Raw genomic sequence first — 144,179 nt, 5'->3', positions numbered from 1 at the left:
CTTTGGACTAATTTTGACCTTTCCTGAAAGGTCTACTCCTGGACTAATTCATACGCTTGCTTTTATTAACTTTATATATTTCCTTAATAAAGATATTAGATAGATTCTGGCCTCTGTGTATGGTTATTGGTGCTCTGCTGCCTGGGTCGTGACAGTTTGACTCCGCCACCCTAAGCACCAATTAACCTAGGCCAGAATGTCTACCGGAACCGTGCCGGGTGGTCAACCGATCAGCTACACCATCGACAAGGATGAGGTGGACCGGATCCGTGATAAGCTCAATGCGCAGGATGGGGAAATAAAGGGTTTGAAGGAACGCGGAATCCGTCTCCCGGCCATGGCATTGCCAACCAAGTTTTCTGGAGAAGCTTCTAAGGTTCATGTTTTCCGTCGCCAATGCCAGGCTTATCTAGAGGCCCGTGCTGCCGAGTTTCCCCAAGAAGACATCAAGGTGGCGTGGGTTTACAGTCTCCTAGACGGGCCAGCGGCCAACTGGGCGACGGCACTGTTCGACCAAGCCTCCCCACATCTAAGGTCAGCGCAACACTTCCTGGGCCACCTTAAGGAGACCTGGGGAATCGAGGACAATTTGGAGGCAGCCGGCCACAAACTCCGGCGCCTCTCCCAAGGGGACAGACCCTTGTCCCAGTACATAGCCGAGTTCCGAGTGCTGGCCCACAACACCGGCTGGAACGATGTAGCCCTTAGAGGACAATTTCGGGAGGGTCTCAACATTGAGATGCTGGAGGAAATCTCCAAGGTGGATCCTCCCCACTCTCTTGAAGCACTCATTGATCAATGTTTACGAGCTGAAGTCATGCTTGCCAACAGAAAACAATGGGTCCGAGGCCAGAGCGGTAGAGCTGGGGTGAAACCTCCCGCTCCCACCGGCGTCCAGCCGCGCCCAGTATGGAGACCCCCGCCACCAGCCCCATACCCCAGAGGGAGCGAGGAGGTGCCGATGCAGTTGGGCAATGTGCGTCCCAGATTAGATGCCGCCGAGAAGGCCCGCCGCCAACGCCTGAATCTCTGTTGGTACTGCGGAAACGGGGGCCACTTCGCCAGAGAGTGCCCAGCCAAAGGGAAGCCCGCCGCCCGTCTGGCGGCGGCGTCCTCCACGGAGACGAAGACGTCTGAGGCGGCTGGCACGCAGCCGGCGGGGGAAGCCAGCGACCGGGCGTAGAGAGGCTCGCCAACCCGGTCAAAAAACCCACTCAAGAGCCGCCAACCGGGGTCCTGTTTCTTCTAGTGGTCACCTTGTGGTCAGCAAAAAAAGGGCCCGTCATGGTCCATGCCATGATAGACTCCGGAGCCACCAACAATTTCATTGATAGAGAGTATGCCGACTCTCTGGGATTACAATATCATGACTTCAAGAATGCCCGTGTGGTGCAAGCCATCGATGGCCGCCCCCTCGAGACGGGTCCCGTAAGCCAGTGGTCGGAACCCACCAGAATGTGGATAAGGGAACATATGGAAGAGATTTCCTTCTTTGTTACCGAGGTTCCCCATTTCCCTGTGATTTTGGGAATTCCATGGCTGACACTTCACGACCCAAGCATCTCCTGGTCCAACAGAGAACTGCAGTTTGCTTCAAAATATTGCCAAAACCATTGCCTTGTAGCCAAGGTCTGCCATGCCACAGACACTGAACCCATTATCACCTTGCCCAAGAAGTACTCAGAGTATTGGGATGTATTCAATGAAAAAGAAGCCGAGAGATTACCCCCACATAGACCTTATGACTGTGCCATTGACTTGGTGGAGGGGGCCCCGATCCCGCGAGGACATCTCTACTCCCTGACTGAACCGGAGCAAGAAGCTCTCAGGGAGTTCATAGAGACAAACCTTCGCAAGGGATTCATCAGACCCTCTCAATCCCCAGCAGCCTCCCCAGTGATGTTTGTGAAAAAGAAGTCAGGGGACTTACGCTTGGTGGTGGACTATAGAGCATTGAACAATATCACTAAGCGGAACAGCTATCCCCTGCCCTTAATCTCGGACCTACTAGACCGACTTCGAGGAGCCAAGGTCTACACCAAGCTGGATCTTCGGGGGGCTTATAATCTAGTTCGCATCAGAGAAGGGGACGAGTGGAAGACCGCCTTCCAGACTAAATTCGGATTATTCGAGTCCCGAGTTATGAATTATGGATTATGTGGAGCTCCCGCAACGTTCCAGCATTTTGTCAATGACATCTTTCAGGATTATCTAGATCGGTTCTTGATCATCTACCTGGACGATTTTTTGGTGTTTTCTAGATCACAATCAGAACATGAGAACCACGTCAGAATGGTGTTACAACGATTGCGGGATCATGGACTTTATGCCAAGCTGGAAAAATGCGCTTTTGATCTACAAGAGGTAGATTTCCTGGGGTACCGCGTCTCGCCACTAGGGCTCTCCATGGACCCGGCAAAGGTTTCAGCAGTACTGGAATGGCGGGCGCCAACCAACAAAAAGGAGGTGCAACGATTCTTGGGGTTCGCGAACTATTACCGCAAGTTCATTCCAGATTTTGCCCGCTGGTCTGACCCAATCACCAGCTGCATCTGTGGGAAACAGCCCTTCCGCTGGACAGATCAAGCAGAGAAAGGGTTCCAGCAACTAAAGAAATTATTCACGTCTCAGCCAATCCTTCAGCATCCAGATCCTGAAACCCCATTTGTCGTGCAGGCGGACGCCTCCGATGTGGCAATTGGGGCTGTACTCCTACAACCAGTGGGAGATCATCTTCATCCTTGTGCCTTTTATTCCCGTCAGTTGACCACACCAGAGAGAAATTACACCATTTGGGAAAAGGAACTTTTGGCCATAAAGGCAGCCTTTGAAACCTGGAGGCATTGGCTAGAAGGGGCCAAATTTCCCATTGAAGTACATACTGATCATCGGAATCTAGAGCATCTGAGAACTGCCCGCAAGCTTAATCAGAGGCAACAACGCTGGGCTTTATTCTTTGAACGTTTTAACTTCCAAATTCATTATGTAACCCCAGCCCAGACCAAGCAAGCAGATGCTCTGTCGCGGAAACCGGAATACGCTGCAGGGCGCAAAGAGACCTTTGAGTCCCAGCTGCTACAACCCGAGAACTTTGCCACGCTCACAGTGGGAAACACCAAATCCACTCCCATTGAATCAACTCCCTCTACTCCAGGGCCCCTTGGTGCTCAGGAAATCAGGGCTAGTCAGCAAGCAGATGCCTGGGCACAGGACCAACTTCGCCAAGGACTACGTTTTCCCTTTTCGCTTAAGGATGGGCTACTTTGCTATAGAAATCATGTTTACATCCCCCCAGGGCTGGGCAGGGAAAAAGCACTTCGTCTGTGTCATGACTGCAAGCCAGCAGGGCATTTCGGACTATTTAAAACCATGCATTTGATCCTAAGAGATTTCTGGTGGCCCAAGATCCGCAAGGATGTGGAAAAATATGTCAACACCTGCCCAGTATGCCAGCGCTCCAAGACAAGAAGGGAAAAGCCCTCAGGGCTTCTACATCCCCTCCCTACCCCATCTCGTCCATGGGAAATAATTTCTGCGGATTTTATCACCGATCTACCACCTTCCTGTGGATTCACCTTCCTGTGGATTCACCACCTTCCTGTGGATTCACCTTTTTACCAAGTTAGCCCATTTCATTCCCTGTGATGGCCTTCCCACGGCCAAAGAGACTGCAGATCTATTCCTCCAACATGTTTTCAGATTGCATGGATTGCCCAAGAGTTTGGTCACAGACCGTGGGTCCCAATTCACCTCTCGTTTCTGGAAAGCACTACAAAAACTATTGGGCATAGACTCTCGTTTATCTTCAGCTCACCATCCCCAAACGGATGGGCAAACTGAGCGCACCAATGCCACTTTGGAACAATACCTTCGCTGTTATGTGAACTACCAACAGGACAATTGGGCTTCCCTGTTACCGCTGTCGGAGTTTGCCTACAACAATGGAGTCCAGGCTTCAACTAAAGAAACCCCGTTCTTTGCAAACTACGGCTTCCATCCACGTTTCTTCCCTCCAGTCATTGAAACCTCAGAAGTTCCCGCAGCAGAGGACTGGCTGCAGGAACTCACAGCGGTGCAACAACTTTTGCTCCAGCAACTGGACCAAGCCAAGGAGAACTATAAACGCCACGCTGACAAACATCGCCAGCCGGGCCCCGAAATCAAGGTAGGAGACCGGGTTCTTCTGTCCACTCGTTTTTTGCCCTCCCATCGCCCTTGCCGGAAGTTAGATGCCCGTTTCATTGGGCCCTACCCAGTGGTGGCGCAACTTAACCCCGTGACTTTCAAACTCCAACTTCCGCGCTCTATGCGCATTCATCCAGTGTTTCATCGCTCCCTGCTCCTTCCGGCGGATGGTGTGCGCCCTGATGCAGACCGGCCGGCCCCCCCTCCTGTTTTGGTAGATGGAGGGGAGGAGTTCGAGGTTCAGGACATTTTGGATTCTCGCTTTCACCGCCGCCGCCTACAATATCTCATTGACTGGGTGGGTTTTGGCCCCGAGGAACGCTCTTGGGAAGACGCTTCCACAGTCCACGCTCCCGATTTAACCCGCCGCTTCCATCAGACCTATCCCACCAAGCCGCGGCCTCGCACCTCGGGGAGAGAGTCCCAGTTTGAGAGGGGGCTTGAGGAGGGGGATAGTGTGATGAGTCATGGGCCATGTAGTCCCGTTCCTGGCACTGTTGTGCTAGATGAAGAGGAAGACTTGGGTTTTTCACAGTTTCAGTCAGAATTGGAACTTTCCCAGCCAGATTTGGATACCTTGCACCTGCAAGAGATTTATCTTCCAGAAGTCTGTCAAACAAGCCCTGAGCCTAAATCTCCTACGTTTTCTCGCCATGAGTTTTGTAAACAACAGAGGGGAGTTCAAGCGGCCTCTCGCAGGAGTGCTAGGATAGCTGCTAAGCATTCAGCTGATTAAGTCTGCTTTCCATGGGAAACTTTAAGGAGTCACACATCTGGACTCAGAGAATAGCTTTCGTTTCTGGTTCTCCAGAGAACTGCTCTTTGGCGGGAAAACCGGGACCCTATTTAGGTGTTCTACCCACAAAGGGATCTTGCGGAGTCAATTCGTCAGCTACCGGAGTAGCGTGTGTGGACAGCTACTCCGTTTCCAAGCCTCGTTCCTGTTTCAAGCCCTGTTCCCGATTTCAAGCCTTCGTTTCCAGCCTTGTTTTGCTCTCCGGATCTTGTCTTGTTTTCCGGACCTCGCCAAGTAATTCCACGGATCCTATTCTTGCTCCTCGTTTCCTTGTTGCCTTGAATCAAGCCTTGTGTTCCAAGAATCAAGTTATTTCCTAGCCTTGCTCAAGTTCATGGACTAAAGGACCTTGTCATCTCCCCTCACTTGCTTGGCAAGTGAGTGTTTCGGTTATTGGATTACAACTTTGGACCTTAATATCTCATATTGGACATTGTTTCTTTGGACTAATTTTGACCTTTCCTGAAAGGTCTACTCCTGGACTAATTCATACGCTTGCTTTTATTAACTTTATATATTTCCTTAATAAAGATATTAGATAGATTCTGGCCTCTGTGTATGGTTATTGGTGCTCTGCTGCCTGGGTCGTGACACTGGCAGTGATCTTTGTACACAAATGCTTAAAACTGCATAAATGAAAATGGAGGATGAAATCCCATATGAAGGAGGCAGAAGATAAAGTTGAACCATTATAATTCAAGTCTGTCATAGAAGAAGAATGGAAGAGCTTAACCTGACAGCCTTGTAAAGAGAACTTTCCTGACACACATCAGTCTAGGGGTGGATCATTGCCACGTGATGTCCAGCAATCATTGTATTGCCAGGTAAATCTCTTGAATAAAGAGGTACTAAGCACTTCCTTACACAATGTTGTACAATAAGATTTTTTTCCAGCATAATCCTGGTTACTCTAGTGCAGTGGTTCCCAATCTTATTTGACCTACCACCCCCTTTCCAGAAAAAATATTACTCAGCGCCCTGGAAATTTTTAATTTTTAAAAAAATAGCAATTAAACAGAAAGATATAGGTACCTGTGGCCATCACCGCTCCCCTGGATTGCTGCAGCACCCACCAGGGAGCGGTAGAGCCCACTTTGGGAATCACTGCTCTAGTGTAAAGATCAAGTCGCTTCCAACCAGAGAGGACTAACTCATTCCATGGGCAAATGTAACCTTTGTGAGTCTTGGTTAGGTCCAGTGGTAGGGAAACCCTAAGAAAGAGACAGCACTTGCTGGCTGAATTCAGAAGGATTGCCAAAGCTGGAGAGGGCTTGCAGTTGCCAGGAATAAAGGGGAGATCCTTTTCACTTTGAATAGGACTTTAAGATCATATTCAGCACTAGCATCTCATTGGATGCCTGGATTTTTGGAGACAGTGCATATGTGTCAAATATAATACAGGCAGTCCCGAAATTATGAACAAGATTGGTTCTGTAGGTTTGTTCTTAAGTTGAATTTGTTTGTAAATCAGAACAGGTACATTTTAAAGTGTATCTCCAGCCACACACACATGCATTGGATGGTATAGAGAAGAGTTAACACACCTGTGGTGTTTGTTTTGCTGTCTGTGTCCCTGCTCAGAAGATTTCACCTTACTTTCTGTCCCTGTGACAATTGGATTTTGAAAATTTTTGGCTTGTTGTGAAAACAAGGATTAGTGAGAAAGATTCAGTAGAAACACCCTTTCCCCCATGATAACTCTTTTAGGAGTGAATTTCACTTCCAAGGGGGTAGATTTCTCTCACTTTCTGTTGTCTCACCTTCATGTTTGTAAATTGGATGTTTGTAACTCAAAGACTGCCTGTACATGATTTTTGTATGGTGTAGGGAAAACATTATTGCGGAAGACTTTGTATCAAAAAGTCATATGGTGCCCAAATGTTTTGGCTGAATCCCTAATAATTTTTATTACAAATCTTTACTTGTGCAAGGTCAAAGAAAGCCTGAAGGATGGGGGGATTATTTTATCAGTTTGGCCTCTGGTTTTAAGGAAGATGGTTTCATGAATTCAGCTTAGCCTTGGTTACATAAGAAGCTTGCCTTACAAGCCTGCTACCTTCTGGAAAAAATGGTAAGAAGAACCTTCACATCAAAATGATGTAATTTGATTTCTATTAAGCAATAATAGCATACAGACATCTGTTTGATTCAGGGCAGTATCTGAACCAGTCATGACTCCATCATCCTCCAAAACTGCCTCTTCCGTGTGCATTGGGTACCTTCCCAGAATCATTTGGCTTCTTTCCAAAATGCCTTGTTAGCAGTCATCCCCATATTTCATTCTGTTCTTCAGACCTTGCTTTGCAGAACTAAACTGCCCCACAAACTATATTTAATCCAACCACTCCAACCTAAGTGTTTGATGATGGGATCCCGATGCTCAGAAACCATCATCCAAGCAGCATATAGTATTGCTTTCCTGAGATACATTCTGGAGCTTTTTCCCAGTGGTACATTTGAAAAAGGAACATCATTTTGCTATACCATTGTATGTAATACCATCTGAGCATCCAAAGATACCAAAGACAGGCAGCATTTAACTTCAGTCTCCTGTTTTTAACATTGTATGCTTCATGTTGATTTTAATGATTGTTTTTTATTGATGTTGATGTTTTTATTGGGATAATTGTGTTATTGCTTGTTATTGATATTTGATTGTTGTGTCGGGCAAGGCCCCATGTAAGCCGCCCCGAGTCCCTTCGGGGAGATGGGGCGGGGTATAAAAATAAAGTAGTTATTATTATTATTATTATTATTATTATTATTATTATTTCCTATATGATTAAACAATACCTTGTAAAATACCTTGCAGTGCCATCCCATCAACGTTTGCTCAGAAATACATCAATAAGGGCTTATCAGAATGGCCAAAAGCTTTGTATTGGTGGGCTATTCCATATCTGAGTAGAACATCAGCTGGTGGCTGGATCAATTGGGGTGCTCCCTCCTTAGTAGGGCTTGACAGAGAACTGAAGAGACACCTCCAGTCTTTGCAGTCAGGCAAAGAGTGATGAAGAAGCTTTTCGGGAATCAGAGGAGATGCCAAATGACTAAGCACCTGGCATCTAGATACATCCACCTATTAATAGCATAGCAGTTGCAGGTAGTTTTTGTTGCTCGCAACCATTCGGTTTCTAGCTGGCTCAGTGTTTCAGCATTTCCTGGAAGTCTTAATCCCTGGACTGTCTATATTGAACAACTCCTTTTCTTATGCCTTTTTCTATTTGGTTATCTGGACATGTTGCTCCAAGGCAACACGGGAAACCTCCTGTGTTGTCGCAGTGATGGCATGTTCCACTTAGCCGCCCCTTTAAGCATGGAGCCCTGCCCGAAGCAGTGGTATGTTGTATAATGGGAGCCAGTAGGCTCTGTGCTTTAAGGGGTGGCAAGGTGGAGCATGCCACAGATTCTTCCCGCATCTGATGAGGTTGTTACAATAATCTGCCCTATACCCATGGACTTGCTGCCTATGGGTAAAGGGCAGCAAAGTCAATCCAATCTTATATCTTAATCCTTGTTATTAGAAACTAGGAAACCACCTGCAGGACTGGCAAACATGAGTTCAAGTGTGCCTCACCAGGAGAAGGGTAGTATCCATCATTTGTCCCAACTCAACTATTCTGTCTTCACAGGGCTGACTGATACAGACACTGCAGAAACTGAAACATTGGTTTTATCTTCCTCATCAAAATTCTATTAGAGGGTTTTATGAGGATAACCAAAGCTCTTTTATATCTTTTGTCAAATCTGGTGTGAAATTTCCATTTAGTACAATCAAGTGGATTATCTAGTCTCAATTTTCAATCCAGGTTCTTGACTTTGTGAGTAAAAGAGGGAACTGGATAAAGAGTGCACAAGTCCCATCTTCATCCACAGTTCCCTCCCTTTGATATGACTTTTTCTGCAACTATTGTCTTGCATTAGTGAGCCCCAATGTGTGAGAGAAAAAAATCTGGGAAAGGGAGAAAAGTAGCTGGCAGGAAGAGAATGGGTGCATCTATACTGCTGAATTCATGCACTTTGACACACTTTAACTGACAGGGCTCAATGCAATAGAATCCTGGGATTTCTAGTTTGGTGAGTCACCAGCACTTTTTGACAGAGAAGGCTAAGGACTCTGAAAAACTAAACACCCAGGATTCCATAGCATTGAGCCACAGCAGTTGAAGTAGTGTCAAACTGCATTAATTTTATGGTACAGATGCACCCAATGACAGCTTTTCACCAAAACACGCAATTCAGGCCTTTAATATGTACTCTATCCTGCTTTCTCTGTAACTGCATTAAATTTGAGTCTAGTTTGTTTTTTATCATTTGTCAGAAGAATTGTATTTCATGAGCAAAGGTGGCTGAAGAAGTGTTCTTTTCCAAAAGCAAAGAAATGTGAGTGGGTGGCAGAAGAAGTGCTGTCCTATCAGTATTTCTGCTAGGAAAATATAAGAAGCTTTACAGTAAAATTCTGCTTGGTTGAGCTGAGGACAAGTAGCTCTCACCCCCACCCCCAATGATTTTTGGCCATTGTGGGCATCTAAGATCTGTACTGCTTCCTGGCAAAACCTCAGTGATGTTTTCTGACAGGAAGGAACAAAGGGGCAGCTAGTGCTTCAGTGAGAGGCTTATGATATTTCCCAGAAGTTCTAAACAGACTGTGAACTAGTTTTATTCCTCAAATTAATGGAAAAATATGTTATCTTAGATGAGTAGTTGGTTCCAAGTTTGTGCTAATGTACTGCTTATTTCTGTGGGTTGTTAGATTCAGCCAGGGAGGGATTATATAAGTGACTAGCTGTGCCCGGCCACGCGTTGCTGTGGCGTTGTCTGGTGGTGTTGGTGAGAAATGGTTGAGGTAGTGGTGGTATTGAATGTCTGTTGTATGGTTGTCTTTATGTTTAGTATGCACACTGAAGTGGATTATCTGGCAGTGTGGAGTCAAGATAATCCAGTTCAAAGCAGATAATATAAGATTCTAAATGGGTTATATAGCTGTGTGGAAGGGCCTTGAGTCTACACTGCCATATAATCCAGTTAAAATCTGATAATCTGTGGAAGAGGCCTAAGTGAGGCCTAACTGTGCCTGTCCCCTGGGCTGAGGAGGTTGCTAGGAGACCAAGTGGGCGGAGCTTAGCCTTCAAACTGGCAGCAATTGGATAAAAACTATTATTCCTCTCCCTCTAATTAGGACTTTATTTTTCTTTTCTTTTTGTTGTATCAACCTAGAGCCATGGATGATGGGTTGTGTTGTCAAATTTCGAGGTTGGGGGGCCTGTAGTTTTGTTGCTTTGTCCGCTGCCCTGATGCCATCACTCTTTTATATATATAGACTAGCTGTGCCCGGCCACGCATTGCTGTGGCGTTGTCTGGTGGTGTTGGTGAGAACTTGTTGAGGTAGTGGTGGTATTGAATGTCTGTTGTATGGTTGTGTTTATGTTTAGTATGCATTTGGTTGTTTGTGTACTGGGAAAGTGTTGTGGGTAGAGAGGGTCTATGTCCCTGTGTAGTATTGTATAGTATTTATACGTTGTCCATTGTGAATGCTTGGATTGTGTCTTGCTGCATAGTAGAAAGGGTTGGGCTGGATGGCCCTTAGGGGTCTCTCCAAACTCTTGGATTCTATGCTTCTATTATCATCATCATCATCATCATCATCATCATCATCATCATCATGTAGAGGCTGGATGGCCATCTGTCAGGAGTGCTTGGGTTGTGTCCTCCTGCATGGTAGAAGGAAGTTGATCTGGATGATCCTTAGGGGTCACTCCAAACCTTAGGATTGTATGCTGTTGTTGTTGTTATTATTAGTATTAGTATTAGTATTGAGAGGCTGGGTGGCCATCTGTTGGGAGTGCTTGGATTGTGTCCTGCATGGCAGAATTGGGTTGGACTGGATGGCCTTTAGGGGTGTCTCCTAACTGTCTGATGCTATGATTCGATGTGTATTATTATTGTGCAGATATTGGATGGCCATCTGTCAGGAGTGGTTGGATTGTGTCCTCCTGCATGATATAAGGAAGTTGAACTGGATGATCCTTAGGGGTATCTGCTAACCTTAGGATTGTATGATATTCTTATTCTTATTCTTATTGAGAAGCTGGGTGGCCATCTGTTGGGAGTACTTGGATTGTATCATCCAATGGCAGAGTTGGGTTGGACTGGATGGCCTTTAGGGGTCTCTCCTAACTGTCTGATTCTATGATTCGATTTGTATTATTACTGTGCAGATCTTGGATGGCCATCTGTCAGGAGTGCTTGGTTTGTGTCGTCCTGCATGGTAGAAGGAAGTTGAACTGGATGATCCTTAGAGGTGTCTCCTAACCTTATGATTGTATGATCATCATCATCTTCTTCTTCTTCTTCCTCTTTTTCTTCTTCTTCTTCTTCCTCTTTTTCTTCTTCTTCTTCTTCGGCTGGGTGTCCATCTGTTGGGCGTGCTTGGATTGTGTCCTCCATGGCAGAATTGGGTTGGACTGGATTACCACAATAATTATTTCATATTACAGTAGAATCTCACTTATCCAACATTCGCTTATCCAGTGTTCTGGATTATCCAACGCAGTCTGCCTTTTAGTAGTCAATGTTTTTGTAGTCAATGCTTTAAATTCATTGTGATATTTTGGTGCTAAATTTGTAAATACAGTAATTACAACATAGCATTACTGAGTATTGAACTACCTTTTCTGTCAAATTTGTTGTATAACATGATGTTTGATGCTTAATTTGTATAATCATTACCTAATTTGATGTTTAATCGGCTTTTCCTGAATCCCTTCTTATTATCCAACATATTCACTTATCCAACGTTCTGCCGTCCTGTTTATGTTGGATAAGTGATACTCTACTGTATATTTATAATCTTATATTATCTGCTTAGAACTGGATTATATGAGGCCCCTTATACACAGCTGTATAAAATGCACACTGAAGTGAATTATCTGGCAGTGTGGACTCAAGATAATCTGGTTCAAAGCAGATAATATAAGATTATAAATAGGTTATATAGCTGTGTGGAAGGGCCTTGAGTCTACACTACCATATAATCCAGTTAAAATCAGATAATCTGTATCTTATAGGCAGTGTGGAAGAGGCCTGAGGCCTAACTGTGCCTGTCCCCTGGGCTGAGTAGGTTGCTAGGAGACCAAGTGGGCAGAGTTTAACCTTGTAACTGGAAGCAATTGGATAAAGAACAATTATTCCTTTCCCTCTAATTAAGACTTTATTTTTCTTTTCTTTTTGTTGTATGAACATAGAGGCATGGATGAGGGGTTGTGTTGCCAAGTTTAGTGTTTCTGGGATGTGTAGTTTTGTTGTTTTGTCCTAGGCTGAATTTTTTTTACCCTTTTATATATATAGATATGTGGATTCCTTTAGCTCAGTGGAGGAACCACTTGCAAAATGTTTGTTTTAAATTTCTCCTAGATTTTAATGGTGGCACACATGGTGATGGAGGCACAGCCAGGCACACATTATTGTTAATACTATTACCATAATCATCATTATTATTTGGCCATTGCTTTCATTAGTGACTTTTCCCCCTTATCCACATCATAGTTCATCGCGTAAAGCAGAGAGAGTTGTCTCAACATTTTAACATACACATTATTTAGTTGCTTGTGATTTCCTTCCCCCCCCCCATCATTTTGAAATGTATTTGTCGTGCAATGCTTTTGACACGAAATAAATAAATAAAACATACACATGTACAAACACGCACGCATGCGCGCGCACACACACACACGGAAACCAGAGCATTTTACATAAGTTGCCAAAGAAGAATCACATGGATATTTGTAAGAAATGAGCAAAGTAACACAAGATATTAGTTACTTATCCTATCTTTTTCCCAACCTTCAAGAGGACTATAACCCCATCAAGACTGAATCCAGGAGCTACAGACCTATCTAGCACAGGTTGAATCCTTATCTGACCTGCCTTTTTACTGACCAGTAGAATGAGGTTTTCCTTTGTGTATGCTAATCCAGTCCAGTACCAGTTTAGAACTGAATCAATATTATTGGCGGAGGGGACTAATACAATTGGCTGTCATAGTGAAATCAAACTCCAAAAGCTTTGGACAACCTTTCCTAGTAGTTTCATGAACATGTTAAATAGCATGGGAGACAGAATCAAATTATCCTGAAATGGATCAGATAATTTGTCTCATCCAGGAAACCCTGAAGCTGGGAAGCTACCATATGCTCCTGAAATTAAATATTGGAAACAGGCTGGTAGTTTTCCAACATTTTGTCAGCAATGATGTTATAACTATTTTATTTAGGCATGATGGAACCCTGCCTTGTTTTAGTAAGGCACTGTCTGTGCCGTCCGCCGGACAGTAAAAAACTATAAAACTGAAACGTGCTGTCCTTTATCCGGGCGAACTGCAAATCCCTATAAGCTGTCCTATAGATATTGAACGACTGAGTCTGGATAACTTCAAAAAAGGATGTTTATTCATACAAGGTTGTAAACCTGGCACAGATCTTAAAGTTGCAGAAAATGAAACAAATTTCTATAGGTTTTAGTCACAGAATTATCCCTGGTTCCAGAAGGCAAAGGTGATTATAAAACCACTATACCCTAATCACGCTGCCTATATTAGAAGGAGAAACTCTTTCCTTCCCTATCTTTACAGCAAAGATTAGTTCTAGAAGCGATGGAATAACTCTGCTCCTCTAACTAGATTTCCTATTCCAGATCAATATAATTCAATACTTATCTAATTTGGATAGGCTTAGATTGGCCTGGTTTTGAGGATGATTTGTCCCAGTTAGCCTTGCACAGCTCCAGCACGTTGGAAGACTATAGCCAGAATGAAGCTCCAAAATGGAGACTAGACCCTGGTAAAAAGGGCGGTCCTAAGATGTTGCACTCTTTGACCAATCACTGCAAAGAAAACTGCAGCCAGCTCTTGCAGATTCCAAGCCACCTTTCCTAGGCCTTTGCAGCCAGAGGCTCAAACAAAATGTAAAGGAGGGAAAACAAACAAACGACCAATAGGTAAGGCAAACCATCGTCCTGGGGGACGGAACACTCCCCGCTAAATTCCCAGGATGTGGGAATTTACCAATCAAAAACATACAAACACCTTTGTATACACAACAATAAAACAGTGTAAAACTTACACACTTTGGACAAGCAACACGAGATTGCTGGTTGGTCTGTCCAGGACAGACATTTTGTCCTTACTATGAGTCTTTACCTGAACTTTTCTAACCTTACCGTCAGGGCAAGGAAAGGTCTTTAGTGTAATGCCCATAGGCCAGGCATAGCGGGGCAAGTCTTTGTCCTGTAGCAACACAAGGTTTCCCACCTTGAAATTGTCCTCTGGGGTTTGCCAGAGTCTTCTGGTTGGAAGCTGGCTTAAGTATTCGGCCTTCCACCTCTTCCTGAAGTGGTTGGCTAAGGTCTGCACATGCAAAATTGGTGCCACAGTCCGATCGAATTGACTTAATTGGCCCTCTGAGGGCTATGAACCTTTTCAATGCATTTAAAAATGATGAAGTGTCCATTCCCTCTACATCCTCAATATAGACAGTTCGTTTTGACAAACAAGTAAACAAAACCGCACATCTTTTGTTATTTACAACACCACCCCTGGTTTTCCTAGTGACAACCTCCCAAGGACCAAACACATCGATTCCCACATGGGAAAAGGGGGGGTCTGTCAAAGTCCTGTCCTGAGGTGACTCAGCCATCAGCTGACTCTGAGTCGCCGACATTTGACACACTTAAAAATAACACTGCTGACCAAACTTTTAGCATTTACCACCCACAGGCCTTCATTTCTAAGGGTCGCCTCAGTCAGAGTTCTACCTTGATGATGGATTTTCTCATGGTAGTGACGAACCAACAACAAAGCAATATGGCTATTGGGGGGTACAATGATAGGGTTCTTTATACACACTTTGAGTTTAGCCTTAGCTAACCTCCCTCCCACTCTTAAAATGCCCTCCTTGTCTAGAAATGGGTTTAACTCACGCAAGAAACTCCGGCTGGGGGTGTCAATCCCTTGTTCTAACCTGGCTATTTCTAGACTAAACTCATGCCTCTGAACTGACCTGAATATTACTCCCTTAGCCTTCAACATGTCCTGAACTTGCAAAGGCTGACTATCTTTGCAGACTAAGCGATGTATAAGCCTAGCAACTGCTCTAAGAAGACTGTGCCACTCCGAAAAACGTTCAAAACGGTGTGGTTCCAGGCAAGATCTTTGGCCCATCTTGATTTCTGTGGTCATCTTGCAAACTTTCACCTCTGGAACAGACTCGGGCAATTCTGTATTATCGGTGGGAGAAAAGGCTGATGGAAAATTGACTTCGGTTAAGCATCTGGGGCCTGTCAGCCAACTTGAACTTGACACTCGTTGAGCTGAAGCTCCTCTGGAAGCGATGTCAGCTGGGTTGTTGCTGGTGGCGACATGGTGCCACTGGCTAGGCGTAGAACTGGATAGAATGTTGTTGATTCTATTAGCCACATACACCTTGAATCTTTTGGTTGTGTTGTTGATGTAACCAAGCACAACTGTACTGTCCGTGTGGAAATGGACATCTTGAAACAAGTCTCCTATCTCTTGCTGGATGATGCGCCAGAGCTGGACAGCAAGAACTGCTGCACACAATTCCAGCCGGGGTATTGAAGTTCCCATAGGAGCTATTTTAGCCTTTGCCATGATGAATCCTGCGTGACAAAAATCTCTGTCCCTTTGTCGCATGTATGCCACAGCTGCTATAGCTTGCTCAGATGCGTCACAGAAGATGTGAAGTTCTGTGGTGGGTTCTATCATCGCCTTGCAGGGAACAAATTGTCTGGGAACTGTGATGGTTTCCAGTCCTTCAGCTTGAGAAGTCCAATTTGCCCAAGCTGCTTTCACCGATGGGGTCAGCTCTTGATCCCATCCTATCTTCTTCAGTGACCAGAGTCTTTTTTCTGTCACATGCCTATTGTTTGGCAAAGTGGGTTTTTCTGCTTTAAAAGGCAGAGGGGCTATCCAATTTCCCTCGGGACTCCGGGAAACTTGAGAGTTCATGATCTCTAAAAACCTCTGTTCATCTTTGGAAAGCGCTGTAGTTTCATCCCTTTCGGAGACCTCAAAGATGGAAGAATACTCTGGTGTTATTGCTTGGCAGTAGACTGAGATATGACTTAGGCAACTGCGCACAAGTGTAGGACGTCCACCTTTAAGCACCTGTGCTTGATTGGAGTCCAACGACGATGGTGGGTGCATCTTGTTTATGCACACTGGGCCTATGACTGTCCAGCCTAATGGCAATTGTTGTGCGATAGGTGCACCTGGAGGTCCTTTAACTTGGTCGTTCACACAGAACAAGCTCGGGCAGTCCGAGCCAAGCAAAAGGGCAATGTCCACATCTGGCCGAAAGGCTGGTATAGCATTCTTTAACCGTCGCAAATGTGGATGAGCCTCCACAACTTCTCTAGTTACAATTTGTTTTTTGTTCCGAGGGATGGAGGAACACTCAATCAGGTCTGGCAACTTGAACTGTCTCTTCTGGTCGCAAGAGGAGACAACAAAGCCAGATGCTATGCGACCCTGCAACTTCTTTTTTCCTGCACACGTAGTCATAGTGTAGTCGACCATCTTGGTTTTAAGGTCAAACATGCGGAAGAACTCTGGAGTAGCCAGGGAGGCGTCGCTCTGTGAATCCAGGGCCACATAGAGTCTCTTTCTAAGCCAAGGGCTCTTGGCTGGATATACATCCGCTAGGCAGATAGGATGACAAACTCTGTACTGGTGCGAGTCAGAACACAGCTCTGTACAGGCGACTGCTGAAACTTCCACCTGCATCTCTGGTGCGGCTGGCTTGTCGGTGTCTTCGACTGCTGACTTTTCTTTTGGTGAAGCGTTCTCTTTGGGGTGGGAGATGATATTGGAGTTGTGCATTGCGGTGCAATGCTTGAGGCTGTTGCATTTCTCACACTTGATGTTTTCTTTGCAGTTGGATGCAAAGTGTGGAGTTGCTCCGCAGCATCTAAAGCAGATTCCCTGCTTTTGAACTAGCTGTTGCCTTTCTTTGTATGTCTTTCTACTAAACTCCCTGCAGTTGGCCAAGCTGTGAGGCTTTTGGTGAATAGGGCAAAGCAACTCTTTTACCTCCGACCTGGGTTCATCAGTCTTGTGTTGAGTTTCGACTGCCTTTACGCTGACAGGTCTATTGGCCTCTCTAGATGGTTTCTTGTCCACTTTAGGTGCCTTCTCTGGCTGGGTCCCTTGGTATAAGGTGGGGAGGCCCGTCTGTGGATCATTCCTTTCTCTGGCTGCCCTGGTGATGAACTGGACCAAATGAGAAAATGGAGGGTATGCCTGGGAGTGGGCCTCCTTGTAGTTGAAGACCTCCTGTCCCCAGCGTTCTTGCAAAGTGAAGGGCAGCTTGGTCAAGATCTGCCTCTGGGATAGGTGCTGATCGAGGCACTTCAAACCGGGCAGTTCTGGATTCTCCTTGGCCGACTCTAATTCCGCAAGGAGATCGCTAAGGTCCCACAAGAGTTTGAAGTCTTTGAGTTTTAAAGCTGGGAACCTTTGGAGCTTGTCCATAAGAGATGCTTCAATCTCTGTGCTGGCCCCATACCTCTGCTGCAACCTGGCCCAGGCCTTTTCCAGGGCTTTGTCGGGATCGGCTACGTGGGCTGCGTAGATCTTCTTAACTTGTGAGGATGAGGCTGGGCCCAACCATGCAGCCAGAAGAGTCAGTTCTTCCTCAGGCAATAACTTTAAGTCTCTGATTGCTCTCTGGAAGGTGGCCTTCCAGAGAAGAAATTCCTCAGGCTTGTCCGAAAACTTTTCGACACCCTTGTCCTTAAGATCTCTTCTGGGGCTTCTGATGATGGAGACAAGCTGGGACTCTGACGTCGAAGGGAACAATTGAGGAGTTTGCTGTTGTGGAGTGGACTCCCACCGTGTACCTTGCGTCAACCTTTGGCCTCTTGGAGGGATGACATCGACCACTGACGAATCGATGGTTCCCTGTGCAGCTGTCTGTAGGGGCCAACTAGCACTCGGCCTTGAGGCCCTGATTGACTGACCTAGGGTTTTAGCAGGAGGCACAGGTAGCTCGAGCAAGGGTGAGCTCCCCGCTATGACGCTCTGCTCTGCAGGAAACTCAAAAGTGACTTTGGGGCCCTGCTCTGGGTAAGGAGAGAAGTCTCCCTGTTCCTCATCCGAAAACTGGCTGTTCATGCTGCCAAGGTGCGCAAACACTTTGGCAGAAGGATCCTGTATTGGTAACTGGCTTACATTTTCTTCTGTGAGTGGCTCAATTAGGGCTTTGGCCAAAGTCTCAGCCCTTACCCTTTTGGCTGCGGCATCCATCTTTATTCTAAGCATCTCTATACGAGCCTGTTCTATTTGCATTTCGCTTTGTCTACGGGCCTGTTCTATTTGCAGTCGTTGCTCTTCTTCTTTAAAGGGAAGGGTGAGATCAGCTGCCTTAGCATCAGCCTCCGCCCCCGCTACCTTGCTCTTTAGCTCTAGACGTGCAGCCTCCTTAATGTGCAAGGCAGCTAGGGAAGAGATGGCACTCCCAGCAGCAGAAGACTTGCTAGAGTGGCTATGTTTAGATGATGCACACTCCCTTAGTTTAGATACCTGGCTAGAGCGGTTGGACTTAAGACTAAGTGCCACAGCAGGTGATTTTAAAAGATTGGTCTCATGGCTGCATAAGGAAGACTGATTTCCTTTTGGCTCAGACCTTAGATTAACAGGTGGAGAACTAAATTCCAAGGCATCTAGAATTGCCCTCACCTTATTTTCTTTCTCATTAGTGTCAGCTAAGACACTCACTATTTCTAACTCTGAATCCTTGGCGTTAATGCGCTCGAGGACCTGGACTATCTTAGACACCAAACCCCTCCAGAGACCGAAGGTCTCTTCAAGGTCTGTCTGTAATATGGATGGCACCCTTGTAATACCCAAGCTCTCAATTCTGTCCATCAATGTTACAATTCGCTCCCATGCCGAACCTAACCTCACATGGAGGAGCTCCTTTTCATCTATTAGATGGGCTAGCATCTTGGCTGAAGGGTGCTTTATCCTTTGGGGCCTTTCATTCCTACTTTCAGCCTCAGAAGGAGGTATACCATCTGTATCATCTTGAAATTGCATAGACATTATGTATTCTTAATAGCAAGTAAATTTACAACAAAGGCAAATACAACATACCAGCAAGTAAATTTACAATAAAAGCAAATGCAATATATAATACAATGCACAACACTTAACCATAGCAATATATATCACTAAGTAACTATACTTTACAAAGATTGTGACCTTTGGCGCCAGACTTTGGTAGGCAAGCTGCAAAATGTCAACTGACAGCAACTTGCCACTTGATACCTCCCTTGCCCGAGTGACGTAAACTGCCAAAATGGCGACTTCGCCAAATTTTCAAGCACCTCGTGCTCTGCGGCTCGAGGCCTGCCGCCGAAGGAGCACCGAGGCTGGCTTTGGAAAGGAGGAGAGAAGAGACGCCTCCTCCCCGCTGTGAAGGGAGGTCACCACCGCAGGTCGATGAAGCAGGTCACCACCGCAGGACGATGAGGCAGGTCACCACCGCAGGACGATGAGGCAGGTCACCACCGCAGGACGATGAGGCAGGTCACCACCGCAGGACGATGAGGGAGGTCACCACCGCAGGACGATGAGGCAGGTCACCACCGCAGGACGATGAGGCAGGTCACCACCGCAGGACGATGAGGCAGGTCACCGCCGCAGGTCAATGAGGCAGGTCACCACCGCAGGACGATGAGGCAGGTCACCACCGCCGGACCATGAGGCAGGTCAAAGCCGGCCGAGTGCTCCGGCCGAACTCCTGATGAAGAGGCTGTCAAAGCCGGTTGAGTGCTCCGGCCGAACTCGCAGCAGCGTTGCCAGGCCTGTCCAGGTTCTAGCCTGGTTCTGGTGGGCTCCACGCCTCAGAGCCAGGCAAAGAACTGTCGCTGGTGCTCCGCGGCTCGAGGTCTACCGCCGAGGGAGCCCTGGACGTTGCTGGGAACTGCACAGCCTGTGCAAACCCAGAAAGCCACTGGGCTACGTGCGCACACGCGAGCCAAATAGCAAGGAAATAGAGCCCCACTATTTGACTCCTTCAGGTCTGAGAGCGGGCTCCACTGCCTCAGACGCTGGTAGAGTCTTTAGGTATGCAGACTGAGCTCAGGCGGAAAAGCCGCAGCCTATACTAAAACTTCCTAAACTATAAAAAACTATAAAGCTGTGCAAGCTAGCTGAAGCGGAAAAACCGCTGATCAACCTCAAAACTGTGCCGTCCGCCGGACAGTAAAAAACTATAAAACTGAAACGTGCTGTCCTTTATCCGGGCGAACTGCAAATCCCTATAAGCTGTCCTATAGATATTGAACGACTGAGTCTGGATAACTTCAAAAAAGGATGTTTATTCATACAAGGTTGTAAACCTGGCACAGATCTTAAAGTTGCAGAAAATGAAACAAATTTCTATAGGTTTTAGTCACAGAATTATCCCTGGTTCCAGAAGGCAAAGGTGATTATAAAACCACTATACCCTAATCACGCTGCCTATATTAGAAGGAGAAACTCTTTCCTTCCCTATCTTTACAACAAAGATTAGTTCTAGAAGCGATGGAATAACTCTGCTCCTCTAACTAGATTTCCTATTCCAGATCAATATAATTCAATACTTATCTAATTTGGATAGGCTTAGATTGGCCTGGTTTTGAGGATGATTTGTCCCAGTTAGCCTTGCACAGCTCCAGCACGTTGGAAGACTATAGCCAGAATGAAGCTCCAAAATGGAGACTAGACCCTGGTAAAAAGGGCGGTCCTAAGATGTTGCACTCTTTGACCAATCACTGCAAAGAAAACTGCAGCCAGCTCTTGCAGATTCCAAGCCACCTTTCCTAGGCCTTTGCAGCCAGAGGCTCAAACAAAATGTAAAGGAGGGAAAACAAACAAACGACCAATAGGTAAGGCAAACCATCGTCCTGGGGGACGGAACACTGTCCATTCCCTCTAATCACTCTGAGCCTTATTGTACAAGTCCTTCTCCAGCTACAAATGTGCTATCTGTAAAATGCTATGCAATTGGGACTGAGTCTTTTCTTGTACACCTTCAGACTTGTTCTGGGATCACAGCACCCATTAGCACCAAAACCTTATCGCACACAGACTGCCTACCCACTACATCCTCCAAAATTATCCCATCCAATTTTCATTGTTTCTTTTCTGAGAAGTGTTGGGGGAAGGGGGGAAGGCAGGAGGAGAGAGCCCAAGTGAATCAAAAGCCAACTGGGGGGCTTCCTCAGAGGAGTCTCACCCACCTCACCTCCTTCCTTCATACATTTTACAATCATGGCATTGTGGAAAGAAATCCAGGTATTATTCCTATGTGGAAAGGGATAAGCAGAAAATCAAACAGCTTTCTAGTAATTATCTTCTAGTCTGACCCTCCTGTGATTAGTACAATATTAGATATGAAAGATGTGTAATTGACTAATGGAACAGCTGGACTACACCTATGGACCACATGATTTACCCTGTTGTATGGACTCAAATGTGTTTAATTGTTTTTAATTGTATTTTAGTATTTTATTTTAGTTTAAATTGTTGTTTTATTGTACTCTGTTTTTAAAGGCATTGAATTGTTGCCTATGTTGTGAAACTGCCTTGAGTCCCCTCTGGGGTTGAGAAGGCAGGATAAAGTGCCGAAAATAAATAAAAATATATAAATAAACTCCCAGAAATCCCAGCCAGTTTACCAGCTGTTAGGATTTCTGGGAGTTGAAGGCCAAAACATCTGGGGATCCACAGGTTGACAACCAATGCTATAGCAGCACACTTATATATGTGTGAATGTGTGAGAGAGAATAAGATATGATCATTCTGTGAAATTCTACTATTGTCACGGTGAGAGGAGAGATGGCATATAGTAGGGGCAGTAATGTGGTGCTTGCCTTGCCAGTAATGTCTACTCAAATGTTAGTTTCAGGGAATTCAATTGTGATCATTCGTAGAGATTTATTTAGTCATATTCTGTCTTTCTCCCATGTTAGGACTCAAGGCAGCGCACTGGCATAACATGTGGTGGTAGGGAGCAGATTGTTAACTCATGGGAGCTAACTTGGTTTTTTTCCAGAACAGGCAAAACCAGGTGCAGAATAGTGGACCATGGTGATGGGAATAGAAATGGAAAATAAAGTGGTTTCAAGCTACATTGTCATCCCAGGGATTTTTGTTACTGCTTTCGATTTTCAGATCCTCCTTCTCTCCCCTCTTACCCACTTCCACATCCTGGGTCAACGTATCCACAGCTCTGAGCAAATACTACACTTTAACTCTTACTAATATAGGGACCATTCGTTTCCCTGAATGGACTGGCAAATGGCGAGAGTTTAGTTTGTTTCAGGATAAACTCAAAGAAGTGCCAACCCCCTCTTTCCTCTCCTCTCTGGAGCTTCATCTGGCCTTTAGGGTAATTTCTCGATATAGCCTCAGGGTTCAACTCACTTTTGGGTTCTCCCCCATGTTCTTATAGCACTTTTAACTTCCTCCATGTTTACAAGTCTCACTTAGTGCACTTTGATCAGCCCATCCTTATGTTTTATTGCTGCGTTTTAACTTCGTCTTATTTTATTTATTTATTTATTTATTTATTTTTCAAACTTATATGCCGCCACTCCCCTAGGGCTCGGAGCGGCTTACAAGAACTGGCTAAAATCAACAATTTAAAAAAACATCTTAAAAACATCTTTAAAAACATCTTAAAAACATCCTAAAAGCACCTTTTAAAACATCAACAACAGAACTCAAAAGCCTGTCGAAACAGATGTGTCTTACATGCCCTGCGGAAGGCCAACAAGTCCCGCAAGGCACGAACTTCAGGTGGCAAGGTGTTCCAGAGAGATGGCGCCACTACTGAAAAGGCTCTGCGTCTAGTTGCAGTTAGATGAAAAGTCTTAAAACTGGGGACTTCCAGTAGGTCTTGGTCCTCAGAATGGAGGGATCTCTGGGGTTTGTAGGGAGTGAGGCGGTCCCTCAGGTACATCGGCCCTAGACCATGTAAGGCCTTGAAGGTAAGCACCATCACTTTGAAAGTTTTAGTTTGGAGCTTTTAATTCAGTTCATGTAACTGAATTAAAAGCTCCAAACTAAAAAAAAATAAAAAAAAGTGATCCGGTGCTCAATTGGTAACCAGTGCAGCTGCCGTAAGATTGGTGTTATGTGGCATCTTATCGGGACTCCGGCAAGGAGCCGGGCAGCTGCATTTTGCACCAATTTGAGCTTCCGGATCACCGACACAGGAAGGCCAATGTAAAGGGCGTTACAGTACAGTACGTTAATGGTTTGATTTTAATTGTATGTTTTAATTTTTCATTCGTGCGTTTTCGGTATTTGATGTTTTTGTATGTATACTTGTTTTGTAAGCTGCCCTGAGTCCCTGCGGGGAGATAGAGGCGGGGTACAAGAATAAATTATTATTATTAAAAATTATTATTTTGAATGTCTAGCAAGGAAAATGGCGATGGCCAGAATAGCTGGCCTATGAGGTAATATGGCCACTTTCCCCTGTCTACAAAATGACCATCAACTTATTGATAGCTCATATCAAAATCCATAATTTTGCTCCCCAAATCTGCCCTCAACAGACACATGAGGTCAAACTATATATGAATGTATATAGTGCTCCTCCCCCCAAATGCACAACTTTCCTGAAAAGGTTGCACATATTTCTGTAACATTCAAAAACAGCATTTTCTGTAAATCATGCAGTTTTACTTGAAACTGTGCATCTCTCTGAAGAACAACTCTGCAGTTGTAAATCCTTTTCGCTGCTTCTTTTCTTAACTTTTCTCTCCCTTTCTTCCAGTGCCTGCCTACTCCAGGTCACCGATCACTTCTTATCCTAGCTAATTTGCTTCATCCCACCAAGGTTGTTCCTCCTCTGCTATCTTCTCCTCTTGCATTATACTAGTAACAAAACTTGAAAAAAATTCTATTCCTCGTTCGAAAGTGTTATTTCCTATTTCATTGTGTAGTACTTACTTGGAAAGTACTTGTTATACTCCAGAAACGTAGTTTTTGTCGCAAACTATGTTGAATTGGTTGAGACTCTATGAAATATTCATTGAGAAACTATAGCAAAATGTGCTGCAGGATGTCCCATAAAAACAAAGTTTTTGCAGTTTAATAAACCTTTCCTATGTTTTTATGATATAACCAATTAGAAAATGACATTTATAACCCAGGAACAAAAATCTTGTTACATAGTGTTATCATTTGTATGCAGTTCCTCACTGCAATCTTTCAGTCTGTGTTTACTTATCCATATGTATGCAAGTAGTAATTTCATTCCAATGATTTGATTGGAATGATGAGAAGGTGCACCACAATTCTATTAGGTGGAAAAAAAAAGTCCTTGCTGAATTTCAGTAAATGGGAAAGAGACTTCACTGCAACTGCAAAGGTTTCAGAAAGACCAATAGTGGAGCTGTGGTCCTTTCTTTCTCCTCCATTCCCTTTGTAAATTACAGAGTGTTGCTCACAGTTAATGCACTGTGTGGGAGTGTGGGTGGTGCGTAATGGAAGAGAAAATAGTCATAGTTTTCACAGTTGAGTTGCACAACTTTAGAGCTTAGCATTCAAGGAGTATTCTACTTCTCTTTTCAATATTACAGAACTCAGACACTAAAAGCAGCACAGTTTTAGGGGGACGGGCTGTGGCACAGGCTGGTTAGCAGCCAGCTGCAATAAATCACTCTGACCAAGAGGTCATGAGTCTGAGGCCAGCACGTGTCGGGGTGAGCACCCGACAATTAAAAAATAAAATATAGCCCTTGCTCGTTGCTGACCTATGCAACCCAAAGATAGTTGCATCTATCAAGTAGGAAATTTAGATACCACTTATATGTGGGGAGGCTAATTTATGACACCATAAAAACCATCCAGCCACCGTTGGAATGAGGAAGTGCCGTTGCAGTGGATGATGAGCAGCTGCTCCCCCTGTGGCCGGAATCAAGCATACCCTCAGGAAGCTGGAAGCTGGAGAAGGTTTAAATTGCCTCTGCGTCTGTCTCTGTCTCTGTTCTATGTTATATGGCATTGAATGTTTGCCTTATATGTGTACAATGTGATCCGCCCTGTGTCCCCTTTGGGGTGAGAAGGGCGGAATATAAATACTGTAAATAAATACATAAATAAATTTAGGATAGGTATGCTTCTTTGCCTTGGAAAGTTGTTCAGTATTCCAATGGTGCCAGTTTTCAGGCTGCACAGAGTTGCCAAAGTTGTTCAATTCTGCTTCATGGAAAATAACAGTAAAAAGTTCCAGCAAAGTGCAAGAACCTTCCAAATACTATTTTTCTTCTGGTCAGGGTTTCCCAAGTGGTCAGAAACACCAAATATCATCCACCTTCAGGGAATTGTTAAATACTAGGCTTGATCGATCCACGAAAAATTTGATTCTAAACTCGTTTCAAAACTAGAGGGGGGCAGCTTTTCGTTTCTGATGGTATTTCCGAATTTGGCCCCCCAAAAAATTCGAAATTAACGAAAATTCGTTATTTTCTAAATTAATTCGTTAATGGCGGACGCGCATGCGCAATTCCCAAAAACAGCACAGAGGGAGAGGACTTTACAGGACTCTCCCACCCTCATTTTTTGAGTGATCTTCTTCCAACTTGGTACAGTGGTAGAACACATTTAACACTGATAGCTCACCAAAATTTGGAACGTTTCCCTTATCCCCTGAGTTTTGGCGAATTTCCATAGCTTTTATAATAAACCATTTTTTAATAATTGCAGAAATCTGTTCCTGGTTTGAAAGTCTTATTTCCTGTTAAATTGGGTTGTCTTTACTGTGAAAGTCATTGTTCTACTTCAGAAACTTTGTTTTTGTGGCTGAAACGTTGTTAAATTGGTGTGTGTGTGATATATACTGTGTATATATATAATATATATATAGTCCCTGCATAATGTGTGTGTGTGTGTGTGTGTGTGTATAGGTAAAGGTAAAGGTATCCCTTGACGTTAAGTTCAGTCATGTCTGACTCTGGGGGTTGGTGCTCATCTCCATTTCTAAGCCCAAGAGCCAGTGTTGTCCATAGACACCTCCAAGGTCATGTGGCCGGCATGACTACATGGAGTGCCATTACCTTCCCGCCAGAGCACAGTTTTAGACCTATTGATCTACTCACATTGGCATGTTTTCAAGCTGCTAGGTTGGCAGAAGCTGGAGCTAACAGCGGGCACTCACTCTGCTCCCGGGATTTGAACCTGGGACCTTTCGGTCTGCAAGTTCAGCAGCTCAGTGCTTTAACACACTTCGCCATCGGGGCTCATGTATATATAATATACATACACATACACACAATGTGGAGAATATGTGGAAAGGTAGATAGATAAGTTGGGAGCCACAGCGAAGGCACCTTCCTGGGAGCAAGGTCTAATAATAATAATAATAATAATAATAATAATAATAATAATAATAATAATAATAATAAATCCCTTACAATATCCAAGATGGCTCACTGCTACAGAATCTTGGGAAGTTTAGTTTGATATGGTACCATTATTGGCAGAGAAAGCTAAGCTGTAGGAGTTGAAATCCAATCATTTATCCTCCCTATAGAATCAATTTTATATGCATTTTTAGCTACAGAAAAGCTAAAATCAGGACAGTAAAAGAACAACACCCAGAAAATGGGAATTCCAGACAGGAAACAATCAGGGCCAGCTAATACCTCCCAACAAAGGATTCCCCCAGGTAGGAAGCAGCCAGGCTTTGAAGCTGCAAGGCTATTCAATGCTAATCAAGGTGACCAATTGCAACATTCACACTTGCCTCCCACAGACAAGAGTTCTTTCTCCCACCCTGGACCTTCCACAGATATATAAACCCCACTTGCCTAGCTTCGCACAGACGTCAAAACCTCACCGCCGGGCCCCTCTCTGTCTCTCTCGGTCTCTCCATTCCCGGCTCCATCCGCCGCCTTCCCGCCTCACAGAGAGACACCAGGCCTGAGCTGAGGCGAGGCCGCGGCGGCCATTTCCCCCCTCCGTCTTCCTCCTCCTCCTCGGCCTCCTTCCCCCTCGCCCCCTCCCATTGGCTGAGCCCGTGACGCCCCTTTTGCTGAGGGGCAAAAGGAAAGGGCCTGAATGGTGGGAGTTTGGGTGATTTGCAAAAGCTTTTTTTTCCTAACGAAAAAAACGACGACATAACGAAAAACGGCCTCTCGCGATTCGAAACCGCGATATCCAGACGTGTGGACAACCAATGCTTCAAAATTGCTTCAAAACAAACGAAAATAACGAATTAATAACGGTTAACGGGGAAAACGAATTATTTGAGCAAGCCTATTAAATACCCATTCCATCTCCAGTCAGCCTTCTACATTAACTGGGATTAGGGGTACAGGACACCTCTGAAAGTGAGAAACTAGGAGTAAAGAAATCACTTTTTTCCCAGAGAAAACACCTCTCTAGGAATGTCTAGGTCTTCCAGCATGTCTCTGTGGTCAACTTCCACTATAAGCTGACCATAGAATTGCATTGGAGGACCTAGAGATTCCTAAGGAAGTGTTCTCTCTAGAAATATCTAGGTCCTCCAGCATGACTGGAATGAGTTGACCATGGGGACACACTGGACATTTAAAATCAAAACCATAAACAATCAAACCTGCAAATGTGGAGGGTGAAATGTACTCTATAATAGTATACTGAGCGCCAGTGTGGTGTAATAGTTTAAGTGTTCAACTACTACTACTACTACTACTACTACTACTACTAATAATAATAATAATAATAATAATTTATTTCTCACCTGCCCCTCCTTACGGCTTGAGGCGGGTTACAACTAGGGCTCTAGGAGATGAGAATTTGATTCTCTTCTCAGTCACTGAAACTCATTGGGTCTTACATGAAGGATAAAAGCAAAGCTCCGAATAAATGTCACAGCAATAAACTCTTGATGGTGTCACCATATATACAAATCAGTTGAAATAATAGATTTTGTAGTATCTAAATAGTTTTATCATACTTCAGCCAAAGAAAGGCAAGACTTACAATTATTTATATAAAATATGATACAACATTCCTCTAATCTAGAATGTTGAAATGAAACATGACAGCTGGAAAAATCAGAATATTTGGTGCAGTCCATAATGAAACCAGAATTTTTTTTGAAAGAAATGCAGCTAAGACAGGGTCATGGATTTCATTTCTTTCTTCTTAATTTTATAGTAATAAAAATTAACACAATATAATGGTATTGTTACATTGATTATTCCCAGTCTATGTTCCCCCACCCCACCTTGGATTTCATTTCAAGAGCTGTCAGTACTAGCAGACAGATGTCCAGGTTCAGATCTCAGCAGAATATATGATGAGAATGAGAAGACGCCTCTCCTTGATTTCCTTCCAAGTTCTTCCCTGATCCTGCTATTTGGCAGAACACAATAAAAGTGCCTGTGCGCCAGTCTGCACACCCAATTCATCTACAGAATTTTATCACTGCAACAGTACTAAAATGTCACTTTCGACAATTTAATGTATTAAGAGGTCATTATAGACCGTGTTGGCAAAAGATTCAGTTCAACTGAACTAGCTCAGAAATTATTCTTGATGTTAATTTGTAGATTTTGTTGGAAAATGCAAATGCAAATCTATATGGTGCAGTCAAATCTTGTGAAATTTGTTAGGACTAAAGAAAAGTAATGTTGGGAAAGAAAACAAATAGAATTTTGACAGATTACCTGCTGGTGGCCCAGGTTCTTCCATAGAAGAGAGAGATTGTGTGCAACAGAGATAAAAGGAAGTGATGGTGTCCTTTTCGGAAATGCCGTTTGCTATTACATCAATTTTACTTTTTGATGGTTCTGTCTTATGGAATTCTGGAATTTGTAGTCTGCTGAGACACTTAGAATTCTCTGCCTGTAAGCTCTAGTCTGCTTTTCTGAAAGTTCAGTTACTCTAGTACTTCTTCACTACAGAAATAAATCTATGTATGAGGGTTATCCAGAAAGTAGATTACATTTTAGAATTAAAAATGAACAAAGTATAGGAGAAAACATTTACCATATGCAGTTGAAAGCCACACCCAAATACCACTTCTCAACATAGTCGCCATTCAAATCTAGGCACTTATAGCAATGAATGAGCTTGGCAACTCCTTCCCCACAAAACTCTGCTGCTTGCGTTCTCAACCACTTGTTTCCAACAATGGGGGCATGGCTAGCAATGCAGCATTTTGGCGATGATGCGCAGCTGCGGGAAGGGGTGACCGGCTGGTTGAGGACACAAGCAGCAGAGTTTTGTGGGGAAGGAGTTGCAAAGCTCATTCATCGCTATGATAAGTGACTAGATTTGAATGGCGACTATGTTGAGAAGTGGTATTTGGGTGTGGCTTTCAACTGCATATGGTAAATGTTTTCTCCTATACTTTGTTCATTTTTAATTCCAAAACATAATCTACTTTCTGTATAACCCCCGTAATACCCATCATCACTCTTCTCTTTGTGCCTCTGACTAAGGATTCCAGGTACTTCCCCAAACTGAAAAACTAAGGATTCCATAGAATGGAATTGTGACAGTTAAAGTGGTGTCAGAGTGATGTACAATAACAGTCGAATGCAGGTACACCCACCATGAGCTATAGTTTGAAAGAATGAAATGCTCTACGGGTTACTTAGCCTACATATGCAAGCTTTAAAATGTATTGTTGTCAAGGCCACATACAAAACTTCCCACTACAATATCTGCATTCATGTAGCGACTCTGTAAACCTCTGTATATATAGCACCGTGGTTTGCAATGGGACTGAAAACCCATTGATAGAGCCGGAAGGAGTCTCATGGGCCATGGAGTCCAAGTCTCTCCTTGGTGCAGGATCTCCACTGTGTAGCTGTCCAGTCTCTTTTTAAAGGCAGAGATCCTACTACCTCCAGGCAATTTGTTCCGTTTTCATGTTGCTATTGGCGGAAGCTCTGCTCTACTTTGACAATGTTATCACAGATCCTGGCTGAAGGCTTTATTAAAGCAATTCTAAACATGTTTCTCTTTGGAATCCAGAGGTCAAACTGCACAAAATAAACAACTGACACATTCAGCTCTCAGATGAAGGCTATTGAATACTGTTCAATGCATTGTCAGAACGTATCAATAGTGCAACTGCATTTTGAGAAGGCTTTTGGTAGTCTTGAAGAACAAAACTCTTTTCACAGTTAATGCCTAGTAACAGAGCAAACACACTCATTCACAAGCTTGTTACTCCCTTTGCATTGCTTTTCCTTCTCAACTGAACAAATAAGATGGATTAATAATGTATAAATGCTCACAGGTCCAGAAAACTGTCAGGTCTAACTATAATTTGTGCCCTTAAAAGCCACTATCTTGCGGAATGGGAATGGGAAAATCAAAACAGCAAACTGAGCTTTCCATTACCCCCTACCTTTTCTCTTCTCCTTTTCCAGGTGAGTGCTTGTCAGATATTACCTCTTTTCAGTACACAGGTGAAACTGGTCATCTGTGTGTTTCTTTTCTAGGCTCTTCTCTATTTGCCTTCAGCTTCACAGTCATTCTTACTATAGCAGGGGTGGCCAAGATATGGCCCTTCAATGCAACTTTTCACATATGAAACTAGGGATTACGTAGGCTAAGTAACAGCAGATTGTTGTCAAGATGGCAAACATTATTAACCAGGAAGAACAGATAAGTTGGGGGAAGCTTCAGCAGTTTGTTTTTCCTGAAAGTATTGGCAATATTTGACTCCCTCCTGTCCCTTCTTCCTTGTTTAGTTAATTGATTGTTAACTACATTTTTGAAATTAGTTTAGTTTAGAGCAATTAAAGTCACAAAGGGCAATGGAGGGGAAAAGTTTTCTTCCTTTTCTTCTACACTTTATTTATACTCCACCCTTCTCCCCGTGGGGACTCAAGGCAGCTAACAAGTAGCCGGTGGAGGGGGAAAGTGGGACATTGTATGTCAAGAGTCAGACGCCAATTAGCGAACAAAAATAGAGTTTATTCAGCAGATAAGCCAAAAAGTAATGTTAACACAGAAAAAACCTTGAAACACTTCACTATCAGTGCTTCAAGAGCAGTTCAAACAAAAATATAATTCAGCAACACAAGCAGGCAAAAACAAAGCTAAACAAACTTAGTGCAAACTGCACTTTCTGAGTCCAAGCCCTGCCAGCCGGCTCTGTAGTTTTCAAAGGAACAGTTCCCAAAAGAAAACACCAAATTGGTCAGGAAACAAACAAACAAACAAAGAATGCAGTAGACTGCTTCCACAATGTGGATAAAGCCGAAGGCTCCAAAAGGATGGTGAAAAGACGTCGTCCGGGATTCCAAGGTCAGGTCAGGAGATAACAGCAGTATCCAAAGAGCAAGCCAGGAGTCAAAAGCTGATAATAGTCATCAATCACAGGGCGAAGGCAGTAGCAAGGTCAAATTCTGATCCAAGGTCCGAAGAGGGTGCAGTCATCCAAAACAGGTCCACGATAAGACACAGCGAGAGCCAAGCTAGGTGATAACAGCAGATTCAAATCATAGTCCAAGTCCAGTCTTCATGGAAACACAGAGATCCCAATGGCGCCTCAGCAACACCTTGCCACACGCAAAGTGCAGTGGCCAAACATTCCCATTTTATTCCCCTTCCTCCTGGGTGACCAAACACTCACACCCAAACACCAGGTGTCCCAAATCTACTCAGAGTCTGAGCTCCACACAGCTAGAGCTCGTGGATCTGGAGTACCTAGCAATTCGTCGGAGTCCCAATCATCCTGCCCACACTTAGCCCCATGAACACTTAAAGAACCATCCTCCCTTCTCCAAGCATCCCAATTGGGATCAGCTCCTGCAGAAACCCCAGGTTCAGAAGTATCCATAGACCCCAAATCCCCAGACATCTCCAGTGGCTGTGCCCATTCAGTGCCCGCTTCCCCAGCCACCACCTGTTCCTCAGCATCCATCTCCCCATCTGAATCTTCCTCAGAAGATCCCCCATATAGCTCTCTAAGTCGCTTCCTGCGCAACTCCTCCAGTGAACCCTCATCACGAGGGTTTTTTCTTCCTCTTCGAATTCCATCCCCATCAACCATAATCCCCGAAGGCGCAGTCACAACATTGTACAAGTAGCTGAAAAAGTGGGATAAATCAGTATTGTCCCTGCCAAGTTAGGAGGTTATGCAGATCATGTTTGACTACAATATCCAATAACTCTAGCCATCAGGGCTAGTGGTAATGGATGATGGCACTTCCAGTCCAACAATACCTTCAGGGCTATATCTCACTTGAGCCTGTTTTAAAGGAAGAAGCACAGTCTATTGAGAGAGACTGAATTCTAGTCAACAGTCACAATACATGTAAGTCTGTTAATGCAATTGTTGTTTATTTGTTCAATCACTTCCGACTCCTCATGACCTCATGGACCAGCCCATGTCAGAGCTCCCTGTTGGCCATGGCCACCCCCAGTTCCTTCAAGGTTAAGCTAGTCACTTCAAGGATACCATCCATCCATCTTGCCCTTGGTCAGTCTTCCTTTTTCCTTTCATTTTCCCCAGCATCATTATCTTCTTCAAGCTTTCCTGTCTTCTCATGATGTGGCCAAAATACTTCATCTTTGCCTCTAATATCCTTCCTTCCAGTGAGCAGTTGGGCTTTATTTCCTGGAGTATGGACTGGTTGGATCTTCTTGTGGTCCAAAGTTCTCTCAGAATTTTCCTCCAACACCACAGTTCAAAAGCACCTATCTTCCTTCGCTCAGCCTTCCTTATGGTCCACATCCATAGTTACTATGGGGAATACCATCGCTTTAACAATGTGGACCTTTGTTGCCAGTGTGATGTCTCTGCTTTTCACTGTTTTATTGAGTTTGGCCATTGCTCTCCTCCCAAGAAGTAAACGTTTTCTGATTTCCTGGCTGCAGTCTGCGTCTGCAGTAATCTTCGCACCTAGAAATATAAAGTCTGTCACTGCCTCCATGCTTTCTCCTTCTATTTGCCAGTTTTCAATGAAATATTAATGCAATACATTTCAAAAATGTTAACCAATCAAGTTTCTAATGATTCATTGTGTTTACTTTAATTGAGGTTAACTATTGAATTTAGGCCAGGCAAAGCAATCACTTTCATTTTTCTGTCACTGCCTACAGAATGTTTTTTTCTAGGCATTCTAAGGTGGTTCTATGTATGGTTCATCAAGATCTTGGATACTTCCTTTTTGATACTTTGAAAAAAGTATTTTCTTCCTATTGTCTTTATTCATTAAAAAGTTCATCTAGCAATTTATTGTGTTATTTATTGCATTCCTGAAAAAGTTACTTGAAAATGTAACTCATTACTTCCATTATTTGGTTTTATCCATAGAATTTCCCCAGCCTTGCCTGATATTTTACTTGTTCTTCATTTATATTTTTTATAAGGCCCTGCATTACAATTCCGAACCTTCCTACCTGCCTGCCTGCCCTATCTTTCTGGTTGCAATCTTGTCAGAGCTTGTAAATGCTTGTGAGGGAATTCAGGTAACTGCAGTTCAAACAAGAACATTTTCAAAGCTTGTGTACCTTTTTTAACTCACCTTAACCAGTGCCACAACTAAAATCAGTTTTCTTTTTCATTGCGAGTGATCTTGCTGGATCAAACTCTAGTCTTGCAAACACTGTTTATTTTTCTGTTTTCCTTTTTCTAAGAAATGTCTCAAAAAGCTTGCCATGAATGCATATTCAATACCTATATTTACTTTTGCATGAAAAAAATGCTTTTTCTAAGGAATAGGCCATGTAATTGTCATTCTGTTTTCTGTATGTTCTGCACAACTATGTGGGATGTAATATGTGTTGGATAGCCCATGCACAGCTTTTCTCACATTGCCCTGGAGGGTTGCTTTTCTGCTTTGGACATGGTCTGTCTCCAGTTTAATGTGGATAGGATTGCAAAGGCATTTCCATGGTTACAAAATGTCTGAATTGGAAGAAGAAAATACACTCTCCTCTATATTTAAAGTTGCCAGAATGTGGGGCCTTAGAAAAGTGATTTCCTTAAATCAGATAATGCCTGTAATGGAGATTACAAGGCAATTTACTTTTGCAAGAAAGAGTCTGGGTTTAATATTCTCACAGTATGCCACTGGGTGGAAACAGACAATAGTTTAGAGAGCTGAGAGTGATGTGCCAAAACCATTGATAGTCCTGTATATAAATGTCCTGCTTTATTCTGCTGCCACTCCTCTGATCATGCTGGGTTTTTGGAATTTCATAGGACTTCAAAAAATGCAAGACCTGTTTGATCAGAGATGATGGGGAAACAATTTCATGAGGTGCGACAGTGGTGAGCAAACTGAAATCCAGCATTCTCAATCACTCTCCAAAATGTTTACAAGAGGTTGGAGAAAAACTATCAAACTTTTCAGGTTGTGTCTTATGAGATACCAGTGAGAGGGAATTGCTCAAACCTAGATTGGAAGACTCCTTCACCAAACACAGCAATGTTATCTTCTCTTGAAATATGCAGTTTTGGATTATAGTTAATAGAATGGTGGTGTTGCTTAGGCAATTCTTGGACAAGTAACTCTCCCAAGCTATTTCTCTGTTGCCTGCCTCCAGGCTTAGTTTCTCAACTTTTGTTGTTGCTGTTTGCCTTCAAATGGTTTCCAACTTATGCCTACCCTATGGTGGACCAGGGAACCCTGGTCTTCAGAATTATAGTCAAACTCTCAAACCACTACCCCATGATGCCCATGCTGTACTCTACCTATGCTTTGTTGGAGGCTAGAAGATTACCATGTACAAATTCCATTTACTCCAAATTAACTTTCCCTAATGTTGAGCTTGTAAGTGTTAATAAGACTTTCTTTTTTGATAGACTTTCCCCTTAAAAATGAAGATGGTGATTAAAGAGAAAACCGATTAAATAGTATATTGTTTATAATGTGGGAGAAATGACAGTTTTGGTCTAAAGTGAAGCCAATTAAGATTGTCAACTCAAAAGTTGAAAGGACAGAATGTACCCTGGTGATGATCAATAGGCCTTATTAATAGAATGCTCTTCTAATAAGGGATTCAATGCACATTCTTTGTGTAACCCATGATCTGAATAACAATGACAACATCTTAAAACACAGACTCCCACTTCTGTGTGAGAAGCCATAACTCTATCACAGTTTGTAACACAGAAGCCTTTCTATGGCTCATAACCAACAGAATGATATAAGCCTATAATTTAGGAAAAGACAAAATGTGGTCCTTCAAGGCTGTTTTGATATCCAGACTCCAGCGTAAACATTTTTTGACTTCCCCCCAAAGAGTGAATTGTCTGTGAATTAAGCTCTATAGGAGTGGGAATTAAACTTTTAAAATGATATTGGGGTGTCTTTGTACTCTTTAACATCAATGAAGTACTTGTTTTGTTCTGGAATCTTACCCAAAGTCTTAGACCAAAGAGGCAGTAGACCACAGTATCTGATTTCAAGAGTCTATTTTGGCTGAAGGTGACAGCCCCAACTCTTGCTGGCAAAATAAACTGTCACACCCAAATTGGGTGTGCTGGCTTGTTATAACCTTTTTCTGACATGTGCACACTAAGCAAAACTTAAGTTTTCATTTTCCCAAAATCACACATTATTTTCCATAGGCAGAAATGTTCATGAGTTCAGAGTTACATTTTGCTGCCATTCTACCAAGCACTCTATTGTCTGCAATAGACACCTGCATTGTAGTTCAGAACCAAGAAACAGAATATAGGAATGTGATAAGATACTGGGAAACAGTGGAGTTTCACTCCTTTCCATTCCAGGCGGCTCGTCAGCTGAAGACAGTGTCCTTCAGAGGGAGAGAGACTCCTTGTTAGAAACAGCAAACCAACTTTCAATTTCAACATTATTTTGAGACCCTTTTAGGTCTTCTCTTTATCATTTCTCTAAGAGTTTCAAGATGCAATTAATCATTTAAAGCCATTCCCCCTTAGTTTGTCAAAACCAGAAGTAAGCTTCTGCCAAATTTTCCTTCAGAGAGAATTTTTGGTCATCAAAAGATCTCAGGAGGAAGAAAACTGGTCCTTAGGCACACTGCAGATATCCACTCGTGCCATAAGGGATAAAGTACCCGCATATCTATGGAGAACTGCACTTATATCTGCCCTCCAAAGTTTACCTTGTCTTTGTTCATGTTATGTGCAGACAACGCAACCTTATAGCATGTTTGTTCAGAAGAAAATCCCCTGTGTGTTTAGGACAGCTAAATACTCAGACATAGAATTGCAGCATTAATTATAGCATCATACTCTGACTGATCAAGCTGCCATGTGCTCAGGGCTAGAGGCTGAGGATCTAGCCTTGTTTTTACCATTTTCTGACTATCAAAATTTCCATGGCCATGGCAATCAAGCTGAGAAGTAAAAGTAGCCTTAACAGTAAATGCATATGTTTGCTATCACAACTCATTGTTAAATATTTTTTTAAGATATGAACCTAGTTTTATTTCTGGTGTGAAGGTTAAAACATGGAGCCTATCCTAAATTAATATCTTCAAGGTTTTTAATGTAAACACTGCAGCAGGAAAAATCTGACTTGTTCCATATAGTCCCAACTTCAAGAGTGCTCCATTCATTTTGAAAGTATAATGTTTTAAGATGGGTTAATACAATTTCATTTATTATACCACACAGTTAGGGCACTATAGCAATGCTTTCATCCTGCTGGTGCTTTAGCCATATCACACAATGCTATTGCTCTCCACACAATGGTATTCTTCTGCAGGCAGGGTCATTGGACGTATAGTGTTTTTTCACTGTAGAAATAATCCATTAATGATCCCCCTTTCATACATAAATTCAGTACCAATTTGGGTGTGGATATTTCAGAGTGTTTTCATCTGTTAATGATCCACTAATGGGAATGATGTGGACATGGCTGAATGATCCCTCCTTCAATGATTCCCAATGAAATATCTGACAGAGAGGCCCCAGACTATTTCCAGCACTCTAATGGAGAAGATTACTTTCTAGTATGTTTAAAGTCCTGCTAACTATCTCTTCTGATTTTTGTTTGCTTGTTGTTATATCATCATCATGTGAGATCATCCCTACAGTCATAGTGCTATTGCAGTTACATTAAAATATATGAAGTGGTCATGAAGTGAGGAAAAGAGTATAGGAGTCAGCAATGATGTTATTAATATGGACAAAAAACTGTGCAAATGATATTTTAAAATGCAAATACAGCAAGGATGCAATAGAGACTGTCAACAATGAACTACCCTCACAAGACTGGCTGGAGCAGATTTCAAATAGAATATCTTATCTGCTTTAAACTGGATTATATGTGACTCCACTGGGATAAGCAAATAATTTGGTATCAGGTCCTGGGATATAGGGGCAGTGTGGGAGAGGCCTAAGAATGTCCTGTTTCTTCTCCATGGACGGAGAGCTCTTAAACTTTATATGGGCTCAATGGTGTGAAGTCTACTACCCTCAGGTTGAGACTGAAGTAGAGACATCTGTTCAATAAAGCTATTCTGGTAGATGTTCTTCACAGTTTACTCAACTTGGTTAAACAGATATACTCCTGTTCCTATGGCAACCTCCATAATCTTGGGAAATGTAGACTTTGTAAGTAGACTTAGATTGAAACCATTAATCAAAAGGGGGAAAGAGAGAAGGTTGTGATGGATGGATGTAAAGAAGGAAGGAAAGAAAGAAAGGAAACCCCTAAAATTAGCCAAACAAGTACAGATAACTAATCTGCCACAAAGCAAGATGTAACAGTATTATGGTGGAAGAAAATGGTCACTGGAGTTCTTCTGCAGCTTGAGTAGTTTACCTTTTGGGGCTTCTATTCCTAGAATCCCCCAGAAAGCATGGCCACAGTAGCTGGAGAATCCTACGAACTGTGACACACAAAAAACTCTCTGCTTGCTGTGTTCTATAATTCAGAAAGTGAAGTGTTTTTTTAAGGGCCTATTAGGCTGCCACAAAAATCTCAGTGACTCCAGGTGTGCTCTAGGGGATTTCCTGAAATACCATGAATAACGGCTATGTCTAATTTTTGGCTGACCTCTGCAGCAGGAAAACTGTCCAGACAGTTGACATGATCACTATCAAATTTCAAAGCTGATCATCTTCTTGTGAATACTGCATTCACAGAATCAGCTGGCAGGCCTGTTAGTACTAGTTAATAAGCCTCGTTGCTTTAAAATCCAGCAGGGAGGCTTATTGATTTGAGACCAATGTATACCTTCCAGTTTTATTGTGGATCTTCAAGTCATTTCTGGCATGTGGCACCTCTATCAAAGGTTTTTCTGGGGCTGAATATGTGTAACTCACCCAAGGTCACTCGGTGGGTTTTCATGGCTGATTGAACCTTGCTCTCCAGAGTAATAGTCCAATTTTCAAACCACTACACCATGCCGGATCCTAATATCTCACAGTTACTTACTTATCCTATGATTATGACTACTTTTCCTCTGGGGGTTTGTCAAGATGTAACTTATTGTGATATTGTGTTCATGATATGCTTCATTTTCATTGAGGATGACCAGAGCAGACCTCTGCAACCAACTGGAAGGAATAGTAGGGTGAAAAATTAATAAAATCTTGCCTTCATCAGGAGTAGGTAAGGAAGGAAGACACTCCAAAAACTGTGGTCAAACATTTTTGGTGTGGTCAAAAAAACGCTCTTTTAAATGCAGTTCAGAGTGGGAAAAATATATTTTAAATAATTCATTTGAGTAATTGTTACAAAGATTATAGCAAAACCTGTAGGCATTCCTCAAGAAAATAATGAGACCAAGACAACTTGTTACATTATTTTTTGCACCGATCTTTACTTTTCTATTATTTTTGTTCCTTTTTGAGGAAGAAATTCTTATGTTTAATAAATAAATGGCATAAAACTAGGGAAATATTATCAAAGTGCCATAAAAAGGACCCTTGTAGAAACGTTTACAAGTAGCCATGTTACTCATTACCCCAATACTGAAATATTGCTCTTACCCATGTTATTTTTGAAATGTACCCTTGTTATACAAAAAGTAAATATTTTAGTTGTCACTCATTACTTTCAAGCTGTGCTTCCACTGTGTTGACCTTATTTGCCAGTGCCAACTATCCCATTTTGGCAAGATGTGATAGTGATTGAACTCAACAGGCCCCATAAAGCTTCTGGGAAGAAGTGAGCTCAGACAATTTTCCAAAACATGTTGCAGGATTACATCACCTTCCTTCCCCTCATAAATACAATTTCATTCTCCATTTCTAGGTGTCTCACTGTGTCTACTGCTACAGAATTAAAATTGGCTAGATCAGAAAAGATCTACCAGAAAAGATAAACCATAAAACCAATACATTTTTTCTGGATGTTATTATATTTTATTTTACATTTAATTTGCTGTAGGAAGAGTGTGCATATTTACAATCTATGAACCACAAGATCAATTTACTTCCCACGATGCAGTGTCTTTCTTGACTGTGTTTTTGTTGTAAGGCAGTAACAAGCTTGCGGGAAAGGGCAGTGGAGTAACTGACTGGAAGCCCAGCTTTTAATATACTGTACTGTATTTTTTATGTAATTACCCAATATCTGAGTCTGTCTTGTTTCAAAATATCCCCATAGGGCCAAGTAGCTCAAGTATCATTCCACAGATGTGTCTGCCGTGTGCCTAGCCACAGCTCAGAAAAGAACATTTCAAGTGGGCAGTGAAGAACGAAGGCCTGAAAAGAAGAGCCTTAGGCATCAGTTACCATGCTTGTCATCAATTTGACAAGACTTTCTTGAAGAGTTTTGGAAAGTTCAGTGGGATGGACTTCCCGTTTTGTTGAAATATAGCCTTCAGGAATTCATCTGGCTGCTCAATGAAGAAATCCCTATTCTAAATTCATTTATTTAACATTAGTAGCACAGCCCTCTTGGTTTTGAACAAAAGAAGCTTGCTTAAAATTCTTCAGCCCCATCAAACTGATGCTTCATCAGATATTCAAGCTCAGGCTTGGTTAAACCTCTGTCATGAAGGAGATTTTCTGATGAGGGAGCATCTATCGGAGATATCTCTCTTTGGGTCTCTTCAACTATTTTTGCCTTGAGTATAATCTTTTGAGATACCTGAATGCAAATCATTATAGAAGGGCAAGCTGAATTACTTCCCTCCTACTGCTTTCATTCCAGATGTGAAGGTGAAGTTAAAACATGTGTTAAATTTACAGCATTACTTTCTTTGTTCACGTGAATCTATATAGGCTAAATAATGCATCCTTGCTCCAATGTGAAAACACATTTTTGCAGTGTCTGAGGTTTTTTAAGTGATTTAAAAATAACAGCAGTTTTCTCTGCTGTTTTGGTTGGAATTGGGATTACAGTGGAATCAGAGGTGGGGAAAGGGTGAGGTCAGATTGTTAGGTGGTCAGCTAGTTCAGGTGGCTGTCCAGATCACCACCAAGAAAATATCTGCCTTGTTTGTATTAGCATCCTGAAAAGGCATTGCCACCCCCCTATTGTGGATTTGATGATTGCATGCAGGTCAGCTTTGCACCTTTTCCTTCTGTCCTGGCTTCACTTTATACAAACACAGATGGGAAATCCGAAGAAAGGGAAAACAAAGACTATTTGATTAAGTTGAAACCAGGTTGAAAGCATCTAGGTAAGAATTAAGGGAACAAGGACTGTAAAAGATATAATAATAGACTTGGAATTATGGATAATGGATGATGTGATTTTAATGTTGAATGTAATGTTTTAAATGTATTAATTTTAAATGTAATTGATTTTAAGTCTCTCTTTGTATGTATTTTAAGGCATCTAATGGTTGCCATATGTAAGCTGCCTTGAGTCCCCTTTGGGGTAGAGAAAGGCGAGGTAGAAATAAGGTAATTAAATAAATAATAAATAAGATGTAGTTGTGGGGGTCTACTACAGACCTCCAAGCCAGACAGAAGAACTGGATGAAGCCTGTGGCGCAGGCTGTTGAGCAACCAGCTGCAGCCAGTGCAACAAATCACTCTGACCAAGAGGTCATGAGTTCGAGGCCAGCTCGGAGCCCCATGTTTGTCTTTGTCTTTGTTCTATGTTAAGGCATCGAATGTTTGCCTTATATATGTAATGTGATCCGCCCTGAGTCTCCTTTGGGGTGAGAAGGGCGGAATATAAATACTGCAAATAAATAATTCTTTGACCAGATGACTAGGTAAGGCATGTCATCTGGTGGTGTAAGAAGCAATACCTGCTGAAATTTCCTTTGGTGTACAACCATTAAATGGACTGAGCCCTCACCAGTTTTCAACCTAGCAACCCTAGCTGGAGAGACGAGAGATAAAAGAGTGGTGGGCAGTGTAGGAAAGAACTACCGTACCTTGTGAAAAGAAAGAGGCACCATCTATGAAAGAAGGAAAGAAAGGCAGACATCCAGCATATTATGGACTTGACAGAGAGATGTACTTACCTATGCCAGGCAATAGCAGCATGCATCTTAAAAAGGGAGCATGAGTCTAAACATGAAGGTTGATATTACTTATATCAACTTCCACACATAACCTGTCCTGAAGGTTTTTTATCCGTGTCAGGAGCGTCTTGAGAAATTTCAAGTCACTTCTGGTGTGAGAGAATTGGCCATCTGCAAGGACATTGCCTAGGGGATGGCCATATGTTTTTGATGTTTTTACCATCCTTCTGGGAGGCTTCTCTCATGTCCCCGCATTGAGCTGGAGCTGACAGAGGGAGCTCATCCGTGCTCTCCCCAGGTTGGATTTGAACCATCAACCTTCAGGTCAGCAACCCAACCTTCAAGTCATCAATCCTGCCGGCACAAGGGTTTAACCCACTGTGCCACCAGGAGCTCCAACCTGATTTTATACAATATTTTTTAAAATGTGCATGAAACAAAATTTGTGTACACTGAACTATCAGAAAGCAAAGGTGTTATTATCTTAGCCAACCATTTGGAAGGTTTCAGTTCATGGAATATGCTGGAATTCTAGATAAGGGATTTTATTATTTATTTTTATGTATTTACTTTGTTTTATACCCTGCCCTCTCTCCCTTATTGAGGGACTCAGAGTGGCTAACAATCAGCAGCAATTCATTGCCATACAAATCCAAAACAATACAAAAATTCATAATAAATATAAATCACAGATACAAACATTTTAACACGTCATATAAAACTGCAGTACATAATAAAACATTAATTAAAACCAGCTCCAACTCATTGCCATAATGTCAAAATCCATTGTCATTTAGTGTGCTTGCTCATTGCTTTGCCCAAAAGCTTCCCTTCAGAGGAAAGTTTTTATTTGCTTTCTAAATAAAAGCAGGGAGGGGGCTATTCTGATATCCTTAGGGAGGAAGTTCCAGAGCCAAGGAGCCACTGTCAAGAAGGCCCCATCTCTTGTACCCACCAACCACACTTGAGACAGGAGTAGGACCAAGAGCAGGTCCTCCCCAGCAGATCGTAGGGCTTGGGCAGGCTCATATCAGGAGATGCGGTCCAACATATAGGGAGGGCCTGAACCATTCAGGGCTTTAAAGGTTGAATTGCACCTGGTAGCGGACTAGTAACCAGTGGAGCTGCCACAAAGGGGGGGGGGGTTGAATGCTCCCTGAACAGTGCTCCAGTAAGCAGCCTGGCCGCAGATCTTTGAACTAGCTGAAGCTTCCGAATGGTCTTCAAGAACAGCCCTACGTAGAGTACATTACAGTAATCCAGTCTAGATGTGACAAGGGCATGAACCACCATTGTCAGATCAGACTTCTCAAGGTATGGGCGCAGCTGGCACATGAGTTTTAACTGTGTGAAGGCTCCCCTGGCCACCGCTGACACCTGGGCCTCCAGGGTCAGTGATGAATCCAAGAGAAAACCCAATCTGCGAACCTGCATCTTCAGGGGGAGTGTAACTCCATATAACATAGGCTATAACCCTATACCCAGATTGGCCTTCCAATTTACTAGAAGGACCTCTGTCTTGTCAGGATTTCAGTCTGTTTGCCCTCATCTAATCTGTTACTGCCATCAGGCACTGGTTTATAATCAGGATGGCTTCCTTGGATAGAATTGGAATATAAGGGGATCTTTTACCATGTTTCTTTCTGTTGTTAATGCAAATAAGTGTGGATTTAGCACTAGCTTCATTTAGCCACTCCCCTTTTAACCTGGTAACTTCCTCATTTTAGGTGTTGTGTATAAGGGCCTGTAGTTCAAGATGTCTCCATGAATTAGAGCCTCCCAAACGATTTCCCACTGCATTTCCTCATTCTGGAAGCTGAAGGAGTCATACTGGTTGTATTTATTTTATTACTGTGAATAATACCAATATTAGGGAAGTAGGTGGTAGGAAATCATTGTTGAGAAATGTCTTCTCATAACAGCTAACTTCTTTGTGAGAGCAGGATCCACTGTCAATACAGTCACTGTCACTGTCAATACAGTCATGCAATACAATCATGCAAACTGAAGACAAAACAAAAGATAACAAATGTCATTGCACACAGCCAGTCAGTTCCTGCATAGATAAAGAAGCAATTACTTTCCAAAATGTACTATGGCATGCTGAACTCCAGGACCCAATTTATGGAAACAAAAACTGACATTCATTGGTCAAAAGCTGACTCCTCTTGGCAGTTGCATCTATCAATTACTAAATGGTGAGTCAACACTTAGAGAAATCCCATTGCATCAGTGGGTAAGGTCTAGTTGTGACTAAGAATAGGAATCAGGCCAATGTTTGGATGCCAACTTTTGACATTTATACGTTTAACTCTCTGTTTATCAATGTCACTGATCCTTTCTGACTGTTTTAAAAATCCTTTAATTATTGCATTAGAAATGTTCCATGTTTTTACATCTTTTTCATTCTAAGCTGAGATGTTGGTAATGGAAGATTGGCAGAGTGGATTGTTTGGTGTTATGTGGGAATCTTCCTCAATCTGTTGCCCTTGAGACATACAGAACTACTACTCCCATTATCCTGGAGAATTTAACCAGTCTGCAGAAGGCTGTTCTACAGTGTTTACTCTGTGGTTCTCTGAACACATGCATATTCTGTACTATTTGCATTGGAGCCTGTACTCCACTACCTATAGGATCATGAAGTGCTGATGCTATCTGGGTGTACATTGTCTGTTGTGTAGTGGGCTTATTGGATTACTCTGACAAGCTGCATGTTTCATTATAGCTAGAGAGTCTAATTAAAAAGCAAAGGACAGACTAGAGAGATGGGCCGAAACTAACAAAATGAAGTTCAACAGGGACAAATGCAAGATACTTCACTTCGGCAGAAAAAATGGAAATCAAAGATACAGAATGGGGGACGCCTGGCTTGACAGCAGTGTGTGCGAAAAAGATCTTGGAGTCCTCGTGGACAACAAGTTAAACATGAGCCTACAATGTGATGCGGCAGCTAAAAAAGCCAATGGGATTTTGGCCTGCATCAATAGGGGAATAACGTCTAGATCCAGGGAAGTCATGCTCCCCCTCTATTCTGCCTTGGTCAGACCACACCTGGAATACTGTGTCCAGTTTTGGGCACCGCAGATGAAGGGAGATGCTGACAAGCTGGAAAGCGTCCAGAGGAGGGCAACTAAAATGATTAAGGGTCTGGAGAACAAGCCCTATGAGGAGAGGCTTAAAGAGCTGGGCATGTTTAGCCTGCAGAAGAGAAGGCTGAGAGGAGACATGATAGCCATGTACAAATATGTGAGGGGAAGTCATAGGGAGGAGGGAGCAAGCTTATTTTCTGCTGCCCTGCAGACTAGGACACGGAACAATGGCTTCAAACTACAGGAAAGGAGATTCCACCTGAACATCAGGAAGAACTTCCTCACTGTGAGGGCTGTTCGGCAGTGGAACTCTCTCCCCCGGGCCGTGGTGGAGGCTCCTTCTTTGGAGGCTTTTAAGCAGAGGCTGGATGGCCATCTGTCGGGGGTGCTTTGAATGCGATTTCCTGCTTCTTAGCGGGGGGTTGGACTAGATGGCCCTTGAGGTCTCTTCCAACTCTACTATTCTATGATTCTATGATTCTAGGTAATTTCACAGTGTAAGCACTGACAGATTGGTGCTAGCATGCAAAATGTTGGAACACAGCCACTATGCATCTGAGAAGAACAGTTATCAATGCGTGTTGTCCTTTAAGGCGCTTATTCTTTTTCAATTTTTATTCAATAGTACAATATGCTAGAGTTTGTACATTTTGTTTTTCTGGTTGCATATTTCAGAATTATAATTGTTGTAACTTCCTACTTCAAAATTATAATGCCAATGTTCTGTAAAAGAAAGTGTGCTCGTTTGCCATCTTTGATCTCTCAGCATCTCTTCCTAATATTGCATATGATGTAATCACAGTCATAGTCCATATGTAGAACCTCCAGTTTCATTGGGGTTATGGCTGCAATACCCTCATGAAAGTGAAAAATCTAATATTTTTTTAACCTGAGAGATCATCTCTTGGAATTTCTTGGTCCTTCAGTGGGAATGTATAGTCAACATCTGCTGAAAGATGATCACAGAAATACACTTGAGAGTGTAAAAATTCCCAGAGAAGGGTTCTCTCTAGGTATTTCTAAGAGAAACTGTATACTCAGCTTCCTCAAAAATACATTTCAGCAAATGGACTTGAAATTTAACCCAAGCCTTCCTCTCCTCCTTGCGCGCCTTCCTCTCCTCCCCTTTCAGCACAGCGTCTTCTTCTCCCCCCTCTTTCTCAGAGGAAGGGGGCACACCTCACTCTTCTCCTCTCACGGAGCTCTCTTTCCTCTCCTCTCCTCCCTCTCCTCTCTCTTGGCACACACTTTCCTCTCCTGTCTCTCCCCGAGCTGGGCTGCTGTGTGGAGAGCGCACACGTCTTCCTCTCTCGAAGCTCTCTCTCCTCCCGTTCCCTCTTTCCTCTCCTCTTTCTCTCTCTCTCAGTGAGCCTTCCTCTCCTCTCTCTTTTCCAGCACCACTTTCCCTACCCAGTCTTCCCTTTTTCTAGTTTCCCCCTTCTTACCCCAGTTTTTAATATCCCTAGCCCCTCTCTTTGACTTTTCCAGCTCCCTTTCAATCTCAGCCTTTCCCAGATTCCTGCCTCACTTTCCCATTTCAGTCTTGCCCCTTTCCCATCGCAGTTTCCTACTTTCCCAGCCTCTCTTCTCACTCTAGTCTTTCCCAGCCCCCTTCCCACCTCAACCTTTCCCACTTCTTCACTAGCCCCTTCCCACTCCAATATTTCCACCTTTCCAGCCCCTTTTGCCTGAACTTCACTTTTCCCTCCAATTTCAGCATCAGAAGAAATTATCCAATTTTTCAAGTCTTCTTCACTGCAAAACTCCCAAATGACTCTCGTCTGGTTCAGCATATAATCCAACAGTGGACGTCCCTCTGGTCCTTTTACATGGTCAACGATTTCCTTTGACAGTTTCCCAAAATGTGTCTTGATTCCTTCTATTCCCTTCTGAAAGCTGAAGTGAATTTTCTTCCATGGTGGGATCTTGTCAGGAGGTGTCCCTGGTCTCTTATAGTTGCTGTGCTCATGTTGCCTTTCTCCATCCAAATCTTTTTCCAGTTTTGGTTAACTTTCATCTTGCCTAAAGTGCCTCTGTGCCACACCCCAAGGCTACATGGACACATTGAAAACCACATTGGAGTCCAGAATATAAGCAATCAAGATGTTTATTGGAGAATATAAGTAAGCACAAGCAAATAAAGTTCAAAGTCAATAGGGTGGATGAATCACCAAGCAATGTACTTATCTGTCCTTAAACAGAAGTCCAAGAAAGTCTCTCATGATTATAGTCCAAACTGGAACTGTGCTTAGTCCCACGAGAAGTATCAGGAGTAGTCCACACAAAGTTCACTTCCTAAACAACAAACAACAGAAAGCCACAAGAAACAAGAACAAAATTCAAGGTAATCCAAGAAAACTAATCCACACGGCAAGGAATCAGAAAGGCTCAACTGAAATCAAGGTACAGCAAGGCAGGGGATAATTATAATCCACAAGGCAGAATCTTGGCTTGAAAGTCACGGATGCAGGAACACGAAGACAGAGATCTTTCTCACTTGAATTACAAAGTTGACACCTCTGCAGTGCAGAGAAAGCAAGGAGATTTCAAGGCTATTGTTCCTAAGGAGAGCTATCCTTCTCATGGGAAAGCTGGTCTGAACGAGACGTTAACTCCTTCACACACATTCCCTCCGGCTCCGTTCCTGGGTAAACATCTCTCTTCTGTCAAAACTATCATCCTCCTCCAGGCTGCTATGCCCATCTGGCCTTTGCTGACCTGGCCTTGACTAAGCACAGGAATGCTTATCTCTGGTTTCACAATCCTCTGCTGAAACCAATTCAGGCAAAGGTAGCTGGATTTCAGGCATTTCAGGCCTAGAATCAAAGTCTTGAATGGGGCCAAAGTCTGGCTCCAGCTCAGGTTGAGCTACAACACTCTGTATGTTAAGGGTCTTGATCTTAACAGAAGGTGTAAATATAGCCCCCAAGTAAAGCCAGACACTATAGTTCTCCCAAAGGTTTGGGTATGCCATCACACAGGTTGAGGCACTGAGCCACATTAGGCTGAACCTCTGCTGCACCAGGGTGGGCTGCAATCTTTGGAGTGGAATCTTCAGCTTGAACTCCTCCCAGAACATTCAGGGGAAGCAATCACATGGAGCTGGAGTTTCTGCTTAGCAGGAAGAGCCAGAGCTGCTACAGCTAGGAACCCAGTCCAGGTTTTGTTTCTCTCTGCCTAGCTGTTAGAACTGGTATAGGGGGTGAAGATGCCTCTTTTGCACTGTTTGTAGGTCAAAATAGTGTTTAGATGTCAAAACGTCACTCTAGGCTGAGGGAGGATTTGTAAGTAAAAACATACTTATGTTGGGACATTCTTATGCAGAGGTTCTTCTGTAGTAGCAAATGTTGATAATGATTTAATTATATCACTATGATTTGTTTTGGTGTATGTTGGATGGTTTGTTTATAGAATCCTAGAATTAGAAGGGACCACAAGGACCATTCTCACCATGTCAGATGTGAGTCAGCTTCTGTTTAGACTTCTAATGAATAAGAGTCTATAACCTTCCAAGGCAGTCTATTCTATTGTTGTGCTTTTGATTCCTAATATTTAGATGGAAGCTCTTTTCTTGGAATTTGAATCCATTGGTTTTTGTTCTATTCTCTGGAGAAGCCAAAACCAAGCTTATTTCATCAGTTACATGACTTCCCTTCAATTATTTTCATATGGCTATCGTATCACCTGTATTTTCTTTTCTAAGCTAACAATAGTCAGTTCCCTAAGCCATTCTTCACATGATTTATCTTGTTGCCTCATTTGAACATGTTTGATTTTGTCATTGTTCTTCTTGAGCACTGCTACCTAGAATAATATTCCAGGTTCATGCTGACTACTGGTGCTACAGTGGGCCCTTGGCATCTGATAGGGTTTGATTATAGCACTCCTGTGGATAACAAAATCCATAGATGCTCAAGTCCCATTATGTATACAATGGCATAGTAAAATAGTGTCCCTTATATAAAATGGTAAAACCAAAGGGTTTTTTTTGGAAAAAATATTGAATATTGTCAAACCATGGATAGTTGAATTTGTAGATGTAAAATCTATGGACATGGAGGGCCCATCTATATTACTTCCCTTGTTCTGGGCACTGTATTTTTGTTAATGCAGTGGTTCCCAACTTTTTTTTTTTTTACCAGGGACCACTACGGCCAGGGACCACTCTCCAACATTAGTACCAAAAGGGTTATAAATCAGTTTTTGGTTAACTTTAGATTCGATTTGGGGTCCTGATTCAGAAAATTGCATTGGATAGACCACATCAACTGTACTTTCTGATACAGAACATATGCCATCCAGTAGTCGCCATCTGCTTGGCCAGAGAAAATCATATTTAATAATCTAGACCTGATGTGGTTTATTCAATGCAATTTTTTGAATTAGCACCCCAAATAACCCCAGGAACAGGCCTAAAACAAGACATAAAGAAAAAGAATTTTTGGTTGGGCTATGTTATTATCTATAGCAGTAACAGTGAGACCACAGACCATATTTTAGTTCTTGTGGACCACTGGTGGTCCATGGACCAAAGGTTGGGAACCACTGTGTTAATGACTACAATTACTCCTCCATGTTTACAGTTTTGATTTTTGCAGATTTTAGTATTCATGGATTTGATTTAAAATGTTCTCCCCAAGGTCCTCTAGCGTGTCTCTTTAGTCAGTTTAGAGCAGGGGTCCCCAAACTAAGGCCTGAAGGCCGGATGCGGCCCTCCAAGGTCATTTACCTGGCCCCCGCCCTCAGTTTTACAATATAATATTTTATATCAGTTTTAATAATATATTGTAAAGGTAAAGGTAAAGGTTTCCCCTGACATTAAGTCCAGTCAAGTCTGACTCTGGGGTGTGGTACTGTTCCGTCCCCCAGGACGATGGTTTGCCTTACCTATTGGTCGTTTGTTTGTTTTCCCTCCTTTACATTTTGTTTGAGCCTCTGGCTGCAAAAGCCTAGGAAAAATGGCTTGGAGTCTGCAAGAGCTGGCTGCAGTTTTCTTTGCAATGATTGGTCAAAGAGTACAACATCTTAGGACCGCCCATTTTACCAGGGTCTAGTCTCCATTTTGGAGCTTCATTCTGGCTATAGTCTTCCAACGTGCTGGAGCTGTGCAAGGCTAACTGTGTGATGACCCATGGGCCTTGTAGTCCTGCTCAGGACATTGTAATTCCTGATGAAGATGAAAACTTGGGTTTTTTACCTTCCCAGTCTGAACTGGATTCCTCTCAGCCAGATCTTTCCCAGGCAGATCTGGGAACCTTGCACCTGCAAGAAAGTTGTCTCCCAGAAGTATGTCAAACAAGCCCAGAGCCTACTTCTCCCGTATTCTTGCGCCGGGAGTTTTGTAAACAACAGAGAAGTTTGGATTCAGCTTCGCGCAGGAGTGCGAGGATTGCAGCTAAGAATGTGGCCAATTAAGACTGCTTCTCGTGAGAATCTTTGGGGAGTCTCACATCTGGTCTCAGAGTTAGCTTTCGGTTCTGATTCCCAGAGAACTGCTTCGGCGGGAAGCTAGACTCTATTTAGGTGTTTTACCCGCGTAGTAACTTCGCGGAGTCAATTCGTCAGCCTACGGAGCGAGTTGTGTCTGGACAGCGCGCTCCGGTTCAAGCCTCGCTCCTGCTCAAGCCTTGCCTTGCTATCCAGCCTTCGCCTTGCTTCCCAGCCTTTGTTTATCTACGGACTTTGCCTTGTTTCCCAGGATTAATCCTTGCCTTGTTCCACGGATTTATCAAGTTATTCCACGGACCTTGTTCTTGTTCTAGTTACCTTGTTCCACGTTCAAGCCTTGTTTCAAGTATCAAGTTATTTCCTAGCCTCGCTCAAGTTTCATGGACTAAAGGACCTTGTCATCTCCCCTCACTTTGCTTGGCAAAGTGAGTGTTTCGGTTATTGGATTACAACTTTGGACCTTAATATTTCTTATTGGACATTGCTTTTTTGGACTAATTCTGACCTTTCCTGAAAGGTCTAATTCTGGACTATTTTCTACACTAGTTTTTATTAACTTTATATAATCCTACAATAAAGATATTAGATAGATTCTGGCCTCTGTGTATGGTTATTGGTGCTCTGCAGCCTGGGTCGCGACAGTTTGACTCCGCGCCCCTAAGCACCAATTAACCTCGGCCAGAATGTCTACCGGAGTCGTACCTGGGCCGAGCGGCCAGCCGATTACCTACACCATCGACAAGGAAGAGGTGGACCGAATCCGTGATAAGCTCAATGCACAGGATGGAGAAATAAGGGGTTTGAAGGAACGCGGAGTTCGTCTTCCGGCCATGGCGTTGCCAACCAAGTTTACTGGAGAAGCTTCTAAGGTTCATGTCTTCCGTCGCCAATGTCAAGCTTATCTGGAGGCCCGTGCTGCCGAGTTTCCCCAAGAAGACATCAAAGTGGCATGGGTTTACAGTCTTCTAGACGGGCCAGCGGCCAGCTGGGCGACGGCACTGTTCGACCAAGCCTCTCCACACCTAAGATCAGCGCAACACTTCTTGGACCACCTCAAGGAGACTTGGGGAATCGAGGACAATTTGGAGGCAGCCGGTCACAAACTCCGTCGCCTTTTCCAAGGAGACAGACCTATGTCTCAGTATATAGCCGAGTTCCGAGTGCTGGCCCACAACACCGGCTGGAACGATGTAGCCCTCAGGGGACAATTCCGGGAGGGTCTCAACATTGAAATGCTGGAAGAAATCTCCAAGGTGGATCCTCCCCAGACCCTCGAGGCACTCATTGATCAATGTTTACGGGCTGAAGTCATGATTGCCAACAGGAAACAGTGGGTTCGAGGCCAGGGCAGTAGAGCCGGGGCAAAACCCCCCGCTCCCGCCAGCGTTCAGCCACGTCCGGTGTGGAGACCCCCACCGCCAACCCCATACCCCAGAGGAGGCGAGGAGGTGCCGATGCAGTTGGGCAATGTGCGTCCCAGACTAGATGCCGCCGAGAAGGCCCGTCGTCAACGCTTAAACCTCTGCTGGTACTGCGGGAACGGGGGCCACTTCGCCAGAGAGTGCCCAGCCAAAGGGAAGCCTGCCGCCCGTCTTGCGGCGGCGTCCTCCACGGAGACGAAGGCGTCTGAGCCGACTGGCACACAGCCGGCGGGGGAAGCCAACGACCGGGTGTAGAGGGGCTCGCCAACCCGGTCAAAAAATCCATCCAAGAGCCGCCAACCGGGGTCCTGTTCCTTCTCGTGGTCACATTATGGTCAGCAAAAAGGGGACCCGTCATGATCCACGCCATGATAGACTCTGGAGCTACCAACAATTTCATCGATAGAGAGTATGCCGACTCTCTGGGATTACAATATCATGATTTCAAGAATGCCCGTGTGGTGCAAGCCATAGACGGCCGTCCCCTCAAGACGGGCCCCGTAAGTCAGTGGTCGGAACCCACCAGGATGTGGATAAGGGAACATATGGAAGAGATTTCCTTCTTTGTTACCGAGGTTCCCCATTTCCCTGTGATTTTGGGAATTCCATGGCTGACTCTCCACGACCCTAACATCTCCTGGTCCAACAGAGAACTGCAGTTTGCTTCACCGTACTGCCAAAACCATTGCCTCGTAGCCAAGGTATGCCATGCCACAGACACCGAGCCCATCATCACCTTGCCAAAGAAGTACTCCGAGTATTGGGATGTATTCAATGAGAAAGAAGCCGAAAAATTACCCCCACATAGACCTTATGACTGTGCCATTGACTTGGTGGAGGGGGCCCCGATCCCGCGAGGGCATCTCTACTCCCTGACTGAGCCAGAGCAAGAAGCTCTCAGGGAATTCCTAGAGACAAACCTTCGCAAGGGGTTCATCAGACCCTCTCAATCCCCAGCCGCCTCCCCAGTGATGTTTGTGAAGAAGAAGTCAGGGGAACTACGCTTGGTGGTGGACTACAGAGCATTGAACAATATCACCAAGCGGAACAGCTATCCCCTGCCTTTAATCTCGGATCTACTGGATCGGCTTCGAGGAGCCAAGGTTTACACCAAGCTGGATCTTCGGGGGGCTTACAACTTAGTTCGCATCAGGGAAGGGGACGAGTGGAAGACCGCCTTCCAGACCAAATTCGGATTATTTGAGTCCCGAGTTATGAATTTCGGTTTATGCGGAGCCCCCGCAACGTTCCAGCATTTTGTCAATGACATTTTTCAGGACTATCTAGACAGGTTCTTGATAATCTACCTGGACGATTTTTTGGTGTTTTCCAGATCACAATCAGAACATGAGAACCACGTCAAAATGGTGTTACAACGATTGCGGGATCATGGACTTTATGCCAAGCTGGAAAAATGCGCTTTTGATCTACAAGAGGTAGATTTCCTTGGTTACCGCATCTCGCCTCTAGGGCTTTCCATGGACCCAGCCAAAGTTTCAGCAGTATTGGAATGGCGGGCGCCAACTAACAAGAAAGAGGTGCAGCGTTTCTTGGGGTTCGCGAACTACTACCGCAAGTTCATTCCAGATTTTGCCCGCTGGTCCGACCCCATCACTAGCTGCATCCGTGGAAAGCAGCCTTTCCGCTGGACTGATCAAGCAGAGAAAGGGTTCCAGCAACTAAAGAAACTATTCACCTCCCAGCCAATTCTACAGCACCCAAATCCTGGAACCCCTTTTGTGGTGCAAGCGGACGCCTCTGATGTGGCAATTGGGGCTGTACTCTTACAACCGGTGGGAGATCACCTCCACCCCTGTGCCTTTTATTCTCGTCAACTAACCACACCAGAGAGGAATTACACCATTTGGGAAAAAGAACTACTGGCCATAAAGGCAGCCTTTGAAACTTGGAGACATTGGCTAGAAGGGGCCAAATTTCCCATTGAAGTCCACACTGATCATCGTAATCTAGAACATCTAAGAACTGCCCGCAAACTAAATCAGAGGCAGCAACGTTGGGCTTTATTCTTTGAACGTTTCAACTTCCAGATCCATTATGTGACCCCAGCCCAAACCAAGCAAGCAGACGCCCTGTCACGTAAACCGGAATACGCTGCAGGACGCAAGGAGACCTTTGAATCCCAACTGCTACAACCTGAGAACTTTGCCACGCTCACGGTGGGGAACACCAAATCCATTCCCATTGGTTCAACTTCCCCTACTCCAGGACCCATCTGTGCTCAAGAAATCAGGGCTAGTCAGCAAGCAGATGCCTGGGCGCAGGACCAACTTCGCCAAGGTCTGCATTTCCCCTTTTCGCTTAAAGATGGGCTGCTCTGCTATAGAAATCATGTCTATATCCCACCCGGACCGGGCAGAGAAAAAGCGCTTCGTCTGTGTCATGACTGCAAACCAGCAGGACACTTCGGACTATTTAAAACTATGCATTTGATCCTAAGGGATTTTTGGTGGCCCAAGATCCGCAAGGATGTGGAAAAATATGTCAACACCTGCCCAGTATGCCAGCGCTCCAAGATACGAAGGGAGAAGCCCTCAGGGCTTTTACACCCCCTTCCTACCCCATCTCGCCCATGGGAAATAATTTCCGCGGATTTCATCACTGACCTACCACCTTCCTGTGGATTCACCACGATCTTAGTGGTGGTGGACCTATTCACCAAGTTAGCCCATTTCATTCCCTGCGAAGGCCTCCCCACGGCCAAGGAAACTGCGGATCTATTTCTTCAACATGTCTTCAGACTACATGGATTGCCCAAGAGTTTAGTCACAGACCGTGGATCTCAATTCACCTCTCGTTTTTGGAAGGCACTACAAAAACTATTGGGCATAGACTCTCGCTTATCTTCAGCTCATCATCCCCAAACAGATGGGCAAACGGAGCGCACCAATGCCACTTTGGAGCAGTATCTTCGCTGTTATGTAAACTATCAACAGGACAATTGGGCTTCTCTGTTACCACTGTCTGAGTTTGCCTACAACAATGGAGTTCAAGCTTCTACAAAAGAAACGCCGTTCTTTGCAAACTACGGCTTCCATCCACGTTTCTTTCCCCCTGTCATTGAAACTTCAGAGGTTCCCGCAGCAGAGGATTGGCTGCAGGAACTCACAGCGGTGCAACAACTTTTGCTCCAGCAACTGGACCAAGCCAAGGAGGACTATAAACGCCACGCTGACAAACATCGCCAGCCGGGCCCTGAAATCAAGGTAGGAGATCGGGTTTTCCTGTCCACTCGCTTTCTGCCCTCCCACCGCCCTTGCCGGAAGTTAGATGCCCGTTTCATTGGTCCCTATCCAGTGGTGGCGCAATTAAACCCCGTGACTTTCAAACTCCAACTTCCGCGTTCAATGCGCATTCACCCAGTGTTTCACCGTTCCCTGCTCCTTCCGGCGGATGGTGTGCGACCTGATACAGACCAACCGGCCCCCCCTCCTGTTTTGATGAATGGGGAGGAGGAGTTCGAGGTTGAGGACATTTTGGATTCTCGCTTTCACCGCCGCCGCCTACAATATCTCATTGACTGGGTGGGTTTTGGCCCTGAGGAACGCTCTTGGGAAGACGCCTCCACAGTCCATGCCCCTGATCTAACCCGTCGCTTTCATCAGACCTATCCCACCAAACCGCGACCTCGCGCCTCGGGGAGAGGGCCCCAGTTTGGGAGGGGCCTTGAGGAGGGGGATAGTGTGATGACCCATGGGCCTTGTAGTCCTGCTCAGGACATTGTAATTCCTGATGAAGATGAAAACTTGGGTTTTTTACCTTCCCAGTCTGAACTGGATTCCTCTCAGCCAGATCTTTCCCAGGCAGATCTGGGAACCTTGCACCTGCAAGAAAGTTGTCTCCCAGAAGTATGTCAAACAAGCCCAGAGCCTACTTCTCCCGTATTCTTGCGCCGGGAGTTTTGTAAACAACAGAGAAGTTTGGATTCAGCTTCGCGCAGGAGTGCGAGGATTGCAGCTAAGAATGTGGCCAATTAAGACTGCTTCTCGTGAGAATCTTTGGGGAGTCTCACATCTGGTCTCAGAGTTAGCTTTCGGTTCTGATTCCCAGAGAACTGCTTCGGCGGGAAGCTAGACTCTATTTAGGTGTTTTACCCGCGTAGTAACTTCGCGGAGTCAATTCGTCAGCCTACGGAGCGAGTTGTGTCTGGACAGCGCGCTCCGGTTCAAGCCTCGCTCCTGCTCAAGCCTTGCCTTGCTATCCAGCCTTCGCCTTGCTTCCCAGCCTTTGTTTATCTACGGACTTTGCCTTGTTTCCCAGGATTAATCCTTGCCTTGTTCCACGGATTTATCAAGTTATTCCACGGACCTTGTTCTTGTTCTAGTTACCTTGTTCCACGTTCAAGCCTTGTTTCAAGTATCAAGTTATTTCCTAGCCTCGCTCAAGTTTCATGGACTAAAGGACCTTGTCATCTCCCCTCACTTTGCTTGGCAAAGTGAGTGTTTCGGTTATTGGATTACAACTTTGGACCTTAATATTTCTTATTGGACATTGCTTTTTTGGACTAATTCTGACCTTTCCTGAAAGGTCTAATTCTGGACTATTTTCTACACTAGTTTTTATTAACTTTATATAATCCTACAATAAAGATATTAGATAGATTCTGGCCTCTGTGTATGGTTATTGGTGCTCTGCAGCCTGGGTCGCGACAAACTGGGACAAATCATCCTCAAAACCAGGCCAATCTAAGCCTATCCAAATTAGATAAGTATTGAATTATATTGATCTGGAATAGGAAATCTAGTTAGAGGAGCAGGGTTATTCTGTCGCTTCTAGAACTAATCTTTGCTGTAAAGATAGGGAAGGAAAGAGTTTCTCCTTCTAATATAGGCAGCGTGATTAGGGTATAGTGGTTTTATAATCACTTTTGCCTTCTGGAACCAGGGATAATTCTGTGACTAAAACCTATAGAAATTTGTTTCATTTTCTGCAACTTTAAGATCTGTGCCAGGTTTACAACCTTGTATGAATAAACATTCTTTTTTGAAGTTATCCAGACTCAGTCGTTCAATATCTATAGGACAGCTTATAGGGATTTGCAGTTCGCCCGGATAAAGGACAGCACGTTTCAGTTTTATAGCTTTTTATTGTCCGGCGGACGGCACAGTTTTGAGGTAGATCAGCGGTTTTTCCGCTTGAGCTAGCTTGCACGGCTTATAGTTTTTTATAGTTTAGGAAGTTTAGTTTAGGCCGCGGCTTTTCCGCCTGAGCTCAGTCTGCATACCTAAAGACTCTACCAGCGTCTGAGGCAGTGGAGCCCGCTCTCAGACCTGAAGGAGTCAAATAGTGGGGCTCTATTTCCTTGCTATTTGGCTCGCGTGTGCGCACGTGGCCCAGTGGCTTTCTGGGTTTGCACAGGCTGTGCAGTTCCCAGCAACGTCCAGGGCTCCCTCGGCGGTAGACCTCGAGCCGCGGAGCACCAGCGACAGTTCTTTGGCTGGCTCTGAGGCGTGAAGCCCACCAGAACCAGGCTAGAACCTGGACAGGCCTGGCAACGCTGCTGCGAGTTCGGCCGGAGCACTCGGCCGGCTTCGACCTGCCTCATCGTCCTGCGGTGGTGACCTGCCTCATCGTCCTGCGGTGGTGACCTGCCTCATCGCCTGGCGGTGGTGACCTGCCTCATCGTCCTGCGGTGGTGACCTGCCTCATCGTCCTGCGGTGGTGACCTGCCTCATCGTCCTGCGGTGGTGACCTGCTTCATCGTCCTGCGGTGGTGACCTCCCTTCACAGCAGGGAGGAGGCGTCTTTTCTCTCCTCCTTTCCAAAGCCAGCCTCGGTGCTCCTTCGGCGGCAGGCCTCGAGCCGCAGAGCACGAGGTGCTTGAAAATTTGGCGAAGTCGCCATTTTGGCAGTTTACGTCACTCGGGCAAGGGAGGTATCAAGTGGCAAGTTGCTGTCAGTTGGCATTTTGCAGCTTGCCCACTAAAATCTGGCGCCAAAGGTCACAATCTTTGTAAAGTATAGTTACTTAGTGATATATATTGCTATGGTTAAGTGTTGTGCATTGTATTATATATTGCATTTGCTTTTATTGTAAATTTACTTGCTGGTATGTTGTATTTGCTTTTGTTGTAAATTTACTTGCTATTAAGAATACATAATGTCTATGCAATTTCAAGATGATACAGATCGTATACCTCCTTCTGAGGCTGAAAGTAGGAATGAAAGGCCCCAAAGGATAAAGCACCCTTCAGCCAAGATGCTAGCCCATCTAATAGATGAAAAGGAGCTCCTCCATGTGAGGTTAGGTTCGGCATGGGAGCGAATTGTAACATTGATGGACAGAATTGAGAGCTTGGGTATTACAAGGGTGCCATCCATATTACAGACCGACCTTGAAGAGACCTTCGGTCTCTGGAGGGGTTTGGTGTCTAAGATAGTCCAGGTCCTCGAGCGCATTAACGCCAAGGATTCAGAGTTAGAAATAGTGAGTGTCTTAGCTGACACTAATGAGAAAGAAAATAAGGTGAGGGCAATTCTAGATGCCTTGGAATTTAGTTCTCCACCTGTTAATCTAAGGTCTGAGCCAAAAGGAAATCAGTCTTCCTTATGCAGCCATGAGACCAATCTTTTAAAATCACCTGCTGTGGCACTTAGTCTTAAGTCCAACCGCTCTAGCCAGGTATCTAAACTAAGGGAGTGTGCATCATCTAAACATAGCCACTCTAGCAAGTCTTCTGCTGCTGGGAGTGCCATCTCTTCCCTAGCTGCCTTGCACATTAAGGAGGCTGCACGTCTGGAGCTAAAGAGCAAGGTAGCGGGGGCGGAGGCTGATGCTAAGGCAGCTGATCTCACCCTTCCCTTTAAAGAAGAAGAGCAACGACTGCAAAGCAAAATGCAAATAGAACAGGCCCAAAGGCAATGTGAAATAGAAATGCTTAGAATAAAGATGGATGCCGCAGCCAAAAGGGTAAGGGCTGAGACTTTGGCCAAGGCCCTAATTGAGCCACTCACAGAAGAAAATGTAAGTCAGTTGCCGAAGCAGGACCCTTCTTCCAAGGTGCTTGTGCATCTTAATAGCTTAAACAGCCAGTTTTCGGATGAGGAACAGAAAGACTTCTCTCCTTACCCAGAGCAGGGCCCCAAAGTCACTTTTGAGTTTCCTGCAGAGCAGAGCGTCATAGCGGGGAGCTCACCCTTGCCCGAGCTACCTGTGCCTCCTGCTAAATCCCTAGGTCAGTCAATCAGGGCCTCAAGGCCAAGTGCTAGTTGGCCCTTACAGACAGCTGCACAGGGAGCCACCGATTCGTCAGTGGTCGATGTCATCCCTCCAAGAGGCCAAAGGTTGACGCAAGGTGCACGGTGGGAGTCCACTCCACAACAGCAAACTCCTCAATTGTTCCCTTCGACGCCAGAGTCCCAGCTTGTCTCCATCATCAGAAGCCCCAGAAGAGATCTTAAGGACAAGGGTGTCGAAAAGTTTTCGGACAAGCCTGAGGAATTTCTTCTCTGGAAGGCCACCTTCCAGAGAGCAATCAGAGACTTAAAGTTATTGCCTGAGGAAGAACTGACTCTTCTGGCTGCATGGTTGGGCCCAGCCTCATCCTCACAAGTTAAGAAGATCTACGCAGCCCACGTAGCCGATCCCGACAAAGCCCTGGAAAAGGCCTGGGCCAGGTTGCAGCAGAGGTATGGGGCCAGCACAGAGATTGAAGCATCTCTTATGGACAAGCTCCAAAGGTTCCCAGCTTTGAAACTCAAAGACTTCAAACTCTTGTGGGACCTCAGCGATCTCCTTACGGAATTAGAGTCGGCCAAGGAGAATCCAGAACTGCCCGGTTTGAAGTGCCTCGATCAGCACCTGTCCCAGAGGCAGATCTTGACCAAGCTGCCCTTCACTTTGCAAGAACGCTGGGGACAGGAGGTCTTCAACTACAAGGAGGCCCACTCCCAGGCATACCCTCCATTTTCTCATTTGGTCCAGTTCATCACCAGGGCGGCCAGAGAAAGGAATGATCCGCAGACGGGCCTCCCCACCTTATACCAAGGGACCCATCCAGGGAAGGCATCTGAAGTGGACAAGAAACCACCTAGAGAGGCCAATAGACCTGTCAGCGTAAAGGCAGTCGAAACTCAACACAAGACTGATGAACCCAGGTCGGAGGTAAAAGAGGTGCTCTGCCCCATTCACCAAAAGCCTCACAGTTTGGCCAACTGCCGGGAATTTGGCAAGAAGCCTTATAAAGAAAGACAACAGATTGTACAGAAGCTGGGCATATGTTTTAGGTGCTGTGGAGCAACTCTTCACTTTGCATCCAACTGCAAAGAGGACGTCAAATGCGCAAGGTGTAACAGCCTTAAGCATTGCACCGCGATGCACAACTCTGACGCTGTCTCCCGCGCCAAAGGGGACACGTTTTCCAAAGAAGGATCATCTACTGAAGCCACCAACATGCAGGCCGCGTCACGGATGCAGGAGGATGCTCCATCGGTCGCCTGCACTGAACTATGCTCTGACGTGCACCAGTTCAGAGTCTGCCATCCCATCTGCCTAGCAGATGTATATCCAGCCAGAAGACCTTGGCTTAAAAAGAGACTTTACGTGGCTTTGGATTCACAAAGCGACGCCTCCCTGGCGACTCCAGAGTTTTTCCAACTGTTTGACATAAAAACCCAGACGGTCGACTACACCATGTCCACCTGTGTAGGGAAGAAGAAGTTGCAGGGTCGCATAGCATCCGGCTTTGTTGTTTCCTCTTGCGACCAGAAGAGGCAGTTCAAGTTGCCAGACCTGATTGAGTGTTCCTCCATCCCTCGGAACAAAAAACAAATTGTAACTAGAGAAGTTGTGGAGGCTCATCCACATTTGCGACGATTAAAGAATGCCATACCTGCTTTCCGTCCAGATGTGGACATTGCCCTTCTGCTTGGTGCGGACTGTCCGAACTTGTTCTATGTGAACGACCAAGTTAAGGGACCTCCAGGGGCGCCCATTGCTCAGCTGCTACCACTAGGCTGGACAGTTACAGGCCCAGTGTGCATAAACAAGATGCACCCACCATCGTCGTTGGACTCCAATCAAGCACAGGTGCTTAAAGGTGGACGTCCTACACTTGTGCGCAGTTGCCTAAGTCACATCTCAGTCTACTGCCAAGCAATAACTCCAGAGTATTCCTCCATTTTCAAAGTCTCTGAGAGAGACGAAGCCACAGCGCTCTCGAAAGATGAGCAAAGGTTTTCGGACATTATGAATGCTCAAGTCTCACGAAGTGCAGAGGTGAAAGCCTGCAAATCAACCACAGAAATCAAGATGGGCCAAAGATCTTGCCTGGAACCACACCGTTTTGAACGTTTTTCGGAGTGGCACAGTCTTCTTAGAGCAGTAGCTAGGCTTATACATCGTTTAGCTTGCAAAGATAGTGAGCCTTTACAGGTCCAGGATATGATAAAGGCTAAGAGCGTCATATTCAAGTCAGTGCAGAGATCTGCTTTCAAGCAGGAAATAGCTAGGCTAGAGCAAGGGCTCAACATCCCTAATCAAAGTCTTCTAAATGAGTTAAACCCATTTCTAGACAAGGAGGGTATTTTGAGAGTTGGAGGAAGGTTAGCCAAGGCTAAACTCAAGGTGTGCGTAAAAAACCCCATCATCATACCCCCTAATAGTCACACTGCATTGCTGCTCGTTCGGCATCACCATGAAAGGATCCATCATCAGGGTAGAACTCTAACTGAGGCAGCCCTTAGAAATGAAGGTCTGTGGGTAGTTAATGCCAAAAGGTTGGTCAACAGTTGTATTTTCAAATGTGTCAAATGTCGGCGACTCAGACGAAACTGTCAAAGTCAGTTGATGGCAGAACTACCTCAGGATAGGACTTTGACAGACCCACCCTTTTCCCATGTGGGAATCGATGTGTTTGGTCCTTGGGAGGTTGTCACTAGGAAAACCAGGGGTGGTGTTGTAAATAACAAGAGGTGGGCAGTTTTGTTTACTTGTTTAGTAATACGAGCTGTCCATATAGAAGTCATAGAAGGGATGGACACTTCATCATTTTTAAACGCATTAAAAAGGTTCATAGCCCTCAGAGGGCCAATTAAGTCAATTCGGTCGGACTGTGGCACCAATTTTGTAGGTGCGACCAAAGAACTCAATTGTGTGTCTAGGTTTGGGAGAGACCCAAAGGTTCAGAACTTTACGAATACTGAACAAATTATGTGGACTTTCAATGTTCCTCACGCCTCCCACATGGGTGGTGTTTGGGAGAGGATGATTGGTATTAGTCGCAAAATCCTTAATGCCATGCTTTTGAGTCATAGGTCATTGACGCATGATGTTTTGGTGACACTTATGGCGGAAGTTACCGCAATTATCAACAACCGGCCGCTGGTTCCCCTTACCAGTGACCCTGAGAACTTACAACCACTGACTCCTGCACTTATTTTGACACAAAAGGTGCCAGGATGGAAGGACGTCATGTTGCCAGTTCCGGACGGAACTCACCGTGCCCTGTGGAAACAGGTGCAGTCCTTGGCCAACCACTTTTGGAAAAGGTGGAAAGCTGAGTACTTAAGCCAGCTTCAAGCTAGAAGAATCTGGCAAAGCCCACAGGACAACATTGAGGTTAACAACGTTGTGTTGTTAAAGGACAAAGACTTGCCCCGCCATGCGTGGCCCATGGGCATTGTATTAAAGACCTTTCCTTGCCCGGACGGTAAGGTCAGGAAAGTTCAATTAAAGACTTGCAACAGAGGCAAAGTGTCCATTTTGGACAGACCAATTAGTGACCTCGTGTTGCTTATTGGAGATGTTTAAAGTTCTAGTGTTTGTATTGTTGTGTATACAAAGGTGTTTGTATGTTTTTGATTGGTAAATTCCCACATCCTGGGAATTTAGCGGGGAGTGTTCCGTCCCCCAGGACGATGGTTTGCCTTACCTATTGGTCGTTTGTTTGTTTTCCCTCCTTTACATTTTGTTTGAGCCTCTGGCTGCAAAAGCCTAGGAAAAATGGCTTGGAGTCTGCAAGAGCTGGCTGCAGTTTTCTTTGCAATGATTGGTCAAAGAGTACAACATCTTAGGACCGCCCTTTTTACCAGGGTCTAGTCTCCATTTTGGAGCTTCATTCTGGCTATAGTCTTCCAACGTGCTGGAGCTGTGCAAGGCTAACTGGGACAAATCATCCTCAAAACCAGGCCAATCTAAGCCTATCCAAATTAGATAAGTATTGAATTATATTGATCTGGAATAGGAAATCTAGTTAGAGGAGCAGGGTTATTCTGTCGCTTCTAGAACTAATCTTTGCTGTAAAGATAGGGAAGGAAAGAGTTTCTCCTTCTAATATAGGCAGCGTGATTAGGGTATAGTGGTTTTATAATCACTTTTGCCTTCTGGAACCAGGGATAATTCTGTGACTAAAACCTATAGAAATTTGTTTCATTTTCTGCAACTTTAAGATCTGTGCCAGGTTTACAACCTTGTATGAATAAACATTCTTTTTTGAAGTTATCCAGACTCAGTCGTTCAATATCTATAGGACAGCTTATAGGGATTTGCAGTTCGCCCGGATAAAGGACAGCACGTTTCAGTTTTATAGCTTTTTATTGTCCGGCGGACGGCACAGGTACTCATCTCCATATATTGTATATACATATAATATTGATAAAAATATTATAATGTTATACAATATAATTCTAATAATAATACCATATAATAATATTAATTATATGTTATATGTTACATATAATATTACAGTATAGTGGTATAGTTCAATATCGTAATATAGAATGCTAATATTGTGCTATGCTAATAATATAATATCAATAGCTTTTGATGAGTAAATGACAAAGTTGACATGGCCTGATTTAAGGATGAAACACGAGGATCTCGGACGAATGGAATTAATTATATATACGTTTTTAAGGTTTTTATAATGTGTTTTAACAATGTTATTAATGGATCTGTTTATATTGTTTTGTTTTTATGATTGCATTTTGGGCATTAAATTTTGCCAATTTTTGTCCCCTCGGGTGAGAAGGGCGGGGTATAAATGTTGTAAATAAATAAATAATAAATATAATATATTGTATGTACATACAGCTGCTCTGAGTCCCCTTCGGGGTGAGAAGGGTGGGATATAAATGTAGTAAAGAAATGTAGTGAATAATTAATTAATTAATTTTAGACTTAGGCTCGCCCAAAGTCTGAAATGACTTGAAGGCACACAACAACAACAACAACAACAATCCTAATTCACTTGACTATCTCATTGGCCAGTAGCAGACCCACACTTTCCATTGAAATCGTGATAGGTTTATGTTGGTTAAAATTGTTTTCATTTTTAAATATTGTATTGTTCTTTCATTGTTGTTGTTGTTGTTGTTTTGCACTGCAAATAAGACAGGAATTTGTTCGAATTTTTTTTCAAATGATATTTCAGCCCCTCAGCAGTCTCAATGATTGTTGACCGGCCCTCTGCTTTAAAAGTTTGAGGACCCCTGGTTTAGAGATTCCTAGAGATAATTTATCCAATGTGATTATATGGTCAGCTTCCAGAAAAAGCTGAAACACATAACAGTCAACATGGAAGACGCAGAAATTCTTAGAGAAGTTTCTCTTAGGTAATAAAAATCCCACCAATTTCTTCATTTGCAGTTTTTCTTTTTCAAAGGATCTTGTGCCCCTAACTCCAGTGAGTGTGGAGGGGTGACTAATGTTTATGTGTGCATCTGTGCGGGTCTGTATTGCTTTTATTTTCTTGTGTTTTATGTAATTGAACCAGCTCTTGATAATGCCTGGAAAAAGAGAAATCTAAGCAGGAGACTCCTCTTTAATACAGTAAAATAAGTGTTTTCTATTCCATGCTCTAGCTACCTGCAGCTTTTTCCAGCCTCCCCCTGATAAGACTCATGCTTATTCTTCTGTGGCCTTAATAGCTCTCTTCAATATTTAACGCCAGTAGATCTGTGCTGGTATCAATATTTCAATAGTCATCCAGCTGCATTGCCAGTAGGCAAGGATCAGGAAGAAAATAACATAATTCGTTGTTTTTTTTTTAAAGAAGTGAATTGAAAATATTGGCTTTTGTTATCACCTGAGAGCATAGTTTTAAGATACATTTATGAGCTGTAGGACTGCATATTGATTTGGTAAAAATGGATAGAATTGTTGTTTGCAACAAGACAAAAAAGAAACCCTTTTGTACTGACCGGACTCATTTGGCTGTCGAGGTGCTGACACAGAGGAGGAACTTGGTGATTTCTGAGCACAGTACTTTTGTGCACTATCCTACCAGCATATATTCAGAAATACATGTATTATTCCCTCCTTTTCTGCTTTGTTCTGTTGAATCACAGTAGGCTTTTAAATACTCCTACTTGGTATCTGTCATGCTGCAAAGTGGTTTTCAAAATGTATTTCATGCCAGAGTAATCCATTTTTCTTTGGATCTTATTTTTCTACTAATGCCGTGGGTTGCAGTATACAAAGAGAAGGGAGGTTTAAAATAATTCCAGCACTTTTACAGTAAACAGGATGAAAGACAAGATAATAACCACAGGTTCCCTTTAACACAAAATGTGACATGATTTGAGTATTTTTTCAGGCATTGTTCAGTGCATAAAGTGAGTGAGACAGGGTGTTATCTCTGGGTATAGATAATGGTCTATCCATTGGTGCAGGCCTTGACTCTCTGGAGGAGCAGAAAACAAGATTGTTTCCACATGACAGCCCTTCAAATATTAAAGATGGCTCTCATGCTTTTCACAATTCCTCATAGGTTCACCGTTTCCAAACCCTCTTCTATAGATACATTACGGCTTCCTGATACAGGCATATCTAGTTGATTTTAAACTATGAAATTTAAATATGTTTGATATGGTTATAGGAATTGATTGTTTCAATGTGTAATGCATTATTTTATCCTTAATTTTTGATGTTTTAATCTATGTGTTTTAAATTCTTCTGTGTGTTCTAAGGGTGCATCTACACTGTGGAATCAATGCAGTTTGACACCACTTTAATTAGGTAAAGGTAAAGGTTTTCCCCTGACATTAAGTCCAGTCGTGACTGACTCTGGGGGTTGGTGCTCATCTCCATTTCTAAGCCGAAGAGTCGGTGTTGCCTGTAGACACCTCCAAGGTCATGTGGCTGCCTGGCATGACTGTATTGAGCGCTGTTACCTTCCTGCCAGAGCGGTACCTATTGATCTACTGACATTTGCATGTTTTTGAACTTCTAGGTTGGCAGAAGCTGGGGCTAACAGCAAGAGCTCACCCCACTCCCCGGATTTGAACCGTCAACCTTTCAGTCAACAAGTTCAGCAGCTCAGCAGTTTAACCCACTACGCCACCACGCCTCAATACTGTGGAATCCTGGGATTTGTAGTTTGATGAGGCAGCAGCACTCTTGGGCAGAGAAGCCTAACAACCTTGTAAAACTACAACTCCTATTATTTCATAGCACTGAGCCATAGCCATTCAAGTGGTGTAAAACAGCATGAATTAATTCTAGAGTGTAAATGCACCATCAGTTATATATGGTATTTTAATTCTGTATTGTACACCACCTCAAGCCTTGGAGAGAAGCAGGTAAGAAACAACATCATTGTCATCAACAAGCTTACTTTACAAAGTCTTTAATGCCTTCCCAGCCTTTCTATCCAGCAGCATTAACACTGGGAAGATGGAGGGCTGGAGCAGCACATATTCTCAGTGTCATGTTTCAGCAGTCTGCCTAAAGTAAGTTTGAGCTAGGATAGAATGAGATCTGCTCCAGCCAATCTGGCTTTAGAGTTATGTGCAATAGGTAAGGCAAACAAGAGCTATGTATTAATAGCCAACCAAAGAAAAGTGGGGAGAGCAGATAAACTGGCTTCACCATTTCATCCCAGCATGTTAAGAAAGTGTGGATCTAAAAATCTAGTCACCAAAATGGAAATCCTTAAAAGTCAAGGCACGTAAAAGAAGATTACCATAGATGTATGCTGAAAGCCAACTTCAAGTGGTTTTTACAAGGTTGAAAATATTTTTCTTTACTTATTCAGTGCTTCTCTTACCCAAATATGAATACTATTGATTTTGGGGTTGGGGTGGGGGGTGGGAGGGAGAGTTCTTTGAAATATTGGACTGTTCTTTTTTTTTTTGTGGTCATATCAGTCAATGACCAGCAGTGAAAAAAAGAACAAGATAAACTACATAATATACACTGCAATGCATTAGAATATATTAAATATAGAGTTTAAAATGATACTTGCATTACAGTAATAAATACCTAGAAAGTGGTGATACCTTTAATGCTAACACAGCATCCTATACCAACAAGCTGTTGCTGCCACACAAAACTGTCTACCTTGGCTCATTCTGCTGTGGCTCATTGTGCTGCGGAGGTGTTGGTCAGCCGAAAGGTAATCATCAATATAAAACATTTCAGATCTCCCTGATATGTGTTGTAAAATTGGATTAATAAAAAGGCATCAAAGGTAATAGTACAAAGAACAATACAATAAAACATGGCTCACAATTTCTGGTTTCTCTTTGCACGGTGGCAATATTGTACTCTATGAAGCGTGATTATTGCTAATTGAAAACTTTGCTAACGGGGTAAACAGTATCTATCTTTTCTAAACTATAAAGCCCTGAATTGCATACAACCCCAGGTGAGATCTAATCTGAGCAGAATGGTATTGTATTAGTCTTTTTTGTGGCTATGGTACACTGTTGATTCATACTTATTGCCTAGATCTTTTTTTATATGTTCTACTGTTAAGCCAAGTGTCGTTCTATACAATGGGATCTAGTGTATCCATGGGGGCTTGACTCTGGGAATCCACAGGGATAAAAAAGTGGACAATTATGGCCCTTGAAAGCATGCCCTGTACGATCTCCTGGGAGGGAGCTTCTAGCCCCCCAACTGTTTCTCGCACCAAACAACATAGTATGGTATAGTATTTTCCTTATTTTACTTGTTAAATAGTTATTTATTGATTTATAGATTTCTGTCTCACCTGATGTCAAAAGCTTTCAGAGAAGTGTAGAGGTAAATTTACTACTAACACAGAGGAAGGCAAATCTGCTTCAAACAAGCCTTGTCATAAAACTCAGCTAGAGGTTTGCCATAAAGTCACCAAATGACTTAAAGGCCCACTACACATAAATAAATTAAAACAATACAACAATTTAAATAATATATACATTAACAAGTTGAAATATGTTTAAAATATGAAAACAATTTTTAAAAATCATTTGCCTAAAAGCTTTAATAACTAGCCCTGTTTTTACTTGGTGCCTAAAACAAGCCGGTGGAGATGTTGCACGGGCATCCAAGGGGAGGGCATTCCACAGCAGAGAAGGACTTTTTCCATGTCCTCAAACAGTGTATTGAGGTAGGTGGGCACTTCTAGGGGGAGGTCCCAAGGCTTTTATGACTCTAATTGTCATCGCAGTCACCTTAATTTCAGAATAGAAGCATATTGGCATGCCACATAGTATACAATACATAGTATGGCTTCTATGTGGTAGAATGTTACTTAACTTTCATTTATACCCTATATATTTGCTGTACAATATTTTGCCTCCCTGATTTCTAGTGTATACAGATTTAACAGAGATACAAACAAATAGCCATTCATATCTGTGGCTGATGAAATAGCTGAATTGCAAAGATATACTCATGGAAATTCAAATGGTTCAGTTAACCGGGCATGGAAATTCCTATAAAACACTTTACTGTTGGCAAAACTAGTGAACTGTTGGAGGACAGGTAATTAAGTATGGTATGCAAGATATAGTAGAAGGCATTTTTCATTTGCTGCTGACAGCAGATAAAACATTATTGATTGGTTACCTATCTGTAATGTTGAACCACTGTTTTTATAACTGTACAGATCTATGGTCTTATATTTTAGCTACGCAAAGATGTTCTGCAATTATTTATGGTTCTGCAGTCATCATCATGGTTGAGCAGAGTCGCGCAGTGGAGAATAGCTGTCTCATAACTTTTCATGGAAGAACTTACATTCACAGCACAAATCAGAACAATCAATATCATTTTGCCAAGACATATTTAAATTCCACTGCTCTGATGCCATATTATACAGTAGAAACCCCTCTATGCAGGCATACTGCAAGCTAGGTTTCCATCATGAAAACCATGCCAACAAACTTCTCTGTCACTGTGGTGTCAAAAAGAGCCACAGTCTCAAGATGTTGAAAAGATATTTGATTTTATTCTTGACGGTAGCTTAATGCGTTTTAGTCAGGAAATATTTTATGGGCTTTTTCTGGAACTGTTAAAAAAAGAGAGAAAAACACAAGGTAGCAAGAATTTCATCAAGAGAAAAGCTATAACTTCTAAAATCAATTATACGTACATGCCGCGCATAGATTGTTTCATTTTACAAATGCATATTGAGCAAAATAAACTCATACAGTTAGAGCAAATACTCCCATTTCATCTTGAGTCCCACTGTGGGAGGACATAGAAATGCAACAAATAAATAAAACAAATACATAACTTTAAAATTAACCCGCAGGCACTCTAAAAAGAATGTCTCCAAAGTTGTTGTTTTTTTGTGTGTGTCAGGAGCAACTTGAGTTGCTTCTGGAGTGAGAGAATTGGCCGTCTGTAAGGACGTTGCCCAGGGGACGCCTGGATGTTTTGATGTTTTACCATCCTTGTGGGAGACTTCTCTCATGTCCCCGCATGGAGCTGGAGCTGATAGAGGGAGCTCATCCCTGCTCTCCCCAGGTGGGATTCGAACCTGGCAGCCTTCAAGTCAGCAACCCAATCTTTAAGTCACAAGGCTTTTTATCCCCTAGGCCACTGGAGGCTCCTCTCCAAAGTTTAAGCCTAGCAACTGATAGTTGAGAAAGAAGGAGGCAAAGCATTATTCTATTTCATTTTGTTCATTCTGCATCAAGGACAGCCCTTCATTCTGCATCAAGGACACTCAAGTAGAGTTTTAAGGGTGTGTGTGAAAACTCAAGTTTTAAAGTAGATGAATGTATTCTAAATTTGTATTTAAACCATGCGGGACTAAAGCAGTGGTTCTCAACCTGTGGGTCCCCAGATGTTTTGGCCTTCAACTTCCAGAAATCCTAACAGCTGGTAAACTGTCTGGGATTTCTGGGAGTTGTAGACCAAAACACCTGGGGGCCCACAGGTTGAGAACCACTGGACTAAAGTGTCAAGTCTCAATAGCAAATCCATTTATTTTCTAAACAAAGCTCTATCATGCGGGGGGCACAAGAGGTGAAGATTCCCAAGCACATAAAATATAGATTCTTGAAAGAATGATAAGAAATAATCAATCTGACCAGTCCCTGATCTTCTATTTTTGACATTACCAAGATGTTTTCCTACATGGATTTTCCAAGCCATAGATCTTTTTCCTAAATGCAGTTTGTTGCAAGGACACCTGATAGCATAAACCATATTGCATATTACACTAGCAAGCACAACGTGCACATAGGTAATGACCTTAGAGGCTGAATACAGCAGATATACATCCAAGATAACTGTGTTCGTGGATCTTATGAAAATATAAACATCTCAAAAATAAAGTTCAACTTGTAACTAAGGCAAAAATAAACTAAAATTCCAAGGGACTTGTTTAGTACTTGTGAGCCATACTAGGTTCATTGGCTATTCCCCCTTCTTACTGCTATGACAGGGGAGGGAGGCATGGGCTTTCCCTTACAATTTACATAAAGGATTTTTGAGGACTGGTCCTTTACAAAGACATGTCCATGTCATACAACACCCAGAACCAATATATATGCAAAGGAAGTGAAGAGATCTGAATGATGATTGGCCAAGTGACTTGTCCCATGAGATCAGAACAAAAATTGGCCAAGTTGCCTGTGGTGGGGGAAAAAAAGACAATAGAGAAAAACAAACACACCCAAACTTCTACTGAAGCAAAACCTGGGCCCTTTGATTTAGTTAAGACTGGAACCCTGCCCTCTCCTCTCCGTTGACTTAACTGAATGCAAGCTACTTCTGCACTTCATACTGAGATTGTAGCAATGAAAATATACTGAGGAAATGGCAGAAAGTAAGAGAAGAGAGAAATTGGGGCACTTTAAAGACAGCTGGAAAAGTGAGGCAATTGAGAATGAATCACAAACATCTCTGCTAAATTTATATGAGGTCAGGAGATTGCTCTGTAACTTTGTCAGAAGCACCACATCTTTTTGTTAAGTCATCTCATTTTCAAAGAAACTATATGGATTGTAATTTCTCTTTGTCGCCAAGGAAGCTGATAAATAGGTGAGAACGAAATGCAGCATTGTGGGCTTGTTGAGAGGAAAACACACTAAATGCAGCCCTGGAAGAATTATGCAATATGTAATTGGGGAGAGAGAGACCAAGAAATACATCTGAAAGCTACTGAGTCATGAAGTATGCTAATACAATCCCCAGACAATCGTACTGTAGCAGGAAAAAGAGAGTGGTCTAAAATTAAGATCAAGATAAATAATTGAATAAACTTAGTGGCATGCATATGATGCATGAAGAATCCTCTGACGTGCATAAACAGAAGCCCAAGTTAAGATGTTTTGACAGTAACTATCACTCAACATAATATGATCTCATTGAACACATATTTTCTGTACTTTCTTGGCATGTGTACTTTTAAAAAATGTTTGAGAAGCACTTTTCATTTTAGTACTTTCTGTGCCGTACCATATGGGAGAAAAAACTATGCCATCTCCAATTCATCTCTTTGTATATTTGTATAATTAAAAGCAACACCAGTTTAATTGAGATACTTGTTCTACAGAAGGGAGTTGTTATATAAAAAGGGAGCTTTTCTAGCGTAGAAAATCTAAGACGGTCTTTTGTGTCAATGGAAATAAATTACTCAAGAACTAAATTGTAAGGCAGAAGTGAGTTTGAGCCACCAACTCCTAATCACACAATTGGATCCACAAAGCACAAGAACATTTCCTGTTCACGAAAGGCAAACTGATGGTGCTAAGAAAAATAGACAATATACTGCTACTTCCAGAGAAGAATTGCAGTATCAAGAGCAGATGGCTGAAGCAATGCGGATGCCTCAGCTAAGTGCATATGAAAGAGTCACCATAATGATCTGAAAACTTGGAGCACTTTCCTCATAAGGAGATTTTAATTTTACACATAGTAGTATTCCAACCTGTCCCACCAATGTGCCCCTTCACAGCATTGACCCATGATCACCATCATATCTGCTGAGATTGACCTTCTTCCCTTCTCAGTTGTCTCTCATCTTAACTTACTTTTTCCCTTTGTTGTTTTTCTTCCAGACCTCAAATGTCTTTGAATGTGTGGGACACACTGAGATTGCACATGTAACTGGCTCCCTTTGAATCCATCTATGGAGAGCATGAAAGGGAGGCTACTATTGCAGAAAGGTTATACTTATGGGCTCACTGTGGTCATTTGATGGTTTAATGTAGCAACAGAATGCTAGACTTCATGCCTATGGCCTGATCTAGCATAGCTTTTTTTCAGTAATCAGATTATTCTGTGTGGTACAATGGTTTGAGTGTTGGGTAAGGATTTTTGAAGAACAAGATTCAAATATTCACTTAGATGTGGAAACTCTTGGTGCCTTTGGCAAATTGGACTGTCTGAACCTTAGAGTAGCAAACCTCTTCTGGAGAAATCTTGCCAAGAGAAGTCTATGGCTGGATCTATGCTTCCCTAAATCCCAGGATTTGATCCCAGATTATCTGGCTATTCCAGATTATCTGGTAGTATAGATTCATATCATCAAGTTCAAAGCAGATAATCTGGGATCAGATCCTGGAATATAGGGCAGTATAGATCCAACCTATGATAGGATTGCCATAGGTTGGTTTCAGTTTGGATGCACAAAGCAACTAGAACAACTGGTAATAAGGTCTCCCTTCAAGAATGCTATCAGGACCCATAGGACCTGTTGGCTAATATACAACACTCACTCAGCCATTTTACAAGAGAAGCAGGTGTTGCATATAAACATATATTTATGCAGTAGACACTTCCTTGGTGGTCTGTTGGATTTACTTTGGTCAAGAGATGGGTGACGAAATGCAATCCTACTAATTCCTTTGACCACTTCAAGAGCATTTAGGACCATGAACCGGGATATGCTTCTACACAGACTATCTAGGATAGTCACTGGAGGTACCATGTTGCTGATTCTAGAAAATGATGTGGATCAATTCTTTGGATAGTATGCAATGGAGTTGTTCAGGACCCAGCATATCTTCCTGTGTCAGTTAATATTTCAATAAACAATTGGGATAAAATATTTAATTCATTTAACTCCTGCTCTAAGTGTAAGGATCTCATGTGGTGTACAATAATATTATTTTGCAGTTAAAACAGTTTGAAACACTAGGGGTAATTTAAATGGGCTAATATAAAATACTGCTGCTTTATAAGTAATACTGATGTAAGGGAAGAGTTTAAAGAGGATCAATAAGTCCTGAAATATCTCATGTTGTTATAATTGCACTTAATGGCGTAATCCAGTGACATAGTAAACCTGAAATCACATTTACAGGAAACTTGCTTTGGTTGAGCATTTGGGGTTAGCTGTTCATGTGCTGAAAATAGAAATGACTTGAAAAAGCGATGCTAATATTGTATCACCAGGCAGATAATGGATCTGAAGAAATTGATTGGCTAAATCAATTTGGGGGAAATTCTAAATGGTTTGGAATTAATACTAAATATGTAGATGTATTGCTGCATTAGATTGCAGTTGCTTGTCATAACCTACATGCATGCAGGATTTTGACTGATCCTCTGTGTCACTTTTTTGACCTCCCAGCAAAAGACTTTCTGAAGGAAGGCTCAAGCAGGCTTCAAATTTCACTGGTAATGTATTGTCTAGATTGCTGGTTGAGAGGAACAAACCTGTTGGGAGATTAATCGATAGATTTATATGCCACTGTCACAAGACACTGTATGCCTAATTAGGTCAATATCTCCTACTGGGATAAGCACAATTTTTCCTTGTCTCTTGGTTACTCAGTGAATGATGGTAATGGGTTCTGCATCCCCTGGCTTGGGAGTAGGGCAACCCTCTTGCCCAGTGCCCGGCTCCTAGGACTTGGAGAGACCACCAGCATCAGGAGATGCAAATTGCAGACAATCTACTTCCTTCTCTCTATCTGAATCTTCTGACTCCAGAGGATGAGTTGTAAGGGAGGGAGAAAAGGAAAGCAAGTGAGCTTTTTTAATGAGGTGAATGAAAAATGGTGTTTTAAAAAAATCACACTTCCACATTTTCTTTCCTTTAAAGCTAAAAATTCCCCAACAAATACATTAATTTCATACTCTAGAATGCCGGTATTTCTGACATCTGTCCACATACGTTGCTGGCCCCTCATTAAGCAGTGAGGCACTTGCCTCAGGTGTTAGCTGGTCTGGCCTTTGCATCAAGGGCAGCAAATTACATTCTTCATTGCTGGTCTGGAAAGCCTTGCTGGGCATTCTCTGCAAAGACATGAAGCTGCCAGCCTCCAGAACTGGGTGCTGCTGGTTTTGGAGAGCCAAAAACAATCTCTTTGGGGAGATTAAAATGGGGATGATATTTCTACTGGTGCCAATTTAGGTGCTCCATTCTTTTGCTTTATTTACTTTCTTTCGTTTTTGAGCCACTACAAATGAGGAATAGCTGTTGGGTGAGGTTTAAGCCCCCCAACCCTCCTCACGAGTCAGAATCTGGATTGGGATCACCTATACTTCCCTGAAAGTAAAACAAAAAAGTGTTTTAAATTGGACATATTTATTTACTTTATTTGTATTCTGCCTTTCTCCTGACATAGGGACTCAGGGGTTTAAACAATGGCATTACATATTTAGCATAGCCTGGAGTTTATCCATCTGATTCCTGCTCTTGATTCTAGATGGAGCTGAAAGAGTTAGAACAGATATTATATTGAGCACCTCTGGTTTCACTGATACTTTTCTTTAAACGACCTCCCTTGCAAAGTGATTCTGTAGAAAAATCAATGTTTATATATAACCACACACAAATAGACTCTCTTTATAAAACAAGTTTATTTCTAGACTGAGATGCACCATGAACTTCTTTTTTAAAAAAACTTTAGTTTAATTCTTGCTCCAACTGCTGCAGAGGAGCTACAGAACTCTTGCTTTTAATTTTATTTTGCCTTATTGGCAAAGCACTCTTAGACAACAAGAAGGAAAAGCCACCTAAAATTTACCCCCAATCCTCAATTTTTTTTTTTACCATGGATAGCAAATGCTTTTGCATTGTTTGTCTACAGAAAAAGTGTGAAGTGTGTGTGTGTTTATATTGTGTGCATAGAATTGGTTTGGGAAGGATTTGGGGAGTGTGTCATTTTCATTGCAGAATGTTTTCTCAGTCTGTCAAAACAATTCATATTACATTATGTGAAATGCTTTAGGAGGAATATAGTGTGACTGCATTTAAAAATGTCAGATGGGTCAATAGTTAATATCTAGGTGTGGCAAAAAAAGAGAAGATAGACAAGGAGTTATTTGTTTCTGGACAAGGTCATAATGAATCTTGCTGGTGATAGAACTATCAAGATTTGCCTTCATGTGAGAGACTCATGTTGTTGTGACTGCGCCTTCGGGGATTATGGTTGATGGTGATGGAATTCGAAGAGGAAGAAAAAACCCTCGTGATGAGGGTTCACTGGAGGAGTTGCGCAGGAAGCGACTTAGAGAGCTATATGGGGGATCTTCTGAGGAAGATTCAGATGGGGAGATGGATGCTGAGGAACAGGTGGTGGCTGGGGAAGCGGGCACTGAATGGGCACAGCCACCGGAGATGTCTGGGGATTTGGGGCTTATGGATACTTCTGAACCTGGGGTTTCTGCAGGAGCTGATCCCAATTGGGATGCTTGGAGAAGGGAGGATGGTTCTTTAAGTGTTCATGGGGCTAAGTGTGGGCAGGATGATTGGGACTCCGACGAATTGCTAGGTACTCCAGATCCACGAGCTCTAGCTGTGTGGAGTTCAGACTCTGAGTAGATTTGGGACACCTGGTGTTTGGGTGTGAGTGTTTGGTCACCCAGGAGGAAGGGGAATAAAATGGGAATGTTTGGCCACTGCACTTTGCGTGTGGCAAGGTGTTGCTGAGGCGCCATTGGGATCTCTGTGTTTCCATGAAGACTGAACTTGGACTATGATTTGAATCTGCTGATATCATCTAGCTTGGCTCTCGCTGTGTCTTATCGTGGACCTGTTTTGGATGACTGCACCCTCTTCGGACTTTGGATTGAATTTGACCTGGCTTCTGTCTACACCCTCTGACTGACGGCTACTCCCGGCTTCTGACTATTGGTTTGTCTTTCGGAATTTCTGCTGCCTCCGACCTGACCTTGGATTCTTCTGACGACGGCTATTCATCATCCCTTTGAGGCTCTCGGCTTATCTGCACCGTGGGAGCAGCTTTACTGCTTTTCTAGTTTGTTTATTTTCCAGCAATTAACTCTATTTGTTTCCCAAAGCTGAATTGAAGCGTTATTTAGTTTTTTATTGATTGCCAGCATGGGAAATTAGCGTGGCTCATTTTTGAGTTATTATTGTTCAATCTACTCTCGAAACACTGAAAAGTAAAGTGTTTCAAGGATATTTCCTGTGTTTATGTTATTTTTTTGGCTTATCTTCGGAATAAACTTTGTTTTGTATGTTAACTGGCGTCTGACTCTTGACACATGTGCCTTCAAAAGACTCCCTGGTAGAGAGGGTGAGTTGGGAAATCTTTGTTTCTTTAATTTAAAAACATGTTTCAACACATGAAATTACTAATGGACACTCTGCGTAGAATGCTGCATAGAATTCGAGGAAATGCTCCTGAAAGCCAGGGATGCTCTCAATTTTTCATCTTGTTATCAAGAATGTGAGTTAGATGGTAGGGAAGGGTTGCAAGCAGGAATTTAAGGAGGAGTGGGAAAGATGATGGCAGCAGTTATCATTCTTCTTTGGGCTCACCTTATAGAAATTATTCCACAATTTCAGTGTATAACTGGAAAGGCCTTCTTTTTTATCCTCATTAATTGATTTCTGTTGGTGAGCCCTGTTATGGAAAAGTCAGAGGGTGAACTTAAAACCAAAGTAAGATAGAGCCATGCTGAAGAAAAAGTATCCTCTCAACCAAGGAAATTTTTAGAAGCTCCAGAGCTACTGGCTGTTAGGAATCTCAAGAAAATAAAATTAAGCATTTCCAGGACATTTTGAACATATTACTAACTTTCTACCGTGTTTCCCCGAAAATAAGACAGTGTCTTATATTATTTTTTGCTCCCAAAGATGTGCTAGGTCTTATTTTCAGGGGATGTCTTATTTTTCCATGAAGAAGAATTCACATTTATCGTTGAACAAAAAAATGAACATTTATTATATACTGTACAGTGGTTTTCATCACAAACGAACATAACCAAACCATACAAACTGTGACTCCTGTCAAGAATTTCATATTATTACCATTATTTCCATGTACAACTCGTATGTACATTTACCAATCCTGCATGCTCTGGTGTTTTGTTTGGCGGGCGCTGGGCATGCTTCCAAACAAAAACTTTGCTAGGTTTTACTTTCGGGGGAGGCCTTATATTTAGCAATTCAGCAAAAACTCTGCTAGGTCTTATTTTTTGGGGATGTCTTATTTTCGGGGAAACAGGGTAGTAATAACAGTAACTGTCAGGAATGTTAGAGAAAGGTTCAATGTGAATATTTTGTTAGGTGGTTGCATAGTAATTTTCCATTTTGCCTTAATGGTTGCTGTTTCAGATAAAATGTACATAGTGTTATCCTGTGATATACTAGATGTTGTGTATTGTTTCTGGGTAGATTTCCCAAAACTGCTATAAAAGGGAAGCTATATATTTGCTTTGGTGCCAGATTGCCCAATCTCAGTGCTGACTGGCAAACACTGTGTTGTTAAATAAATGGCTGTCTTTCATTCTATAATGTCTCCATTGTTGAAACCAAACTTGGAAGCAGGGAATATGTTTTCTCTATAGCCCCAAATTGACCAAAATACGCAAGCAAATTCATATGAAAAGAGCTAATCATCAAGAAACTCTTCTCTCAGGCCATTAAAGACTTTGGAGACCAAAGCTATACTTCAGCCTGGAAACAAACAGATTACTAATGAGGCTGGAACAAAGCTGATTCCAGACAAAAGTCCAGCACTCCAAATCCTCTGAAGTTACTGGACTGTCTTCCAGTGCATCCTTATGTAGAATGTTTATAGTTATTTGCTCTTAAGCATGAATGAAGAAAGAAAGATCAGCTGCGATTAATTCTGTTTATTATTTATTAATATGGCCTGAGCTTGTTTCACGCATTTAACATTTTGCATCTCTGAAGACTGGAAGGGTGGAAGACAGCTAACACAACATTGGGCAATAGCACAGTTAATGAACTCTGAATTGCACACTTCAAAGCTATGAATTGACCAGCTGACCAAACAGGCACAAAGAAGAGATATAGTAGTCATGGGCGATTTCAATTATCCCGATATCTGCTGGAAAACAAACTCAGCCAAGAGTACAAAGTCCAACAAATTCCTCACTTGCCTTGCAGATAATTTTATGGTCCAGAAGGTAGAAGAGGCAACAAGGGGATCAGCAACTCTTGATCTAATCTTAACAAATGTGGAAGACCTGATCAATACAGTTGAAGTGGTTGGATCCTTAGGGGCAAGTGACCATGTGCTCCTGCAGTTTGCAATACAAAGGAATGCTGAAACTAAGACAAGTCAAACACGCATTCTGGACTTTAAGAGAGCTGACTTCCAAAAAATGAAGGAATTACTGAGCGGCATTCCATGGACGCCGATATTAAAAAACAAGGGAGTTAAGGATGGATGGGAGTTTTTCAAAAGTGAAATACTCAAGGCGCAAATGCAAACAGTGCCAACAAAGAAGAAAAATAAGACAAGTGCAAAGAAGCCAGAATGGATGTCCAAAGAACTTCTAACTGAGCTAAAGCTCAAAAGTGACATGCACAAGAAGTGGAAAAGGGGAGAAATCACCAAAGAAGAATTCAAACGTATAGCCAACTCCTGTAGGGAAAAGGTTCGCAAGGCTAAAGCGCAAAATGAGCTCAGGCTTGCCAGGGACATAAAAAACAACAAAAAAGGTTTTTTTGCTTATGTTGGTAGAAAAAGGAAGAAAAAGGAGGCGATAGGGCCACTGCAAGGAGTAGATGGGGTGATGGTGACAGGGGATAGGGAAAAGGCAGAACTGCTTAATGCCTTCTTTGCCTCGGTCTTCTCACAAAAAGAAAGCCATCTTCAACCTCAGCAACATGGAATGGACGAAGGATTGGGGGAAATCCAACCCCAAATAGGGAAACAAGTTGTCCAGGAACACCTGGCCACTCTAAACGAATTCAAGTCCCCAGGGCCAGATCAGCTACATCCAAGAGTATTGAAGGAACTAGCGGAAGTTATTTCAGAACCACTGGCAATCATCTTCGAGAGTTCTTGGAGAACAGGAGAAGTCCCAGCAGATTGGAGGAGGGCGAATGTGGTCCCTATCTTCAAGAAGGGAAAAAAGAACGACCCAAACAATTACCGTCCGGTCAGCCTCACATCAATACCAGGCAAGATTCCGGAAAAGATCATTAAGGAAGTGGTCTGCAAACACTTAGAAACAAATGCGGTCATTGCTAATAGTCAACACGGATTTACCAAAAACAAGTCATGCCAGACTAATCTGATCTCTTTTTTCGATAGAGTTACGAGTTGGGTCGATACAGGGAATGCCGTGGATGTAGCATATCTAGATTTCAGTAAGGCCTTCGACAAAGTCCCCCACGACCTTCTGGCAAACAAACTAGTAAAATGTGGGCTAGACAAAACTACGGTTAGGTGGATCTGTAATTGGCTAAGCGAACGAACCCAAAGGGTGCTCACCAATGCGTCGTCTTCATCATGGAAAGAAGTGACAAGTGGAGTGCCGCAGGGCTCCGTCCTGGGCCCGGTTCTGTTCAACATCTTTATTAACGACTTAGACGAAGGGTTAGAAGGCACGATCATCAAGTTTGCAGATGACACCAAACTCGGAGGGATAGCTAACACTCCAGAAGACAGGAGCAGAATTCAAAACGATCTTGACAGACTAGAGAGATGGGCCGAAACTAACAAAATGAAGTTCAACAGGGACAAATGCAAGATACTTCACTTCGGCAGAAAAAATGGAAATCAAAGATACAGAATGGGGGACGCCTGGCTTGACAGCAGTGTGTGCGAAAAAGATCTTGGAGTCCTCGTGGACAACAAGTTAAACATGAGCCTACAATGTGATGCGGCAGCTAAAAAAGCCAATGGGATTTTGGCCTGCATCAATAGGGGAATAACGTCTAGATCCAGGGAAGTCATGCTCCCCCTCTATTCTGCCTTGGTCAGACCACACCTGGAATACTGTGTCCAGTTTTGGGCACCGCAGATGAAGGGAGATGCTGACAAGCTGGAAAGCGTCCAGAGGAGGGCAACTAAAATGATTAAGGGTCTGGAGAACAAGCCCTATGAGGAGAGGCTTAAAGAGCTGGGCATGTTTAGCCTGCAGAAGAGAAGGCTGAGAGGAGACATGATAGCCATGTACAAATATGTGAGGGGAAGTCATAGGGAGGAGGGAGCAAGCTTATTTTCTGCTGCCCTGCAGACTAGGACACGGAACAATGGCTTCAAACTACAGGAAAGGAGATTCCACCTGAACATCAGGAAGAACTTCCTCACTGTGAGGGCTGTTCGGCAGTGGAACTCTCTCCCCCGGGCCGTGGTGGAGGCTCCTTCTTTGGAGGCTTTTAAGCAGAGGCTGGATGGCCATCTGTCGGGGGTGCTTTGAATGCGATTTCCTGCTTCTTAGCGGGGGGTTGGACTAGATGGCCTTTGAGGTCTCTTCCAACTCTACTATTCTATGATTCTATGATTCTATGATTCTAATTGCACTGCTGACTGTAAGGGTGGAAGAAAACTAAAATTTGAAAATGAGGCTATATTTGTCTGGAATCTAAAAACAGTAATTGAGGCACATGTCCTAAAATTCAAAATTATTTATTTTTTTATACTACAGCCAGCCCTCCACATTTGTTGTGCAAAAACAAACAAACAAAAAAACCCAACAAACCACAAACAAAGAAATTGATGTTTTTTACATTAGCAATTTCTAGGTTTTGCAGCTCGACTCTATAGTTGACTTCCACTGGAAGCTGGCCATATGGTAGACTCACATCGGAAGGCCTAGAGCAGTGATGGTGGACCTTTTAGAGACCGAGTGCCCAAACCAGGGGGGCACTCAGGGGGTGGCAAGTCAGAGGGGGTTGATGCGTGGGGGAAAGTGAGCAAGGGTGGGTAGGTGAGTGAGCAGGGAGGAAACGGGTGAGCCGGGGGATGGTTGTGCAAGCAGGGTGCGAGTGGGTGAGTGGGGCCGGGCAGCCAAGCTGGAGAGCAGGAGTGGGTAGGCGAGCAATGGGGGAGTGGAGAGCAAGCAGGGGGGCAGGCAAGCAAGTGGGGGCAAGTGATGACACACGTGCCAGGAGAGGGTGCTGCATGCCCCTTCTGGCACATGCGGCATAGGTTTGCTTAGAGATTCCCAGAAAGAACATTTATAATCAAATCCTCGAATAATCAAATCTACAAAAGTCAAAATGTAAATTTGGAGGCACAACTGTATTTAAACAGAATTTCCTAGCATTGGATTTTTTAAAAGAAGCATAAAATAATATGAAGCTATACTTCATACTGAAAAGATAACACCAACTGTTTAAAAAACGCAGAAATGATTATCCTAAGCATTACTCAGCTCTACATGGTATAGACTTTTATTGCGTAAAAGAAAATGAGCTTTCAAAATCTTCAAGAGCCTACATTTTAGGATGAAAAGCTCAGGGCCTTGTTTTATTATTGTAGCTGTCATTCTTTTTGAAAAGTATTGGCTTTTATTTATTGATTTTCTCACTTGATTCTGTTTTGCCTCTGATTTGAAAGACGGCATTGGCATTTCCTTTAAAAAAGAAAACTCTGTGTCACATCATATGCCAATCTCCCATGGTTCACGAGGGACCTGTGGAGCCAAGTGTGGGTCCAGTCCACACCAATCAAAGGGAATCCTTATCACTAAATGTCCCTCGTCTCTGCCAGAGTCTGCAGCCGCTCTTTGCCCTCACAATTAAGATGGTGATGGGAGGTAAAGCTGTGGAAAGGTTTGTGTCTATGTATCTTCCCATAGCATAATTACATAAACACTGTTATATGTATTTGTGAGAAGTAGTTGCTATGTCAAGGAATATGTGTTGTATGGAGGATTTTGGCATCTATACTGACAGTTTTCACCAATCAGTGGAAGCTGGAGCTTTCCAGGTTAGTAGAGTGATGAATCCTGCTTTGAATTTTCTCTGAATTTTGAAAGAGCTACACTGAACCTTATCTAAAATAGATAGTTCAGCATCTTGGATAGTTCCTATAAAGTGCAGACCAAACACAAGTGCACATTCATCACCTCACTGACATTTACCGTATTGTATTGTATTGTATTGTATTGTATTGTATTGTATTGTATTGTATTGTATTGTATTGTATTTATAGTGGGCCTTAGTATCTGCTGGGGCTTGTTTCCAGGATTCTCTCCCCCCTCTTCCATAGATACCAAAATCTGTGAATGCTGAAGTCCCATTATATACAATGAAGCAGTAAAATGGTGTCCCTTATATAAAAGGGGGAAAAAATCAAGGTTTGCTTTTGGATTTGGGCATGGGTTGGGCAGTGTTAAATATATATGTATGTATATAAGCTCTTCTACCCATGGGTTCTATATCAGCATACAAAAACAGGGCATAACAAAAGATTTGATAATGAAAAGCTACTAACTGTTTTAAGTGTTTCAAATTCTGGGGGAACTGAAGTAGTTAGAATATAAAGCTTTAGTAATGGAAACTTCAGTGTGGTTAATAAAAAACAACAACAACCAAGAGAACAGCTGCCTCCCTCCTGCTGCAGTAGTAGTAATTGTCCCCTTCACTGTCCTTTATTTAATTGAGCAGCAGCAAGTGCTGGAAATTGCAGGGTTTCTGTGAAATATTCATTTGCAGTTCCTTTTCTACATACGATCTTTGGAGAAAGAGGTCAGCCCCTCCCAAGTCTGTTGGCCAAGCGTTTCTGTTGTCTCTTTGGTGACAATTTCTCCTTAGCAGATTTTCTCTCATATCCCAGGATGAACCTGTTCAATTCATGCCTGTAGAGATCAGGGCTGCACACCATGCAATGGGACTGACTCCAAAGGAGTCAGGAATTGCATTGTTCTGAATATCTTATGCATATGTTTACCATTAAAATGCACAGAAGTTAGACATGCCGTATCAGAACCATCAGAAAGAAAAGATGCCAGTATCTCATATACCGCTGTGGACAATTTTGGATTTTGAAATCCTCTACTTTTTGGAATTTTGGATAAGGGATGCTCAACGCTTACAGAAAATATAGAAGTTCTTGATGTGAATGGTTTTCAGTGTCTCAAAAATTGCAATGCTGGAAACTTAGGAACTGAAGAAAATCTTCATTTGAGGTCAGAATTTGATTGGAAGGCAATGCCTTCTTTCTCCACCTCTGGTGAGAGAATGATGAAAGCTCTTGTTTCTATTCCATGGCCAAGGTAAAGATAAAGGTTTCCCCCTGACATTAAGTCTAGCCGTGCCCAACTCTGGGAGTTGATGCTCATTTTCATTTCTAAGCAGCGTTATCGTAGACACCTCCAAAGTCATGTGGCCGGCATGACAACATGGAACGCTGTTACCTCCCACCAGAGCAATACCTATTGATCTACTCACATTTGCATGTTTTTGAACTGCTAGGTTGGCAAAAGCTGGGGTTAACTGCGGGAGCTCACCCCACTCCCCGGATTCTAACCACCAACCTTTCAGTCAGCAAGTTCAACAGCTCAGCGGTTTAACCCATTGCACCACCAGGGGCTCCATCCATGGCCAAACCTTCCACTAATACTGGTATTTTCAATTCTGGAAGTACGTAATTATAGAGAAAATATATTCTGAAGTCACAAAATTCCTGTCTTCCCTGTTTCTGACATTCTCTTTTTATTATAAGGCTTGTTCAGAGAAAAAGGGAGACCAGATAATTCAGTTCACAAATATTGTTAAGAGCTGTGTCTCTGTATACATGCAATTTGCTCCTTCTTAGCTTAGAAAAGGAAGCTATATTTTTCTTGGAGCTACTTGTTTCTATGGTGTGTGTATATGTGACATTTTGTCCTAATATTTCTTAGTCTTAATTTAATCTAATAATTCAGGAGTGTGCTCTCTCTTTGTGGATATATTTGTAAGACATGACAGCTTTTTCCACTCCATTCTTTTTAAAGGTTTAACATTTCAAGTATTTTGGGGAAGCTGAACTGGAAGGGCTGCAAGTTGTGGAGAGAATGAAAGCATTCACATTCCTGTGTTAAAGCATCTTCTTAAAAGAAAGAAGCACACTGTTGATTTGCTTGAAATCCTGTTCAAGCCCTCCTAGTTAAGAATCATTCTACAATTGCCTCCCTAATTTGTGAGTTCTTTGGTTTATTAAAAAAATTAGTCACACCCACCCACTTAATTTTGCAACCTTGTGCTAATGAATCAATCTAGAATGAGTAAGATACCTTCATTTGTTTGCTTAGGCAAAATACAACAGGACTCCCCTCCCCTCTCTCTCACACACATATTTGTTCAGTCCTGCCATATTTAAAATTGAGATTTAAAGTGACATAACATGAAAACTGCTGAAGCTGGATGCAATTTGGTAGACATAATATTTTCTTTAGGGCTTAAATCCCTCAACAGTTCATCCTAATATGTGTCGAAATGGAAAAAATAGCGGCTGATCATCCTTAATCCAAAATGCCAAAATCCCAAAGACTCCAAAATCCCAAATTGTCCACATGAGTGGCAGAAATAGTGACACTTTTGTTTTCTGATATTTCAATGTATGCAAACTTTATTTCCTGCACTTCGGGCTATGTGTATGGGATGTATATATTTCATAAATGCATCCTGTGGTTAGAGTTGGCTCCCATCTCCAAGATATCTCATTATGTACATATGTGTAAATACAGGTATTCCAAAATCTGGAGAGAGAAAAACCAAACAAAATCCCAAGCATTTTGGATCAGGTATACTCAAAATGTTAGCCATTTAGATTTCCTAATGGCAGTGAAGTGGAAGAAAAGTGATCTTGATTCCTAAGTCATGATCTGGATCCAGACTTCAGACTGAGTTAGATACAATCCAGGACAGGTCAGGCCATGGTTCTAATCACCAGATCATTCTCCAGATTGGATCAAGTGCTGCAATAGATCTTTAATGCAACAAAATCCAAAATCTCTGAAATAAACAATATTCAAAGATGAAGCAATACCAAAAGGGGAACTTGGGTGACCAAAGGACTTAGCAGTACACATATACCTGGGAATTACCTAGTGACTCTTCGTTTTTAGTAGACATCTTAGTAAGGAATCCTAGCAGTTTCTCCATTCATATATCCTGGTAAGCAAAGGCTGAAGAAATCTGCTTTGCATTTTAGTTTAGACTTGAAATGAGCTGTCCAAGATGCAGAACATCCCTCAAAAAATCTAACACCTGTAATATTCAGATTAAAAGTCAGAGTGGATCCCCCACAAGCGAAGAACAAATCCTCATTGTACTTTACATGTGTGCAAATGAATAAATAAATACTCTTAGGACAGATCACAATTTCAGCTTTGAAGACGGCTTTCAGCAACATTAGAAGGAATGTTTTTTATTGTTAGAGTTGTTTGTGGAACTGATTGTTTTGGAAGGTGGTGGACTCTCCATTTTTGAGGAGCAGAGGCTGGATGGGCATCTCTCAAGAGGGCTTTGATGTTGTGTATTTCTACATAGTAGGAGGTTTTGGTTGGTCCAGATGACCTGTGTAGTTCCTTCCATCTCTTATGATTCAAAGATTCTGGTTCTGTTTGCAAGCCTATGGCTGTACTCAATACCTTCGTTTGCTGGTCTGCTACCATAACAATCCCCATGACTGTGCTCTCATGTCAAGTATTTTTATTTTTCCTAATTTAAACGCTTGCTGTCTGAAGGCTGGAACTGACCTCTTGTGTCACAACTGTCACAGCCAGAACATAAAATGTATTCATTAAAGAATATTTTCTTCATTGCAATTCATTAAAATTATAATAACAATACTAGAAATCATTTAATAGCTTTAATGTCAATGACATTAGTAGGGTAGCACTTAATTTCCCACGTCAGTTTAACTTGCTGCTTTTGTGGAGGTGATTCTGGGTTTTAGGAAGGACATTTGGGAACATTTCAAGCAAGTTTGATATATAATTTTTTTAATTTAAAATGAGCACAATACTAATGCTGTGCTAAAAATGAATAAAATGAATGTATTAATAGATTTTATAATATTCACTAAAATGAATTAATATTAATGAATTCATGTCCACATTAACATGGGGATTACTGGGTTAGCATTCATATTAAGGTTTCCAGGGTTGCTGTCATAGTTCTTAAGAGTCATCCTCCTCCCAGCACTGCTTGTGCATTGTGGCATACTAAACCTCATCTTGTACAACTCAACTATTAATTTGATGCTAATTAATCTGGTTTAAGAGTGAGAAAGTTTAACCTGTGGACATGTAGCCTCTGTTTCTTTTATGCTACCCTCTGTCTTCCCGGATTCCCCCAAAGCCCTTGGACATACCACTTTCATTCCAGTAAAAAATGGTCCTGAAATCACCAAAAATTACGCATATACAGATAGCATTTTGTCTGTATTTATCCCCAGTACATTTGGTGTGTGTGTGTGTGTGTGTGTGTAAACAAAGCTAAATCCACATGGGTGGGATCACTAAGACAAAAACAGTCCCTCACCAATGATGTTACTATCAACTTCTGTGGCCTGTTTGCACTACAAAATTATTTTGTTATGATTCTACTTTAACTGCAAAGGCAACATGAAATAGATTTATGAAATCTGTAGTTGAAGGAGAGGTATTAAGATTTCTCATCCAATCCCAGGATACTATAGCATGGAACCATGGCAGTTAAAGTGAAATCACAGCTCTATAATTGTGTATTATGAAAGGGCTCTGGGTTATGGATGAACATATAATGCTTCATTTGTAATTGCTATTGTTGTATGCCTTTAAACTTTTTCTGATTTTTGTAGCCTCTAAGTATTTGCTGTCTAAGTAAACCTAATGAAATTCATGGGATTCTCATAAGATCATACTCCAGTTGAAGGTGCACACACTCACACATGGCAACATATCATGGAATTTTCTTGGTAAAATTTATTTAGAGAGGGTTTGTCATTGCCTTCATCTGAACCAGAGAATGTGACTTGCCAAGGTCACCCAATATGTTTCAATGGCTAAATCCTGATCTTTCCAGCACTCAAACCACAATGCTCATATGAGCTCTCCTCATTTGTAATATCTTCTTCTTTTAAGGACCCAGTTTACACAAGTTATATTTGCTGGATTTCCTTATATTATGGCTGAAACGGATATAACTTTGCTTGCCTTTGAGAAAAATTACTTCAGAAATTTCACTGAAGGTTGTTCTCATTTTGTTTCACCTGCGTCCCAAGATGATGAATTTAGAAAATGATAAATCCAGGAACACACACACTTTTCCTTTTGTCAAACTTGTTAACAGATGGATGAGACTAAAAAGGATAGGAAAATATCTCTGTAGCACTTCTCTTTTCTGCTTCACCATATGTGCCAAGCCTACATGAAGGATAGACAAAAGTACATGTCTTTGCATATTCATTATGCAAGGCTACAGTCCTGCGCATGCCAACTTGTGTAAATTCATTGAACACAGCAGATTATCTCCTTCTGAGTAAACAGATGTAGAGCTGAACTTAATCTGTTTTGTAGAACTGTATGATTCCCTAAGAAATTTTCCATTTTATAGAGGCATGATATTTTATTTTTGTGTATTTTATGAAGTGTTTTAAAATGATTACATATTTGTTTATGTTTTAGTAATGCTGTAACCCACCTTGAGCTATGAGGAGAGGCAGGGGAGAAATAATAATAATAACAATTATTATTATTATTATTATTATTATTATTATTATTATTATTATTATTGTATGACACAGCAAGCAAGATAGATATGCTGGATTTCGTATCACAAAATCACAAGTCGAACACTTCCCAAGTGTCTAGGACTGTGTGATGTATTTTCAGATGATGCGCGCAGATCCCAGTAGGGTGGCCTTTTGCAGTTGGCAGATTATAATTTTGTCAATGCCTATTGTTTCCAAATGCCAGCTGAGATATTTTGGCACAGCACCCAATGTGCCAATCACCACTGGGACCACCTGCACTGGTTTCTGCCAGAGTCTTTGAAGTTCAATCTTGAGGTCCTGATAGCGGCTGAGTTTTTCCTGTTGTTTTTCGTCAATGCGACTGTCACCTGGGATGGCAACATCAATGATCCAAACCTTGTTCTTTTCCACAACTGTGATGTCTGGTGTGTTGTGTTCCAGAACTTTGTCAGTTTGGATTCAGAAGTCCCACAGTATCTATTACTACTACTACTACTACTACTACTACTACTACTACTACTATTATTATTAGAGTACTGTACTGAAGAATGTACAAGTCACCATCAAAACACTTCTCTTTTGGATTGCTACTCAAAACATCTAAGTAGCATCTAAAATAGGTCTGGTTAACCTATCAAGGCCATGTTTCCTTAAGAGTAACTGCAAGTGGTTGTGTGTTGGTGATGAGTGCACCAAAATAAGGCACCCCCAATTGCTTTTTTGCACACTGTATAATCTTTTTTCCATCCCTGCTGTTAGAGTGCATGCAGCTGTTAGAGAGCTTGATCTGAGGAGCAAAAAACACCAAAGCTTTGGAGAAAGAAACTTAGGACTTTGGCACACACAATAAAATCAGCGTTTCTACACATTTAAGAAATGTCAACCTATGGTGCCCTTCAAACGATGCAAGCTTCAACTGTGGGGGGTGAGGCATTTTACTGTTTCTAAAGTGTTGGTTGTTCCAAAGTTCTGTAAGCTGGTTGGCAATTAACTTATTTTTAAATTCCCCACTTAGAGAAGGGCAAAATGGCCATTTTCCCTGTATGATGTTAATCCCTCTTGCCAACTTTTGTTGCCTGCTTGTAAATAAAACAATGATGCTATATGTGGGAGGAGCCAAAATACCCATTTTGTTAGAGCACCAATAGAGAGATTTGGGGAAAGGGTTGATTTGAAACCACTTCCTACAATAGTTAATGCAAAGACTTTTTAAAAATTAATGTTTTTATTGTAAACACAGTGTGACGGCGCGAGTGGCGCCATCTATATGTCGAACTTTAAGTTGCAAGATTTGAATTGTATCATGCCTGATTTTGCCTTTACCCTGTAAATGTAGTTGGATTGATTGGTTATTTATAGCTGTCAATCAATGTTGTTTGTACCAGTTATATTGCTCCCTCAGTTCAATTGTTTGACTCCACCCTTTCCTGGAGTGGGTCAGTGTTTCCTTTTTCATTCCACCATCAAGCTTTCTATCAGATGGACGTGAGAGAGAGACTTCGCTTTAAAAGCCCTTGATTAAGTTACCTCTCAGCACCAATTCTGAGGTTCTTACCCTTAAGACTTATGCTTCATGTTCAGGGCCAACCTGGACGACATTGAGGAGTCTCAAGCACCTTCAAATCAGTTCTTTGGTACCAAAGGAAGACTGTGTCTTCAAACATAGGCCATTTGGACTGAGGCTGAGGATTGCTCCGGCATTCACAGCCATTGAGAAAGAGGGACCTGGAAAAGCTTCTCAGCTGCAGAGCTCCTTGAACTTAAGACAACCAAAGACTGTAATGTATTTTCCTTTACCCCTTTGAAACTTCCAGCTTATTGCCTTAAAGGGATAACCTTTTGTGAACAATAAGACCAGTTTTGAGTTATCTACAGTGTTTTGGTCCTTGGGAGTTCCAGTTTCCCTAAAGGAGGGCAAGAAGCAATCCCCTGGGGAAAGATGTCACGTCCATGCCTCTTTCGCTAAGAGTTATAGCCCCAGGCGCGACGGCACACACAGGTATAACAATATCATAATCAGTCACCATTTCAAAATATATACAGAATGTTGTTGTCTAACTTTCTTAATATTGCCGTTTCCACATTTATCTCCCACCCATGTATTTTGATATTTCTCCCCTCCCTCCCCCTTCTCCTCCCCCCACATTCCGGGAACAGTACATTTCTTCTTTCAAATATTATTTTAATTGATCGATCATGTAGAGAATGTGGTTAATTTTTTATATTTTCCTTTTTATATTTTCCTTTTTCTTTGAATTTATCAGTCAATACAACAGCAACAACACTTTATTGATTAGTCAATTTTGACCATATTAAAACATGTGAAACATACAAAACGTACACACTTACCCATACATACAGTAAAACCATGTATAGATACAGAGCATCCCGGCCTATAGGCCTACCAACCCACTTCTAGGTAGTTGTGCAAATACAGAATAAAAAGATCAGTCAATCTTCCGCATTTCAGGTCCCAGTTCTTCTTGATTCGGCCTGATGTGTGTTTGGTTCTCCTTTCAAGGATGTAATCCTGTGGCATGAAGTCTGCTAGATATTCAAACCATTTTTCAACATCCGACTTTCTGTGCTCTTTCCAACCCAAGGCCACAGTTACTTGGGCAGTGACTGTCATGTATTTTATAATTTCTGTCAAATCCTTAGTGTTTTCATTCTCTTCTAGTTTATGGGTGAAGAATTCTTTTTTATTCAACATCAATTTATGCCCTATTAATTTTTCCTTTTCTTTCTTTACCTTGTTATAACATTTTTGTACTTTGTCACATTCTCACCACATATGCATATAAGAGCCAATTTCTCTACATCTGTGCCAACACAATTTTGAAACTGATTTAGTTATATAAGCTAATTTAATTGGGGTTCTATACCATTTAGTCAGTATTCTCCTTTGTGTTTTAATTGAATTGATCCAATATTCCATGTCTGGCTCATTGCAGTTTAGGTCATCTTCCCATATCATAACCAATGTTTGATTCAATTTATATTCTTTTCCAACTAATTTCTTGTATATAAAACCCATCAGGCCTTTCTCCTTTTCTAATTTCCACTTTAAAATTAGGTCAAAATCTGTTTCTGGATCTTCTTTTTTCTTCCAATTCATAATCCTTTGTTTCAAACCATTCCAAAGAAGCCAGTTACATTGACCACAACTGTCCTTTATTGTCTCCCATTCCTTGATTGTCCCATCTGGGTTTAGGAGGTCACTTACCAATTTCATTCCATTTTGTTTTGAATTTGCTATCACTTTGCCAAATATCTGTTCCTTTTTGTTGTCTAGAAACCCTATTGGGAGTCTATCTACTTTATTTATTGGTAATTTATCTTGCCATTTTTCCCAGCACTCCATGGATGAAATCATTAGGCCCCTTTAATTTCTTTTAGAGTTTTATTATCCTTTTAAGCACAGGCAATGCAAATAATCTGGGAAAGATGAGGGTGAATTTAAAACAACCTCCTATGATCTGGAGTGGTTTTTTTTAAAAAAAAGATAAATAAAATACTCAAGGGACAATGGGAAGAAATCTCAGTGCAAACGACCCCAGGGAAAGTGTCATTTTAAGAAAGGTGCTTCTATTTCAGTGGAAGGGTCTTGAGTGCCATTGACCCCAGGGAAAGTTATGCCTTAAGAAAAGTGCTTCTATTTCAGTCAAAGGGTCTTGAAGGCAATCTTGCCTTAAACAATGCCTGTTTTAAAAGTCTGGTAGTATCCTTGAAATGGTAGAAGTCACCACCGGCCAATAATACCAACAACAACAACAACAAAAACAACAACTTTATTTATAACCTGCCCCATCTCCCCAGAGAGACTCAGGGCAGCTCACAAGACAGCAATAATACATACAAGAGCAGCATAAAATATACAGTAAAAACCAAAACAATACAAATGTACACCAAAAGAAAACAAAAACAACAATTGAAATATAAAACACATAAGATCAAAATACAATAAGCAATAAACATAGCAACGGATTAAAAGTTTGAAAGTTTAAAAACGTATTATAAAAACCAGTTTGGTCATCCCTACCCATGTGATGGGAATTAAATGGATAGTTGAGTTAGAAGCTGGAGGAGGCCATCTTAGTGTGATGGGAGTTCTTTGTCTTCTTGAAAGACAGAAGCCCATGAAACTCCACCCTTTCCCTTGCTTTCCCTCGTTTTCTCCAGCTCAGTGTGATGAAGTTCTAAGGTTCATTGTAGGAACTCCATTCTGAGTTATTCAGGGTGCTGATCTAACCTAGCTATATCTTGGAAAGTCGAGACAGGATTAATGGGAAGACAGAGAGGTGGGAAAACATTCCCAAGAGTATCAATTTACATGACAGAAGGCTCAAGATAGGTAACCATAGAGGGAGGACATATTAGGTCTCACAAACTATCTAACATTACTACTGAGAGGCATTCTTCATTCTTTCATTTACGTAGATTTACATGGATGGAAAGACTAACATTATTATGACTTCTAAAGGCCAGACTTTAAACTGAAACCAGGAATGAACTGATAATCAATGCAGCTAATTACAGGTGATGTAAAGTGCTCTGAATGCTCCTTTTTCTGATCCCAAACTCTTGAGAAAGTGCTTTATGTATCAGATGGAATTTCTCTCTAAAATCAGTTGAATAATGCAGAGTGGAGCTAATTAGCCATAAATGCCCTTCATCACTTCTGTTACTAATTGTATGTTTTCAAGTCTTTTCTGATTCATGGCAACCCTAAGGCAAACCTATCATGGGGTTTTCTTGTTTTAGCTAGTAGGTAAATAATAATAATAATAATAATAATAATAATAATAATAATAATAATAATAATAATAATACTTAAACTCCGATCTCCAGAGTTACAATCCAGCACTCAAACCATTGTGCCTTGCTGGCTTGCTTAATCATTTCTAGGAATGATTTACTGTGTATCCCTGGCTTTTTGTATATCATTATATTGTCAGACTAGTGGACGTATAACTCACATCAATAAGATGGAGGATGTTTTTGCTTTCTGAGTTTTCAATGTATTTTCACATAGGGCGAGATTAAGATATTTAGAGGCCCTAGCACTTAAAAGATTTTGGGGGGTCCCATATAAATATAATTCAAAGTATGAATAGTAATAAAATATACAATAAAAATGTATTTTTTGAAATGAAAGAAAACAAAAAGAGTTTTCTCCTAATTTTTCTAATTACAAAGTCTTTTATTGTGAGAGGCCCTTTTGTGGAATCTTTTGAAATGAAAGAAAACAAAAAGAGTTTTCTCCTAATTTTTCTAATTACAAAGTCTTTTATTGTGAGAGGCCCTTTTGTGGAATCTGGTTCAGCACCATTGTCAGTTTTGCGCAATATGGTCCATGGTAAATATGGCAATGGAAAATTTCTGTGGTGCTCCCCTTTCTTTGACACCCTGAGCACATGCTTATTTTGCTTAATGGTTAATTTGGTCCTATTTTCATATTTTCCTCAGCAGCTGAGAGGTCATGATAGGATGCAATTCCCATAAGTTAAAATAAGACAAGAATTCTCAGACAAATCTCACATGCTGGGAAGTTGATTGCACCTTTAATCATTTTCGGAATATAAATCAAGCTGTTCATAAATCAAATATAACTTCATCGGCTACACAAAAATAGTTGCTCCATGTGTTCTGCAGACCACATATTGTTGACACCTGTCTCATAATTTTAGAAAATTAAATTAAACTGAGTGAAAATAACTTGACTGATCTATATTCTCTTCCCTTGAGAAGATTCCTCCTTTAATGTATGGCATTGTCAATATGTATTTCTTTGATTTTTTTTTTAAAATTGCTCCTCGTGTTTTTGACATTCTACACAGTATATCCTAAATTGCACCATAGAAAAAAAATCAGACAATTATTTGGGGAGTCACCTTTCTAGGGACATTTTCTTCAGCTGTGTAACTGACCTGATCCAAACTTTTGAACCAACTCATGTGTTAATTTAGGGATGGTCAGCTAGCCATTTTCACTTACAGCTAATATGTGATCCCTGCCCCAACAGATCATCATCCCTCAGAGAATGGGCTCTGACCAGAAAAAAAATGCCCATACTTTTATAAGCAAATACTTTTGTGGATATGGTCAAGAGGCAAAAACTTCTTGGGACATAGTAAAAGGGAAAGAATTAAGTAATGCTGACATTGCTGTTGTGCACCACCTGATATTGACCCTCTTATAGGGTTTTCTTGACAAGATTTGTTCAGAGGAGATTTACCGTTGCCTTTCCCTGAGACCAAGAGAGTGGGACTTGTCTATCTTCACTTAGGGCCCTTCCACACAGCCCTATATCCCAGAATATCAAGGCAGAAAATCCCACCTTATCTGCTTTGAACTGGAATATATGGCAGTGTGGACTCGGATAACCCAGTTCGAAGCAGATATTGTGGGATTTTCTGCCTTGATATTCTGGTATATAGGGCTGTGTGGAAGGCCCCTTAGTGGGTTTCTATGGCTGAGTAGATTTGAATCCTGGGCCAAGGTCTTGTATTGAAAAATATATAGCTCTGTCTCCCCTAAAACCTATATTTTAACCAGTGCAGTTTCCCCCAACATAGCCATTTCCATGTGATTGGAGAGTAGGGAATGAGTAAGGATATGACTAGTTTTTTTCCCTGTAACTGGACATATAGTTACACTGTACTGTTTAAAAGGTAGGTGAGGGTCTTTTGGTTGTTGCATGGAATGGCCATAAAAGTGAATTGTGGTGGCATGAAGACAGACTTATGCCATTGTAATTCATGAACAGGAGTCTCCCAGACCCTAGTCCATCACTCAAACTATTACAGCACTCTGGCTCCCCATTAAATAATGACAGAAAAATGAAAATGACACAAGTATCTCAGGCAATGTTTCATCATTTAATAGGCAATTGTTATGTTCCTGCACACAATGGGACACAAGGGAATATGATGGCAACATTTTAGCTCACCTAAGGACCTTTTGGCCAGCAGCCATATATAATCTCTCATATGTGTTAGCCATCTGGCAGTGCTCTGCTAAATATATTCTGTGTCCTACGGGCATCACTGGCATCCTGAATGTCATTTGCATGCACTCTGCAGCCTGACTTGCATGCTGAAATCTCTTGAGATGATTGGTTTCAACAGAGGGAATTTGGACGAGATGGTAATTGGATCCAGTCCAGCTTCAACTTTCCATGTCCCTAACCCGAAGTTCTCTGATATGCAGGCTTCCTCACGTATAGCACCTAATGATGAGAAAACTCAGTTAAATATGTCTAAGATCACATCCCTTTAACTCTTTCAGCTGCTGGGTGAAAATTCTTAATTAGTGTTATTTCAAATTCATCTCATTTTGTGAGGATAGACTTCCCTTTGGCTCTGCAGAAATCCCAAGTAAGAATTCTTATGAGCCCAAGCTTCTTTTCCCCTCTAGCACCATGAATTGTTTCTTGGGCCTGGAATACATTTTTGCTTCCCCAAATCATATTTATAATTATTCTGTTTTTACATCTGCAACATTAAAGTTCAAATTAATGGATTCATATGGTGCGTGCCCATCAGGCCCAACTGAATAGCTTTCTATTTGCATACTGTCTTTTCGAATCCAGTCTAATTTAAGAGTCTTTCTTCTCACTGCATTCTGATATTGACAAGGAAATGGTAGCTATACTGTATAGAAGGGTTTCAGGAAGAGATTATTTCCTATACTTAGAGAAGCTATCACTGTGGTTAGGTGCGCCATCCCGCAATTTGCAGGTTTTGAGTGTGTCCATCTTAAGATGGGAGCCTGAGACAGCTTGGGGATTCTGCTAGTATACCATCCACCCCGCAACACTGCAGTCTCCCTGTCCAAGCTAGCAGAGGTGATTTCTGGTGTGGCGTTAGTCTCCTAGTGATTGGTAGTACTGGGGGACTTTAACATTCATGTTGAGACTGCCTTAACAGGTGCAGCTCAAGACTTCATGGCCACCATGACGATTGTGGGGCTGTCTCAAGTGATATCTGGCCCCACTCATAAAGCTGGGCACACTCTTGACCTGGTTTTTGTTGCGGCGGATGGTGAGGTCAGAGTGGAAGAGCAAAATATTCTTCCATTGTCATGGTCCGACCACCACCTGATCAGTTTAAGATTTACCATGACTTCAAACCTCCACAGGGGTGGTGGACCCATTAAGACGGTCCGCCCCAGGAGACTTATGGATCCAGAGGGATTCCTGAGGTCTCTTGGGGATCTCCCTGTCATGGAGGCTAACGATCCTGTTGACGCTCTGGTGGATCGCTATAATGGCGAGATGCTCAGGGTGTTAGACACGATCACTCCTGAGCGTCCTCTCTTGTTGTGCAGAGCCACTTCAGCTCCTTGGTTTTCTGAGGAGCTGGCTGTGATGAAATGCAAGAGAAGAGGACTAGAGTGCTGCTGGAGGACAACTCACAGCGTCTCTGCTTTAACACGGGCTAGAGCCGCAATTAAGGCCTACTCCACAGCTCTGTGGGCAGCCAGGAAGGCTTTCTCGACTGCCCGCATAGTGTCTGCAACTTATAGACCATCAGAGTTGTTCCGGGTGGTCGGGGAGCTCCTGTACCCTCCCGAGGGGGAGGGGTGCCCGAAGACTCGGTAACTTGGTGCAGCAAGTTCACGCACCATTTTGCAGGCACAGTCGCTCAGATTCGCCTCGAGTGGGATGCTAGTTTTGATGCAATGCCAAATGAGGTAACCGAGGCACCTGACTGTCCGAATTTGTGGGATTCGTTTCAGCTTGTTCAACCGGATGATGTGGACAGGATCCTTGGGGCGGTGAGAGCGACCACTTGCTCTGTGGACCCTTGCCCCTTTAAATTGGCCAGAGGAGGGTTGGTAGAGTGGTTCATGAGGATAATTAATGCCTCTTTGGATCAAGGCAAATTTACATCTGTCCTCAAACAGTCCATAGTGAGGCCAATATTGAAGAGGGCCTCCCTTGATTTGACCATTTTAAACAACTAATGACCAATCTCGAACCTCCCTTCTTGGGCAAGGTCCTGGAGCAGGTTGTTGCCTCACAGCTCCAGGGTTTCCTGGATGACATCGATTTTCTGGACCCATCACAGTCCGGCTTTAGACCTGGTTACAGTACTGAGACGGCTTTGGTCGCCTTGATGGATGACCTCCGCAGGGAGCTGGACAGGGGGAGTGTGACCCTGCTGATTCTCTTGGACATCTCAGCGGCTTTTGATACCATCAACCATGGTATCCTTCTGGGACTGCTCTCCGGGATGGGCTTTGGGAGTACTGCTCTGCAGTAGCTCCAGTCCTTCCTGGAGTGCCGCTCCCAGTTGGTAAAACTGGGGGACTCCTGCTCAGACCCCTGACCTTTGACCTGTGGGGTCCCGCAAGGTTCTATTCTGTCCCCCATGCTTTTCAACATCTACATGAAACCGCTGGGAGAGGTCATTTGGAGTTTTGGAGTTCGGTGCCACCTCTACGCAGATGACACCCAACTCTATTACTCCTTTCCGAGGAAGCCCCTCGGATACTGAACTAGTGCTTGGCCACTGTGATGGGCTGGATGAGGGTGAACAAGCTGAAGCTTAATCCCGACAAGACAAAAGTCCTCCAGGTCAGTCGCACGTCCGATCGGCGTAATGGGTGGCAACCTATGTTCGACTGGGTCGCACTCCCCCTGAAGACACAGGTCCACAGCTTGAGGGTCCTCTTGGACTCAGCGCTGATGCTTGATGCTCAGGTGTCGGCGGTGGCCAGGAGGGCCTTTACACAGTTAAAACTGGTGCGCCAGCTGCGACCTTACCTCGTGAAGTCTGATCTGGCCATGGTGGTTCATGCCTTAGTTACCTCTAGACTGGATTATTGCAATGCACTCTATGTGGTGCTGCCCTTGAAGATGGCCCGGAAACTTCAACTAGTCCAACGTTCGGCAGCCATGCTTCTAACTGGAGCTAGCTACAGGGAGCTGACTACCCCCCTGCTTAAGGAGCTCCATTGGCTGCTGTTCACCTTCCAGACCCAATTCAAGGTCCAAGTGATCACCTACAAAGCCCTAAACGGTTCGGGACCATCCTATCTTAGTGATCGCCTTTCCCCCTATGAAACCATCTGGGGAGACTCTTCTCTCGCTTCCGCCTCCATCACAAGTGTGGCTGGTGGGGACGAGAGAGAAGACCTTCTCCGTGGTGGCCCCCTGGCTCTGGAACCCACTACCCAGGGAGATTAGGTAAGCCCCCACTCTGTCAATTTTCAGGAAGAGCTTGAAAACCTGGCTCTTCACACAGGCTTTTGGATAAGGTCTGCCCACCTTCATGATAATTCTGGTTTCCTGTGACCATTTCCTCATTGAATGCACTTTAATTCGATATAGCCACAGGGTTTATTCCTTTCCCAAGTTGTCCTCTCACTAATCTGTAGCATTTTGTCACCTACCTCAGGTTTGAAATTTATATGGTGCACTTTATTCAGTCTATTTTTAACTTGTGTTTTAATTATGTTACTAAGTTTGCTATTTTACCTGTATATGTAAATGTCTGTTTTTATAATTGCACATGTCTTTGTACATTTGATGTGTTTTATATTGTTACTGTTTTTATCTGGGTTTGACCCTTGTAAGCCGCCCTGAGTCCCTCCAGGGAGATGGAGGCGGGGTATAAATAAATTATTATTATTATTATTATTATTATTATTATTATTATTATTATTAAAGGCTGTTCATATTTGTTTCTATTTTAAAAATCTGATTGTGATTAGGTTGCCTTCATCTTTCAAGCATATTAATTAATGGTAATAAGCCTAGTCGGGGTCTCAGCTGAGGCAATATCTACTGAAGACTAGGAAGAGTGAGGCAACTGCCTCATGCAACAGATACTGGGGGCAGCAGTAGCACACAACCTGTCTTGTTGCACACAACTAAATTACAATGCCATGCTAAGGTGTGTTGAGACCCTTCCCTGTTGTCAGTGTTGAAATAAGAACCAGCTGTCTAATCAGCTTCTCTACATGAGTGAAGGGATGTGCCATTTTGTGCTTAGCTTCTGGAAACAAAATAGCTTGAGCTGCCTGAGGACCAAGAGTTGGGAACCACTGATCTAGAAGGAGAATAGTAGGACTATTAATAATCTATACTACTTTGGTCAGACCTCACCTGGAGTACTGTGTTCAGTTCTGGGCACCATAATTCAGGAAGGATATTAAAAAGCTGGAACATGTCCAGAGGAGGCCAAACAAAATGATTAAAGGCCTGCAAGTCAAGCCCTGTGAAGAGTGGCTTAGGGAACTGATAGTATTTAGCATGAATAAGAGATAGTTTAGAGGTATTATAATAGCCATATTTAATTATTTTTTGGCATGTCATGTAAAATAGTGGAAGGAGACTCTTCTTTTCCAGAGACTAGAACACAAACCAGTGGATTCAAGTTACAGCAGGCTACCACATCTGCAAACACTGTATTGTGCATTTAACCAACTTTGGAACCCAAATAAACATTAAAAAATACAGGGAATGGCTATTTTAGTATATGTATAGATGAGCTCCAAGTTACCCTTTTGGGATGGTGAGACATGCAACAAGCCCGTATCATCTATGTTGCACTCCAGGTCTGGAGCCACCTATGACCACAGTACCACACAAGAGTCCAGAGTTTAATCAAACAGTTTATTGTAAAATACAGAAAAATATATGAGAAAAGCAGGAATAAAGAAAGAAGAGGCTTGATCCAAAAAATGCTTAGCTATAGAAGATATCCATGCAGGAAACCAAATGTCTCATAAAAATCCAAAGGTAACAGAGTCCAAGGATAGGCAAAAATTACAGCTACTGCATGAATCTCTAAACAAAAGGTATTCTTAGAAAACTTGAGCAGGAATCATAGAACAAGAATATAGATCTTCCAAGATACAGTAGAGCCTCACTTATCCAACGTTCTGGATTATCCAACGCATTTATGTAGTCAATGTTTTCAATATAACGTGATATTTTGGTGCTAAACCCGTAAATACAGTAATTACTATGTAGCATTACTGCATATTGAACTACTTTTTCTGTCAAATTTGTTGTATAACATGATATTTTGGTGCTTCATTTGTAAAATCATAAGGTAATTTGATGTTTAATAGGCTTCTCCTTAATCTCTCCTTATTATCCAACATATTCGCTTATCCAACGTTCTGCCGGCCCGTTTATGTTGGATAAGTGAGACTCTACTGTACTTAAATCCAAAATTAGGACTTGACACTAGGACACAAGAATCAGGCCTAGCTTCTACCTTGGAAGCCAACGTTGACTGAACTGATTCTAAAGTAAACGACAGGTATTTGTAAGCACTCATTTCACTTCCCACGAATTTTTTCTATCTCTTTTCTACTCAGCCTCTCGGACCTATGGAACTGGTTCTCAGCTCTGAACTGTAAAGGTTGGCCTTTGATAATCTCCATAACATCAGGTGCATTCCCTTCAGAACTTTCCCTTTCAATTAGCTCATTATCTAAATATGTTGTTTTTGGCTTCACGGTCCAACCTTGGAGATCTATACTCTCTGTATCTGTATTGTCTGAGTCAGTTTCACTTCCCTAATCTGAATCATCCACACTTTGAACCTACCCTGAATCTTCATCACTCTGAACCCCAGGAAATTCCACAATCCCTTCTGATTCATCAGTGAACCCCTCAGTCCCTGGCTGAGCCCCTGGCTGAGCTATAACCATCTAATTGTGCTGATTTAGCTGGGACAGTCCCAACTAATTTTCTATTGTCACACTTTTTCAACAACTTTTAAAATGCCCCAGTTTTTCTCTCATCTTTCCACTTTGGTCATCAGCTTACTTCCTTTGCTGCAAACTGAACTCAAATTGCAAAACAGATTTGCACCCAATTAACTGAGAAAGGCGAGAGTGAAAAGGAGTGTGTGGAATCTTGCCCTTCCCAATAGACTCAGGAAAAATCAAGCTGCCACAGACTCCTCTAGCTTGTGTGTAAATCCTAATTTATAGCTATTACTGTATTGATGAAATTCTGGTGTTGTTTGGTCATACATATCTCAGTTGGAGGGTATGGAGGTCCTTTGCTAATGATACCAAATTCTAGGCAGGTTCATATGTTTGGAGGCAGTCTCTCAGTCAGGGACCAAAACAGAGTTTGCATTAGATTTCATTATATGAAGTTACAGAATATGTGTCACATGCCTTGGGTGAAATCTGAGGGTGGAGAGGGGAAAATTAAAAATGTATTTCCTGTCTCCTGAACCACATCTTTTGGACTTCCTAAGAGAGATATAGAAAAGAAATGAAATTTGAATGAGAAAATAATCAAACTATCATCCTGAACTGAGTTACAGTTTCTCAAGTTACTCCTAACATAAACACACACACACACACACACAAAATCCTGAACTGGGTTAGTTCTTCCTACATAAACTAAGCCAGAAATCTAAAAACTGGTAGCTTTGATAACTGTCAGAGCAGAGAATAACACAGATTGATTAATGGTGTCTACCATCAAATTGGAGAGACAAAGACACTTCAGCAAAATTGACAGCTCTGAGTAATGTGACTTTCACTGTGGCCTGCAGTTGCCGGTTGTCCCTTGTGAAATATAAAACTCCTAAATCTCAAAAGATGAAGCAACAATATAAAATGCAGTTTAGAAGTCAACAGATGTCTCCACGCAAAGCTATTTTTTCTGAAACTATTTTGGATCCTGCTTTAGCTAAGTATAAAGAGTATAAATAAAGGAGATGGGTCTGTTCAAGAAATAATATACAAGTCTTGAGGCTCGAGGTTTCTGATTGTGGACTATGTGCATGAGATTGTTAATGTCACCTATACTTCATTCAAAAGAAACTTTAGTGGGAGTGAATAAATGAGTATACGATCTAGTGAAAGGTACATGGACATTTTCAGTCAGTTGAATTAGAAGACTTGAGACCTAGGTAGCATAAGAGCTAGGCCCCATCTACACTTTCATATAATGCAATTTCAGAATGTGGATTAACTGCATTATATGAGCCTACTGTGACCATTATAATGCAGTTTAAACTGCATTATATGCCAGTGTAGATCGGACTGTAGTGTAGTGCTTTGAGCATTAGACCATGTCTATGGAGACTAGGGCCTAATTCTTTGTTTAGCCATGGAATCCACTTGGTGGCATTAGGTGAATCACACAGTTTGAGCCCCAGAAAACTCTGCCATAGATTAACCTTAGGGTTGTCAGAAGTGGAAAAGAACAACAAATAACATCAAAAGAACAGAGCAGGAAATCTTTAGTTGGGTCTCCCCATGAAGTTATGCTCTAGCGGAGAGTCAAAAGGATATACAGTACTTTAATATCTAGTTCCAGTGGATTTGGGACTTTCATCTTCTCCCAGCACTTCTATGTACTCTTAAATATTCTCCAGAGTGTTTCTCACTTCTCTGGTGTGTGTATATATCTCTCTGGTAAGAGATGGGGCAAGTTGCAGATTCTCCCACTCAATCATTGGATCCCACTACACATAATCATTGAATCAAGGCAATAGTATACACACATCCTTGGTCCCCTTTTTCAAGTGATGAAACTAGCGGTCCGTGATTCGCAACCTTGTCACACGGCTGCCAGAATCAATCCAGCTTGTCAGGGGCATGGGGGACCCGCCGTCCCATGCCCCACATCGCCCAGCTCCTTCGTAAGTTGATCCCATGAGGGGAAGCATGGACTGTGTGGTCCCCTCCCGCATTGCTTGCAATGGCAACACGGGAAGACTCATGTTGCCGTGGTGTCGGCATGCACCAACTCCACCCTCCTTTACCCACAGAACCCTGCCAGTGTTGTTTAATGGGAGCCGGCGGGTTCTGTAGGTGACCTGGGCTAAACCGGTGCATGTCACCCAATTTAGCCCTTTGTGATAGGGTCATAGGTTTATGCAGACATAACATTATCATAAAGCATTGCTACTTTTGAGTTACTGCTTTGTTCAGCCACCTATGTCTTATGTATTGAGATGTCATTCTTTATGCAAACACTTCAAGCCAGATGGTTTTGGGGAGACTGAACACTGGAAAAACTTCCCTTAGATATCTGTCAGTTATATACTTGAATTTAAAGCCGATACTTTGATTTCACAGAAACAGAATTCCATCAGGGCATGAATCTAAGCAACTGTAGCTATCCAAATTATTTATAAGCATCTTTAATCATGGAGCCAGAGGAAAAGAGATTGAACTTTAGTAACTTCTAAAGTTATGGATTGGGGGGGGGGGGGGGTTTGACAAAAATGTTCTATTAAAGAATGAGACAGCTAGATAACCTAGCTTGCATTTAAATTATGTATTTCAGTAAAATAAATGAAATTCAAACTCGTTTGTCTGAAGGCCATGGGAACTTGAAAGTGTGTTTTATAATAATAATAATAATAATAATAATAATAATAATAATAATAATAATAATAATAATAATAACAGCAACAACAACAACAACAACAACTCTTTAGAGCAGTAATAAGGGAACTCCACTTCTTTAATTTCAACTGAAAAGAGGCAGAAAATGAAATTGGAATTGAATGTAATGGTTTATGGACCTTATCACATACTTGTTTATTATGGAATTTGCAACTGTTTCCTATGGTATCTATCATTTCTTATCACATGACGTATGCTCCAATTCGTGTGCATTGCGTCTGAATCCATATGGGAACAGTCTGCAAAGTGTAGTTTTTGGAGACAGATGTAGACAGTATTGTCTACATCCTTTGCTTTTCTTTGTAATTGTGCATGCATAGCATTGCATTTTACTTGTGATGGATTTTCTGTCTTTTTTCCTGTCAGTATCCTATCAGCTGTGCCTCTAATATGTCTCTGATGTGTCCACGTGGTCATGTTTTGCTGACCAGAGTATTCCTTTGAAATATTTCTCCTTTCATTCCACTTCTAGTATCTCCAGTGGAAGGACTATAGATCCTGATTTCCTGATCTGCTTTGAGTTGTTTCCTTTATATATTTCCCCTTATTTTACACAAAATCTGTGAAATTTTGCTGATTTAATGTACCGAATGATTAATTGAACATAATTCTTTTTGAAATCCTGATCCATCCTGTAAGTGTGCATGTCTTTTTGCAAACATAACTACTTCTTTGAAAAAAACCCCCAAACGCTGTGTTTATTTCCTCACTTTATAGCCCTGCTCTTCCAAGCCTTGTTCTAATAGAAAGGAGAATCATGAAAAGAACAAGGCAGGGGTTTTCTCCACAATAAAATCCATTGATCATTTCGCTTTGTTCTACTGGTTTCTAGCACAAATGGACTGGGGACCTTTAAAGGTCCCAGCCCAGATCTCCCAGGACTCACACATTTTTCAAAACAAAACTATCTATTAGGATATTATTCATTCTTTCCAATTTGGTTTCCAAGCTATAAAACTGCAATCAGACCTGCAAAAACACCTTTATGAGACTTCAGTATTCTGTAGCTGCAAAAGATTTGATAAAAAAAATTAAAGGAAAGAAGTGGGGGGAGTGACATCAGGAAAAAGGGATGGATTGAGAGGAGCAAACCAGTCTGCCATGTGATGTGTCAAAGTATATTATTTCTGAAAGGCACAGGGAGGGTGAGATGGGCTCCTATATGCCTTCCAAATGCAATCAGCAGGCATAAACTACAGTTTGCACATGGTTTGCATATAGAACTACTGTTTCCCTTCTTGTGTGTGATGAGGTCCTTTGTCTAGTTGTATGGAGTTTGGGCCAATTAAATCAAGCTTCACAAGGATTGAGGGGAGTATAGGTGTGTAAAGGATCCCACTATTCCAGGAACTATATGTACTCTTTTGTAAGATTTCTATATCTTTTTGGATGTATTAGTGTGCTTCATGGGCGACTAAAATGATCAAGGGTCTGGAGAACAAGCCCTATGAGGAGCGGCTTAAAGAACTGGGCATGTTTAGCCTGCAGAAGAGAAGGCTGAGAGGAGACATGATAGCCATGTACAAATACGTGAAGGGAAGTCATAGGGAGGAGGGAGCAAGCTTGTTTTCTGCTGCCCTGCAGACTAGGACATGGAACAATGGCTTCAAACTATAGGAAAGGAGATTCCACCTGAACATCAGGAAGAACTTCCTCACAGTGAGGGCTGTTCGGCAGTGGAACTCTCTCCCCCAGACTGTGGTGGAGGCTCCTTCTTTGGAAGCTTTTAAGCAGAGGCTGGATGGCCATCTGTCGGGGGTGCTTTGAATGCGATTTCCTGCTTCTTAGCGGGGGGTTGGACTAGATGGCCCATGAGGTATCTTCCAACTCTACTATTCTATGATTCTATGATTCTATGTGACCACAAAATGGGTTTGATCCTTGTGCTGCCTATAGATGTTTCTTTCTCTAGTTTAAAGGTATGAAGCCTATATATATATATATATATATATATATATATATATATATATGTGTGTGTGTGTGTGTGTGTGTGTGTGTGTGTGTGTGTGTGTGTGTGTATAAAATATTATCAGAAAATGTTTAAATGCCTATCAGAAAAGTCTGAGCTAATATGGTCATGCTGACGCCTAATTTTAGTTCTTCCTGCATAATTTTGGTTATATATTTATAGCATTTTTTTCCTGGAAAAAATATACTTTTGTGGCTGTCTCCTCTTCCAAAGGAAAAAAAAAACGAGTGTTATTTTCTGTTGATGCTAATGCATTTCTACAAATATACTGGGAAGGAAAAAAAATGCTTTCCCTGTGAGTTTGCATATCACACAGCGGCTTTACCATACAGATAGGTAAAGAAATCAGACTGAAGTAGCAATAAGAACAAAGCAGTTGACCTGGAGGGTTGCTCTCATCAGGAGTTGGTGTCAGGATGTTTTCTGATTTGTTCTGGTAGGCTGAAATGAAAACAGAGTTTGCTTTTCTGTACAAATAAAATCCCTACTCTAAAAACAGACATTTTCTGTAGAAAATACATGCTGGGAAAGAGGAGAGAAGACTGAGATGAAATTGCCAATAACTGAATGACCTGGTTTGCTAATCTAAACGCAATCACATAACTCTCTCCCCCGGACTGTGGTGGAGGCTCCTTCTTTGGAAGCTTTTAAATAGAGGCTGGATGGCCATCTGTCGGGGGTGCTTTGAATGCGATTTCCTGCTTCTTGGCAGGGGGTTGGACTGGATGGCCCATGAGGTCTCTTCCAACTCTACTATTCTATGATTCTAACTCAGGAGTTCTTCACTCATAGAGCACTGCTAACTTGTCTTCTCATCTATTTATGGTCATTTCTCTTAAACTATGGAATTGTTTCTCATCCTTGAACCTATAACTTTTCATAATGGGTAATCCTGTTTTAATTCAAACCCCAATGTGCATACGTCTGCTATCAAATACCTATCAACTTATCAACACAGCAAACAACAGCTGGAGATTCCCACCTTCCTCATCTCTGGAAGTTCTGTATTCTAGAGATGGGGAAGGCATGACTCCCCAGTTGTAGTTTGACTGGCTTAATTCATGCTCATCAGTCCTAGCCTAAATTGTTTCTCTCTATATATGCAAGCCTGAGAATTGAGCTCTGTGGGAAGGGACTTTCTTTGGTTATTGTCAGTAATGAAAATATATTGTGGGTCATATAAGAGGACCTTCTCTGTGGTGGCACTTCAGTTGTGTGGCATCAAGTGAAAACATGGCTTTTAAACTAAATACCTAATTTATTTAACCAAGTTGCATATGTGCTATGGTTGGCACTGTTTTAAATTGTTTTCACTAGTTTTAAATTGTTTGGTTTTTAACTGATAAATGATTAAACATATTTGTAGTATTTTAAAATTATTGTTCTTATTTACTGGTTTAGGTTGATTTTATTGTAAGCTACCTTGAGAGTGCACTGAAGCCACATCTAGAGGACAACAGATTTCCCATCCTTGCTGTGTTCCAATGTGTATGGATGAAGAAATAATAGACTGTTGTTGTATTTTTGGCAGGAGGATTCAGAAAGCAGTGCACGCAAGGTTTGGACAGACTACATACAGAGAAGAATGGTGATTGAAAAATTGTATGTATGTTTGTGTGTTAAGAATTGAGGAGCTTGAGAAGTATGTGGACAGATTGTTAGTTGGGGAAAGAGGTGTTGCTGATAGCCCATTTTGGGGGATGAGACAGAGGCATCCAGATCTTTATCCTCAACCCCCCTTTAAAGCATTGTAATAATCTCTGTCATCCATGATCTGAAATAATGTTACCAATTTTGGGGAGCACCCATGCCTTTAACAGTAACGTAGTGGGTGGGTACAGTCTAGCTATTTCCCCAAAGAAGAAAATATCATGTCCAAACCTTTGAAAACCATAAAAATATGCTGATTTCTGTTGATCAGGCTACTGTTTGGCCTAGGAGCAGGCAAGCTGGGCTTTTTATGAAAGAGGGAGAAAGATTGATAAAACATGACAGTGGGAATTACCATGTCAGTCAGTGTGTGAATTGGCTTCAGATTATACTGTAAACTTTAAGAGACTGGATCATATCCCCCTGCCCCAGCATATTGAACAGCTGCTTAACAGTTTAAAATTAAAACTTGGAGCAAATTCACCACCTTGTTGATGTCAGACACCTCTGTCTATGGAAATATGTGTGTAGAAGTCCTAAAAATTTAAAATATCATGTTTGATCTTGGAAACTAAGCAGGGGCAGCTCTGGTTACTACTTGGATGGGAGAATACCAAAAATACCAGGTACCGTTGACTATATTTCAGAGGAAGGAAGCAGCAAAACCACTTGCCTAAGAAAACCCAATGAAACTAACAAGATCACCATAAGCTAACAGATGACTTGAAGGCACATACAGACAAGAGAATAGAAGTGTTTAGTGACAGTGAAGCACAAGATTCCCATGAAGAAGTTTCCAGATTGAATTCCTGGTATCTTAAATCAGGGCTAGGGAAAGAATTTATCCAAAAATCAAGAAAAAACATTTTCAGTCTGAGATAAAAAGCAGTTTCAATATGTGCACAAGGCCCAAAGCCAAATAATGCATCTTGATAGAACCCCGAGAAAGAGAAGATTAAATCTAACTCCTGCCATCAAACCATGGCAACAATAAAACAGCCCAGACTTGAAAGCATCACAATGTTCTGTCTCCTGTTGTCTGAACAAAACATTGCCATATTTTTAAAAGCCTCGGCTCCTTTGCCTTGAACAGCTGCTTGGTTAGCAGAGCTTAGCCATTACTAGAAAAGGAGAGGTGAGCAAGTGCCCAATCTCATATCCAAATGTAATTTAAAACTCTCACCTGTCGATTAGACTACTGTTGGGCACAGGAGTGACTAAACTGGGTTTCTTATGGTTAGCAAGCAATACTAAGGTGTAGCAGTCCTGAAGAAAGGTGATATAATGATTTCTGCAGCCCCTTCCACACAGCTGAATAAAATCCCACATTATCTGCTTTGAACTGGAATATATGTCTATGTGGATCTAGATAACCCAGTTCAAAGCAGATTGTCAAGAGTCAGACGCCAATTAGAGAGCAAAACAGAGTTTATTCAAGAAATAGCCCAAAAACTAGTGTCAAACATAAACAAATGGCTTAAAACACTTAACTTTCAGTGTTGTTAAGCAGTCCAAATAAAAATATGGCAAAAAGTACGTTTTAACAAATAAACCAGATTATTCAAGCAAATAATCCAGATTAAACTAAAGGTTCTTCAATTCGACTCAAAACGTTCTGAGTTGGTTTGGAATAAGCAGCCAAAACAAAGCAAAGACTTGGAAACTCCCAAAAAAACTCCCCAAAGTCCCAAATTAGCGATACAAACTTAAAGCCCCAAACGGGAACCCAAACTGGGCAAAAGAAGCTCTCCACTGAGAGCAACTAGTAAACAAACTTGAAGGCTGATGCGAAAGGGAAAGTGGCTCCAAGCCGCTACGGAGGCCAGCACCAAGCTGAGGAGTTAAAGGGGCAGAGCAAAGAGGTGTCGTCAAACCGGTTCGGAGTCGAAACAGGAAAGGCAGCGAAAACTCGCTACAGGAGCTCAAGCAAACACCAGGAGCCCAAGGAGTGAAGCGGAGAGACGTCATCAGGACGGTCCAAGGTCAGGAAAGGAGATAGCGACGGGGTCGAGAAACAAGCCAGGAGTCAGAAGCCATAGGTAAACACAGACCAGAGAGCGATGCCGAGTAGCGCTTGAGGCTGAAGGCAGAAGCAAGGTCGAGTTCCAATCCAAGGTCCAGAGGTTGTAGACATCAATTCAAGGTCCACGAAATGGAATGGCACAAAGAGCCAAGGCAACAGAGGCAACAGCAGATCTGAAGCAAAGTCCCAGTCCAGTCTTCAATAACACGTACAGGAGTCCCAGTGGCACCCAGCAACACCTTGCCACATGCAAAGTAAAGTGACTAAACATTCCCAATTTATTCCAATCCCCCGGGCGTCCAAACACCAACGCCCAAAGAGCAGGTGCCCCAATTCCTTAATCTGAATCAGAACTCCACACAGCTAACGCCCATGGGTCGGGTGTCCCAAAGTCTTCATCAGAATCCCAATCAACCTGCCCACGCCCAGCTCTATGCACACCTGAGGATCCATCCTCACTCCTCCAAGTAGACCAAGTGGGGTCTGCTTCTGAAGATACCCAAGTTTCCCCAGTGTCAGCAGTATCAATGGGCCCCGATTCTTCCCCAGGCATCTCCGGTGCCCGTGCCCAGTCAGTGCTCACTTCTTCAGTCACCACCTGTTCCCCAGCATCCATTTCTTCCACAGACTCCCCATCTGAATCCTCCTCAGAAGACTCCCCATCGAGGTCCCTAATTCTCTTTCTGTGCAAATCCTCCAACGAGCCCTCCTCGCGAGGGTTTTTCCTTCCTCTCCTGATCCCATCACTATCATTCACAGTCCCCGAAGGCGCAGTCGCAACACAGATATTGTGGGATTTTCTGCCTGGATATTCTGGGTTATATGGCTGTGTGGAAGGGCCCTAGGATATATTTTATACCATTATATTTCTTGGACTGCAAGAATTATAGTATATAGAAAGTTTACATTTTTGTGGAGAGATTTTTTTTTAAAAGGACAGCAATATCTAATGAAGAGTTTTGTGACTATTTATTCTGTAGCATATTAGCATAGCTGCTAGCTCTCCTGTCCAAGAAATATATATAATTATATGAAAGCCACATAAGCTTGTTATTTATGCTAACAAACAATCAAGGTCACCTGACAATTAGAGGAGGAGGAGACTGACAAGAAAATGCAGATATAATTGCAATAGTCTTAGGGCCCTTCCACACTGCCCTATATCCCAGAATATCAAGACAGAAAATCCCAAAATCTGCTTTGAACTGGAATATGTGGCAGTGTGGGCTCAGATAACCAAGATCAAAGCAGATATTGTGGGATTTTCTGCCTTGATATTCTGGCTATGTGGAAGGGCCCTTAGTTTAAAACCACTGCTCAACAGTTCTGATCTCTGGTACTCCAGTACCATTGATTTCATTTTAATGCTCTTAAGGTCATGGCCTATAGTATGGATTACTCATAAAATGCTTTACCAAGTGGAGACCTTCCCAGAAAGGTGATATGAGACTGGACTGAGAAAAGCTCCGTGGGACTAATACTGTACTAACTAATGTTGCGGATTGACCAGGAAAAGGTTAATTTCCCATCTCTTGCTGCTACTTTCAGGATTGAATTAGCTGCCCCTCAGTGGCTTCAGTAAAATGGGAAAATGTCATTATATTATTTCCAGTGATTTGACATGTGTGGCGTCTATGTGTGTTCAGAGATACTGCTCATTACATAAAGTAGTTTAGTCCTAGAGAAGAATTGAATTCTGAACACAGCAGAAAGAAAATTAATGTTCTCCAGCTATGAAAGTAACCGTAATAATTTCAATAATCACTCTTGTTGTATGAAGAATGTAATGTCAATTATTTAATCTGGAACAATATAAAGAGTGTAGTAGGTGACAGATGGAGGCTTTGTATCTGCTCAAGTAATTGTTCCATTAGCTGTTCCCGTTAACCTTTTCATCACCTCAGGGGGGTTACAGTACGTTTCCAGAAACAGAATTTATTTCTAAGCTGAATTCTCCCGTTGGGGTACATTCTGCATCTGTTGCATTTGTCCTAAACTGGAGAACATGATTTGAAGCCATCCCAATGATGCCATTTTGTGGCTGGCATAGCAACTCACTCCAGTGGGCTGTTACTCATCCAACCCATGATAGCGGCTGGATATATGGGAGCTATATTAAATTAATGACTAGGTTGTAAAGGTAGGAAAGATGGCTTCAAATTGTTCCCTTGAGCACTCATACCAGCAGCCTATTCACTCTAATATTGTACTCCAATGTGCTTTTGAAATATAACAGAAATCCACAGTAAACTTAAAGAGGTGCAGATAATCGAAATAGTTCACTGAAGATGCAGGGAGTATTTTACATTTGGTTTCAAGCTCTTCCTGAATTTCAAATTGGAGAAAAGTTACACAAGTCATGCAATCAATTTGCCTCCCTCTCGTCTGCCTCGAGCTGTAACACTCTGGAGAACCTCCTGCCTGCTGTTTCATTATATTTTCAGTACCAGTAAGGGGATAGGTCAATCCTAGAAGGTAAAATTATACAAAATAGGATTAAAGAAATTTACAGGCATTCTAGTCCAACAGAGACAAAAAATCAACAAAAGTAAATAGATGGAGAACTAAACACACTCTGCACGTACTGTCTTTTATTGTGACATATTTATTTTGTGAAAGTGGAAGCGCAAACAAGAATTTTCTTCTACAATTTTAAACATAATTGGCCCACTGGACTTATCTGAGTGTAAACATTGACAGTCAGATGTTACGAGAACACATCTAGTACTCTTGCAAAACTGCTTCCCTATTGGCTAGTTAAAATTAATATGGCAAACCCAGGTCAGTGGACTGGAATGAGCAACAACTGCACAACTGAAAAAAGACAACAGGGAGGGAAGGAGCCTAGTTTCCTTTCAAAAGGAATCCCATTATTTGGGAGTAGCCACCTAGGCCCCTTCCACACAGCTGTATAAAATCCACATTCAACTGGATTATATGACAGTGTGGACTCAGATAATAATAATAATAATAACAATAATAATAATAATAATAATAATAATAATAATTTATTTCTAGACCGCCCTCTCTCTGTATGGAAGGGCCCTATGAAGGCCATCTCTTGCATTTCCACAAGTAGTAGCAGTACTAGTTGTTGTGTGCTTTCAAGTCAACCCTACTTGCCCATGGTCAAGCAAGGCACTTCCATGGCTGAGTGACGATCCATACTCTGGTCTCATAGAGTCCTAATCCACACCCAGACTACTATACTACGCTAGCTCCATTAGATGTGTCTTAAAAGATAGTAGGACACAAGAGAGAGGGAGAGAGAAGAGTTACCCATTCTTTTTTCCTATTAATTTTATTACATTTCCATTCCATTTCATTACAAAATACAATCTCTATAAGTCATATATTTATTTCTTCTCATTTCCCCCATTATGCTCCCCATAGTCCTTCTTTTCTTTGTGGTTACACTTACTAGTCCTAGAGTTACTAGTCTTGTGTTTCTCTTCCCATTTCTGCTAAAAGGCTGCATTTGACATGTGAGTTAGAGTAATGGATATAACCACAACTCCTGAAGTTATTCCTTCTGGTCCGCTCTCTCTCAGGGCACATCTGCACTGACCATTTAATGCAATTTAAATCCAGTATTGAAGAAAGTGGTTTTGCTATACAGATGATTAAATAAGAAATCCTGGAACCAGTTTGAGGCCCAGATGGTGATTGCACAAACCACAGAGCACTGAGCCAAATATTAAAGGCTTTCTTTTGTGTGCTTTTGGGGGAGTTTGTTGTTTGGCCACCACAGTTTGAAGCTAGCTGGCTTCAAACTGCATTAAATGGTCAATGTCTAATGTTCTTTTTTCTTAGGCTTCTGATATCAGCAACAAAAATATGGCCTTTCGCAGACAGAGATTTTAAAAGCTGTTCTCATATGGTTTATCAAACGGCTTAGGATTCATAATGTTTGAAGAAACACAAGTCATGTCTTTCTGGAAATCTCCAGCATTATGAACAGGGAAATAGGTGCATAGTTATATTTCTAAAGCATGTTTGTTTAATCTCTTCTTGATCCTCCATTGGAAGAATAGATCTCCCAAGCTTATCATCATTTAGAAAACAAACAGCCATAAAATCCTGCAGGAAGTCAGAATTAACTGCCCTCAGAAGCAACAGGTGTCGATGGTTCCATGAAGGAATGTTACGGATGCCTTCAGTTGGTGGCATCTGTTATTGGATAGCTCGCACCTGCTCATATTACTATGAAACTGTGTTCTTTTATATCTCCTTTAGTTTTCTATCATATAATTTTTAAAATGATGTTCGTAGAAGCTAACATGTCCTTTCCTCTGACCGATCATTCTCACAAATTGGTTTGCTAGGCTCCGCAGCTCCCAAGAGTGCTTCTTCGGGCCAATGTCTTTTTATTTGTTTGTTTTATTTAATCCATTTCTTATCTGCCTTCTGAGAATGTAAGCCTTCCAAGGCAGGACACAACATAAAAACGAGTCAGTAAAATCATATTAATTGCAAGCAATTTAAAATAAAACCAGCTGTGATAAAATGCATTTAAAAAAAAACTCAATTAACAATTAATATAAACATTTTCATTTTAAGGTTGGTGGGTTTCTAAAAGAGATGGGTTTTTAAAATTCTCTTAAAAGCAATCACAAATAGAAGGTGAATGCATTGTCAACTTTAGAAAATAACACAAAGTCTCTTCCATACTAGATAATTATAGCACTTAGAATTGGTTCCTTGCATCATTAAGGTATTTGAATTTCTCTGGCAGAAGACTCTAATGCTTCACCAAACTATAAATCACACAATTTTATTACAGTTAATATGTAATCAAAGTGCTATAATTGTGTTGTGTGAGAGGGACTAAAATCCTAATGGTTTTTAAAAATTGTATCAGAAGCGAGCAAGTCGCTTCTGGTGTAAGAGAATCGGCCATCTACAGAGACGTTGCCCAGGGGACGCCCAGATTTGTTACCATCCTGCGGGAGGCTTCTCTCATGTTTCCTCATGGGAAACTGGGGCTGTCAGACAGGAGCTCACCACGTCTCACGAATTCCAACCACCGACCTTCAGATCTTCAGGTCAGCAGTTCAGCTGGCACAAGGGTTTAACCCTAATGATTGAAAAGATTCCATAGTTACTCAGATCCTTAATCTGAGGTTTAGCAAAGATCAGAGAGGAATGCAGGTGAAAATGCCAGCAAGAAGATGCCTACCTGAATGCATGTCTGACTTAACTCCAGGTAGTTTTTAATCCTTGGAGGTAGAATGATGGAGAAACCATAATTTGAAAGAAAAATGTCTATCCGTCCCCAGTTTCCTCAAACTTTGTCTTCAGTGTTTTGGGAACCTCTCTTGGTTTACTGCTCTTCTTTTAAACATCCACAATTTATTGGGAGTCCTTATTTGAAGCTTATTTGAAGTTAGCCCATTCCAGTATCTCATGCCTCATCCTCACCTTATATCTCAGATCCCAACACTTTGATCATTATCACTTTCCAAACACTCAATGTCCCCAAAGCCTATGCTAGAAATTGATTTCTACTTTTCAAAGAGACTACTGAGTTCTTTTATGTTGTTTTATACAAAAATGGACTAACATTTCTCTTGGTATTCTACAACTATGTGTGTACTATTGCCAGTTTTTCAAACCCAGTGGTATCAAGTATCCCCTTAGAAGCACATCTAGAGCTTCTAAACAAAATTTGAGTATGTCTTGTGTTAAGTATATCTTCAAGATGTATGGTGACCCCATTAACTTTATGGCAAAGAATTACTCAGAGGTGGTTTGCCATTGCCTTCCTCTGACTTATAGTTTACTGCACCTGACATTCCCTGCCAGTCTCTCTTCCAAGTACAATTAATTAATTCCACTAGAAGTTGGTCATAGAATTGCAATGGAGGACCTAGAGATTCCCAGAGAGAACACTTCTCTACAAGTTTCTAGGTCCTCTAACACAATTCTATGGCCAGATTCCAGAAGTTGGCTTCAGATTAGACCTCGATTTTCCTAGAGAAATGTTCTCTCAGGTAAAAATTGTTTTTTTTAAAAAAAAATCATGTGTTTCCTCCACTTTTATGGGGATCTTATGGCCCTAACCACAGTGAAAGTGGAGAGAATCATAGAATTATAGAATCATAGAGTTGTAAGAGGCCTCATGGGCCATCTAATCCAACCCCCTGCCAAGAAGCAGGAGCCTATTTACTAACCAGACCTGACTGCTTTGTTTCCAATATTAAACTGGTGCCTTCAATACATTTAGGTAACTAGGCATCTTATTACCAGCTGCAGAATTGAAGCCATATTGTACTTTTCTAATAAAAAGTCTTACTGTGTCCTCATAATTTAGAGGTGTTATATGGTCATAAGAAGAAATATAAAGTAATCAAGAATCCATAATTTTCTTTGATTTAGAAAAAAACGACATTTGAAAGCTTCAGAATTATCCATATTACATTACAAGACATTTGAAAGACACATTAACTCAGTTATTCCAGATGGTTTGTGATTGAATATGCCAGATTCAAGGGATATATGCCAAATTCCTGGGAAATGCTTATAAAAAATGATACATAAAGAAGATACCGATAAGACACTAACATTGAAAACATATATAGAAGTGATACATAAAGAAGATACAGATGAGACAATAAAATTTTGTTACAATATAATGATTGTATGCTTTTCACTTCTGTTTGGGTAAACAGACTAAAGAAACATATCTATCAGAATATTTATGAGGACCAGAATGGATTTCTATAAAAAAGGACAAGGAATACTGTAAGGATTGTCCTGGATATTACCAAATATTTGGAATGTCTCAATGAGATTTCTTTTATGTGTTGGATACAGAGAAAGCATTTGACAATATTTCTTCAAACTATTTTTTTCAAGTATTGGAAAGAATGGACCCTGGTGAAAAACTTATCCAGACTACAAAAACAATATATTTAGTTGAAAAGCTCAGATATTGGCAAATGGGACTGCAATGGTATTGATAGAAATGCAACAGAGAAATAGACTGGGATGCCCTCTTCCATTCTACTTTTGGTTGGAGCTGCATTCTAACAAGATCTGGAGAGCAACACGTTGCTTATCTATATATATAAAAGAGTGATGGCATCAGGGCAGTGGACAAAACAACAAAACTACAGGCCCCCCAACCTCGAAATTTGACAACACAACCCATCATCCACGCCTCTAGGTTGATACAACAAAAAGAAAAGAAAAATAAAGTCCTAATTACAGGGAGAGCAATAATTGTTTTTATCCAATTGCTGCCAGTTTAGAGGGCTAATCTCTGCCCACTTCGTTGCCTAGCAACCAAGGGACAGCCAGGTTTCAGTTAGGGGACAGGCAAATTTAGGCCTCACTTAGGCTTCTTCCACAGATTATCTAATTTGCACTGGATTATATGGCAGTGTAGACTCAAGGCCCTTCCACACAACTATATAACCCATTTATAATCTTATATTATCTGCTTTGCACTGGATTATCTTGACTCCACACTGCCATATAATCCACTTCAGTGTGCATTTTATACAACTGTGAAGAAAGGGCCTCATATAATCCAGTTCTGAGCAGATAATATAAGATTAGAAATATACAGTAGACTCTCACTTATCCAACATAAACAGGCCGGCAGGATAAGTAAATATATTGGATAATAAGAAGGGATTCAGGAAAAGCTGATTAAACATCAAATTAGGTAATCGTTATACAAATTAAGCACCAAAACATCATATTATACAACAAATTTGACAGAAAAGGTAGTTCCATGCGCAGTAATGCTATGTAGTAATTACAGTAGAGTCTCACTTATCCAACACTCGCTTATCCAACGTTCTGGATTATCCAACGCATTTTTGTAGTCAATGTTTTCAATATATCGTGATATTTTGGTGCTAAATTCATAAATACAGTAATTACTACATAGCATTACTGCGTATTGAACTACTTTTTCTGCCAAATTTGTTGTCTAACATGATATTTTGGTGTTTCATTTGTAAAATCATAACCTAATTTGATATTTAATAGGCTTTTCCTTAACGCCTCCTTATTATCCAACATATTCGGTTATCCAACATTTTGCCAGCCCACTTATGTTGGATAAGTGAGACTCTACTGTACTGTATTTACAAATTTACCAGTAAAATATCACAATGAATTTGAAACACTGACTACAAAAACATTGATTATGAAAAGGCAGACTGTGTTGGATAATCCAGAACATTGTATAAGCGAATGTTGGATAAGTGAGATTCTACTTTGATATGAAATAATTTCTAGGATAGAATAATGCAGAACAATATAATCTCTAAAACCAGGACAGTAATAAAGAAATAAAGAAATAAAGAAAGTAAATAAAGCAAGGAAATTGGAAATTCCACAAAGGAAACAATCAGGGCCAGCTAACACCTCCCAAGAAAGGATTCTTCCAGAAAGGAAGCTGAGAAGGCAGTGAAGCACTATGTATTACCAAAGTCATTATTATTACTATCATTACTATCCTTACTATTATTATTATTATTATTATTATTATTATTATTATTATTATTATTGTGTTGCGGTCAACCGTGAAAATGAATACAATCTGGCTCCAAGTATTCAAAAACACTAAAATCAGAATATATAAAAATTAATGTGGTATAATAAAACAGAACAATACAATCTCTAAAATCAGAACACTAAATAAAGAACAACACTCTGAAAATAGGGGAATTCCACACAGAAAACAATCAGGGCCAGCTAACACCTCCCAACAAAGGATTCCCATCATCAAAGTCTGGCCAATCCTCTGTTTTCTCAGGGCCACAGACAGTAGAAGCATATAAAATATCGCAAACAACACCACTCTGAAAACAAGGTAATTCCAGACAGGAAACAATCAGGGCCAGCTAACACCTCCCAACAAACAAATCACTCAGGGAGGAAACAGCTAGGCTTTAAATCTGCAAGGCCATTACATCCTAATCATTTTTCTTAATTGCAGCATTCATACTTGCCTCCAACAGACAAAAAAAAAACAATCAGAAATATTGCATATTCACAACCTTTAGGAAATAATGTCCCCTGATGGCACAGCATGTTAAAGCGCTGAGCTGCTGAACTTCTGGACCGAAAGGCCACAGGTTTGAATTGGGGGAACTGACAGAGCCCCCACTGTTAGCCCCAGCTTCTGCCAACCCAGAAGTTCAAAAACATGTAAATGTGAGTGCATCAATAGGTACTGCTCCGGTGGGAAGGTAACGCCGCTCCATGCAGTCATCCCACATGACCTTGGAGGAGTCTACGGACAACGCCGGCTCTTTGGCTTAGAAATGGAGATGAGCACCAACCCCCAGAATCATACATGACTGGGCTTAATGTCAGAGGAAAACGTTTACCCTTTACCACCAATTCCTCAATACTTTATTTCCCATACCACCATACTTCGCCACAGCAACGCGTGGCCGGGCACAGCTAGTCTGGAATATAAAACATGTATGGGGGTTTCTTATGCTTCTTTTTGTAGGTTTTCCCAAAATCACCTCTCATGGTTTTTTTTTTCATTTCAGGTCAGAATAGCAGTTTGCAATTTGAAGCATATCCTTCAAAATTATGTTAGCAATATTATTTAAACTGGTTAACAACTAGCACATGGGGACATTAATTACTATGCATTTATCTGGTCATATATTTGGATGTGTTTCTACACAGAATTATCTTGCAATAGGTAGCGAAGTTAAGTAAGTGGCAGTTTCTCACGTATGAATATATGTATATTTGGAGAGTGATCTTGACAAAGCAATAAGGTACAAACAATGAATAGAGAGTGCAGAGAAAAGGAAAAAGGCCTTTATTTCTTGTCCCCCCCCCCCTGGTTTTGTTGCTAATGGTTTTTGTCATGTAGCATTCTCTACAGTGAAGAGATTTCTGAGCTATTCCAGCTATTATATCACAAGAGCATAGAGCGGGGAGGAATGAACATTTTATGCCACCGTAGAAGCATAATTGTTTGGAGAGTAATATAAGCATGAAAAATATGACTTCACATCATATGACTTAAAACACAACAGCTGTATACCCTCTAACTGTAGCAAATTGGCAGACACAGCCCAAATTAATCCTTTGTCATCCCACTATTTCTGCTATGTTTAAAATGTCCCACTTTCTTTCTCCCCCTTCTAATTTTTCCCCTTTGTCCTAGTCTTACTTCTATTGGTGAAAACGCAGTTTCAAGTGCAAAAGTAATTTGTACTCCATTAAATCAGTTTTGCCATTCCCAGTAGGCTCAAAGAAGACAAACAGCAGCAGTCTTTCCTAGCTTCTGTGTTTTCCCTCATTTTCCTGCATGGTAGGGAGGTTGGACTGGATGGCCCTCATGGTCCCTTCCAACTGTATGATTCTAAAAAAATTTGTCCTTTTGATTGTATTTTGATGCCAGTTAACCTCATGTGCCCTAGTTTTTTATTTGTAACATGTTGGATGGTGTGCAGCAATAAAGGAAAGAACTAACAAAAGAATTCTGACGGAGTACAGTTACCTCCCTAACTCCCTACATATGGTAAATGCAGAGTAATAAATGCAACACCAGGACTTTGCCTCTACAAACATGGAAGTGTGGGAATCGTACAGTAACAAATATAGTAATATTGTGACTCCTAGCACCCCTAGGAACATACAACATATAAGGTAGTCTAATTGTGGATTGTGAGTGCTTGAGCCAGCTTAGCTAGGCGTTCCCTGTGCAGCAGAACAGATTTAGGTGGTCTGGATTAATGGGATCATCTCTGTGAGGAAGATGGATCTAGGAGCACCCTCAAACTGCCAATATACAGGTAGTCTTCAAGTTACAAACATCAAACTTACAAACTACTCATAGTTAAGAACGGGGGTGAGACATCAGGAAGTGAAAGAAATGTATCCCTATGAAGGGAAATTCACCCCTGAAAGAGTTATCATGGGGAAAAGGTGTCTCTACTGAAACTTTGTCACCAATCTTTGTTTCCGCAACAAGCAATTTTTTTTTCCAAAATCCAATTATCAAAGGGACTGAAAGTGAGGTGAAATCTTCTGAACAGGGATACAGGCAGCAACACAAACACCATAGGGGTGTGAACCCTTTCCTTTGCTACCCAAAGCTAATATATATTTTTGGCTGGAGTTACACTTTAAAAAGTACCTGTTCTGACTTACATACAAATTCAATTTGAGAACAAACCTATCTTGTTCATAACTTTGAGACTTCCTATATTCAGTCCAGAACAGCTAAAAATTCTGGTCCCCAGACCCAGGGACCATGTGCTTATAAAGGACCTCATCAAACTGAAGCCCCCCCCCCCCCCCCCCAGTTTGTTCAGTTTCACCAGCAATCTCTGGTAAACAGAAGGCTCATGTGGTACCTCGCAGAGACCTGCACACTTTCCTTCCTTCCTCTATCACATGGGGGCATCTGGGCAATCTGCGTTGGCACCCTGTCCTTCCCCCATCAGACAGGGGAAAGTGCAGCAACATGAGCTGCCACGTTGCTGTTTCTCCATGAGATGGGGAGGGGGGAGGCCAAAAACTGCAGGTAGCTCTATTTGAGCTACCTAAAAGACACATTCGTCACCATGGTTGGTGAAGAAGCTCCTTGTGACACTTCCTCCTCACTTCAGCCGTCAATGGGATGGGGCCACAGCCTACATCATGTGATGGCATTCAGCAGGATCTGTGGATGAAGAGGAGTAAGGGGCCAGAAAATCAGTGTGTGATGAGGTCAGTCTTTGTCTTACCAGGATTCAGCTTATGTGAATTAGCCGTGAATCTTCCCTTCATGGCATCTGGCACCACTTTGGGGTGTGATTATTCTAGCTCAAATCTAAATTGTGTAAGTACTTCTGGGAGAGGGTGAAGGAGGGATTATGTTTACACTGGGCCTGCACTCATTATACATCTCACAAAATAACTAATCTTCTCTACTAGTATACGATACCTACAAAGCAGGGATGGAAACATATAGCTTTCCAGAAATTCTGGGACTGCAACTCTCATCAGTCTTATCTAGCTAATGGTATGCTGGGAATTATAATTCAATAGTATCTGGAGGGCCACATTACTGTGTCATTTGTTGTAAATGGTATACTTTCATGCATATCTAAAAAGAGTGCTCCTTTGAGAAATATGCAAGATTCTTTAGCTGGCTAGATGTCTCTGAGAGTTGTAGCTCCCAAAAAGTTATATTTCCAGGTTTAGCTTTGACATTGAAACCAAGGGCTCTTAGCCAATGCAGTAACAAGAGAAAATATTCTGTGCTGGTAGCCATGACTCATGGCACATATATTCCATTATCGCTAGCCCTGTCTCTCTATTTCTGGCTCATCCTACTAATAAATCTTTCTAATAAATGAAAATTATTTCCTGGGCTTGAAAGCAAAGATGCTTTAAAAGACAGCTTTTTGGAGATCTGATCTTTACATAAACTAATCTTGAATTGGCATCTTATGGAAAAAAACTTTTTTAAAAAAAAAGCATGTTCGAGCCCTTGCGGTCTATGATGCTATAAGCACGTCTTTTAATTATGATATTTATATGGTTCGGCAAGAAGATATTGCTTCAGATTTCCCATGGTGTCTTTATAGTGAATGAACCAACCTCTTGTGGGCGTCAGAAAGAAAGGGGAAAAAAAGAATTATGCTTTTGACTGCTAGACATTTAAATTGCATTAGCGTATTTGGAGACAGAACCAAAAGCTTCTCATTGTTTACCAGTTGGATATGGTAAAATTAAATTTATTTCTCCTCTTGTGACTTCAAGCAATACCAGGTTATTGAGGGTTGGGATTTTTTAAAACTGTGAAACAATGTTTAAAGAAGTTTTAATTTATGGAGCTTGTGTTCCAATTTCAATAAAGACATACAGATAGTATAGCTTTGCAGGAAGTACATGTATGCATTAATTTGGAATCTCTCTCATATAGAGAGCAGGGGGAGACAGGAAGAAGTTGGTTGCTGTTTATTTCCTTTTTAATTTTGTGTGTGTGTGTATTCTTAAAAAGCAAATCAATATAACTTCTTCCAAGTTTGTCCTGGATCTCAGCAGGATGAAGTAGTTAATCATGGCTCATATATATACTCTGTGTGTGTGTGAATGAAATGATTAATAGGTAAAGGTAAAAGTTTTCCCCAACATTAAGTCTAGTTGTGTCCGACTCTGGAGGTTGGTGCTCATGTCCATTTCTAAGCCGAAGAGCCGGAGCATCTATATACATATGGGCAAAACAACCCTATATGTATATACAGTAGAATCTCACTTATCCAACACTCGCTTATCCAACGTTCTGGATTATCCAACACTTTTTTGTAGTCAATGTTTTCAATACATCGTGATATTTTGGTGCCAAGTTCGTAAATACAGTAATTTCTACATAGCATTACTGTGTATTGAACTACTTTTTCTGTCAAATTTGTTGTATAACATGATGTTTTGGTTCTTAATTTGTAAAAGCATAACCTAATTTGATGTTTAATAGGCTTTTCCTTAATCTCTCCCTATTATCCAGCATATTTGCTTATCCAACATTCTGCCGGCCCGTTTATGTTGGATAAGTGAGACTCTATTGTACATGCTCCAGGAACCATCAGCCTGTATTCCTGACCAGAAAGCTAGAGGAATTGGTGATCAGGCATTTCAACTCTGAACTACACAGATTGTGTACTGATTTGTGCTTGTTTGGCACTTTGCGTGTTTTGAAATCGAGGAATTTAAAACTATAGATCTTAGAGATCCTAACACTGCATGGCCTTAACATAGAGGGTAATACTGTACCATTATCTACTAAAGAATTCTGGGAATCATGTTCTAAAATGCCACCTTGGATGCCGATCATTTTCACCTTTAGCAAGTTAAGAGGATGGAAGCTGAAATGTTTTGTTTATGTTATATTTTTCATTCCTGTGTGTTAATTGCTTCAACACACACATAAATTCAGTAAATGCCTTATTCTTGGCACATTCTACTTTAATTAAAATGTGCAGCCTCTTATTTGCAAGATTGACAGCCTTGATCTGATACATTTATAAAATTTGTTCTTGACGCATCATGGCTATGCTGCATGGCCAAACATGAGGTGATTTTGCTGTGGGTTTCACAAGGGCTCTAGTGTACATATATTTTACTTCATGGTGGGAAAAATGAGTCCTTCTTGTAAATTGCAAATTTAAATCATATTATTTTCTTGAAACTATATATTGGCATGATGTTTTTGTTGGGAGCACAGCTATTTATATTGCAATCCTCCATTATAAAATGGATCTCATGAGGTGGCAGAGGATTTAATTAAAATATGTAAAGGAAACTAAAATCAAACAGTTCCAGCACAACTCACCAAGCACAACCAACCAAGAACATTTTCTGTACAGTACAAAAAAGTCTTTGTAAAATAATGAATTAGATTTGGGCAGGTAGAATAATCTAATGTATACCTGCTTAATATATCTGTCTGTTTTACCAGTTAGCTTGTGCTGAAGAGAAAACTGAAGGAACAGCAGGCATTGTAATGCTCAAATATTGTCTGTGGCAGCGTTAGGATGTTGTTTGTGTTCCAGTAGCACAATGAGTCAGACACAATCCAACCTGTCACCATGTTGCATGCCTGGATGAAATTAATACAGTACTTGGTTTATGGTGGCAGAACACATTTTGGAAACTTTCTTAATATAAATAGATAACACTGTGTCTGAGTATGTCGAAGTAAAACTGATATCGGTAGTTATAATTCAATACAGCAAGACTCTTGCAACCATGGAACCCATCTCCACAAAACCAATATCCACAGTTTCACAGACCCCCATCAGGGAGAAAATGACCACTCAAGAAATTTGCTAGATCCTTCAGGCTATTCTATGACATTCTTCCCCTAGAAGTTACCATAGAATTGACTTGGAACAATTAGCGAATTTCTAAAGCGGGTGCCTCCAGGGTGACTCCATGGTATGTTGAAACCAGAAGTCTGGTAATTTAATGGTGTTCAGTCATATCTGTGGCTTTAGGTAGCTCTGGTTCAGCTAGGGATGTATCACTCGTGGACACGGGGTTTTTCCTATAGTTAACATTTTGTATGATAGTATCCAAATTTCAAACATAATGACAAATATAAACAGTGTTCCAGAAGGAAACAAGCAAAAGTGTATAGAATCAGAGATATCTTTTATAAATGGTAAACCTGTTGGAACTAACCATATATGATAAATAAGAAGCTATAATACCATGCTGATTTCAAGTTGCCCAAGTCATGGCATTTCCACAAAATATTTACAGATGGTTAGAATTATTGAGAGCTTGAACTACATATAAAATGTATGTATATGTATATGTATATGTATAAACGATTATATTAAGACAGGAGGGCTAATCCCAAACATTTCTAGAACCATCACGATAATTCATTTGTCACACAAAAAGGGGGAAACTAGTATGTGAGTCAAACTAGACCATAGTATGAGCACTTTTCACTATACAATTATCACCTTATTCCACTTAAACTGTTCTAAGTCTCTGTCCCTAAGCTTGCAAAACCCAAGATTCTATAGGCTATTGCCACTGCAGTTAAATTGGAATTCTAGTCCTATAATTGTGTGAAAGGGCTCCTTGGCAGTGGCTATTGTGAATCACCTTTGAAGTTACTCGAGATGGTGTTGGTGTAGATAGCATACAGGAACAGGCACAGCTTTCTTGTTAAAAGGAAGACATGTTGAGAAAAAAAATTAATTTACCCAGTGAGTAGTTCATTACAGCTACTTTGACAGATCATATGTCTCAATTTGGTAGGGACGGTCTCAATTAATCCTCTTTCCTCCCACTTTTTCAGTTGCTTTTAAAATGTGCCAGTTTCTCTCTCCTTCTCCCACTTTCCCCCTTTTGTCCTCACCTTACTGAAACTGAAATTAAGCTATTATTATTATTATTATTATTATTATTATTATTATTATTATTATTATTATTAACACAAAGACATAATATGACACAGCAAACGAGATATATATGCTGGATTTCATATCAGAAAATAACAAGTCGAACACTTCCCAAGTGTTTAGGACTGTGTGGTGTATTTTCGGATGATGCGTGCAGATCCCAGTAAGGTGGCCTTTTGCAGTTGACAGATCATAATTTTGTCAATGTTTATTGTTTCCAAATGCCAGCTGAGATCTTTTGGCACGGCACCCAGTGTGCCGATTACCACTGGGACCATGGGACCACCTGTACTGGTTTATGCCAGAACCTTTGCAGTTTGATCTTGAAGTCCTGATAATGGCTGAGTTTTTCCTGTTGTTTTTCGTCAATTTGACTGTCACCTGGTATGGTGACATCAATAATCCAAACTTTTTTTCTTTTCCACAACCGTGAGGTCTGGTGTGTCGTGTTCCAAAACTCTGTCAGTCTGGATTCGAAAGTCTCACAGTATTTTTGCATGTTCATTTTCCATTACCTTTGCAGGTTTGTGATCCCACCAGTTCTTTACTGCTGGAAGGTGTTACTTGTGGCACAAGTTCCAATAAATCATTTGGGCCACGTCATTGTGCCTCTGTTTGTAGTCTGTCTGTACGATTTTCTTACAGCAGCTGAGGATATGATCAATAGTTTCGTCAGCATCCTTGCACAGCCTGCATTTTGGGTCACTAGCTGATTTTTCAATCTTGGTCTTAATTGCATTTGTTCTGATGGCTTGCTCCTGGGCTGCAAGGATCAGGCCTTCTGCCTCCTCCTTCAGTGTCCCATTCGTGAGCCACAGGCAGGTCTTCTCCTTATAAATAATTTTATAAAATAAAATTATACAAACCTTGGCCAAGATGCTCGAGAACTTGGTCTTCTCCACTGAACAGATCCACAGCCGCTGAGGAAAGACAAGGGAAACAATGTTTTAACAATGTTATTAATGGCTCTGTATGTATTGTTCTGTTTTTTATGACTGCATTTCTGGGCATTAAATTTTGCCAATTTTGGTAAGCCGCCCTGAGTCCCCTCCAGGGTGAGAAGGACGGGGTATAAATGTTGTAAATAAATAAATGAATAAATAAATTATCAACGTTTCCTTCAGTTTTGTCAAGGAACTGTCCATGCAATGCTTTGTTGTGCCAGCTGTCAGCTCAAGTTCGTAGTGCAGTTTTCTTGTACTGATTTTTGTCTTCTGTGCTTTGAGGAGTTTCTGATTTCTGACTTCAATCAAAGCAGGTCTTCACTTTCCTTTACATATTCTGCCAAGGCATGTTCTTCTTCTTTGACTGCTAGTTTTACTTGTAAAAATCCTCTGCCACCAGATCTTCTAGGCAGATATAGCCGGTCATCATCACTGCGAGGATGAAGTGAATGATTAATGGTCATGAAACTGAAATCAAGTCTCTGACTAACACTGTTTGAATTTTTAGCACTGATATCAGCATGTAGTTTGGTTTGGAAAAATGTTCGACAGTGGCACTGAAGAAGGGAAAAATCATTGAAAGTGAGGGTATAAATATGCCTAATGGCCAAACAATAAAGTGTCACCAGCCAGAGGCCTATAAATATCTGGGTATACTGCAGCTGGACAACATCAAATATGAACATGTAAAAACTGTAATCAGCAAAGAATACACTCAAAGGGTCAGAAAAATTATCTAAAGCAAGCTCAATGGAGCTAACACCATCAAGGCCATAAACACCTAGGCCATACCTGCTGGCATTATAAATTGGATGCAGGTGGAACTGGACAATTTGTACAGAAAAACAAGAAAACTCATGACAATTCATTATTATTATTATTATTATTATTATTATTCCCCCTTATCTCACCAAAGGGGACTCAAAGTGGCTATCCACTTGAGCAGTGTAGATCCATTGCCCATCGCACCATGCTACTTGCTGGATGAAAAAAGCAGACTGGGTTTGAAGGCAACAAATGAGGTCTATTAGCTTTCAGGCCTGAAAAGATGTCTGATACAGAGTCTCTTCTCTAAAAGAATCAGCCATAAACATGCAATACAGTGCAAAACATTTTATCCCCTTTGACAACCACGCAAAGTCCCCGCACCCTCCCCTAATTGGCTGAAAAGTAGTCAAGTTTAGATTCAGGTTCTCGATAGCTGAGGAATCCCTTTGACATCAGAGGTGGACAGAGTCTCCCTCATGGCAGGAAAAATGTAAAGCTGTCATTTGTCTATTTGAAACTGAAACCATTCAGAGAGTTCACCCAGGCTTATTACAATTATTTGAGGTAATATGTCAATAGTCCAAGATGGGATTATGGAGCTGGTGAAACAGTGAAGAGGTTAACCAACCATGAGCAATTCAATAGAAGACATACAGATGGATATAGATTTCATCAAGGCATTTGTGTCTGAGGAACCCTAATCTATTGTTAGGTTAGGTTTTGGTAAGCCCACATTCCTTTCCACTCCTCCCTCCTCATGGCATTTTGATTTCAATGAATAACTAGTTAATACTCTCTAGAGCAGGGGTCCCCAAACTAAGGCCCGGGGGCCGGATGTGGCCCTCTAAGGCCATTTACCTGGCCCCCGCCCTCAGTTTTAGACTTAGGCTCGCCCAAAGTCTGAAATGATTTGAAGGCACAACAACAACAATTCTACTTGATTATCTCATTGGCCAGAAGCAGGCCCACACTTCCCACTGAAATCCTGATAAGTTTACAGTCTGTTGGTTAAAATTATTTTTATTTTTAAATATTGTATTGTTTTTCATCTACCAATACTGTAATATAAATATAATATTTATTTATTTATTTATTACAGTATTTCTACCCCACCCTTCTCACCCAATAGAGGACTCAGGGTGGCTAATAATAATAATACAATATAATAATATTGTATAATATAATAATATTAATTATATATTATATATTAAATGTAATATTACTAATAATATTATGGTATAATGGTATAGTAAAATATAGTAATATATAATGCTAATATTGTGCTATGCTAATAATATAATATACTAGCTGTGCCCGACCACGCGTTGCTGTGGCAAAGTGGTGGTGGTATTGGTTAAAAATTGTTGTGTAATTTTTATTTGATGGTATTTGTATTTTTAAATTATTTTTATTGTAAGTTATCTATTTATTTAATATATTTTATTATTTTCTTGTATTATTTTTAGTTATTTTCTGTTATTATAGTATTTTATTGTATTAATTTTTTAGTGTTTTTAATTATTTTTAGTTTTTTTTATTATTTTTTATTGGGTTGCTAGGAGACCAAGTTGGAGGAGTTTAGCCTTCTAACTGGCAGCAATTGGATAAAAGCAATTATTCCTCTCCCTCTAATTAGGACTTTATTTTTCTTTTATTTTTGTTTTATCAACCTAGAGGTGTGGATGATGGGTTGTGTTGTCAAATTTCGAGGTTGGGGGGCCTGTAGTTTTGTTGTTTTGTGGGTCGCCGTGATGCCATCACTCTTTTATACATATAGATTGTATGTACATACAACTTGTAAGCTGCTCTGAGTCCCCTTCAGGGTGAGAGAGGGTGGGGTATAAATGTAGCAAATAAATATATAAATAAATGATTGTTGTGGGGGGTTTTTTTGCACTACAAATAAGACATGTGCAGTGAGCATAGGAATTTGTTTGTGTGTTTTTTTCAAATGATAATTCGGCCCCTCAACAATCTGAGTGACCATGAATCGGCCCTCCACTTAAAATGTTTGAGGACCCCTGCTCTAGAGTACTTGGGCTTGACTAGGATGCTTGAGACACAATCTAGTTGTATGAGATAATAAAATATATACATTAGTAATTTTTTCCAGATATTTATTTAAAGTTATTCTTTTGGGAGGGGGTGGGGTCTATTTCTCAATAAAGTTATGAATAGCTGTAAACTGAATTCAGAGTGCAAAAGTGGTTTGCATTCAATTATTATTATTCAGTGGTGTGCCTTTTCCAGTAGGCTCATGTAAAAGCAAACTATAGCAGTCTCTCCTAGCTGGTCTGTTCTTTAGCATCTTCCTCACACTCTGGTGACACAAATCCTAACTAATGTAACTACAATTCATTATACTGTGAATGCAACAGTTTGATTGTCATTTGTAACCATTTATCTGAAATTTATATTCATTTATTGTATAGAATAAAATGTTTAATGATATTTAATACATTGTTATTATTCCATTAGTGGACACTTGTTAGTTCAGGATCTTGAGCATTACCTTATTGGCATGTGAAATACAAGTGTCACTGTATGAAAGTTTGAGCATTCTTTAGTGTTTCCCTTTTTTGGTATGGGGATATCAATTGATTTTTTTCCAATCTGATGGCCATTCTTGTGTTTTCCATATTTGCTGGTATATGGCAAAAATCACCTTGACTGCATCATCTTTCATGATTTTAAACAATTCAGCTGGGATCCCATCATCTCCTGCTGCCTTGTTATTAGCAAGGCAGCAGAATGGGCTTCTTAAGGCCCATTCAGCCTCACTTCCCAGGATGTCTGGTTCTAATTCACTCACCACACCATCAAAGCTATCCTCAATATTACTATCTTTCCTATACAGATCTTCTGTATAGTCTCACCACCTTCTCCTGATCTCTTCAGCTTCTGTTTGGTCCTTGCCATCTTTGTTTTTGATCATGCCCATTTTTCCTCCGATGTTTCTAACTTTCTGAAAGAGGTCTTTTGTCCTTCCTATTCTATTGTCTTCTTCCACTTCCATGCATTGCTTGTTTAAAAATAGTTCCTTATCTCTTCTGGCTAACCTCTGGAATTGTCCATTTAATTGGGCATATATCCCCCTATCACTGTTTCCTTTCACCTTCCTTCTTTCCTGGGCTGCTTCCAGTGTCTCATCAGACATCCATCTTGCCTTCTTGGTTTTCTTTTTCTTTGGGACATACTTTGTTGCCACCTCCTGAACGATGTTGTGAACTTCTGCCCATAGTTCTTCTGGGACTCTATTGATTAAATCTAGTCCCTGAAATGTATTCTTCATCTCTACTGCATATTCACTAGGGATATTTCTGAGATCATATCTAACTGTTTTCCCCATTCTCTTTAGTCTGATTCTAAATTTTGTAATAAGAAGTTCGTGATTTGAACTACAGTCAGCTCCAGGTTTTTTTTTCACCGACTGGATGATGTTCGCCACCTTTGGCTGCAAAGGATGTAGTCAAACTGATTTTGGTGTTGACCATCTGGTGAAGTCTGTGTATAAAGCCATCTTTTAGGTTGTTGGAAAAGAGTGTTTGTTATGCACAGTGAGTTTTCCTGGCAAAATTCTATTAGCCTATGTCCCGCTTCATTTTGTTGTCCCAAACCATGCTTGCCTGTGATCCCAGTTGTCATTTGTCTGCCCACCTTAGCATTCTAATCTCCTGTAATGAGATTACAGGAGATGAGATTTGTGATAGTTATACTGTTAACTTCTTCAATTGGTGGTGGAGGAATTTTTATTCTTATACTTGTTATTCTGTGCTTATACTGTTCCATAAAAACCTAAATGCAAGTACATGACATCCTTCATAATCTGCCTGTCAGTCCTAAGCCCCCATATATTAAAAATAGTTCCAAAGCCCCTGGCAAGAAGAATGTAATCAACCCAGCTGGTATCTCTATGCCATTGGGCATGTGCAAATGACTGGGTGAAGGCCTCTGTTCTCTTGTATCTTTTCTACAAATACTGCAGGGGTTGCTCAGCGTCTCAGTGCTCCATCTTATCAGCTCAGAGCACTTTGCATAGTGACCTATTTTCTGTACCCTTGACTTCTTGATATCATCTAACACTACAATATTTAATTTTTAATGTGCAGTACTTATGTCACATTCAAAGCTTGACTAGGGGATTCAGGGAGTCATATTCTTTAATTATGTTGTCAGTGTTTCTAAACCTTGATTTGCTAGGATTTGGGGAAACACCTTACAAAATCCATTTCTCAGAGGTGTTCCTTTTTCACTGCCAATATTTTATTTACTCATTTTCAGAAGATGAGGGACACTATGGTGATTATGTTATGTGATTACAAGCAGTTATTTGTCCTTCTTGTCAAATAAAGTGTCATGTACAGTATCTAAGCAACAAAAATCAAGGCAACTTGGACCAAATGTTATTTTTGTTATAGGTATGTTGTTTTTCTTCATCATTTTAAAAAGACTGTTTAAAGAGGACTTGCTGAAACAGTTGCTTATAATGTGAAAAAGCAACTTGAAAGAGCACCAGCATTATTTCAGTATAAAAGGGAAAGCAATTGATATAGCTTTTGTTGTTCTTTCTTAAGGAAATACATCGACACCGGCTTCATGGAAACCACGGGGAAAGGTCCTGGAGATCATTTGCTCCTTTAACATAGGGAAGTGTCATACACCAGTCCCACAATCTGTGTAGGACTTTCCTTCATTTATGTCATATCAGCATAGTTGCGTTACAAAGCTTTCATAGGGTGCAGCTATGCTATCAAATCAATGCTGTATGACACCACTTGAACTGCCATGGCCCAGTGTGATGGACTCATGAGATTTCCAGTTTGATGAGACACCAGCACCATTTTGCAGAGAAGGCTAGAACTTTGTGAAGATACAGCTCCCATGATTCCATCTCATTGAGCCATAGCAGTTCAAGTGGTGTCAAACAATGTAGATACACACAGAGATATTAGAAGATATGCAGAGAAATGATTGCAGATTAGATATTTGCTTCTGTTTTTTTCCGTGTAAGTTGCATCACCAAATGAAGCTCATAGAGTTCATTAGGCATCTCTGGTAGGCTCTGGTGGCCAAGAGGTGATAAAGAAAAGGCTAAAGAATATATGTATATACACACACACACACACACACACACATATACATACACACCTTCGAGACACGATTGGATTTTAAAGATGATGGCAATGGCTAACATGGACAAGTAATCTATTATGATAAAAGGGAAGTTTGTAGACGGTTCTTCAAATAATTGGGAAGCCTTCATAACTTTCCAAAAAAGAAAGAAAATGAGAAGTCATTTGTAATATTTGAAGATTAAATAATATAATAGTAATAGAATTACAAAGTAGAAATAGAAATAAAGTGTCCAACTAGAAGGCATCCAGGATTGTGTGCATTACTATTCTTGTTGTGTAGCTTTCAATCAGTACTTACTACTAATGACCCTAATGTGGTGTTATGAAGGGACTCCCTTGATTATGTTTATTCAGTTGTGGTGTGGCATTTTCTCTTTCTGAAGCACATATCATATGACTTGTCCAGGGACAGCTAGTGACTTTCCATGACAGCATGTGCATTGAACCCTGGTCTCCTGATTCAAACAACCTCATCAAATGGGCTACTTGGCCCGTCATATGCCACTTGTTCTCCCCTTTCAGGTTGGAGCCCATTACATGACAAAAGTGTACTTCCGGCCAGGCTCCATCCAGAAAGGAGAGAACCTACAGCATATGCTGCTTCTATGGGAACATAGAAGCCTTCCCGTGTTGCTTTACCAGCAATATGGGGAAGCCAGGTGGTGACACTTCAACCCATAGGATGGGGTTCACAGTAAGTCACACGATGTAGGAGTGGAGCAACGGGTTCTCCACACCCCCTGCTCATGAATTTGCCATAATGCGTGTTGAATCCATGGACCTTTGTGATGAAGTCCTAAACTGGTTAAACACCAAACTAACTCAACCATGCTGTCAGCAAGGAATGGATTATGTGGTATTGTGACACAACGGGTAACCCGGTAGAGACTAATGCAAACTACAGTTACAGTTCCCATTACTCCATTCCTGGAAAGTTGTCAGACCCCTGGCAGCAGGGCACCAAGAACCATACACGGAGGCCAATCTCTATCTAATATCTTTATTAAGGAAATGTATAAAAGTAATAAAAACAAGTGAAGCATATAGTTCAGAAGCAGACCTTTCAAATGAGGTCAAATATAGTCCAAAAATGTATTGTCCAATAAATGATATTAGAATTCAAAGTTTAAATCCAATACCGAAACACACACTATTGCCAAGCAATAGTGTGGTGAAATGCCAGAGTCTTAGGAGTCCAAGGTAACTTGACAACAAGGCTGAATATATTATTGGTTCTTTAACAAGGTCCGAGACTAGGAACAAGGCAAACAGTGATTCTTAGAACTAGATCCATGGTTAAAAGCAAGGCAAGGCAGTACTTGAATTCTTGATCCGGGAAGCAAGGAACTGGGGTTACGAAGTCCACACACGATCTTACTCCTGAAGCTGCTCTGTTGACTCCGCAAAGATTCTCCCGCGTCAGGCACCTATATTGGGGTCTTGTTTTCCCGCCAACAACCTCTTTCCCTAGAGAACGGGAAGCGAAACCCAACTTTGTCCAGATGCAAGACTCCTTAGAATTTCCCAAGGGAAGCAGGTCTAATCAGCCTGTTGTTTGGCTGCAATCCATAAACTCCTGCGATTCTGTTCCCTGACTCCTCTGTCAGCACAATAGGATTCTCTCCTAGGGAACGGAGGCGAGGAATGTCCAAGGTCTGTTTTACTGAATTCTTGGGTACAAACATCAACATCCGGCAGGTGAAAAGACTCCGGCTCTTGTTGAGCCGGCGAAAACCCCATGTTTTCGTCTTCATCTGCCACGATGGCACTAGGGACAGGACTACAAGGCCCATGAGGCATCACAAAAGTGCTTGCATCCAGGTAACAGTGTGTTATTCAAGGTGACACCTTGTGTGTTCTCTTATCTTTGATTTCAACTCCTTGAAGTTTGTTCTACTGAAAATTTCTATTGCATAGAACTCAATTCCCAGAAGTAAGCCTAAGGCCCCTTCCATACAGCTGTATAAAATCCACATTGAACTGGATTATATGGTAGTGTGGACTCAGGTAACCCAGGGCCCTTCCAGACAGCCCCTATATCACCAGATCTGGTCCCAGGTTTTCTGCTTTAAACTGAATTATATGAGTCAGCACTGCCAGATAATCTGGAATAAACAGAAAACCTGGAATCAAATCCTGGGATGTAAGGCATGTCTGGAAGGACCCCCAGTTCAAAGAAGATATTGTGGTTTATCTGCTTTGATATTCTGGGTTATATGGCTGTGTGCCGAAGAGCCCTACAACTAATCAAAGCAGATTTAAATCCAAATATTCTCATGCTAACACATTTGTTTTCTGAATTATGGGTGGCATCCTTTTTCCCATTAGGATTTCATTTTCATTGATTTCAGTCATTTTCAAGGTTTTTAGTCCTAATAATAACTTGTTGAAGGTCATTCAAAAACAAACCTTGTTAACATCTCAATGATATTTGAAGTTCAGCATTATTAAATTTATAAGCTGTTCTGCTTGTCCATGTATTAAACCAAGTTAACTATACCTTTTTTGAGGATGCTGGGATTGCATTGGAAGGCCACTAAATTGGATTACATTGCTGAAATGTACTTTGCTGCCTTGACTTTTAATAAGACAGGGAGGTCTGGTAGCAGCTAACTTGATTAATTTCCTGCAGGAAATTCTGAAGTAAAAACCATTAGCCGGAAGAGGGTATGCCGGGAGACAAATGCAATTACATATGGTTACACAAAGAGGCATTGGTTGTTTAAAATGATACTCTCAAAATCCTGTTGGCACACAGTTTGAGAACATATTTTAGGGAATATGGGCCTGCAAAATGTTTTCCTATATGGGAATGATTCTGGAATGATTTTTATCAAGGACTAAATAAAGAATATTGTTGGTCAGATTAGGAATTTTTAGGTGAGAACAATGCTCATTGATCAAGTTAGCAGTGTGTGTGTGTGTGTGTGTTGGTTTTTCAGTCACTGGGAAACCCACATTGATCAACACATAGTTTTGTCTACACTTGAAATTCTTCCAAATAACTGTCCAACGAGGAGCCGCAGTGGTGCAATGGGTTAAACTCCTGTGCCAGCTGAACTGCTGACCTAAAGGTTGAGTTGCTGACCTGAAGGTTGCTGGGTCGAATCCGCCAGATGGGGTGAGCTCACATCTGTCAGCTCTAGCTTGCAGTGACATGAGAGAACCCAGCAACACAGCAGGATATCCCCTAGGCAACCTCTCTATAGACATCCAATTCTGTCACACCAGAAGCGATTTGCAATATGTTCTCAAGTCATTTCTGACACAATTAAAAAGACTGTCCAAAGAACACCTTTGTTATTGATGAAGGTATATTGAAAAACATAATTCTTGTATTGGGAAACATATATTAAATGTAATCATATTAGAAATAGGAATAAGAAAATATATAATCACAGCAGGATGGGTGCCTACAACCCCTTAAAATACATTCTGCTCTAGCAAATACATCACTTCCCTATAGCAGATACCGAAGTTCAACCTAAGACGCCTCAAAACATAGAAACATCTGGCCAGTGTCAAGATAAGCCCCATACAGGAGATAAATTGAGGCTTTTTGGGGTTGTCAAGGGGTCCTTAGACAGCTTGACTCCAGGAAATATGAGAAGGGGTGATAATAGAAATTGAGGGGAGCACTAAATAGCACTAATAGCCTAGGTAGGAAATTCCTTAGATAAGCCCTAATGGAAGGTCAGAGGTCTCGAAGTTTTGACACAAATTGATGATGGATAATACCTATAAGACGCATGTATATGACTGCAAAAGGGTATAAAACCCCCTGTGATTCTTTGTTCGTTACCCTTTCTTTCCTGAATACAGGAGGGTCTATATTCTCACTTGGCCAACTGAGAATAAACCTTCGTTTTCTACAGCACTCGGAACTCTTCTTTTGTCTCATTGCCTCAAAGCCTTTGTCTGCTGTTTCATTATCACTCATTTTTATAGAACATAATTACTGTAGAAAATGTGCATGGTTAAACCATGCTGGAAAGAAAAACACCTCAGACAATCTCTCCTTAGAATAAAAAGTGAAGCAGGATTTAAAGAAAGAGTTAAAATCCTAAACACACTTAAATTGAATGCTGTTTGATACCACTGTAACTGCCATGGCCTAGTACTACTGTATGTAATCATGGTAGTTGTAGTTTTACAAAGTCGTTAGCCTTCTCTACCAAAAAATACTGGTGTCCCACCAAATTGCAAATCCCAAAAGTCCATAGCATTGAGCCCTGGCAGTTAAAGTGGTACTGAACTGCATAAATTCTACAGTGTGGATGTACTCTTAGTTGTGCAATTTGAACCTACTTCTGAGTAACTTTACTTGGACTGTGCTGTCAATGTAATATCCTCATTGAATGAATATTGGACAGGGTAGAAGAAGATAGGCGTCATATATCAAAGAGAGCTTTATATTACATGGTTTGTAATATAGGAGCAAGAAAACAACCCCATCCTGTATCCAACTCTGAATAGCTCACTTAGTAGAGGCTTTATCCTACAGTAAAAAAATTATGACAGAGTTGGTATACTCTGTCATAAGAATTGGTATAATTTGAGCTTTACTCAAATTAGAGCTTTCCCTCAGAAGAAATAAATCAAGCAAATCCATTTCTCCAGGGAGCTGGAAGAAATTAAAACAACTTCTGTGATATTTATGATATGGAAGAAGAGCCAAGACACTGGATGAAATTAATGAGTTGGTCCTAAGATTTGCTACTGACAGCAAATAATTATTCAGAAGGAGATATGCATCTTGTTTTTGAGACATGAAATTATGCTGGCACACATGGCTATGTGTTGTGATGTGTGTATATATATATCTCATAGACTGTATCGCAGAAACACCATATGTCTCCATGGACCTTCTCCTAAAGAAACAGAGTGTTTGGATTCCCAGAATTTGTTCATTTCCAGAAGTATGTCACATGTGGACTCGTTCTGTGCAGCTATATCACTGGAAATTTATTTTCTTTCATTAAGCTGAGTGTGGCTCAATGACTCAGTGACTCCTGCAAGGAGGAAGAAAATGTGAAATGTGTAGGTCAGGCATGTCCAAAGTCCAGCCCGGAGGCCAATTGTGGCCCCTGTTCAAATTTCCACTGGCCCTCTCTCTCCAGGCCTTCCCCCCTTCCTTCTTTCCTCCCTCCCTTTCTTGACTTTCTCCCTCCCTTCTTGGGGTTCAGGGCCCTGGAAAAGGCAGGCTCCTTGGGAGGAGAGAAAAAGAGATGGCAGCCTCTTCAATCCAATTAAGCATCGCCTTCTCCTTGGGTGGCTCCAGCCTTGGGCATCCTGTTTTAGGCACTCTCTCTTCCCCTGCAACTTTTTCTTTATTTGTTTGCAAAAGAAGTCTCCCCAATTGCCCTGCTTGTCCCAGCTGCTCTCTGTGGCCGCTGCGGCTGCATGGTCCAGAAGGGCAGGCCCTGGAGTCCGAGTGCCTGCCGGGCTTCCCTCCCTCCCTCCTCCACCCCGCCTTCATCCTGCCCTGCCACCCCATGTTTCCAAAAAGGCTGTCCTTCACTGTGCCTCCTCCCTTGGGAAGAAAAGGGGTGAGTCAGGCAGCAACTGTAAACAGATGGCCATGCCGCCTCTGCTGAAAAACCTCCAGAGAAGGAGACTCCACCAGACTCTGAGGCAGCATATGCTACTGTCTGAAATGACTTGGAGGCCCACAACAACAAATAAGACATATGCAATGTGCATAGAAATGCGTTCATGATTTTTTTCAAACTATAGTCTGCACCTCTTAAAAAGTTTGGAAACCCCTGGTATAGGTGTTCCTGAGGAAACACATAGCACATCTTTCACTCTAGTCAAAGAAACAAGCCAATGTTTGGTTTCAAAACTGGGTTATCTCTTTGGTAGTGGGAACTGTTGTACAGCCAACTCTCACAAGAATACAGACCTCAATGTAATTGTTAATGCTAACAAGAATAAACTTAATACAGACCTCAATTGAACTTGCTGATTCTTATGTAGGTTTCACTGATTTAATGGATTTGATCTACATAAAACTAATCATTGGTTTTAAGTGATAAATAGCGCAAAGATCTAATTACATCCACAGTTTTCCCTCACCACAACAATATGATTCATTTTCCAGTCTCTGAGTCAATATTATCAGTTTTTACAAGGATTGTCTAGTAGATGTATCCATAAAACATATTGAAGCATGGCATTTCCCCCCTCAGAGTTAAATTTGTGATAGGGCTCCACTCAAGAACCTACTTCCATTCCGGGACAAAGACCAGAAATGTATGTTTTGCAGAAGACAGCACTGAAGTATGTACCACATGATGTTATTTCACCAGTGAGTGACCACATCCATTTCTTACCCATCTTGCACAAATGTTTGGTTGGGTTTTTTTAAATCAAAACTCTCAAATGTTCTTGAAGGCTACAGAGTCCAAGAGTTGCTTCCTGAACGTAACTTTTCAAAGCTCATACCTCTGGACAGAATATCTCCATAACAGACAATATATTATAGAGAATATATTGTGTAGATAACAAAAAAAAATCATCAGTTTGTCCTCAAGTGATTCTTAGGATTTTCCTGGGTGCAGTGGAAAATAAGCACTTCGTTAAAATTTCACTCACACAATTTCATAAGAAACACTTCATACATGCAGTGCCAGGCAGCTCAAAATTAGTGTCACTCTTCATTTTCAGTGGAACCCTCCAAAGCTATTAAAGGATTATGACGCTGTTTTGCAGGCTGCTAGCATTACAGCCTTATAAAAATTCCATGGCTGCAAGGTCTGTGGTGCTACATTCCTCCATCTAACTAACTGCTTAGCTGAATTCCCCATATAGTAATATATTTAACTGCAGCTGGACATTGTTGCATAGTCACTGACTAAAAGCATAGCCTATGATTTTGAAGAAGAATGATGGCAAAATTGCTTCATCACAAATGATTTCTGGCTTCTTTGATAGGCAGTGTTCTCAAGCGCTCAAGTGACTAAGGTCGCTAAAATAACAGCTCAGTGTGCCCAACATCCAGTAACAGCTATGCTGCAAGGCTGAATTTAATCTGACTAGCTCTACTAGGCAGATCTCCTTTTCCTTTTTATTAAAAGATTTACGTCCCTAGGATTTGGTTTCTGTCATTTCATGCACCGATGCAGCCCTTCCTGTTAATGTCTCAAATTATGCATTCTCAAAGCTTGAAGTGAATCCAAAAAAATATTGAAAGTGGCACTAAAACTATGCTTTATCAGGCTATAGCTATGAGGTTGGGGGCAAAATGTATACACTGCCCCTTATACAAAATTTTTGTCCCTCTTCAATGAAATTTTGCTTCAGTCATCAAATGTCTAGCATGTCAGTAATTTAAATCTTTGAGTGTTCAGAAATAAAGTTTAGGCATCCAAAGAAAAAGGGCAGGCAAAGTGACAAAGGGAATGAGAACACAGCAATGATAAGAGAGCTACCTAAGTATATATATCCAATTTTCAATGTTGCAGTGGCGCAATGGGTTAAATCCTTGTGTCAACTGAACTACTGACCTGAAGGTTGCCAGTTCAAATCCGTGAGACGGGGTGAGCTCCCATCTGTCAGCTCTAGCTTGCGAGGACGTGAGAGAAGCCTCCCAGCTAACACATCTGGGCATACCCTGGGCAATGTCTCTGTAAACTACCAATTCTTTCACACCAGAAGCAACTGGCAATGTGTTCTTAAGTCTCTTTTGACATGATAAAAAAGTCATACTGTGCATTCCTTGAAATATGGAGAGTGAAGAGAAATGAGGCAGGGCAGGAATGCACTCATTTGCCCCCATCCCATAGCTATACCCCTCAGTGCTTCATCGTTCATTGCAGGTTAAGTGAGGATCTGATGTCGGTGTTGACCATCTGGTGAAGTCCATGTGTAAAGCCGTCTTTTAGGTTGTTGGAAGAGAGTGTTTGTTATGCACATTGAGTTTTCCTGGCAAAATTCTATCAGCCTACGTCCTGCTTCATTTTGTTGTCCCAGACCATGCTTGCCTGTGATCCCGGTTATCATTTGACTGCCCACCTTAGCATTCCAATCTCCTGTAATGAGAATAATGTCTCTTTTTGGTGTGTTATCCACTAAGTGCTGCAGCTCCTCGTAGAACTTATCTAAGCCTGCTTCTTCAGCAGCTGTGGTTGGGGCATATATTTGGATCTCTGTGATGTTAAATGGCTTGCCTTTAACTCAAATTGAGATCATTCTATCATTTTTGGGTTGTATCCAATCACTGCTTTCACAACTTTATTATTAACTATGAAGGCTACTCCATTTCTTCGGTGTTCCTCTTGTCTGCAGCAGTAGATCTGGTGGTCATCTTTTGTGAAGTGGCCCATTACAGTCCATTTCAGTTCACTGACTCCCAGAATGTATATCTTTAATCTTGACATCTCACCAATAACCACATCCAGTTTGCCCTGGCTCATAGATCTTACATTCCAGGTTCCTATAGTGTGTTGATCTCTAGAACATCGGATTAGTCCTTCACTTCCAGCACCGTCGGCCATTGGCCTTCCTTTCGGCTTTGAGCTGCGTCATCACATCTGGGGCTACTTGGACTAGTTCCCTGCTCCTCCCCAGTAGCATTTTGACCATCTTCCGACCTGGGGGTCCTGTCTTCCGATGGTATACCGACATTTCTCTGGTTGTACTGATCCACGTAGTTTTCATGGCAAGAATACTGGGGTGGGTTGCCATTACCTTCTCCAGGGATCGTGCTTGGTCTGACCTCTCTGCCATGACCTTCCCGTCTTGGGTGGCCCTGCACGGTACAGCTCATGGCTTCATCAAGGCACTCAAGCCCCAGCACCACATCAAGGTAACGATCCAAGCTGGAGATCAGATTGACTACATCCTTTGCAGTCAAAGGTGGCGGACATCCATCTAGTCGGTGAAAACAAGACCTGGAGCTGACTGTAGTTCAGATCACAAACTTCTTATTACAAAATTTAGAATCAGACTAAAGAGAATGGGGAAAATACACAGACCAATTAGATATGATCTCACAAATATTCCCAGTGAATATGCAGTGGATGCGAAGAATAGATTTCAGGGACTAGATTTAATCAATAGAGTCAGAGCCAGCAGAAGAACTATGGACAGAAATCCACAACATTGTTCAGGAGGCAGCAACAAAGTACGTCCCAAAGGAAAAAAGAAACCAAGAAGGCAAGATGGTTGTCTGTTGAGACACTGGAAGTAGCCCAAGAAAGAAGGAAGGTGAAAGGAAACAGCGATAGGGAGAGATACGCCCAATTAAATGCACAATTCCAGAGGTTAGCCAGGAGAAACAAGGAACTATTTTTGAACAAGCAATGCATGGAAGTGGAAGAAGACAATAGGATAGGAAGGACAAGAGATCTCTTCCAGAAAATCAGAAACATCGGAGGCAAATTTCAGGCAAAAATGGGCATGATCAACAACAAAGATGGCAGGCACCTAACAGAAACTGAAGAGATCAAGAATAGGTGGCGAGAATATACATAAGATCTGTATAGGAAGGATAATAACATAGAGGATAGCTTTGACGGTGTGGTGAGTGAATTAGAACCAGACATCCTGAGAAGTGAGGTTGAATGGGCCTTAAGAAGCATTGCTAACAACAAGGCAGCAGGAGATGACGGGATCCCAGCTGACCTGTTTAAAATCTTGGAAGGTGATGCTGTCAAGGTGATGCATGCCATATTCCAGCAAATATGGAAAACATGAGATTGGCCATCAGATTGGAAAAAATCAATTTATATCCCCATACCAAAAAAGGGAAACACTAAAGAATGCTCAAACTTCCGTACAGTGGCACTTATTTCCCATGCCAGTAAGGTAATGCTCAAGATCCTGCAAAGCAGACTCCAGCAATACATGGAGCGAGAGTTGCCAGATGTCCAAGCTGGGTTTAGAAAAGGCAGAGGAACGAGAGACCAAATTGCCGATATCCGCTGGATAATGGAGGAAGCCAGGGAGTTTCAGAAAAACATCTACTTCTGCTTTATTGACTATTCTAAAGCCTTCGACTGTGTGGATCATAATAAACTATGGCATGTTCTTGGTGGTATGGGGATACCAAGTCACTTTGTCTGTCTCCTGAGAAATCTGTATAAAGACCAAGTAGCTACAGTAAGAACAGATCACGGAACAAAAACTGGTTCAAGATCGGGAAAGGAGTGTGGCAGAGCTGTATACTTTCACCCTCCCTATTCAACTTGTACGCAGAACATATCATGCAACCTGCAGGGCTTGAGGAATCCAAGGCCAGAGTTAATATTGCTGGAAGACACATTAACAACCTTAGGTATGCAGATGATACCACTCCGAAAGCGAGGAGGAGCTGAGGAGCCTTATCACCAAGGTGAAAGAAGAAAGTGCAAAAGCTGGGTTGCAGTTAAACGTCAAGAAAACCAAGATCATGGCAACTACACCTATTAATAACTGGCAAATAGAGGGAGAAAACGTGGAGGCAGTGACAGACTTTATATTGGGGTTGTTGTATGTCTTTCGGGTTGTGTGACCATGTTCCAGAAGTATTCTCTCCTGACGTTCCGCCCACATCTATGGCAGGCATCCTCAGAGGTTGTGAGGTATGGATAAACTAGGAAAGGAAAAAATATATATCTGTGGAGAGTCCAGGGTGTGGCAAGAGTCCTTTGTCACTGGGAAGCCAGCATTAATGTTTCAGTTAATCACTCTAATTAGCATTGGAAAGACTTTATATTTCTAGGCGCTAAGATCACGGCAGATGCAGACTGTAGCCAGGAAGTCAGAAGACGTTTACTTTTTGGGAGGAGAGCAATGGCCAACCTTGACAAAATAGTGAAGAGCAGAGACATCACACTGGCAACGAAGGTCCGCATAGTCAAAGCAATGGTATTCCCCATAGTAACCTATGGATGTGAGAGCTGGACCATAAGGAAGGCTGAGCGAAGGAAGATAGACACTTTTGAACTCTGGTGCTGGAGGAAAATCCTGAGAGTGCTTTGGACCGCAAGAAGATCCAACCAGTCCACCCTCCAGGAAATAATGCCCGGCTGCTCATTGGAGGGAAGGATATTAGAGGCTAAGCTGAAGTATTTTGGCCACATCATGAGGAGACAGGAAAGCTTGGAAAAGATCACGCTGCTGGGGAAAATGGAAGGAAAAAGGAAGAGAGGCCGACCAAGGGCAAGATGGATGGACGGTATCCTTGAAGTGACTGGGTTGACCTTGAAGGAACTGGGGACGGTGACAGCCGACAGGGAGCTCTGGCGTGGACTGGTCCATGAGGTCACGAAGAGTCGGAGACAACTAAACGAATGAGCAGCAGCAGCGAGGATCTAGTACTAAGATGCATACCTACCGACACAATGGAAAGCACTGGCATTTTCTGCCTTCAGACTTTTCCTAGAAATGATCAGGTACTTTTGCTTACCTCCAGAGAGCAAGCAAACGTAATATCCCTGTTGACAATTAATCTAATTGTAAAAGGAGTTTTGTTATAGATGTCATTATTATTGACTATGAGAACATGGCTCCCAGGGGTCTTTTTAACTAGATCGCCACATCTCTATCTTCCTGCTCTGCAAAGGAGATGGAAATTTTTCACTCTTCTAGAACTCATTCAATATTTGTGAAATAACAGAGGCCCTAACACGCAGCCACAAGATATGTAGAAATTGTCAACACATATTAATACCATCCCCTTCAGAATATGTAACATATTATTAAACATCACTCCACCATAACTCTGACAGATTTTGATAGGTCTCACAGTATTAGATAGCAGAGCCAGTAAATCAGCATAACTCTCCATGGATACCAAAATGCATGAATGCTCAAGTCCCATTATAGTACAATGGTGTAGGAAAATGGTGTCCCTTATATAAAATGTCAAAATCAAGGTTTCAAGATGTGGATGGTTGAATCTAGATGAGGAAGGCCAGCTGTACATTCAAGAACTCAAATTTGTCAATCCTTCATGTCATAAATTTCAACTGTCCCTTATTACTATTGTAAACATAGTAACATTAGAAGCAGCTTAAGACTAGTCAGACTGTTAAAAACAATATGGCTCCTCCTTTCAAACATCCTTTATTGTCTCTGAAGGCAGCAGGCTAGTTTAAGGCTCACAGGATGGAACATATACTACATTACATTCGCATAGGACAACTTCTTGCCGCTGTTCAACATTGCTATGCAAGGTCACTCTATAGGATATATTTGTGCAAACATCTACATGAACAATGAATCATATCAATTTAGTTCATTCCTTCTAAACCTGGATGTAGTACGATGGAGGTATGGTACTGCTAGAGTTCACAACTTTAGTGATTTCTAGTTTGCAGACTCTCTGTCTGCTTGCTTTTGCTGCATCTGTCTTTTTGCATCAGTCTATCTCACTCCAGTTTCCCCCTTCGCACTCTATTCCATTCAACCTTTATTTGATTATGCAGAAGTATTGTCTAAATAAAGCTACTCGTTCTGTTTTACAAATGAGACAAAACTTATTTCGTGGTGTATTGGGATTAAGTGGCAATCTGGTTGTTGTACAGCCGTGCCAATTTCATTACTCTTTTTGTGAGATCCAAAGCTATGTCTTCCATTTTCCAGCAACTACTTGATAAAACAAGTCACTGTTGACAACCATTTCCTCTTATACGTACAGTAATCATGTGAACCATCATCAGTGATTGGAGCTGATTCTTCCTGGCATTTGGATGTGCGTGTTCATGTTGAGATGTGGAAAGTTTGTGAGCAACATAGGATTCTGAATGATAGAATTTGCCTAGTTAGATAAAAAAAAGTGTACAAGACATCTGAAGGAAAAAGGCCTAGTTATGATTCTTTACATGCCATCCTGAGATCATAAAACCTGCCAGGAATGCAGAGGAGCTTCTTTCAATTTCTCAAAGAAGTTGCCATGTTAGCCTCTTGTGACATAAAAAGGATGAAGGGAGAAAGGGGGGGGGGGGCGGGGAAGGAACAGAGGAGCACTTTTGGCACTATCTGGTTTTCCATTTTAGCATGAGCTTTTGTATGTTATCAGTCCACTTCTTCAGA

The sequence above is a fragment of the Anolis carolinensis genome, chromosome 2 (assembly GCF_035594765.1).
Source record: "Anolis carolinensis isolate JA03-04 chromosome 2, rAnoCar3.1.pri, whole genome shotgun sequence".
Classification (NCBI taxonomy): domain Eukaryota; kingdom Metazoa; phylum Chordata; class Lepidosauria; order Squamata; family Dactyloidae; genus Anolis; species Anolis carolinensis.
This window is presented reverse-complemented; position numbering follows the sequence as displayed.